Genomic DNA, 141451 nt, shown 5'->3' with positions numbered 1-141451 from the left:
GGAAAAGTAATGACAGTGGAAAACACTGATGTTCCATGTAACAGAAAGTGGAGCAAAGAACTTCCATCTGCATATGAAGAATAGCTTCTCTTTCCAGATACAATATTCATAAATGACTAAACTTAATCAAAGCAAGGCTTTCTATATTCTACTATTTCAGTTGTCATTCCCAACTAATTTTCGTAGGGAATACCAAGCCTTGGGAGAGATATCTTGACCATTTGCAGTTTGATAATCCTACCAGAGCCTTGATGTCCCTGAAGCCCATGATCAGTTATTCACAGATGACAAAAACAGTGAAAAAAAGGCAAAGGATAAAGGGGGAAATTAATATCATTAGAAAACATAAAATCATACAGTATCAAAACTGAAAGGCACACTTACATGATGAAGAAGATTATGGAAAGCACCAAGGCTGGAAGAGTCTTGTGAATTTTCTGCTTAGATGAACATAACCATCTCATGATATCTTAGAATGCATTAGTAGGGGAACTAAACAAGCAAGTTTGGAAACATTCAGGCAAAAGAACCAAGGATAATTAAGATGTTAAAAATTTGCCTTGTAGCAAAAGTAACAAAGTACTGAGACTGTAGCTGACATAGATAGGAAGAAAAAGTGTCTTGATCAGATTCTTAGAGTGCTGTGGAAGATGACAGGAGAATTTTCAGTCTTAGGAGAAAATAGCAGAATGAGATCTAGAGGATGGAGATTGGATCTAGATGTGTAACAATTCATTGGGGAAGCTTAGAACTGAGAATGTGATTGAATTTTCATTGCTAATAACTCTCCAAGTCACTATAGGATATTTTTCCCCATTTTGAGCATGAATTAACTGCCAAGATCCTAATGACCTCTTACACAATAAGTCAGACAAGATGATCTTGGTCTCCTCTGATCTTAGAGCCTATGACTAATGTATCATGTGTTTGTTCTCTCATTCTCTCTAGGGAAGGAGATAGAGTGGGCTGTTTTGTCTTGGAAATATTATTGGGAGGTTTTAGTGTTCTGTACTTATTTTAGAGGCAAGAGGTCAGAAATGTGTTATAGTTGGACTGTTTGGGAGAGTTTTTTATGGGGAACTTGTTCCATCCTGGACACTGAGAGTGCTTTGTATTTCATACTTCTTTTATTAGAAAGTTTTGAGGTGCCAGAGGATTTATCTATTCCAAATCAGGGAGCTATGGGTGATTTTTTGCCATTGAATCCTTAAGGAGTGTGTTTATGGCTCGGAGTTGTAGGAAACTACTTTGCACAAAAAAGGCATTACCTGATTCCATATCTGATGCTACTTGATGCAGTGCTTTGGGTCCCATGGAAAGATAACCTACTGCTGATTTTGAAGACCTGTTTGTTCCTCTGCTCATCCATAACTTTTCTTTCATAGAAAATGAGAATGTAAATCCCACCAATGCTTTCTGAGGAGACAGTACTGACCCTCTGAACTCTGTCAAAGTTCAAAGATGACCAGCAGGGTTTCTTAGTCACTTCTCAAATATTAAGCTAGGTCATACTAACACTTGCAACCAGCCAAAGATAACTATGGCTAACTCAGATATATTGAAGCTGTGACCAATTAAAATTATTTTTAAGGGAAAAATACTTATCCAGGACAACAGATTATATTCTGATTTAAAAATGTCATTGTTTTGCAGTACCTAATGAAGCATGGAAGATCACCCTTGCTGTTAGTTTCTTCTGTGGCAAGAAACTATATACAGAGTGTGTATGTATGCATACCTACATACATACATACATATATATATATATATATATATAAGTACTATATTAGAAAACATAAAAAAAGAAGAGGGCAAACTTTTGTAAATATACAGCCAATCTTTACTATTGTATTGAACAAAGTATCCCATCCCTGGAAGTGTTCAATGCCAGGTTGGATGGGGCTTGGAGCAACCTGGTCTAGTGGAAGTATACATGTGTGCTGGCTTGACTCTGGATGGATACCAGGTACCCACAAAACCTGCTCTATTACTCCCCTCTACAACTGGAAAAGGGAGAGAAAATATAGGAAAATACTTGAGATAAGGGAGACATCACTGAACACCATCACAAGCAAAACACACTGAACTTGGGGATATTAATTGATTTTATCACCAACAGAATCGAGTTTGTGGCAGTACCTAAAGGGGCTCCAAGAGAGCTGAAGAGAGACTTTGGGCAAGGCCTGGAGTAACAGGAAAAGGGAGAACAGCTTCCCATTGCCAGAGGACAGGTTTGGATGGGATATTGGGAAGAAATTGTTTTCTGTGAGACTGCTGAAGCCCTGGCACAGGTTGTCCATAGAAGCTGTGGCTGCCCCATCCCTGGGAATGTTCAAGGCCAGGTTAGACAGGTCTTTGTATTTTCATTCCATAGCAGGATGAGTGGATTAAGAGTCCTTAACAAAATACTTTTTTTCCCATTCTGCATGAGTAGTGTCCCTTATCAGGTTTCAATTTGTAGCTCCCTTTGTACTCCTTTAGTTTCCTTAATGGGTTCTCAAATTTCCTGTCTTGTCAGTGATGGAGAGAGGAAGGACAACTGAGTTGTGGTGGTCAGAATCCAAATTTATTGTGGACTACATATATACTATTCTAGGAAATCTAGTAATTTTTTACTACAATGATTGGCTTAATCATCACATAAACAAATACATTTTGCAAAATCTCTTGCTTGTAGAAGTTGACTCAATGTTATTTTCTTGATTCAGTTGTCTTGCAATCTTCAAAGCTCTGTTAGTTCTTGCCAAGGCATCCTGATTATCAAATCTCTTATGCTAATCAGGTCCAAAGTACATAATCTTCCCCTTATCTTTTCAACCAAAATCACTCCTTTAATGGCCTTATTAATTAATCTCTGCACACATTGAAGCAAGCAAGGTATCATGATTAATGCAATTATTATCAAAATTATCACATATATACTTATCCTAGAAAAAATCTCTTAGCCAGGGTGCCAAGCCCCAGCCACTAAGTAAGTTATTGGCAGCTGCAGGGAGGAATTACTGGATTTAGAAAGATTGCTAGAAGCGTAATTGTACTAAAAGGTTTGATTTTTATATATGGGGTGATAGGGAGGAACATTTAAAAAGTTCCTTCTGTGTATTAAAAATCTAATTTTACAGGACCTAGGAGCTCTAATTCTTGGGGCTCCAAGTGGCCCTACTTTGGTTATGCTATCAATTAACTTTATTGTGAAGAGCAACATCTGCAACATGCAGAACATTTCACAGCTGGGTTGTCAGCTAACTTTTACACGTATTCTTTACTCTTTAGGTTATTTATTCCTCTGATGTTAATTCTAGATTTTTGTTTATTTCTACTGAGCTGGCTAAAGCTACCTGGTTTCAGAAGTCAGAGGTCTGCAAACAGTACAAGCAACGCAAATAATACAGGGATACAAGCAAGGGACTGTGAGTCACAGCTTCTAAATTCAGCTTCCACCTACATTGCTCCACTTGATTAACTCCTGCAAGGCTCAGTCTTAGTATTTTGCAGTATTTTGCAGTACAATAATTAGTGTCTGGAGTGTGGTGGTTTTGGCAACCTCAGAAGAAAGGAGCTTAGATATTCAAATGATTTGAATTTGAACAGCATTCATTAACATGAATGCTGTTAATGAATTTAAATGTTTTAAATCAATAAATATTAGTGATTAATTGGCTGTAATTTCCATTCTTACCCAGTGATGACAGCTACTTGCTCTCCTTTAGACCTCTTCCCTCCCAGCAATGCAATTCATGTGCACTGTGATTCACGCCAGAATTTATTTGAAAAATGAACAACAGGTCTTGCAAGCTCAGTGGCAAGTGAGAGCCACCTGCACGGAGAGCAAGGACACAACAGAAGGAAAGCAATTCCAGAAAAAAAAACTGTTTGTTTTGCTTTGTAAACATAGTTGCTAATTGGATAGAGAAAAAAGGTGGCAACAGAAAAAAACAGTGAAAAGCACTGTCCTGCATGCTGCTTCCACATGCACCCCACACCCCTCAGATTGTTCCTGACACTTTGCAAGTAGAGGCTGAAGATTAAAGGTACCCCAGAAAAAGAGGATTTGAACCCTCTGCCTGCACTCCTGATTTTTCATGCCCATTTGAGCATTTTCCAACCAACCCCAAATGGACAATACTTCCATTGTGAGAAAAATGCAATATTTGTTTTGTTAAATTGATTATCTCATTTCACAGCTGGTAATCAGGGAACTGGTTATCTGTTAAACATCCCCAGTCAGGAGCAGGCATCCAAAAATTCTGCATGAACAGCATTGCTGGATTAGTGAACTACCTCTCCCTTAGGCTGCTGTACAGCCTTCCTGCACCCCCCACCCAGCCCACCTCCCCTCTCCAGCACACAGTGAGCAAAGGGCTGTGGTTTGTGCCCAGGGACTGCTGAAGCCTCAGCCCTGTCCCCCTGACTTCTTTGCTTCACTGGAGTGTAACCACAATATTGCAGAGCCTCTGCAATAATGTTTGGGTCACTCTTCCTCGGTGGGAAGGGACTGCACCTACTCCAGTCCTTAGGCAGGACATCCACTGATTTATGTGAGTTGACTGCAAAACTGGCCCCATCCTTATTTATTCCTTCATCCACAGGCACCAAACCTAGTTCTTCACTGGAGCATTGCTATCCTGTAAGCACCACAACTTTCTCCAAGACCTTGAAGGGAAATAGGGCTGCTTGTGTTAACAAATCATGCATGATATACAGTAAGGACTTGTCTCTCACAAGCTGGCTGCCAGCCACTCCAGCTCTCCTGGGTTTGTGATGTTAGCAACAATGCCTGGACCATCCCCAAGTTGGGTGTGGTGAGACATGTCAGCTTTCTCCGCTGCCCCATCTGGGATGGCCTCCTTACATTGGATAAAACAGAACTGGCAGAGCTGAACAGGGAGTCAGAGTTGTCTATCTGGCTGCTGAGCTGTCACCGCTAGCCCAAGAAGACCAAGAGGCCAGATGTCTGCAGCTTAATGAGGACTTTTCTTAATTTCACAGGGGGCAGTGCTGTAGAACAGCTCCATCACCTCCTGGCTCTTCAGCCTGACCTTACTTTGGGCTTATCAGTGTAAAGAGACACAGCAGGGCATGAGCTGGCCCTGAGTGGGGCTGTGTACCCATGAAAGCTCCTTCGTGGAAGCTGAGCTCTGGCACATGAAGACATGCAGATCCCAGCCAGAACGGGCTTGAGGCCAACCAGTTTAGTATTCAGGTATGGCAAATGCACAGCTTGCAACCATCTGTGTAGACATACCCTTGGGGAGGTCAAATAAACTTGAAACTGCTGCAAAGGGTTGTCCAAGATCTTTCCCAAAAAGCATTTTCCCTCCTACAGGACTTCTCTGGAGCAGCCCTCCTCAAGAGTCTGTTTTCTCAATTGAGGAATACACTCACAGCCTGATATGGGGCTGGATTATAAAGAAATAATTTGTGACACATGTTACTGAATGAAAGGAAAACAGTAGCAGTGAGCAGGTCCAGTCTGGGATCAGCATGATTTATTCCCTAATACTGGATCCAAAAGCATCCTAAAAGGGCAGCAACCCTGCTGCTGAGCCCCTTGGGGTGTTTTCCCTGCTCTATTCCTCCCTCCTTCCCTCTGTTGCAAAGGGGACCTTCTCTTGAATGTATCTGATAAACAACAGAAAGGTGCCCTCACATGGGTTTTCCTGACCCAAGGGAGGGTGGAGGACAGCCATCCTGCCAGAAGAACAATACAGGGAAGTGCCATTCAATTGAACTTTGACCAAGGAGCAGATCATTGCTTTCATTCTTAAACTGGGAGCCTCAAGTTTAGCTCCAATCCTGGGGTATCTGGGAAATGGCTATGGAAAGAAATTCAACAAATATGCCTTAAGGTTAGTACAGAGACCCTGCTTTGTGCACAGTTTCGCCCCTAGCCAATGCAAAATGTGTTTTGCTGCAAATATGGTGTGTGAGCTACCAGCACACTTTGCAGGGTGACAACTGTGTGCAAGCAGATATTTTCTGGATGAGGATGCTGTAAATGGAGGTGCATTTTGTAGTCTCTCTGTGTACTTGGAGGAACTTATACAGGACCTCCCCATATGTGGAAGATGCCAGGTTCTTTTTCTTTTCACCTATTTTTAATTGAGTTTGACAATAAGATTTTCAGACACGTTTTGTTACACACCAAACACACCTGATCCCTTCAGGACTCTCAGTACGACTGTACCATGGACAAGTTTTCACCAGAGGAATGTAAAAAGAGCAGCTCTTCTTTCTCTACCTAGGTCCAAAGACTGCATTGATTTTTACATTCTTTTAAAGTAGATTTTGATGAAAAATATGGCTGAAAACTTTCCAAGTTTATAAGTTATCAATTGCTTCTTTCAAGTCTTCTGTGTGTGCTATATGTTAGGGATAACACAGTTCACAACATGATGAATGAAGCAAATGTTTTCATCTATGCCTGATGATCCAGAGTGGAAATCAACAGATTCAGGAGAATGTGTCTATAATAGAATTCTGCCATGAAGATCTGACCTTCATCCTTTTCAATAGGACTATGGTGAGGATTTTATTCCTATGCTATGAACAGTCAAAACTAGACACCATTTCCCCTTGGTCTGCATCCTGTTTTTGAGAACAATAGCTCCATTTTTGACCAAGTGCCAGACCATAATTCAAGTTTGCCTGCATCCTTTGGAACACAGATTTGGCTGATACCATAATAATTTGGTGCATTGAAATGACTGTTCCAATTAGAGCAGGGCTTTGGGTGTTTTTTTTTTTCCTAGTCAATAATATTATTTCTTAAGATTTAAATATTTTAGAAAGAATAAGCAAGGAAGAGAGGCCTCACATCTTGATGAAATATGTGTGCATGAATTCCCTTGACTTAATCTCCAGTCCACTCAAATATGATACAGCTCAAAAGTTCAGCTTGGGATCAAATTCTGTTGCATTTATGTCCTGTTTGGGACAGACAGCTTGAAACAGATAGGAATCCAGTGAAAAACAGAGGGAGAGGAAAGAAGTGGTCAAGATGGAATAAACACAGCAGCTGGAGGAAAAAGCAAATGCATTAAAAGAGTGAATTGTTTGTACAAAGGCTCAGTTTTGATGGTGTCACCTGTTTTCACTCAAATTGTTCCCTGAGCACTCTCCAAAGAGTTGCTTGATGCATTGAACTTGCTGAGCATCAGTCATCATCGGTCCCTTATGTGTTGTTGGTATTTTTGCAGAGCAAAAAGTGAGCACCAACAATGGTAGTGCCTTTACTGATGTGACAGAAAACCCACCAAAGGGCTGATCCCAAGCAGGAATTTGGAACCTGCTCTAACAGTGGGGTTGGACTAGATGATCTCCAGAGGTGCCTTGCAACCCTATCTATTCAATGATTCTGTAATTTGGATTCCAGACTCCTGGTTTAACTATTCTTATTGCCCTTTTCTCCTTGTGCCATACGTCCAGCCTAGCTGCCCATTTCAAACATTCTTCCCTTTGGTGGGTTTTCTACCTGAAAATGGAAGTGTCTCCTTCACTGGCCTTCAGGATCAGGGACTCCCTTCTCCGCTTCCTTTTCTGGGAAAGTCAGGAAGAGTAAAGACTAAATACTCTTATATAGTCGCCTTCCAGAATACTTCTTCATACAGTATACTGCTTGTGAACTGGAAAATCATAAAATCACCAAATGGTTTGGGTTGGATGGGACCTTAAAGAACACCTAGTTCCAGTCCCCTGCCATGGGCAAAGGCACCTTCTACTAGACCAGGTTGTTTCAAGCTTCATTCAACCTGGCCTTGAACACTTAAATGGATGAGGCATCCACAGCTTCTTTGCAACCTGTGCCAGTGTTTTACCACCTTCACAGTAAAGAACTTCATCCTCACCTAAATCTCTGCTCTTATTTTAAAGCTGTTCCCCCTTTTCTTGTCCTATCTCCCTGTGTAAAAAGCCACTCTTCCTCTTTCTTACGAGCACCCTTTAGGTATAGAAAGGCTTCAAACAGGTTTTCCATTGTCTTCCAGATATGTGTCTGATGTGACAAGTGCTAGAAATGGACTGGAGGAGGGAATCTGTGGAACTAACTTGGCTCTGCAACACAGAACAGCCATGATCAATAGCTTGGGAGAAAAGAGACTCAGTGTTGCACGATTTTTCCCTTATATTTGCCAAAATTTTGCTTAATATCATGTTGCATCAGCCTCCAAATGTCTTTGCTTGTGAAAGAATGTAGTATAGCCTGACAGGTCCTCCTCAGAAAGTTCTATGCATTTTCAGTTTCTTCTTCCTCCCATTTCTGTTTCAACCCATTTCCCTGGATACTGGTATTTTATTTCCATTTGTTTCTCCACAGACAAATAAAAGAGTACTGGGGGAATAGACAGGGAGAGGAAATTCTTTGAGTTCCCAAAATATTAGGAAGCAATTATTCTCTTGAATACTAACCCATAATGGCTAGTTTAGGGCAGACCAGGGTCCCAGCAGAAATCTGTGGCCAGAGATTGGTATCCTATGAAGATGCTATTTTGTCTTTGCAAAAAAAAAAAAAAAAATTAAAAAAAAAAAAAATCAAGTTTCTGAAAACTGAGACTTGATTTTCTATAGATGACCAAGGAGAATCATGACTTGCTGAGCTTGTAGAGACCCTCTCTGGGAATTGGGAATGTTTCTAGTGCTTCCAGTACTTACTTGATCCCACTGCAGAGGATTGTTTCAGGAAGAAAACACAGCAAATTGTGGTAGGAAATGCTTAAAAGGAAATCTATTGTTGTTCAGCATGGAGAAGAGAAGACTGCAGAGAGACCTCACTGCTGCCTTCCTGTACCTAAAGGAGTTTTTAAGGAGTGAGATGGACTTCTTATATGGGCAGATAGTAACAGGACAAGGAGCAATGGTTTTTAACTGAAAGAAGGGAGATTTAGATGAAGTGTCAGGAAGAAATTCTTGGTCGTGGGAGTGATGAAGGCCTGGCACAAGTCACCCAGAAAAGCTGTGGCTGCCCTGCCCCTAGCAGTGTTCAAAGCCTGGTTGGATGGGGCCCTGAGCAATCTGTTTTTGCAAGTGGCATCACTGTTCATGGCAGGGGGGTTGAAATGAGATGGTCTTTAAGGTGCTTTCCAGCCCAAACCAGTTTAGGATTCTGTGTTTCTATTGTCCTGTCCCATGCAAACAGCTACAGAAAGGAAGCCATTTGTTGTATGTGGCAACATAAAAAAAAACAGAGTTTGCATTGACTGCATAAATTCCAAATGCTCTGTTACCAATGCCAGAATCACAGGAGGCTATCCCCTGGCTTAGCAGAAGGATCTCTTTGCATCAACAGAGGTTTTTGCAAGGACTTTATGAAAAAGCAATGGGTGAGGGTGTCAATTTTGGTTGCAAAATTACAGGCTGTGTCATGCCTACTGTCCTGATTCTACTGGGATGGGGTTCATATTCTGCTTTGTTAAACCATGACACCAACCTTCTAGGACAATGAGGCTGCCTGGTGTAATGTCTTAGGGATGGCTGCCTTTGATGTAGGGCCAGGTACTTTGGCATTTGGTCTTGCAGGCACAGTAACACACAGGAGAGGCAAAAGGTGGGGCTGTCATCTACATATCACTATTTTGAATAATTTTGAACAATGTAGAGTAGAGATCCCATTTTCCCTGCTTTCCCTCTCTTTGTAAATTTATTCATATTTTCTTCCCCTCACGCTTCTCATCTCACCCAGATTAAAAGAACTGGCTGAAGCACGCTCATATCACTACTTGGTTGCTTATGCTGCTAACAGAAAAATCCAAATGAGCCATGCTGCACATTAGTTCTGAGACTTATTAATCCAAAAATTATTTCTGCTCCCAGGGAAGGCAATGGAAGTCTAATTAGTTCCATAGTAATAACAAGAACTTTATTTTTGTAAAGCAAAACAATAACAATGTTAAAACTGTTAATTAAATGAGTTTGGCTCTGTCATCAGGTTATTTACTAATTCTAGTCACAGCAGCCAAGCTAACACTGGCTCTGACAGCAGGAGAAATAGTTTTGCCATGCTTGACACAAAAGCCATGAACTCAGCCTGTGGCAAATCAGCATCTGGGCACACAGTCTGGCTTGCTTTTGAGCTTCCAGCTAATCCCTGCAGTTAGGGATCCCAGGGAAGGCAGCTTGTGCAAGCCTTCTACAAAATTAAGTGCTTGAGCCACTGGCTTCCATAAACATTAGATCAGGCCCTATTGCTGCTGATGGTTTGTTCAAATTCATAGGATCACAGAAATCACAAAATGGTTTGGTTTGGAAGGGACCTTAAAGATCATCTTGTTCCAATGCCCTGCCCTGGGCAGGGACACCTGCTAGACCAGATTGCTCCAAACCCCATCCAGCCTGGCCTTGAATACACCCAGGGATGGGGCAGACACAACTTTTCTGGGCAACCTGTTCCAAATTCTTGCCTACATCTCCAGTACAACTCCTTATTCTCCACTGGTTGTACTCTATAATATGGAGCAGCTGTCTCTGGAGTCAAACACCATAGAAAAATAGGAAGACAATTCTTGTCATCTGTGGAGCATTCCAAGCTAGTGCTTTAATATGTCCACTGTCTTGTGCTTTTTACAGACTTCAAAGTTATTTTTATTGTACAAAATTCCACAATGAAAACCACCAGCCAGTTTCATACACAACTGCTTAAAAAATATAATTATACATCATTTTGTAGTGTGGTAGTTTGACATTCACTAGCTGGAAGAAGCAGAAATGGAGCAGCAATTTGACTCCGAGTTATTTACCTGGACAGGTTTCAGTTTGACCACTACTTCTATGTGCCTGAATGGACAGTTCCTGGCATTAACAGAAGACCTGATATAGTTCATTTTCAAAGCCCCTGAACCCTGTTAGCAGGTCAGGCTCCACTCACTGCCATGTTCCCTCCAAAAAGGTGAATTTTCTGTGAGACTACGGGACATAACATTTGTCAGTGTCAACTTTTAGCAACACAACAGGCTGGCCATGTTAAACACATCACAGAATGAGGACCTGCAGAATTTTTCTTGCAGCACACCCTCTAGACAATAATACATTTTTGGGGAAAGACAGTAGAAAGACAGATCTGAATAATGGCCCAGGGCTGTGTTCCCTATGCATTATTTCACACTGGTATCTTGAAAATACTTTTTTGCAGTCTAACCTCCTGTGGCTTTTAAAAATAGATATACTATTCTTCTGCATTGAAATGGAATCATATGCAGTGATTTTCCAACAGTTTTTCTTAGAAATAAAAACATTTCAGTTCAATGTTAGCTGCTTGAAATTCATGCTCCAGGTTTTTTTTTTTTTAAACCTTCACCCAGAGATTACTTTCTTCACATTAAACTCAGTTAAATACGTATTGCACACAAGGTCCAAATTTCTCCTCTTTGAGTTAAACTATGGATCTGCAAAGCATGGCAAATTCTCCTTCAAATCCCTGCAACCCACACCAGTGGTGTAATTCAGGGCACTTCAAAAGCACTTAAAATCCATAGCTGAAAATCAAAGATGAGAATTTTACCCTTTATTTCTACACACTGTCAGTGTAGCACCTGATTTCTTCAGTTTTCAAGACATTTTGTGTTACTATGCTTTAAACTGATGGCTAAAGTTTTGCCTGCGGAAGCAAAAAAATGAACCCACACCAATGATGACCACAGATAAAACCAACACAAATGTTAATATAATAAGGAAGTTGATTTTCTTCAGATCCTCTTTTTCACAGTCTTCTGGTCTAATGTTCCTGATGTGCATTTTGTCCTGGTACCCAAAATTCTGAGTGTGCTGGCATGTTAAATGCTCCACGTTGGGGATCTGGACATTTTTGTTCTGGATCATGGATGAAAGCCAGATGTTTCCACAGCAGCTGAGTGGGTTCCCGGTGAGATACAATTTTTTAAGTGAATTTTCTAATGCTAAAATATTGCTGTTCTGTAATGTACTGAACCTGTTGTTCCGTAGGTCCAGAACTTCTAGTGGAGAGTCACTACTCCACTTAGGCAGCCAGTTCAGCTGATTTTCAGAGAGGTTTAAATGTTTAAGGTGTCTAAAACAAGGCAAGTCAATATTTAAATCTATCAGCCTATTACCATATAAATACAAACATTCCAGAGACTTTTCCAGACCTGATAATGCTTTAAGTTCTATTTTCAGTCCAGGGTTCATGGAGAGGTCCAAGACAACCAGAGAAGTCTTGTAGAAGCTGTATGCTGGTAGGATGTTCAGCATGTTGTCAGCTAGGAACAAGTACTGAAGAGTAGGAGAATTGATAAATGATACACAACCACTTTCCTCTCCAGCAAGTCTTTGCTTAGCTAATCCTGAGTACATGCTGCAAAGGCTGATATTATTGCTTTGTAGATTAAGCAGTCTAAGGCTAGGAAGATTGGAGAAGATGTCAAACTGCAGTGTTTGAAGATAATTGTTTTGAATATAGAGCTCCTTCAAATTTGACAGTGCACCAGCATCAAGGAGAAGGTTCTGCAAAGCATTGTAGCTCAAGTCAAGGACAGTTAAAGAGATCAATGCACTGTCATAACTTACTGCAAATGCCTGAAGACAGTTTTTACTGAGATTAAGGGTGTGAAGGGACAACATTGATTCAAAGAACTCCTCTGGAATGGATTTGATTTCATTATAACTTAAGTCTAAATATACAAGCTGGGATAAATAAAGAGAACTTTTGTTTCTACTTTGCTTCTGATCAAAAATATGGAAAGAAGCATTTAGCCATTCATTTTTCACATAGTCCATTTTATTGCGAGGGGATTCATCAGTGAGCTGGATTAAATTCTTTGATAAATTCAGAGTTACCAGCTTATTTACCTGAGGGAACACTGGGAAATGAAACAGTTTGTTTTCACTCAGATCCAAACACCTTAAGCTATATTCATCATCTGATTTTGCGGTGTGGAAGGTCTCAATGCTGTTCCTGCTAAGGTCAAGTATCTCCAGCTGCCTGAGGTTAAAATCAGAGATGCAAGTAATTGAATTCTTTGAGAGATTGAGTTTGGACAGGCTCACTAGGGTCTCAAAAGCACCTTCTTCTATTTCCATGATGATGTTGCTCTGAAGATCTATCTCTACAAGATTGGGAGATCCCTCAAACATCTTTTGTGATATCATTATAATACTGTTGTCTGCCAAGGACAGATACTGCAGTGCTGGAGCTTCTCTAATGAAATACTCAGCCATCCCATTGTACAGATTGTTGTGGGACAAGTCCAGTACTTCCACCTTGGGTAGGAGCCCAATCCCCTCTGTGCCATTTTGAGCAAGCTCATGCAAGTGATTGTTGGCTAAATTTATTTCCAGCAAACTCTTCATGTGTGCGAAGACTCCAGGCTTGATGAAACTTATCTGGTTAGAGCTTAAATCCAGGCACTGAAGGGAAGTGTAAAATGATGATGACATTTCAGAAATGCTTTGAATCAGATTTCCCGACAGATCTATTTTGTTTACATTTGGATAGAGCTCACGAGGGATTTGGTGGAGATTTTTGTTGTGGCAAAATGCCTGAGAGTTTACCTGCCAGAAAAAGAGAGAAGAGGAATTGTCACATGACAGAGGAAAAATGTCTTTGCATTAAATGTAAGAAAAATAACATTCAGCATCCAGGCAGATGCTGCTTCTGAAATACTGATAATTTTTTCTGAGCATTCAGACAGCAAGAGCAGCAATCCCAATTAGCTTCTTTGCAGCTAACAGCACTCATTTCATTTTAAAGAGATTTCTGACTTCAAAGAGTAGCGTTTAATCTGCATGTGATAGCTACTAAAAGTTCTTTTTGTACCTTTCTCCTGGACTCCTCATTTGAACAGTCCCAAGTTTCTCTGCAATCAAGCAAGATTTCCTCATTTTTTGTGCTGAGGTTTAATTTTCTCACTTTCATCACTGTATTAGATTTTGCAGACTGTACTTGTAGTAGTAGTGAGCAGTACTTGGAAGAGTTTCACTCAGTTGGAAACATGGGCTCCAGAGCAAGGAGGTATAAAAACCTATAAGGAGCCTATAGCACAAACCCTGTCTCTCCTTCAGAATCACATGTTCAAATACGCCTTTAACCAAATATGTCTGACACCAATCTCCAAACTCATTCCACTTTTATCTTCCATATTTATCCTTTTCCTAAGGCACCAGTTCCCTTCTACTTGCATGGGGAGCACACCTTATGAAACCACCCACATGAGACACTGTGATACAACACTGAAAATACAAATTATGTCAATTCAGTTTTTGAGAGGAAAAAGATGTGATGTGCAGTTAGGGTCAGGCCTTTTCAGGCCAATTCTCAACAGAAGGGTAGAGGGGAAAAAAAAAAACCCAAACCAAAAAAACAAGCATCAAAGTCAAATCCATCTTCTGGATGCATCTGTGTTTAATTGTAGCTAGGACTGTGTTCTGTGTCCAGAGAAAAATTTATGTGTGTGTTCATAAGGAACACTGGAAACATGAACCATATTACATGATGGAAACAACCATCCTTACATAACAGTCAAGTTCTATTTTGTTGTTAAGAAGAACATACAACAGCAGGAGGAAATGGAATGTGAAAGGCTTAGGCAGTATTTAATTTACTGGAGAAAAAGTCTTGTTATTAATGTATTTGTGTGTCTGGGGAAAGGGGAGGGGAGGGGAGGGGGAGAGGGAGGGAAGGCAAGGCAAGGCAAGGCAAGGCAAGGCAAGGCAAGGCAAGGCAAGGCAAGGCAAGGGAGAAAGAAAGAAAAGCCCATTGAATCTTAACTTCTAAGAAGAAGCAGAATCCAGATTCCATGACACAAAGCTTTTCAGAAATCAAGCAAATATAAAAAGTCAAAGATATTAAATCTCATTTGTTTTATAGGACCTTTGAGGTGAATGAAGTGGCAGATCTGTTTAGCAGAAGTGGGGCAGTAGTCAGTATTTTGTGAATCTCTTTTGCATCATCTTAGTTCTGGAGACCACACAAGAATGTGCCAAGGAAGTTCAAGTGGTCATTCAAATTTTAGATGTACACAAGCTGCTCCACAGTGATTCCCATGACTCATTTTCCCCAATGATCCCACGTAAATTGACCATTAAAACTTAAATCCCTTCCTCTTTTCCCTCCAACTCACTCAAATCTCCTTCAGCAAAAAAAAAAAAAAATAGAAATTAAAAAAAAAAAATTTTCTGACTTCTCCATGAAAATATTTTTCCTGCAAAGTCACTGTACAATTCCTCATTTTGAGTTAAATTATACCCAGAATTGTCCTTATTTCTGAGGCATGAAAAGGAGGGTAGGAAACCTCTTCTTACTTATTTGTGGAAAAGGCCAGGAGGAGGGTAGAAACCTGTTCTTACTTATTTGTGGAAGAGGAAAAAGCCAGGAGGAGGGTAGAAACCTGTTCTTACTTATTTGTGGAAGAGGAAAAAGCCAGGAGGATACAAAAATCCAGAGTGAAAAAGCAGAAACTGCTTTGCATCCTAATGCAGATGTCAGATTTCTTCTCACACTTTCAGCCAGATCCCAGCAGGTGCTGAGCACCCTCCATTCCCCCTGGGCAGCTAGAATCTTACTAAAGTCCTGATGCAACTCCTGCCAATGCCAACAATCTGCTTTTCATTGATGTTGATGAGGGAGAGGTCAGCCACTGTTCACCATGTATCTTGCATGATTTGGGTTTTAATCTGCATCCATTGAACCCTCCCAGTGATAAAAAAGACTAATAAAATCTACACCTCACACTGTATGCCATTTCATATAACATTTCCCCTCTCATTTTTCTTTTTAAACTCTCCTTCCTTTTCACTGACTATTTTGATCCTCACTAAATTTCTTATCTTCTCTTTTGCACCGTATTTTCTCCCCCAAGGCTCAAATGGCATGAATTTCCTTCTCATTAGCAGTAGGAAAAGATGAAGCATGTCTCTGTGGGATGGAGCAAACAGCATCTGTTTGGTTTATCTCCTTGCTTCTCCCCCCTTAATCCAATGGGTTGGTAGCCTGAGACTGGAAAAGAGGATTTTGTCAGCCTCAAGTTCTGACTTAATGACCTCTGCCAGTGCTGACATCAGTTTGTTTCAAGTCTAGTATCAAGAAGTACTGGAGGGTGAGGACCACTTGGTCTCATTAAGATGCTGGCAAAAAAAAAAAAAAAAAAAATTACCCAACAGTTCAAAAGCTGGGCATCATTTGGTTTCTGACTCCAGTTCTTCACCGCTCAGCACTGGGTGGAAGTTGTCAACCACCTCAGTAAGAGCCCTACAAAAAGGAGTTAGACTCAAGCCTAACCGTGAGATCTCCTTTATCAGTTCATGAACATTTGAACCAAGAATCTGGGCTGGAGCCTCTTGGCACTGACCTGGACTTGTATGGTGTCCCTGACCATTCTTAGAAGATCTGCTCAGGTAGAGGCTTAGCTACAAAATCAAACCTCAGCATTTTGCCCAGGTACCACACATCAGCTGACCTATGACATCTGGTTATGCATCTGTCCTTGCATCACCTCTAAGTAAGGTAAAATAGAATTTCCTAAAATCCCTTCCCTTCTATGAATTATTTGAAATCTCCTCCTTTGCCAATGAACAGGAATTAGCAAAATCATATTTCTTTGGGAGGTAAAATATGATACAGTTGAAGCTTTGCCTATTCTTGGAAAATAATGTGAGTTAAGAACATCCTGGCATTTGATGTGTTCCTTGTTGTCTCACAAAGTGATAGATGTGTTGTAACTGGCATAATCAGTGCAGTTCACCCCCAGGTCAGGGGTCTGGTAGGGACTGCTTACTTCCTAAAACTTCTTCTAGGAGAGTTTAGTTCAGCAACAGAACCATCAGTGGTGACTCAGAAAGCGGCACAGGTTTCTGACTCCTGCCTACTCCATGAGATTTGAGATTAAAGTTTCCACTTCTGAGCCTTTGCTATTCTAAAGGTGTCACCACAGGGAAAGTGCCACATAAATTGAGGCTGTGATGCAGTGCAGGACTGTCAATGACAGCCAATCCAGTAGCTCCTTCTTTCTTTGAGCTGTGTTTAGATCCACATGCCACCAAATGCCAGTGAAGGAAGGCAATCAGTATGGACATTAGCAGTGCTGAGCTGTTGATTTACATCACATGAGCATCCTCAGCCCTGACTGCAATGTGTTTTCTGTCAGGGCTCATTTTATCCCAGAATAGTTGTGTTGTTGGCTTAATGAAAGCAGCTTCATTAAGTGGTGCAAGCAAGCATGTGTTTACTTCTGAGCAATCAGCCTGTGACCCATCAAGAAACAGGATGAAACTGCTTGGAATATTGTATGGCTCCCTTCATGTGACCAGGGAGCTGGGGCTGTTTAGCCTGGAGAAAAGGAGACTCAGAGGTGACCTTATCACTCTGCAACTTCCTGAAAGGTGATTGTAGCCAGGTGGGGTTGGTCTCTTTCTTCAGGAAACAACTGACAGAACCAGAGGACACAGTCTCAAGCAGCATCAGAAGAAATATAAGTTGGATATTAGGAAGAAGTTTTTCACAGAAAGAGTGATAAAATATTGGAATGGCCTGCCCGGGGAGGTGGTGGAGTCACCATCCCTGGATGTGTTTAAAAAAGACTGGATATGGCACTTGGTGCCATGGTTTAGTTGAGGTGTTAGGGGCCTGGACTTGATGATCTTGAAGGTCCCTTCCAACCTCATTATTCTGTGATTCTGTGACATGGGACCCAGGCTGTCCTGTTTACAGTGGCTGCATCAGTGTTCCCTCTCCAGCCAAGGAGCTGAGCTACCCAGTCACCTTCCCAAGATCTTTTTATATATACACTAGGTCTTAACTTCTCTGGAATTCAGGAAGTGCAGCAATATGGCAGGGTGGGCAGGAATGGAATGAGTCCCACAAGGGAGATGTGTACAGCTAGCAAATTATTTTTCCCTATTTTGGAAATTCTTGAGGATTTGCGCTGAACAGCTTCAATGTTCAAGGGGGGGAAAAAAGTATTTTTAAACATCCTGGTACAGTCAGAAGCACTTGGAGAGGGAAGGGAAAAAGTTCAGTTGCAAATAACATTTGTAATATTGTACCAGGTGCTTGCAAAACTTCAAGGAGCAGATTTTGTAGTGGAGCAAGAGTCTTTATCATTCCTCTTCACTCCAGCAGAAGCCAGGTACAACTTCCCTGGAAGAAATGCTGGGTCAGGGCAGAGGAGGTCAGTGTACTTGTTATTACAAAAGAGCTGGTATAGAAGTATTTCACAGAAGATGTTTTACTGCAAGTACAAAGAACAACTGATATAAGTAAGTTGATTTTAAGTCTAAGTTCTTTCTCTGTCTTAGCTACAGAAACCCTGTACAATCTTAGGGAAATCAAGTCAAATTTCTTTTAACCAGCTTCTCCTTAGGAAAAAAGCTGAGATAATGACCCTTCTGTGCCTGCCCCTCCTCGTGCTGTCACTACAAGGACACGGCCTGATGACAGGCTGCTAAGCATCCCCTAAACCTGAAAATCCCACCTCTGCCATCCAGAAGCCTGGTCCTGGGGGTTTCCCTTCTCAGAGACTGTAGTTGCTTGTGCAGTGCCTGTAACAAGGGGGTCCCAACCTCATTCAAGATCTCAAGGGACCTAAGTAGAGAGACAGCCTTACCATTTCACAGGATGTCCCCTCAGGGGGTTGGTAGCTAGAGGTTTGTTTATTCACCACTGCCAGGAAGAAGATGATGTACAGTTTCATGGCTCTGTGGGTAAAAATAATTACAGTTAGATTTCATATGGGACACAGTGGTCAACACATGCAAAAGCTGGCACCAGGTCATCATCTAACATGGAGAAGGACACAAGCAGTGCAATAAATTAAGCCACCTCTGAGAATTTGAACAGAAGGTCCAAGACATTGAATGGGTTTTCCCCAGTGTGATTTCAGCTGCTGCCTAAATGGTATCCAGGACAATCAACAAAGTCCACATGTTCAAACTGGGCAGGGTGTCTGGCATAATGGAGAAAGAAAACTACTGAAGACTGAGTTATCTTCACACTCCCCATAGACACAGCACCGGTGCTTTCAACTGGGCTTAAGTTTTGGGCACCATGTCCTGAGCAAAGTCAAGAGGTGCCACTCAGTAACAACCAGAAGTGGGAACAGTTTTCATTTCCATCCACAACATTTTCTACTCCTCTTATCCCAGAACATCAAAGAGCTTTTACATGTGTACCCTTGTTGAGTTAATGCAAACAGCTTAAGGAGTGGACTGAGATTTTTCATTTTACACACTCCAGGTATGGACAGGCTTATAAATACATTTGACAGGAGATCACAGAACCATATATTCCACAGAATCACAAAATATGTAAAATTGGAAGGAACCCACAAAAATAATTGGGTCCAATCCCTGGTCCTGTACAGCACCATCCCCAAGAGTCAGATCCTGTGTCCAAGAGTGTTGTCCAAATGCTTCTTGAACTCTCTCAGACTTGGGATGGAAGGGACCTTTAAAAGCCATCTTGTGCAATCCCCTGCCATGGACAAGGACAGATCATCAGCCTTACAAAGAGACAGATTTAAATAGAATGGATTTGTGTGAAACAGAGCATTCATGAGGGTTTAACTGTTTGGAAAGCACTCCATAAAAGAGCACAGAACTGCAAAAGAAGCAAACACCTCTGGGAGGCCTGTCACTGGACAATGGGAAAAAACAACCAAAGTCAAAGGCAAGCATTCCTGCTTCAAACAGCTCCAGATGCAACCCCAATCCCATGCACAAGCCACTGGCATCAATATAGTTGCTCAGTGGCTTCCACCCAGAGCATTGAATAGGTGGAAACGAAAGAGATCGGATCACTCTCAGCTGATGGAGATCCCTCTGCTTAGTCACTTTGATGGGTGCAGCTGGTGGCCCCTTACAGTCAGCACTGACAGTCACTGAACAGCAATGCCAACAAGTTCCTGATGGGAATCTGCCTGTTTCTACCCTCCTGAACCAGAGAACAGAGCTGTGTTCTAGGAATAGAGAAACTGTGTAGGATTAGACCACAGCTACTCAGTGTACAGCTTACGTATTCCTTCCATTTCATAAGAAAATCCCAGTGATGGATGATGACCTGTGACCCCAAGGTGAAAGAATGGGTCTCAGTAATGGGATCAGAAGTGTGTTCCTCTCTGTTAAAACCAAACCAAGGATGTAAATTCTCTACCATTGAATCAATGTTTGCAAAATATGCTGAAATCATCTGATGGAAGGAGGAATTGCCAATATCACCATCTATAATGGTTCTGTTTTCCCCCTCTGATCTTCATTCCCCATGCTTAGAGCAGCTGGGACCCTCTTTAAGGAGGATAAATATATTTTCATAATTTGAGTATTAGTTTTCTGAGGTGGTGACAGAAGATTAACATACCAATGACTACAAGGTTTTTCTCCAAGCCCTCACAGGGAAATCTTTTCTATTCAGACAACATGAATTAAGCTGAGGATATTAGCCACAACAGGGCACCACCCTGAGGAACAGCATGTGGCCCAAGTGCTCTGCAATGTCTTCCCTTGTCACACTGTCAGAGCAACAAAAGGTCTCTTTGCCTTTTAAATAACAAACCTGACACAATCCAGAGTCTTAACATACTTAACCTAATTTTTAGGTTTATAAAGCAACTGGGAAATTGATGCATTTGAACACAAAAAAATATGATATAATGGCTTGCTGAGTAAGACAAATCTGTAATAAGGAAGAATGCTGTCCCTCAAGGTGTTTCTAAGATGGCTGTCACATACTGAAGTTCATCAAGGATGTGATGGCCTCTTCAAGCATAAGACAACACAGACTCTGTCCTCACAGAACCATTTAATTTGGAAAAGCCCTCTAAGACCATCAACTCCAACTGTTCTCCCAGCACTGCCAAGGCCACCACTATCCCATATTCCCAAGTGCCACATCCACACATCTGTTAAATCCCTACCTGGATGGGGTCTCCACCACTGCCCTGGGCAGCCTGTGCCAGTGCTTAACAACCATTGTGGTGAAGAAATTTTTCCTAATATCCAAACTGAACCTCCCCTGGCACAACCTGAAGCTACTTCCTCCTGACCTGTCATGGTACAGCCCAACCTCCTTGCTCAAGGAGATTCCTTTCCTAGGGTAGATTTTAGTTCAGCTGTCCACCTGAGAAGCTTTTCCTGAGTAGCTTTTCTCTGAATATTCTCAGCAACCTCTAGTGTGTGACACATCAGTGCATCCCCCTCTTTTCTACCCTCTGAGCAGGTCTCAGCAATCCCCCACGCTCTCCCAGTGCCAAGCTCAGGGTTACAGGACCACCATTCCCTTGGTATGTGAAAGGACATCTACTGGCACTAAACCCTTCCTGTTGGCATTGATCTCTCCATCCACAGCTTACAAAAACAGTTTGGGGGCAGCAGTAGCAATAACTCAACTGAAAGGAGCTTTTATTGCTTTGAGGTTTTCCCAGAGCTGAAGCAGCTTCATGGTCAGTGCCAGTTTGCTCCCACTGGAAGCTGTGATGGAAACCCCAGCATAGCTCAGAGCAGGATTGAGCTCTGAACCCTACTTAAATCCACAGCTTTCCACCACAGCACTTCAAAATCACACAGTGCCAACCCCAGCTGAAAAATACAGCTGGTTTAAGTCAATATCATCCCCAAGGCATATTAATAAGTCAGTCAAATAATTATAGAAAAAGCATATCCTAACCATATCAGCATACCCAGTTAAAAAGTAGGAAAAGCAGGGAAGTCAGAGAAGACCATACACATTTCAAACCATGGAATAATAACAATTTATTCCCAGTGTCCACTTCAGACCAATGTTTGCCTCCCTCTCTATCACAACATTAATTCTGAAATTACTTCACAGATGTTTGCAGCTAATAAAAGCAGCACTTTCCAGATCTCTCCCAAACATAATTTTTGTTATTGCTTAGACAATTAACGGGAATGCTGTCCTGTGCCAAGGAAATTTAAATACAAGCGAACACACGGAACAAAAATCACACCCCCCAGGGTCTTATCCTTTCCCATACAAGACTCTTTCCTGTTAAGTTAGAGCCTCCAAGGGTAAAAAAAGTGACTATTTCCCATTTACCTTGTTTCAAGGGTCTCTCACATCCCCAAACACTGCTTATCATCTCTTTAAAAAGCATGTCCAGCTCTTCAAAATCGATTCAGTCCTGGTATCGATGCAATTATTCTTCAGATTCATGTTCACCCATTCAGGACACCTAAAAGTTCACGCATAGCTTCAGAATGAAGGGCATTTTCAGGGAAATAACCTTATTTGGGACAGTGTCTGCTTTAAATTATGTTGCTTGTCTTCCTCTCCACTCCTCCCTGGGCTCTTGCTGGGTCCCAGCCACCGCTGTGCTCTGGACGGAGTCAGCTTCTGTGTGACATCCTGGAGCCCTTTCTTGGGGCAGGCATTGAGAGACAGGGGGATTTTTGCCAGAGGAACTGTCAGGATTTCTCTGGAGAATAAGTAACTTATCAGTGATGCCATTGTTTGGCTGTGTGCGTGGGGCATGACAGTGTGTTTATTTTGGATGTGTCTACAAGTTACATTCCTGGAGGGTTGTAGCCTCCTGCACCTAAATGTCTCTCTGTATCTTTAAGGACACAGTGCTTGCGGATTAAACATTTAAAATTCATGGCTGATAATTATAAACCCCAAAATCTGGAAACCTGTTCTGGAAGAAATAACTTTTCTCTTTGCAGTCATCCTACTAATGACAGTGTGACTGCAGTCTGCTGGCAGGAGGGGGGTCCATTGTTGGCTACAACACCTTGGATGGATTTCCATGGCATGAGGCAGGAATTAGGGCTAAAGGCCTCCATGAAAGGCATTTTCGGTTGTGCTGCTGAATTTTTGGCTGTAAAAAATTACACAGTGCTGAATATACTGGATCCAGTAGGAAGAATTCCCACTGCAAAGGGGTTCTTTTGTCATGCAGAAGATGATTTCAAATTGGCAAAGTTCAGCTTTTTATTTATTATTTCGTGCTGCCCTCTAGAGCCAGAGCAGCTGGTTTCCTTTTCCTTTTCATTTCCTTTTGCTAATTAAGTCTTGCTTCAGGAAAACCCTCCTCTACATAGATTTCCCTGCTGTTTTCTCCCAGACATACAAATCTGAACTGCCACAATACAGTTTTCCCATGGCTGAAATACTATGCCAAGGAGCTGGGCTCTAAGTTTGCTTGGTAATGCACCCTGAAATGAGAGGTATAAATCACAGAATTATAGAGTCTCAGAATGGTTTGGATTGGAATGTTCATCTAGTTCCAGCCCCCCTCCCGTGGCAGGGACACTTTTCACTGGACCAGGTTGCATGTCTAGCAATTAAAATACTATGACAAGGTGACAGGGAGGGCATAATTAGGTGCAATGGATAGAAAAATACTCATTAAGCTCTCAGGAGAATTGTCCACCAGTGAGATTATCACAACCTCAGAAAAGTTTCCCTTGACTGGGTTCTCATCACGTTAGTCTTGATCACCTTCCCCCAAGTATGTCATGTCTTAAGCTTCACTTTGCTGTGCTGTTTTTCACTTCATCTCCTTAGCATGATCCCTGGAGCAATCCCCTTGGGGTAAGGAGGAAATTCATGTTGAAACTCGGGACAACTGTGCTATTCAGAGATTTAAATGCCTTTTGGATGCTCTGGGTTTAGAGCTTACCTTGTCAGCAGTGCACAGTAGCATTTGAAAAGCACAGATGCCTTCCAATGCAAAACTCAAATATTTGAGGTCTCCAAGGAAAATAAAAACTTTTTTTTTAAGTAGGATATTTCGATCTGATTTGAACTACAAATATCATGCCTATAATCAAGATCAGCAAGCGGCCAGGATGATGGAAGCTTCCAATTTTTCTGCACCTGGATATTCAGAGCACTTTAGGAAGCTTTGAGTTACAGGGATAAAAATAGCAGAGATATTGTGCTTTTCAAAAAGCCAGCTCTGTTCTTCAAGTTGTTTTATTGAGTAACCAGGTAGCTGTGCCAGCCAAACTGTAAAGAAGAGCCTAGACAGAAACAAATGCCAAAGCAGGAGGAAAGGGAATGCACTGATTCTACTGCTCAGGCTTTTCTTCAATAAAACCACACTCTCAGAGGACACTAGCTGCAGTGGGAAAGATCGGTGCTGTCCTTGCCATCTTTGTCCTTTCCCAAAGGGGATCTGGCAGCAAACAGTTTCAAAGACTCCAAAGCATTTGGCTGATTTCCCAAATTTTCTGTATTTTTGGCTTTGAGCTGCCCAGCAGTTTACACTTTAAAGTGGTGTTGAAAAATTGGCATGGTATGGGCTTGATAAGACACATCTGCAGGGTAAAAGTCACATGCATCAATCAGAGAATGGCCCAATTTGAAAGGACCCTTGTCGATAATACAAACCCCCTGCCATGAGCAGGGACACATTCCATTACACCACTCATTGCTCAAAGCCCCAGTAATTCTCATCTCCATCACACAAATTGGAGAATCAAGCTTTTTTTTTGCCCATAAAATAGCAAGGGCTGTCCCATCCCAACAATACCCAAGGGTGTGCTGGTTTTGCATCATGGAAGTGATGTTCTAAGAGTAGCTGCTAGCAGTTTTCTCCATGCCTGACAAAAAAACAATCTGTAATCAGCTTTAGGAATTGACAATCTGTTAAACCACTGAGAAAACTGATAGCCTCAGTGAAGTCCCATGCTAAAACCAAAAAATCACGGGAATTCTGTTTTTTTTTCTGGCCTGAGAGCAAGTAGCTCAGTTGGCTCATCCCCCTTTGTCTCAGCTGTGGGGCTAGACCCTGATATGTATATTGATTATAATTAGCACCAGTGTAATACTGTTGTATTTGATTTAGGGAAACATGATTTGATAGGCGTTATTTTGTTATTGCAAAGCAATAATTTTAAAAGAATTTAAAAAATAATATTTTGTTATTGCAAAGCACATACGCCAGCACTGAGAGCTGCCCCCACATATCTGTTACACCCAAAACCAGTTTTCTTGGACAAAGCCTCATTTAAAATTTAATACATGTGGGTTCTTAGGTGAGGTGATAGTGGAGTTGATCATCCTGGTAATGACCCAAGATTGGGATTGCTGGAGTCATCCGGGCTGATACATCTGAAATCCATGGTTCTGTAATTCCATCAGGGAGAATTGTCCACACCTGGATCAGATTGTTCAACCTCGACCCAGAAGAAAAGAAACTTTATGAATATGTGGGACTTTGAATGGAAAGAAAAAGTGGACTGCCAAAATCCTAGACCAGTGAAGAAGAAGTCAAGATGGGAGGGATGAGGAGATGGCATAATCTCAGGACTGAAATCTTCTTTTAAAGCTATAGAGAAAAGTTTAATTGATCCATCAACCTTTTTTTCCCTATAACACATTGAAGAATTATGGGGGGATGGACTGTTCAAACCTGTGTTAAAGCAGACAAATGTTGAAATAGCTGTGAATTTAATAAGAAGCTTGAAAAGAGAGAGAGAAGAGTGATGAAGACCCTATGCCCTCAGGAGAGCAGAAAAAGATCCCTATTCTCATAGATGAAGATGATCTCAGATATAAATAAAGAGAAACTTTGCTTTTGAACAGCTCATCCTTAGAATAGTATCCCATAATTTGACATGGCCCATAAACATAGCTGTTCAAAAAGCTGTGAAAAATGGGAGGGACTTCACAGTTGCAGATTTAATTTTTCCAGGTGGCTGCTACTCGTGAAAATTAGAAGCCACGAGATAACTGTTTTCTTGTAGAAAAATCTCCATAAATTTACTAAAGGACTCCTCTTCCTAAGTAAACTGAAGAAAAACTGATCTAGAAGTGATAAGCTGACTTAATTATTTCTGTCTGTTGTGAGTGAGAAAGAAAATGTTGTAGTGGGAGGAGAAGTGTTCTAAAAGTTTCATTCTGAATCTTATTATTCTCTCTTATTTTTAGTTACTGTTAATAACGTTTTCTTTATATCCTTTTAACTTTTGAGCCTACTTTGCCTTCCTCCTAATCCAATCTCACAGCAGGAAATGAGTAAGCATATTCTAGTGAGTGCACTGGTGTTTGGCCAGCACTGAAACCCACCACAAAGGCTTTGCACCTGCAAACCCTGTGAAATCCTTATTTTCCAATGGTGTCTCAGCAGTCACTTCCTACTCAGTTTCTGTCAGTGTCAGCTGAATTTCATTCTCTGTCACCCAAAGTGAGGAACACCTTATCAGACCTCTCCTTTCCTCCAAACCTTTTGCCCACCATGGCCAAGAGCAAGAAGGAAAAGTAAATCCTAGCTGCTGGCTCTTACCAGTCTGTGAACTGCTGCAGGTTCCCAAGGGTTTCAGAGGAACAAGAAAATGTCTTGATCATTTTGTATCTTGAGTCTCCAGACCTTTTGGAGTCTGTCCATTCATAATGCTGCTGCTTTCTAAGGCACTGCTTTTGTCTGGGTCCTGTGTTGAGCTCTATGAATCAAACTCTCTAGAGAAGTAAATAAAACAAGTCCCTGCCTTAGAAAGTGGGTCTGAACTGTAAATGCTCCTTTTTGGCTGGAATAGCTCCTTGATGATTCACCCACAGGGAAGATGGAGACAACATTAATATTAACCCTATTAAAAAGAATACCCAATGCCATCCTGAGCCACAGACTTTGAGAAGGAGGCACAGCTCCAACTCCTGACACTCTACAACATTCCCAGAAGCTGATTCTCCTGGTTTATTTTGTTCCTGCAATCTGCACTGTGCTTTGCATCTCACAGGCAGATGCAGCCCCTACTCTTCCTGGTGTCAAGTCCACAGATCAAAAGAGACTCCTCCATCTCTTGTAAACCCAACAAAGCTTTTCTCCTGTCTTTTGAAGCCACTGCCTTCCTTCCTTCCTTCCTTCTCCTTCCTTCCTTCCTTCCTTCCTTCCTTCCTTCCTTCCTTCCTTCCTTCCTTCCTTCCTTCCTTCCTTCCTTCCTTCCTTCCTTCCTTCCTTCTCTTTCTTCCCTCTCTCCATGTGCATCTTTATCAGATGCTCAGCCAACAGCATTTCCCTACCAAAAATGAACATTTCCAATTATTGAGGTTTTAGCCAGGTTCCCTGTTTTATTCACCCTTTTTCCTCCTTCTCTCTTCAGGAAAGAAAATGTAAATGAACAAGAACTGAAAGAAACCCACAAGCCCAGAGAATGTGTGAGTGATGGGCAAAGGGACAGAGGGAGATGGGAAAATGAAAACTCTTTCATCAGCAAGAAGTGACATGTACTGGCATTTGCAGATTAAACTATCTAAGCACGAAATGCTCTCCCTGGAAAAGAAAATGCAGATTCAAGAACCAAACCAGAATATTTTCTTACCAGTTTATAAAATATACTTTTAATTCAGCAATATTGTTTTTTATAGACAGTGATGTCAGTATTTAGGAAAAGGTGTACTGATTTTATAAAATCCAGTAGGAAGCAAAATGAGGTGAAGAGAATTATTTGTGACAGATTTGATTTGCATAATACTGATATCCATGCTTGAATCCACCTATCATTGTATTAGTAAAAGGCCAAGCACTGATACAGTCATTAAGATGCAGCCATCTGCTTAAAAAAGAGATGACAGGTTGTAAATTTTTGTTCTTGAAAACTAGAGGATTTCAGCATTTTAGAGTAATATGTTTATTTTAAAGTATAAATTAATACATCTTAGTAAAAAACACAAATTATCACTGTTGTGCAAAGCCAAGTTATTGCTTCTATTTAAGGGAAGCATATTTGTCTTTTATCAAAAATACTTTTATCAAAAATACTTCTATCCAAATTACAACTGGGCTTAGCCTTAGAAAATTTACTGTGATTTTTATGTAAACTATGATTTTCTAAAAGTTTACTACTTCCAAATATTGCTTAAACATTCATTCTCATGATAACAGTCCAGATCCAGCAAAGCCATCTCAGTAAATCATCGTTCACCCAAAGGTGAAATTCAAGATGTCAGGATCTTAAGAGCAGCAAAATAACCCTGCCATTCTCACACCTCATGCTCCAACTGGAAGAGCTCAACGACAGCACTAACAGGAAGAAGAGCAGACAAGCCAAACAGCATTTTGCCTATTTTAACCAGGGACTGTGTGATTTGCCCAAGACTATATTAGGATTCAGTGTTGGAGAGCTGGTTGAGTGGCATTTAATTAGTGTACAATGCTGATTTCTGCAGCACTCCTAGTTCAGAAGTCTATAATGCAGTAGTGCCATAAATAGACTGAAGTCCTGTGAAGAAAGAAAAAAACCAATCATCTCCCCATTTTCTATTCCAGTAAACATGGAGAATAATAACAAATACTGTGACATGACAACTGTACTATTATAAACTAACTGGTGCCTTAATATAAACGATCTAACTCACACAGTGCAAGTCCCTGATGGATTAAATATAAAAGTGGGTGGATAGAGCCATCTACACAGAGTGCTTAGCCAGTTCCTCAGCCTATTCGTAAACACAGAACATTTTATTTATACAGTACCTTCCTCATCTGCATTAGTTTCAAAGGCTGCAGCTCAAAGTCACCAGAGCCCTCATCTCTCCCAGAGCTGAAAGTGCAACTTTACAGCAGGCTCCCAGGTTCACACACATCTCCACATACCTGCTCTGTGGCTGGAGGAGGAGAAGGTTTCGTCTCTGCTTGCAGCCCTTTTTTCCCCTGACTCTCCCAGCAGCCTTTCCAGCTCAAGCCAAGAAAGAGTTTCCTTGGGGAAGTCGTACCTCTGTTGCATGCCAGCTGACTAAAACTCTGTAAGCATTGAGAGAAGTCTGAAGTCACAGGGAAAAAAAAATGCTCCCCATAGACTAGTCCTTGAATTCATTCCTTTGCAGTCATAAGCCCTAATATATTTCCAGACTCCCCAGAACTACATAAATACGTACATCTGTAGTTTTTAAAATATGTGGTCCTCTGCGCTGCTCTTTATTCTCCATTTTGTTCATTCAGCCTTGGCTTATTTCCTGCAGTTTCTCAGCTGGTAATTATGCTCCTCTCGTATTGACACATGAAACAGTCTGTGAATACCACAAAAAAATCCCCTCCACAGGCTTGGGACACATGATTGTCTCTGAAGTCATCTGTGCCTCTCCCACAGCTGTCAGCCTGGAGATTCTCAGGGGTTGGGGTAAATTAGGGGCACTGGGCTGGCTGTAATCCTTACATTTCAAGTCCATGCAGGATGGGGTGTGTAGGAAAAGGTTGTATGGGAGTAGGGCGATCACATCATGTTTGGTGTCCCAACAGGTCATTTGTGTCTTCATGGCACAGCAGTGGGATGGGCAAACACAGAAAGGATAAATTAAATTTAATGCTTGAATGGGTGATAACATAAATACCTTCTAAGAAGGGCTTTGGGATGAATTTTACTTTCTTTACTTTGGGTGTTGTTATAGATGAGCAATGTAATAGTTGGCTCTCACAATTAAGAGATGGAGATATGTGGATGTATAGTGATGTTACTGTAATATGTCCCCCCATAGTCCTCTTTCCCCTCTCCCTTGTAAGAGCCTTTGTAGTCAGGACACTTGGAGAGGACTGGCTCATTACCAAGAGGCACAGCATAACAAAGCCTGACCTCCAGTCAAGACATGAGATGGTAATTCCACCAGTGCATGGCAGAGAAGGGGTTGACTGACAAAACTTTGGGAAGGGCTAAGCATCTAAAACTCAGAGCATCCATTTTGTAGAGGAGCACATGGCTGATAGTCACAGGGGCTCCCAATGCTGTAATTTTTCCTTATTCAGTCCTTTGCTGTATTTTTTGTTAAGGTTTAATAAAACTTTTCAAATTTCAGAAGTGAAGGCGTTTCTCATAGTGTGAAGCTCCATTTTATTTCAGATGCAATGCTATTGTGTAAGTTGGTGGGGGACATGCACGTTGTCTATGTTGCATACACATGCCTGGATATCCAGGCAGGTGTTCACTGGCTCTGCATGTTTGTTTGCAGCACTTTAAACCTTTGACAGGGTTTTACTGGGTGTTCAGTGGATGTCTTAGGACCAAACAGAGTCTTGGCTTCACCAGCCAGGCTAAGGCCTCCCCTGGGCCACCAGGGATCAAAGAAAACATTCCAGGGACCACTGCAGACCTCCCACCTTCTCCCCTGCATGCACGGGGAACATCTCAACTGAGTGACCTCCCTCAGAGGAGATGTCTTCCTTCAGCATAATGTGTTTTATCCCCTTTTCACTTAGATATGCAACAATGGACAAGAATTTTCACCCAAAAGAAATGAAATGCTGGCTCCCTTCTCCCAAAAAACATCAATTCTGTCCCGCTCTCCCAGATCTGCTTATTAAAATCAGCTGAAAGCTATGTCCTTTTATACCATGTGCCAGACAGGTATGTGAACTCTGATAAACATTTGCAGGCTCCAGCTCTTGCTTCTCTGTGACACGTTTGCTCTCTGTAGCACACCAGCTCCTCTGAGTCAGAGATACTTCAGAACTGCACTGTACTGGGAGTTTCAAGATGAAAACATCTACTGTTGTATTGTGTTTTTATATTTCTGTAACAGTTCTGTAATGATTTGCCCCTCCGCCCCTATTTTCTCCCAATGATTCCACCCTGAGTTTTCCCACCTTTCCCTCAGTGCCAATCTCTCTCAAAATGCTTTGTCACTCCCCTCTCCCCTCCCTGCTACCTTGTCCATCACTCAGCACCCCATCCCGTTCTTCCAGAACCTTCTGCCATGGGCATTGAGGGATTGGATGAGGGCCAGGGGTTCCTCCCTTAAGTTTCCCCCATTGGTTTTTGTATCTGTCTATCCTTCCACCTTCCACTCCCCCAAATCCCCCCATTGGTCAATGGGCATCCCTTTCCCCTTGTTACGCCCCGGTATTTAAGACTTTGTGGAAGTCTCAAGGGGGCCTTTGGCTGTTGAATACTCAGGAGTTTGGAGCTTCTCTGAGCCAAGATTAAACCTGAGATGGTTCCCCCAGCCTTGAGTTGGTTCTTTTATTGCCTCCTCAGATGCCACCTCTCCTCCACACAAGGCAGACAGTGTGACTTTCTGTCTTAGCCTCTCTCCAACTCTCCTCGAGATCCAGGGGAGTGACCCCCGCATCCCACCATGCCTCTGCTGGGCAGGGGAAGCCAGGGGGCTTCAGAGTGGCACGGCAGCAATCTACGGGTGTGAAAAATGTGGTTGTTAAGTATCTCAGTAAATACACTTTGCTCATGTTGTTGCAGTAAGATTGTAATAAGACTAATCAATTTAACAGCAATATATACATGATGGTAACAAAGGCAACAATAATTATTTTTTACTGCCTCAGTTATTGCCTATGTACAGGTGTAGCTGTATATGCATTGTTGTTGTTGTTACTACTACAACTATTACAGACCAAAACTCAACTCATAGCTGATTGGTTTCTTGGCCTGACATTGGACCCCTCCCTGGGGGTTCCCATCAGGGGGAAACCCTCCTGGAGCAGTTCTGTGTCAGGAAAAGGAGACACACAGGAATTTTTAGATCTTCAGCTTCTTGTTTATTGTTATCTTATCTAAAGTTTTGCACGCCATCTATACCAGACTCTGCACGCTGTAAAAGCACCACAAAAACAGCTAACAATCTCTCATTACAAGGTCTTTTAAGACCAAGCTATCCAATTAAGACATGACACCTAGATTATTTTCCCTTTTAAGGCAATAACTGATCCCTCGAAGCCTGCAGTGTGGACTTTTCTGATTACAAGATATCACCCAAACCTTTGAAAGAAGAAGGAAGAAGAAAGTGAAGAAGAACAGCCTGCCCCTGCCCTAAAACCTCCATCTTGTTCCCATCTACAACACACTAAAAACCCCAAAACCTAAATTTCTCACCCAAGTGACATGCCATACTACTTTCTATAATCTATTTCACATTTTTATGAACTCTAGTCTATCTTGAAGTCTTGGAAGCTTTCTCCATGAATGAGGGTCAAAGTCAGTGCTTCTCTGGGGGTCAGGACCCCTCAGAGCAGACAGAAAAATATTTCCTGTGCCCTGGGTTCCCACAATAGCCCACAATAACTTATCTGGATGGATTAACAAAGGGAGTTCACCAAGAAACAAGAATATATTGCACACCCTCCTGTCACCACAGCAGGACAACCTGATGGCCAACTTGATGTCACAGTAGCCAAGCCTAGAGGATCACTTTGGACCTGCTGCTTAGAGGTGGCAATCCAATTGTATTTCCCAGGTGGTGTATGGCTAGCTTATAGGAAAATAGTCCATCACAGAAAGGATAGGAACTCTCCCAACATGAAATTTTGGACTACATGGAAGCAGCAGGAATAATTCCTACAGATCCTGCTGTTGTCAGACTCCATCTCTGGCGTGTGGGCAGCAGAAACTTGGGTCGGTCTATGGTTTATTCCCAGTGAGACCTAAGTCAGACGACTTTTCCAGTTACATCTCTCCCACTAAAGATATGTGATCCATGGCCTAATCCACACAAACTTTACCCTTCTCTAGATGAAGTTGGATACGTCCAGGTGCGTAACACTCAGTTATCTACCTCTGGATGGTGACCCCACTACCCTGAGATCGTTGTTTCACGTTCTTTTAGGGTGCCCTGAGTAAGGTGGGGACAGTGTGCAAAGCTGCCCTAGAACAGTGCAGGAGGGCTGTGCAGAGCAGAAGCAGCCAACCTGAACCCGGCCCTAAAGAAAACCCAAGGATTACACCCAGTTTGGAAGGAGCAATCTGGTTTGGTGGGGAAGGGTGCCCACAAGAGACCTAACCCTTAATGTGACTGATGTGAAGAGCCAGGTTATCTGACAGCATTGATGTACCCATGAAAGAACCTGAGGACTCTAGGAGGCACACTGCAGACTTGTAGGATCTTTCCTCCAAACCTGCTTGGAGGCACCAGTCCTACAATAATTTCTGCTGGTACCTGCCATGCACAAATCCTACATTTTCATTTGTGTGTGGCAGCTGGATGTGGCAACTGGCAAACACCACTTCAAAACAAAAAACCCACAGGTCAGTGCTGGTCACACAGAGTCAATCTTCACCATCTCCTCACTCTCCAAGTCTCATGGGATTCCCATTCTTCCATAGTAGAGGTGAACAGGCTTGGTTGGTGGGGCTGGCATGAAGACAAGCAGAAGTACATGAACAGAAAGCAAAATTTCCAGCTGCCGAGATGCTGCAAGACATCACTGCCACTATAAGTATCATTATCTTGACCTGATGTTAGCTCAGTTGCTTTCTAGAAATTACATTAAAAAGGAAAAAAAAAAAAAAAAAAGAAAAAGAAGACAAAATAAGACAAGAAGAAAAGAACTGAAAGAACTGGCAATTTTTAATCACTTGTGAAAGATAGAGGTTGGCCATGTGCTCACCTCACACTTAAAATAGGTTCTAACATGTCAACAGGATGCCCAACTCTAATTATAAATTGTATTTCCCAAGACTAAACAAAGTTTAATATTTATGCTCCATTTCCTCCTGCTCTGAATATAGCTTGTTCTTTAAAAAAAAAAATAAACATGAGGAACAAGGGGTTGCTCTGTCCCCATTTTATATTCCTTCTGGTGTTGAGGGAAGTTTGATGCTGGGAATATGATGATGTGTCCCATGCTGTGATTTTGGCTTGTCTTGGTGCTGATGGTGCTGGTGGTGAGCAGAAAAGGGAAGTTGTCCTGGTCAGGTGTGATTCTTGTCCCGTATCAGTCTTATCATATGGTGCCTACAGCTCTCAGGTACTGTGTCTTCAGCTGAACTCAAAGAAGAAGCTGTTCTTGGCATCTCCCTGGACTTGGCTTGGCTCAGTCCCCTGTGGTCCCAGCCAAAATCTTCCTCAGGTCCACCTCACCTTGGGCCATGAGGACATTGGCGTTACAAGATGCAGACAGCTCCAGGTACAACTGTAAAAGAAACATACCTTAACTAGCTCCAAATCAGCTACCGGTGACCCAAATAGCTGTGAAATTCATCCCAAAAGCAGGGTAAAAGATGCATGTCCAGCTCTCCTGGGACACTTCACCCTCACCCAACCAGATAGGGCCAGCTATGAAGCAGTCAGCCACACCTGTGTTATGAATCAGTGATTGGAAGGATGACCACAGTCCTAGGCATCGTCCTGGCTCATCTTGTCACTCTTAAGTGACAGGGTCCCCAGGCACTACTTGATGCCCTGGTGGGTAGTGACAAAAAATTGAGCAAGAATGCAAAGTTCACAGTGCTCGAACATTTGTGGAGTGTTTGGAATGTTGTACATCACTTGTAGTGGCAGATATTGTGGAAAGTCCTGGTGTAAGTAGGTACTACTGCAGAATAAAGATGACGTGGCTTTGGTGATAAGGTCTTCTGCAGACTGAGAGACCTGTTATTATCACAGAAGATAATACAAATAAGTTGTGATGGAAACATCTCCCCAGATGTGAGGGTTGCTGGGGCATGCAGCAGTGAGACAGTAAGGGAAAAGGGAGAGGAAAATTACATGGTCAAAACTTCCAGACAAATAAACTCATACCACAGGAGTTTCAGAGTCTCATAATTTTTGGAGGGCTGAAATGGGGCAAATGGAATTTGCATGAGGGGTCAAAACTCCAGGGTCTCCAGGGCCCTCTGGTTTTATTTTCCAGCCTCTGTGGACCTCAGACATACACCATTGCCCAGCAAGACTTTGACGTGTAGCTTGCAAGCAGAGTTGCCAGGTGAATGTCTCAAGAAGATGGAAATAAGGACAGAGAGCTCCTGCCTTGCTTGCACTTACCTGCCAACTTGGATGGTTGGAAGCATCTTACACCCAACCCAGATTTCAGGTGTTTCTGTCCACTACTGTATGCCCACCACTTTTCCCACCCACTACTATCTCCAGGGACATCTTCTTGCCTGTGTTTGAACATCCCAAAGCTTAACCAGCAGGTTCAAGAAACTGTGCTCCATGGGACAAACCTGGTTTATCTTGAAATGCACATCAAACAAGACTGATGTGGTTTCTATTGCAAATATTTCCCATAACTCTGCTCTACCACTGCAATAGCAGGAGGATCTACGAATCAGGTGGTGCCAAAGAAGAAGCAGAACAGTTTTCTCTGTTGTCTGTGCTAATGGGGTTAAAGATCATGTTTCATTCTAAACCTCCTGCTCCATTTAAAATGTGAAATGTCATCCATTCTTCCTTCTCTTGGTTTCCTTTGGGGTGGGGGAATGAGTGTCATTTATGTCTGGCATTTTCAGCCTCTGCTATTGATTCATACCTTATGAAAATCAGTTTAAACTATCAAACAATGTTGAAATAATCAATTTTCCCCTTTTGTTGCCCCTCCTTTCCACCGCTTTATTTTGGCTATGTGATGTCTTACTGGAGAGAAGCTAGTGAAAGGATTACTGTCATTCTGTGTACAAGGCCGTGAAGGTGATGATGACACAGGCAATTTTCAGATCATGCAGAAAAGGATTTCTCCACAGTTGGTTGAGAGTGTGATTTTTCTCCTTTTATGTAGTTTTTTTTTTTTTAGGCAAGCACTGAAAATAAATTTGCAGTCATAATCCTAGGGAGAGAAGAAATTGGTTAGAAATGCTCTATTTTTGTCATGTTCCTTAAATCCTTTGATCTTTCCCATAACAAGCCCTTGTTCCATCACTATGTAATTTTTTTTTTTTTATCGCTTACAGGTGTGTTATTTCCAAAATGCCTCTGCTTTCTGCACAGTGTGTTAGCTTTTCTTGAATAATATAACTTCCACCCCTAATGACATATTTTGGAATTTTTCTTTCCATGAAGGAAAATTATAGAAATCCTGACTTAAGCCCTGAGTATGATCCTTGCTGTGCAGACAGTCTGTCATGCCAGTCCCTGGTGTGTAGTGCTTTGGGTAGAACATACTGCACGAGGAGAAAAGTATCTGCACTGTCTAACAGATGTCTTGGAGTGGCTCCTGTCTGGGTTTACAAGACAGGTGTCTGCCCCTGTGAGAAACGAGTGCTGAACTTCTCAAAGTTTTAAAAGATTTATTAAAACCTTAACAAAAATTACAACAAAAGAACTAAATAAGGAGAAAGAGGCCTGAGAGCCTCTGTCATAGCTACCTAGACATGGTTCATCTTCAAGAAGGATGCTCAGTCTTTTATACCCCTGGGGGTTGCATCAGCCAACCCTGGCCCCTCCTACAGTTTGTCAGTCAACTCTTCTTTGCCCTTTTTTGGTGGAGATTCCTTTTTTGTAACTTGATTGGAGGGTCAGGTGCTGTCATGCTGTGCCCTCCCCTCATCAACAAGCTTTTGTTCACATCTTCTTTCTACCTGTCCTAGAAAGCTTCTCTTAATATCCACACAACACTCATCCCTTAATTGTGAGAGCCAAACATCCCATTATCCATCTGTAACACCCCCAACCCTGTCTCCTGTTTTACCTGCCCTCATTCTCATGGTATCTCCTCACCCCAACCCCTGCAGAGAAACTCCAAAAAAAACCAAAGGAGTTCCCCCTCCCCGCCATCAGTGCTTATTAGCAACTCAATGGGAACAAAATTCCACAGATAGCAGGGAAAGAATAGAAAAAACCCAACCCCCAACAACTACCTAGAACAGAGGCTGGACAAGATTAAGGGAATGAAAAGTATTTATTGAACTAACATCTTTGGGTGTAAATAAGTACACCTTGAAAGCCTCTGAGAGAGGCTACACCCAAGATGGGTGACCATCACAATTATAAGTTTGGTCCATTTATATATCAGGGGTTAATCCCCCAATTACAGCTTCAGGTAAAGAAGTCATATACCCCAAGTTTGCTTCCCTCCCTAACTCAATTTTGTTCATACTTTTCAGGGCCTGAGGCTGTAGGCTGTCCTTGAATTTCAGGCCTAGGAGGATTGTTTTATCTGACCAAACTGTGAAGACAGTTAGCTAACACTTTATATGGAGTTTAGAGTTATGCACTAATGCAGTACAGGATTTGAAAAATATAAATCACCAGCGCTGGAGCATCCTCAACAGGAACACTCCTGCTCAGCCCATGGACCCCCTTGCTTTTGGCCTTTCTTTTTATTATAATAAATGCTGAAATCACTTTTAGTACCAGGAGCGTGGTTTTTAACAAATGGTCTGGGAAGGCAGACATAGGGCAACAAACTGAAGGAAACAATCTGCTCATCTATTTGATTTTTCCAGACATTGAAACCTAATTTCCTGCTGAACATCTTCTTGATTTCAGAGGTGGAATGCACTCAGCAAAAACTTCAGAACCAGGGTACAGGCTACTTTTCCACCAAGAAGTTTAGTGCACTGGAATGATGAAATATGGGCAACACAGAAGCATAGATAATTATGCTCAAATATGTATCACCAGCTCCCTGACAGGAAGAAGTGATGACAGCAAGTTTGAAGAGCTGAGTAAACTCCTGGTCTCCTTTTTCTCATAGAAAACTGTAATTCCAGAATGATGTCATAGGCAAAAAAATATGTGATATCTCTGATCAAATACAGACATACAAGGTTAGTATCTATCAAAGGACACTGATTCTGATAACCTCCACAGCTCATGGAGGGAAATAGAAGCTCTTCTTGCTTGTGATTCATCTCAATCTCCAGCAGATGAGTCACCCACAAGGAGCTCCAACTTTCTCCTGTGAACAAGGGAGTGGTGAATGACTAACACAGACATAAATTCAAAATTAAGGGAAATTAGTCCCTCTTGTAGTCAGGAAACAGAGAATTTAGGGGATTCTTTTTCTGGTTATGGATGTACCTCTTGCTGGTGTAAATCCCACATTTTCAGCCCAGGTTGGATCTATCAATTCCTTAAGATAATTTAGAGGTTTCCTAGAGAGAAGCCAGTTGATGATGGTATCTCTGGGTGTGTTACAAATGTTCTAAGTGATTCTGCCATTCTGTTGTTGCTTTGAGGGTCTGACATCCATCATCCCACTGAGCAAAGCCCTCAACAGGATTCCTCCATGAAGAGCCTCAGTACCCCTATAAAGCATGTCCTCATATAAAAATGTAAAGGTCTTTGTTAAGAAACTGGAGTGTGTCTTTTGGGGTTAGATTGTACACCCCTTTTCCTCCTCAGGTCAAAGGGACTGTGTTTTAGACAGTGATCCTTACAGATCTCATGGCCAGTCTGGAAGATCTGTCTATGCCATATTATAAGCATCTCCTGGATGAAGGGGTGTGCTTCTTTGGATTTGCTCTCTGGCATCAAGATTACTGTATTTTTATTCTCTCCATATAGTGTGTGAAAATAAGAGAATCTCTTCTTTTCCCATTGGACATTTTCAAAAGGTCCCTCTTGCTGATAGCACACTTCACAACTTAATGGATGAAATCAACTGTTCCCAAGACTCAGCACTATGAGAATGGACAAACCTATCCATGCTAGATTTGGATCTCAGTCACTTCAGGTCTCAGGGATCTTGATAAGGGACCAGTCCTTTTACCATATATAAGTGAATATCCATTTATGCCCAATGAAAAGTAGACATACAGCTCCTACTGACCTCTCCCTTTCTCCACGCACATACACTAACACTCATGCCAACCATGAAAGAGGTTTTAGCCACAGCACTGAGGAAGTTTCTCACCTTTCACTTGTGACATTTCTTGGGGTTAATCCATGATTAACTACTCTTAGTTCAGACCATTTCATCCTTGAAAAAATGCAGAGATATTTTAAACAAGTAAACAAAACAAAAAATAGCTATCAAACTGTGCTCTATGAGGTTGTTGTAAGGGTTGAGCTTCAGGATAAAATTTTTTTAGAAGGGCCTGCTGCACTAGAACAAGGGGTAATGGTTTTAAGTCAAAAGGTGGATGATTTTGTTTAGGTATTAAGAAAACATTTTTGACGAAGGTGGTGAGGCCCTGGCACAGGTTGCCCAGATGTGGTTGTCACATCCCTGGAAGTGTTCAAGGCCAGGCTGGACAGGGCTCTGAGCAACCTGGTCTAATTGAAGTTGTTCCTGCTCATTTCAGGGGGAATGAACTAGATGACTTTGGTGCCTTTCAAACCAAACTATTTTATGACTCTATAATAAGAAAGTCTTTGGAGATGATTAAAGAAAACAGTGGTGATATTTTCTGGCCACTGAATGATTTGCTCATTAGCATTTGCAGGCAACACACAGGACAACTGATCTTCATATTCTTTGCCTGCCCTCTCGTGGTGAATGGGTGCTGATTAAGTGTATACATACACATCTATTTCTATATACACATATGAATGTATATGTACATATATATGTGTGCAGTAATATATAGAACAGAAAACACTTAGTCAGATTTGTACCTTGTGTTTGATGTTACAGAAGTGAGCAGTAGTTGATTGTTCCATTGGTGGTTGCCGGTCTTTTTAATGCTAAAGATTTTCTTGTGATTGGTTAAAATTTAGTTCAGATAAAATATTTCAGCATGAAAATAATAAGACTATAATTAATTTTTTTTTCTAGCTTAGAGAGACTAGGGAGGCCTCCATGTGATCCTTTCCTCTCTATAAACTGTGCTGAAACTGGGTGAGCTGTACAAAATCAAGAGCAAAATGTTTTTTCTAGGACCAGTTCTTATGGCAAATACAGGGCAGCATGAAAACAACTGCAGCAGCGTGGGCATGCCTTTCCCTACACAATGCCAGTATGCAATAGCAGAGGGGCACAGAGGGTGAAAGTTTGGAGAAGATAATATTAATTCACCTTTGGTGCGGTTTATTTTCAAGTCATTTGGGAATCACACCAAGTTCTTCACCCCTTTGTAACAGGGTGGCACATGCTTGGTGCATGTCGGAACTCAAAATGTCCCTCAGACATTTTTGGATGTTCCGGGCCCAGGTCAGAGGCATTTGAGACCCTGGCAGGCAGCTGGAAACAGCTGTGATTTTGGGTTTGAACCATGGAATGAGTTACCAACTTTGCAGGAAGAACAAGAAGTCACACAAGTTTAGATATTATAGTAGAAGTAGTTAGAAAGTAGAGGGAAGAATTTTTTAGTGTTGTACAGGGGGGGTTTAGTTTTGTACATGGGGGTCAGAGGGTTTAAGATGGATTTGGGATTTGGGCCTGCCCTGTCCTCCCTCTTTCTCCTTCCTTGCCTCCATGTTCTTGGTGATGTTGGAACTCACAGATTGGTTTAGAGTAGAAAATCACCATTTAATATAGGTAATAGGCATTGGGGAAAAACTGTGAACATGTAACACGTAATGTACCATATAAAAGATAGAAAATCACCATTTAATATAGGTAATAGGCATTGGGGAAAAACTGTAACCATGGAACACGTAATGTCCCATATAAAAGATAGAAAATCACCATTTAATATAGGTAATAGGCATTGGGGAAAAACTGTAACCATGGAACACGTAATGTCCCATATAAAAGATAGAAAATCACCATTTAATATAGGTAATAGGCATTGGGGGGAAACTGTAACCATGTCACACGTAATGTACCATATAAAAGAGAGCAGCAGCCCTGGGCGGGGAGAGAAGAAGCAGTCGGGGTCAGAGAGGATGTCAGGGTGTGTGTGTGCCTCTGCCTGAGCTGTGAGCAAACCACAGCAGCCCCAGAAGAAAATCTTTTAGATAACTTGCAATAAACTGCCTTGAGACCAAACAAGAGACTGCTGAGCCTTTCTTTGGAATCACGGGCTGGAGGAGAGACTTTTCCACCACACGGAGCCAGCCCCGACCTAGGGTGGGCTTTGACAGGAAAAACACAAAGACAATGGGTGAAGGAGGGTGTCATTGTTCCCCTGACCCTGTACCTCTCTCAGTTCTTGTTCTTGCAATTTGAGCTCTGTGGGTGATTTGTATAAAATTCACACGCTGCAGGGAAATGCATTTTTATGGCATCCAAATACAGATTAGATCCAGCCATGTCACTCACCATATTCATAGCATATCCATTTACTAATCTGCTCTTATTTCACTATTTTATTAAGAACTGATTGTGCACACTTGGTAAAACTTAGGAGTGAGGAAACTGGGTAGCTGAAGAGTGACACCAAGTGTTTTAACTCCATACAAATAAATTTGCATTTTCCTGCCCAGAACTTTTGAAATTCTAAATCAGTGGTGTGGTAAGTAATTTTTTTAACTGGGGCAAGCTGGGATTGTTAATCCTGAGGCAATTTTTGGTCCTACATGGGATCATGCCCAGCTCTAGTAGGGAGCAGGGTGGAGGGGAAGAAGAAAAGGTGAATGCAGAGCTGCATATGAACTCCTTTCTACCCCCCCAACCCCTCCCTCCAAGGTAGGAGAAAGGGATGCTCTACAAAACTAATAAAGGAATCTACTGAAGGAGAGAATAGGGCTCTGAGCAACCTGGTCTAGTGGAAGATGTCCCTGCTTATGGCAGCAGGTTGGACTAGATGACATTTGACAGCCCCTTCTAACCCAGACCAGTCTGGAATTCTATGTTTTTGTGATTCTGTAAATCTATGAATAGTTTAAAAAAGACATGCAGACATGTTATTTTAATTTTAAGAAAAAAATTAAATTAAGAGAGTAAAAGTTATTTCAGATAGCCTCAATATAAGAATTTTTTTTAACATTAATTAATGCTTCGCTGAATCTTTTCTCTTTAACTCCAGGATCTATGCGAAAATGAAAGTATTTCCCAACAAGTCATAATTAGGAGAATGAAAACCCTTGGTGTACCCTGGGACATCCACAGAACACAGTGGTGTTCATGAGTTTACTTAGAGCTGGACAAAAAAAAATGGTTCTAGGATGATGCCCCACATCTGCAAAGCAGCCTGAAGTGTAACCTTTTCCACAGCCCAAGTCCCCTGGAGATCCTTCATGCATCAGAGCTGCAAAATAAAATAGAGTTGAAAGGATTTAATCTCATTAGAAGTCTCACTTCATGCTCTCTAGGACCCAGGCCATCTGATGTTCAGGCTGCCTGAGGCTTCAGCATGCTCCAGTCCTGTCAGGGTGACTTGGCAAGACCCCAGCACTGTGAAAGTCCTTTTTTCCCTGGCCCAGCCACTGAAGAAGAGGTCTGGAATGTGTGAAGCCGAGTTTTCAAGGTTGTTTATTTTTCCTTATCTATAACAGTTTCTCTCTGAGCTGCCGAGGTCCAGCTAGCACAGCAGCCATGGCAGTCTCCTGCCCGCCCCAGGCAGCTCCCACATTATATACCCAAAATTATGTGTACCATGTTTACAATTCCCGTACCAATACCTAAAATCTACGTTGGACAAGGTGTCCCTATCCTAAACCAATAGAAAAGTGTCACCATCACACCGAGACATGGAGGACAAGAAGAAGGAAGAAGAAGCTAGGGCACGCCCAGATTCCTCCATCTTGTACCCCTGAATTTCATTCTAAAAAATCCTAAAATTCTACTTTTCCACCCTGTGTCAATTTCTCTATTACACTATTCAAACCCTTTTTGCTTGTAATTCCTCATATAAGGTTGCCAGCCTCTCCCATGGGCTAAAATGGAATCCACAGGTGGTTTTCATTTGCTGCCAAGGTTCCTGGGCTCTTTGCCAGGGGCTCGAGTTATCCAGGACAGCCAGAGGGATGCTCTGGACTCAGACATCTCCCCTTTCTAGCTGCACCAAACCCACCTCTCTGGCAGCCCTGTTCCTGGCCCGCCGCACGCATTGGAAAAGGCATGGCAAAATGAGCAGAAGAATTACAAGCCCCACTAAAATATAAAAAGCCATTTTCAGAAGTTCTCTCCAGAATGGTGAGAGGTCAAAAAAATCAAACAAATCATTCAACCAAGACCCAGTAACTTTTCTGATTTTGGCTATACTTTCTTGCAATTGCTTTATGTTTTCATGGATAGATTTTGAATGATCTGACAAGTTCATGCAGCACATCCCCTCAAATTCTTCACACCCGTGCCCATGTGTCAGCAATAAATAATCGATTGCTGCTCTGTCTTGAAGAGTTGCCCCTCTTACACTGTGGGCATCTGTCAACATGTCACTCACTGCAAGAGAGACGGCACGAGTATCTTTGCTCAACCAACACCCCATTTGATCCAATTGAGTCAAGGCTACCCCTGATGCTGTTTGTGGTGAGGATATTGCATCCACAATTCTCTGGGCATTGTTCCCTGTATAAACATTATTGTCACACTTTGGATCATCGTTTTTAATATTTCTTTTCCCCCTACGTTTTTTCTCTCTCAAGATTGTCAAATCGGGTGTTAGCAATGACAGTTTTCCAATGCTGCATGGACCGCCTGTGGCATTTGCAGGGATAGCAGGCCAAATCCTGTCCCCACAAATGAAAAAGATTCCTTGTGGCAATTGTGCTGGGATTTGGTGGGATGGTCTGTTTGACACCTTGGTGTAATTACACCAAGAAGAGGCATCTCTATAAATGAAATTATTTGGGGTGACATCTATCATTTTGTTCTTTGTTTGCGTCACTCCTGAAATGCCAAATTCTATACAAAAATTCATGGTCACTGAACCAAGAATTTCCAATTCCTGAGGTTCAAAAGGAGCCACTGGGAGAAACTGTGTCCAAACCTCCCATCCGTCCACAGGATTCGAAGTGACCTGCGAAACCTTTGGAGGGATGTTCTTTGGAATTGGCCATTCACTCACTGGCAATCCCACCAGACATGCTGAAAACGGTTTTTTTGGTCTTGAATGTGTCAAGCAGATGGTGTCCAAACCTGCTGCATTGGCCAAACTTTCCCAAACATTTTCTTTTTGTTGGATCATGGGCAAATCTGCCAAATTACCCAAGGCAATAGAATTGCCTAAGGCAATTGACAACAGAATGAAACACAAAAACAACATTTTGACTTTGCAGTGCAATGACACCCAAGTCCTGAAATTCTTGATTGAAGAGATGTTAGTGGATGTCCCTTCACATCTGCATGCCTGTCTCTTTATTCTCAGATTCAGTGTCTGCTTGCATCTGAGTCCGATTTCACATATCTCACCAAAACTTCAGTCCTCACCCTGTGGAGACACAAGCAAAACCATTGCCCCAAGTTAGTAATTTGAAAGACCCTTCAATTTGCCCCAATTTCAGATTTTTGATCAAAACTAAAGGATTTTCCCTTAGTTTTGCCTGTGTGGCGTTTGAAAAATGCCTGATGATCGGTGGAGTGGGCTCCAGAAAAGAGCAGTTTAGAAAATTCAGCCCATAAAAAGCCTTGTTCAACCACATGTGAGGCGTTGCCTCTGCCTCCCCACTTTTTTGTTTATCCAAAAGGGATTTCAGGGTGTGATGTGTTCTTTCAGTTATTGCTTGACCTGTGGGAGTGGGGAATACCAAAAGTGTGTCTGACTCCCCATTTTTTCAAAAACTTGTCAAGCACTTTTCCTATATAAGTTGGACCATTGTCGGTTTTTATTTCTTGAGGCACCCCCAATGATGTGAATGCTTGTAAAAAATGTCGCCAGGCATGTTGTGCAGTTTCTCCTGGATGTAACGATGCAAAAATTGCTCCTGAAAAAGTATCAACTGAAACATGAACATTTTTGAGCTTCCCAAAAGATGGGTATTTTGTGACATCAGTTTGCCACAACTGGAGGCTTTGCAATCCTCTTGGATTGACAACTCCTGTAGATGCAGGTGGTAGCACAAACTGACAGTCTGGACAAGCACTAATGATTTCCTTTGCTTGACTTTTGGAAATGTGAAAGGATTCCATCAGTGCTCGTGCATTCTGATGACAAAATGCATGGCTCAATTTTGCTCACTCAAAAATGTCAGGCAAAGTCTGTGAAATGGGCATAGTTTGTCTGCATGAGCATTTCCTTCTGCCAAAAACCCTGGAAGAGAGGAATGTGCTCTGATGTAGGCAACAAAGTATTCATGTTTTCTGTTTTCTAGTAATGTTTTCATGCATAGCAAATATGAATATAAAATTTCATTGTTTGTTCTCTCTCAAAAGTGAACCATCCAGTCTTTTGACCACATTCGCAACATTAAGCTGAATCTGTGATCAAACTGAAGGGTTGCTGAAATATTTCAAAAGCTCTGGTCACTGCTGCCAATTCCACAATTTGTGGTGAACCTTGCACAATTTATATGTTTGATTCCCATTCTCCTGTATTTGAGTTTTGGCATGTGATGACTGATTTGTGAGTTTTTCCTGAACCATCAGTAAACACAATTATTGCATCCAATGGTTCCTCACTTACTTATTTTTGGCTTTTCCCTGAAACTTATTTTGGCATTTAGTAATCTATGTTTTGGAAGGTGAACTGAACAAACACCTGGGTATTCTAATAATGCAATTTGTAAATCTTTTGATTTCTGTGATGCCCAATCAAAATATTGTTTCTTCAAGGATAGATAGATTGTTGAGGAGTCTTTGCCTGCCATTGTCAGCAACCGTGTCCTTGCCTTTATAATAATTTGAGCTGTCATCTCCAGGTCAGTGAGAATTGTTTTTGGTGATCTGTAGGATAAAAAAATCCACTCTATGATCAAGAGAGGGTCTCTTTGAGATGAGTCCCACTGAAAAATCAAGGCTTACAACTGTATTTTTTTCTCCCAACACTGCTAGATAAAAAATCAGTGAGGTCACAAAACAGTGTGCTTGTTTTTGTTGAATGATGTCTGCAATCCTTTCAAGGGTTTTCTGTGCTTCTGGTGAGAGAGCCCTGGGAGATTTGATATTGTTGTCTCCTCTTAAAAGTTTGAACAGCGATTCAAGATCGTCATTCTTGATTCCCAAAATTGGCCTCATCCAGTTGATTTCTCCTAGAAGTTGTCTCAAATCCTGTAGGTTGTTGAATTCTGAATTAATTTCTATTTTTTGCGGTCTGATGGTCTGCTCCGTGATTCCATGGTGCAATTTCCTGAATTTTTGAAGTGCTAATTTCCAGTCCTGCTTTTTGCACTTCTGCAACCACACAGCCACGAACCTTTCGTAGCTCTTGTTGCAATGTCGCGCTCTCGCCACCGGGCGGCGCTGTTGCAGTACCGCACTTTCGCCACCGGGCGGCGCTGTTGCAGTACCGCACTCTCGCCACCGGGTGGCGCTGTTGCAGTACCGCACTCTCGCCACCGGGCGGCGCTGTTGCAGTACCGCACTCTCGCCACTGGGCGGCGCTGTTGCAGTACCTCACTCTCGCCACCGGGCGGCGCTGTCGCCCGCGCGTTGCAGCCCCCTCGGCTCTGCCCGCGGCATCCCGGGGTGCGGAAAGGAGCGCCCCCACCGCGGCCACGACCCGCCTCTGCCCGCTCCGCCGTGACCGCGACCCCGGGAGCGCCTTCCTCCTCCCCTCTTGGAGCTCACGGGACCTCCATCCCCTTCTGGGTCCGCCCCGCCTTCCTCCTCCCCAGAGCTGACTCTCCCCGGTCCCGTGGCCCCGTCCCGCCCCGCCGGGGCTTCCAGTGCATCAACGAGACGAGACGGGATTTTCCCCGCATCCTTTTCCCGGTCTGACGCCATCAACGCGCGCTCACGCTCCGCTGCCGGTGCCGCGGCCGTGTCCGCGCGTCCCGCGCCCCGCAGGACTCGGAGCTCCCGCAGGACCGGAGCTCCCGCAGGACCGGAGCTCCCGCAGGATCGGAGCTCCGGCAGGACCGGAGCTCCCGCAGGACCGGAGCTCCCGCAGGATCGGAGCTCCCGCAGGACTCGGAGCTCCCGCAGGACCGGAGCTCCCGCATCCCCCGCTCCGCAGGACCGGAGCTCCCGCATCCCCCGCTCCGCAGGACCGGAGCTCCCGCATCCCCCGCTCCGCAGGATCGGAGTTCCCGCAGGACCGGAGCTCCCGCATCCCCCGCTCCGCAGGACCGGAGCTCCCTCATCCCCCGCCCCGCGCCGCTCGGCTCCCGCCGGCCGCCGCCCCGGGCCACGGCCGGGTTTGCTCCGCAGCATCCCCCGCGCAGTTTCCCCCGCGCAGTTTCCCCCGTTCAGGTTTCCCCCGTTCAGGTTTCCCCCGCTCAGGTTTCCCCCGCTCAGGTTTCCCCCGTGCCATCGGCACCGACGCCGCTGTCCCGACCCCCGGGGTCTCCCTCCAGCCCGGTGCTGTTCCCGGTGCTGTTCCCGGTGCTGTTCCCGGTGCTGTTCCCGGTGCTGTTCCCGGCCCGCCCCGGTCCCTGCGGGGCCGCTCTCGCCTTCCCCCGCCGTTCCCAGCGCCGTTCGCCTTTGGCTCTGCCCCGGCCTCCCCACCCGTGTCCCTGGGAAAGGAGGCGTGGGGGGCTCTGGCTGCCAGGCAGGATTTGCCCTGGGTTCTTTGGTTCTTTTGACTCGGGCGAGCACGCCTCGAAAGATGCAAAATCCCAATCCTCTGATTCGCTGGGAAATAGATCTAATTTTAACTTTCCCGGTATTAAGTGGGTGTTTGAGGAGACCCACTGGTTGCTGACAGCTCCTGCTCCTCTTTGCTTGGTGCCCGCTCCTGGTGCCCCCCGATTTCTCGGCTCTGCCGCCTGCAGCTCGCACGGCGCCTCCTGCCCCGCTCTTTGCTGGGCGCATCCCTCGTCCGCCTTCTGCAAGACGGAATCCTTCCCACCCCTTGGTGGGAGCCAGCCCCAAGGATTTCTGTTTAAAACTGATTCTAGCACGGTTCTCGCTGGAGCGAGAAGTTTCATAGCTACTTTGTCTTTTTGTGTTGCCATATGATATAATCGTATATTAACAGCCTTCCAAAATCCTGGCTCAAAAATCACATGGGTCTCAGCGTGTGGGTAATTATAACGGGCCCATTGCAAAAGATCTTTGATTCCCTGTTGGCTAAGGTCACGGGATAAGTGGCCACCACATTCCTTAGAGTGGTTAAGATATTAAGTTGGTCTTGGGAACAGGCCATGTTCTTAATTTTGACCAGTCTCACCAATAGCTGCGTCGTCTGCAAATCGGTCCGGAAGCTGTCCTGGTGTCTGGCCAGCAGAAGCAGGTGGAGAACACCCAGGGCCTTGGATCTTCTCCTTTCCGGGCTGACTTTGAAGAAGCTTGCTCTCTGCAGGGGTCAGCCTCTCCTCTTCAGGGAGTTTTCTTCTCGGGCTGGGGTCTGATGTTCAGCACTTCTGGTGAGCTCAGCCGGGGATGCCAGAACTGTCAGGGTCACTTGGCAAGACCCCAGCAGTGTGAAAGTCCTTTTTTCCCTGGCCCAGCCGCTGAAGAAGAGGTCTGGAATGTGTGAAGCCGAGTTTTCAAGGTTGTTTATTTTCCTTATCTATAACAGTTTCTCTCTGAGCTGCCGAGGTCCAGCTAGCACAGCAGCCATGGCAGTCTCCTTCCCACCCCAGGCAGCTCCCACATTATATACCCAAAATTACGTGCACTATGTTTACAATTCCCGTACCAATACCTAAAATCTACGTTGGACAAGGTGTCCCCATCCTAAACCAATAGAAAAGTGTCACCATCACACCGAGACATGGAGGACAAGAAGAAGGAAGAAGAAGCTTGGGCACGCCCAGATTCCTCCATCTTGTACCCCTGAATTTCATTCTAAAAAATCCCAAAATTCTACTTTTCCACCCTGTGTCAATTTCTCTATTACACTATGCAAACCCTTTTTGCTTGTAATTCCTCATATAAGGTCGGCAGCCTCTCCCGTGGGCTAAAATTGAATCCACAGGTGGTTTTCATTTGCTGCCAAGGTTCCTGGGCTCTTTGCCAGGGGCTCGAGTTATCCAGGACAGCCAGAGGGATGCTCTGGACTCCGACACAATCCTAGATGTGCAAGCCTTGATTGTGTTTGTCCCTGGATATTATTATAAAAAGCATTCCTAAAACTCCAAAGATCTCCTAGTCACTGAGAGACCAATTTGCACTGTTTTTACTGGTATTGCCTCCCAAGTGTAAGAATGAGTATTTCAAATCAACTACATTTAGAAATACAACTTCTCCCAAATGTTTACAGGGAAGATTTTTAATATGAGTGTCCAGGGAGTCCAGCATGAAGAGCACCATCTCCGCTTGCATGCAATCAGAAATTCAAGTGGGAAATTGCTCTGACAATCATAGGATATAAAACCACTGAGTTATTTGGGTTGGAAAAGCCCTCTGAGATAATCAAATCCAACTGTTCCCCCAGCACTGCTAAACCCACCACCAACCCATATCCCCAAATGCCTCATCCATTTGGCTTTTAGATCTGTCCAGGGATGGGGACTCCACCAGGACTCTGGGTAGACTGTGCTAGGGCTGAAAAGCCCTTTCCAAGAAGAAATTTTCCCCAGTATCCAATCCAAGCCTTGGCACAACTTGTGGCTCTTTGCTCTTGTCCTATTGCTTGTTACTTGGGAGAAAAGACTGATCCCCACCTGGAATAACATGGACCTATTGGATCAGGGCTAGAGGAGGTCACAAAGATATTTTGAGGGCCGGAGCACCTCTGCTCCTGAGACAGGTTGGTAGAGCTGGAGGTGTTCAGCCTGGAGAAGAGAAGGTTTCAGGGACACCTTACAGCCCCTACCAGTGCCTAAAGGAGCTCCAAGAGAGGTGGAGAGGGATTTTGGACAAGGGCCTGGAGTTACAGGACAAAGGGTGATGGCTCCCCACTGTGAGAGGGCAGGTTTACATCAAATATATCAGCTGGGAAGAAACAACCAATCTTCCTTCAGAGTTTCCCATTGGCCTTGACACAACATCCCACTTCCACTACATGACAAATGCTGGATAGTGGAAATTCCTTTTTTTTTGCTGCTCCAGAGGGTATGGTTGTGCCATCTCCATCTGCTGTGAGGGGGATTCAAAACTGTTGAGATGCTCCTTTGGGAAAATAACATGTGGGTTAAATAAATGTGTGGGCTCAAGGCAAGAAAACCTCCTGGAGAGCATCTCTGGAGGGCAAGGCAGCAATGCTCAAACAAGATCTGCACCAGCAGGAGCTGTGCCCATTGATTTATTGCAGGAGCTATGCACTTCCCACTAAGGATAAAACTAAGGAAGGGGAAAACTATGTTAACTCCAAAGTACAAGTGAGTTATTGCTGCAACTATTGCGTTAATAGGAAAATATTTTTCAGACTGATTAAGTGTTTAATTTTGATTTATTTCGTTCTGCTGGGGAGCAGGATGGGAAAAGATGATTGTAATCCCTGTTAACAGGCTCCAAGGGATGAGAATTTAATCTAATATGTCTGAAAACAACTTCAAATCAATGCTAATTTTAAGGACTTCACATGCTGGGAATTGTATTTTGGTACAGTAAACTATCTTGGGTTCTTTAATAGCACAGAATTTTTTGTGTAAATTACATCCTCAAAGCTTACCAGTTTGGAAAAAAAAATGGATGAGAAGTGGAGGTTAGATTAAGTGAGAGGTAGAGAGTAAACAAAATATCAATTGCATTTAAATCTTGGAGTGGCAGAAAATCTATTCATTTGTAGTATTAAATGGATCCCTCCTTTATGGTTATGGAGATGAGTTTCTAGGTGAAAGGTAAAACTATTGGAAAATTACCAGAGATTTAATAAAGTTCAGAAACCGTATGAGATCAGCCATTACTCTAAACTACTCATGGCCATGCACAAAACATTTCCAAGTGAGTTTTATTTCCCCTCTCTTAAACTGGGATAAGGAAACTAAGGAATAACATAAAACCTTAATTAAGCCTGATTTCTCTTTTTTTTTTTTTTTAGCTTAAACCTAACAAACACAAGGGTATTTTTTGCCTACAAACATCGTCTTAGTTATGATTTGCACACTGTTAGAGAAAGGAGAAAAATTCCCAAGGAATTTGTGCCCATGAAGGAGCAGCAGCTCTTCTGTGGCTTGAATCAAAGTTGATGGAAGTTTCCAAAATGCTGCAAAATGCTGCAATTTTTTTTTTCTGCAGCAAATAAACATATTCCATAGGTTTTGGGAGAACAGTCCTTTCTACATTAAATCTTTATGAGCAACAAAGACAGTATTTCTGTTGAGAAGGAAGAAAATATTTGTACCTCGAGAATTTTAAATGCAAAATAAATGGGAAAGAGTTGCACACACTGTCTTAACCTTCCTGGATAAATCCAAAAAGCATCATAAGTTTATATAAATAATACAACTGTAGAGCTACATTATGTAAAATAAAGATGTGTAAGGGCTGTAAACTGCCAGGGTGTGTCCCACTCCATCTCAGCTGAAGTCACTAGCTCATTCCTACTTTTTTGTTACTATGTCATGAAACATTTCTTACGATGGTAAAGGTGATGATGGTGGCCTCCATCAGCCAAAAGAATTACAGTGAAAATTATTATCATTAGTATTTTATGTACCAGGAAACAACATGGAAATCAAAAGAAATTCTACATTTTTCTCTGAAATTCAGCAACAACAGCAGAACACGACTGCAATGGCCATGGAAAAGGCTGTGAGTACCCAACCAGTGTCAGCTTGAGTATGAAAAACAGTGAGGAGGACTTTGGGTAGCAAAGACTGTCATCTAGCAGGAAGAGAAGGCTGATGGACTGCTGCTGAGCCAGTTCCCTGAATTCCCTTAGAGAAGTGGGCATTTCCATAACATGGCTCAACTTCTCAGTGCAGAATGGGGAAAAGGACCTGCATTGCCCCAAATGTGCCTTTTCCCCACAGACCAGAAAAGGATCCCAAATGACCAGTCCATATGGGCAGCTTCTGAATGGAGAACACCCAAAGCAAGGTGGGTCAAATCCTTGACTTTTGTGCCCAAAGCTGAAGAACAAACTATCTACAGACAAACTCCACATCTCCAACAGAGAATCCAAAGCATCTTAATTATGAGGCAGAGACAAGAGGGGCTAAGCTGTATCTTGCAAAGTGCTCAGCCCTACAAGTCTTGGTCCAATAAGGGTTTTCCTCAGAGAAGCTCTGCAAATTTCCTTAGGGAAATATCTTGAACATCAGCCTGTTTTATGGAATCATCGAGTCACAGAATGATTTGGTTTGGGAGGGAGGTTTAAGATCATCCAATTCCACTGCCAGGGACAGGAACACTGTCCACTGGAGTAAGTTGCTCCAAGAACTATCCAACCTGGCCTTGAACACTTCCAGGGACAGGACAGCCACAGCTGCTCTGGGCAACATGTGCCAGGGCCTCACCACCCTCACAGGAAAAAATTTCTTCACACTATCTAATCTAACCCTGCCCTCTGTCAGCATGAAGCCATTCCCCTTGTCCTGTCACTTCAGGCCCCTGTCTGAATTCCCTCTCCAGCGCTCTCAGAGCACTGGAAGGTTTATGACCATTACCCTGCCACCTGCAACCACCCCATTACCCAGCCAAGGGGACAAGAAGAGTGAGCATCCAGCTAGCAGTGAGCACCTGGATCCCTGCTCTGCTGACACCTGGGCTCATCATCACACTGACCTTTCACTGGCTCACAGACACAAAAACATGGGTCACCACTGCTTTGGTGACCACCTGGCAGCTGGACAATCCACATGCTTGGACTTGAGTGCCCATTTCCATTGGGGTTCCCTATTGCTGTGACAGTGCTGCACATCCCTTTGGCCTCACCACACTGTCATTTGTCATCCCCTCAATACTATACACCAACATCAAAGGAGGAATGAAACCTTAATTTTATTTATTACTTCACTCCTCTGATTAGGACATCATCACCTCAGACATTCTCTGTGGTTTCCCCAAACTAGGGCACATGCTGTTAATATAAATATATTTCAGCCTACTTCCATGATTCTTTTGATCAACTTGCTATAATATTTATAATTTTCTAGTTTGTTCTCTATCCTTCAGTGACTAAATCACCAATGCACTAAATAAAGCTGAACTAGAGCATTACCATGTTTCTTTACACTTTTCTCCACCATGGAGGATGCATTCTTTCAATTCCTCTATTTAATACCTTCCAGGGTGACAGAAGTAATTTTCCCTACAAATGACAGAAGTGACCCTGGACCTCATTGTTCCCAGCTAAGGAAAGTTTAAAAAATCACTTCACAGGACTGCAGAACTGTGGAGAAAGTAAAATATAATTAACAAGAGAGCAGGCACGGCTGGATGAAACCATGTCTGTGTCCAATACAGTGCTATCCTCCACTTCTTATAACCAATAGCCTGATTCACAGGCTCCTGCACTAGGGAAGCCAACATGAAGCAACAGACATTAAACCACCATGAACCACCAATTGTCAATGCTATCAAACATCAGAAAGTGGGTCTGCTCATCTAGTGTTTATTCAGTTCCTTTTTCCTCCATTTCCACCATTAGTCTAGTAAAAATCTTTGCCCTTTTGACACATGCTTGGATTTTTCTGAGATTAGCAGACTGAAATGTATGTCTTTCCCACGGGATCTGTCTAACAGAACCTTTCAAAGCTCATTAAAGGTGCTGGGGTGTGCATCAGAGATATGGGAGTAACCTTGTGCTATCTCCTCGCTCCTGTTAAATATTATGTAATATTAATATTCATTAATATTTTTATCTTGAGATGAGGATTCAGTCGAGATTCAGCCCATTGCTTCAGCAGTCCAGGTAAGCCTAGAAGGGTCTCTGTTCCCCCATGCAATGATATCACCCTCCTGTGATCCATCTCTTGCCTGCCTCCAAGCAATGGGCCTCCAGCCAATGGTGCTGGAGGACAGCCAGATGTGCTATGACATGGTCTTTCCTGCACTGTCCACTACCAAAAATAGACACATAGATGGGAATTAGTTGAAAAAAGTGATGAGAAGGAGTTAATCTAGACATAGCAGTTGATTTGGGTGGAAGATGTTGATTTTAAATGTCTATAAACTTTCACTGTTTCTTGTTGAGTCCCCAGCGTACAGAGCATCTTCTCTATCACATGAAGAGGAACCATGGGATCCACATGGGAACATAAGAATGTTGAGGTGTCTGCAGGGCTTTCGTGGGACAAGGAGGTCTCTAATGAGCTCTGAGGAATTGCAGGATTAGCCTGAGTTAGAGGTGCCATGTATCATAAATCCACCCTTGGTCACAATTTTTGCATACTGTGACCTTTGTGTCCAGAAGAGCTGACATCTCCTTGCAGCACAACAATATAGTTTGATCTAGTTCAATTGTTTTCAGTCGAAATCCTTCCCCTAACAAAGTGTTTAACAATGAAGAATGGTTCATAATGACCAGCAAAATGTTCTTTTCGTTTTACTCTCACTGTTAAAAACTTAAGCCTTATTCCCACTTTGGTGTAATTCATTTCCCACCTTTCATTCATTAATTCATTGATTAATTTCCCACAAGACCTTTTTTTATTTTTTATCCAACACCAGATCCCTGTGGCCCATGTAAATTCACACATGATGATACAACTCTTCCACATGAAATAAGTGGCCAGAGCCCAGACTGTAAGACACACTTTCCAAACTTTTAACAATCCTCTGGATTTTTCTTCCAACCCTCTATATGTTTTAACATCCTTTTTAAAGAAATTTAAAAATATAAAAGGAGAATTAAAAAAAAAATCCATAAAAACTCAATATAATAATCCTGTATTGGCTGCAGCATCATAAAAGAGATATTATCCTTACACAGCATGGTGGGTAAGGTTCCAGCATTTCCCTCTTGATACATATAGGACAGTTTGAGTCTTCTCAACAAGTTATTTCTCAGAAACAAGTGTTCCTGAGGAAAAAAACCCTATATATATGAATTTTGGCTACTGTTTTGATTGCATGAATGTTTACAAGTGCCCCAAGGATGGGAAACAGCACATCAAACAGGGATCAAAGTCTGGCACTCTGGAGGTGCTTATCTCAGAGGGATGCCTCCCAAGCCATCAGGGCATAGGTTTTTACAATTCAGGTTGAAAAACTCTCTGAGACCCCTGAGTCCAACCATTCCCCCAGCCCTGCCAAGCCACCTCTAAACCATGTTCCCAAGTGTCACATCCACACATCAGTTAAATCCCTTCATGGATAGGAACTTCACCACTTCCTCAGGCACCCTGTCCTGGGACCCAACAACCCTTTCAGGGAAGGAATTTTCCCTAGTACCCAATCTTGCTTGCATGCATTTTTCACACACAGCTAGAAAACTCCTCCCAAAAGTCTAGGACAGGATGTTGGAAAATGATTACAAATTTGCTGTAATCCAGAGGGAGAGAGAATATGACCTGTGAGGAAATGGGGAGTTCTGTGCTCTTCCCAGAGCTAGTCACCAGTAAATCAAGGAGAAAGGGCACATTTGGGTTTCTCTCAGTGCCAGCAGGGAGGATGTTACCAGCTGCCATAAAAATACCACAGTGGTCTTGGGGGAAGGCTCAGAAGCACGAAGCAAAATAAGGAATCAGCCACTGAAGCCACAGGAGTGAAATGCTAAGACACTTTAGCAGCACCACTCCTCCTCTTCCAACACCCATGGGCAAAATAGGGTGGGAGGAGGGAAAGAAAAAAAAAAGAACACTGACAGCACATCTTAGACAGCTGCCCAGGGCAGTGGTGGAGTCCCCATCCCTGGAGGATTTTAAAAGCCATGTGGATGTGGCATTTGGGGACATGGGATAAGTGGTGGGCTTGGCAGTGCTAAGGGAACAGTTGGATTCAATGGTCTCTCAGAAGGCTTTTCCAACCTTAAGGATTCTGTGATTCTATGATTATAAGAGAATAAACCTCCCCCAAACCACAGGTGTCCCCTCTGTGCTCCTCACAGGAACTGTCTACAGGAGCTACACTGGAAGGCATCATTCCAATAATTCCAATGCATCTGTCTGTTGCTATAGGACACAAGAAAGCACAACACGAGCCACTGCAATGGTAAGGTAAAAAAGAAGAAGGTTTATTTTCTGATTTTAACTTTTATATTTTTCTAAAGGTGATAGTGGATTGGAGAGTGAATTGGCTACCTCTCCAAAGACATTGGACAAACTACTAGTACATTAACTTCTTCTACCGCCACAAAGGAATGCAAAACAATATGTTGTTTATAGAAAATGTGTGGGAAAGTTTTTTAACAGAATGTAAACTCAGAAGGCTTTAGAAAATCTTAAGAATCAGGGCAACATCTGTCTCTTGAAATTATTAACATAAAGCCATGGCTTGGACTTCTGCCCCACCTCGCACATTGCAGTATCACTGGAACGTAGCCTCGAGAAGGAGAGGACCTTTCTGGGACTTCCTGAGAAGGAGAGGAGCCTAAAGAGAAGGGGAGAGCCCAAGTGCACCCCCTCATTGCCAGCATGACTCTGTGGCAGATTGGTTACATCACACTCACACAAATCCACCAAGGAAGGGGTTTCTGCTGCTTAGAGTTTTAGAAACAAGCACTGGATGGCTGGAGACATACCCTGTGCCTGACACCACTGCCCAGAACACCAGCCTGGGCTTTGGAGAGCAAGGCACAGCACCCCAGAAGGAACTGAGCCAGACAACAGGACTCATTTCAAAAACAGCCTTCTAGAGACCTGATCCAGAGACCGTGGAATTGAGTGGGGGTATCATATTCCCTGTCACACACTAGGCTCTGGGGCAATGGAATGCTACAACAGACTGTTAAAAACCACATTGAAAGCAATGGGTGGTGGGACCTTCACACACTGGGATGTGTATTTAGAGAAGTCCATGTGGTTAGCTAACAACTAAGGCTACGCCAGTCAAGCTGGACCTGGCCAATCAAAACCTCCACGAAGCACAGAAAAGGATAAAGTCTTCACAGTACATATGAGAAATGTGTTAGGGAAGACAGTTTGGATTAATCCTGCCTCAAGTAAAAGCAAACACATCCTCGGGATTGTTTTTGCTCAAGGGCCTTCATGTACTTGGTGTGTAATGCAGGAAGATGGGGAAACACTATGTGTACCTGGATGGGAATGTGGTTTTTCAGAAAATGTTGAATTCTATAATGTTGGCTGTTGAATGCTACTGTATGTCACAACTGCCATGTCCACTGAGGATGGATTGCTCCAGATACACCAGCCAGGAGCTCCTGATGCAGCAACCAGCCAACAGCACACCAGCCCTCATGCCCTGGAAGACATCTAGGAGGGACAGAACCCACAGTCATGGACTGAATGAACTCAGCAGACATCTGGGAGGGATGGCCATGACTACAGAAATTATATCTGTGCTTGTGTATATTTATATGTCTATGTATGTAATTGAAAGGTGTAGGATCTGGGCATGAGTAGATGGTACAAAATCAGGGGGAGATAATGTCCTAGTTTTTCTCACAGTTATGGAGAATGGGCAAAACTTAGAGCCACGTGGGCATTGTGAGTTTGCTATTCTGTATCACTCAAACCATCACCAGGGTGCAGCTTTGGGAGGAAGGAAAAGGTGAACGCACACCAGAAGTGGTGCCATCCTCTTCTTCTTTGGAGAAGTTGCCACAGTTGCCACTGGGGACTCTGCCCTTCTCCCACTGCTGCCTGTCCCCTCTCATACCTCAGGAGAACACACAGCCAGGCCCAGCAGAGTGCCTGTGCCAGCCACAGGGAGCAGAGCAGCAAACAGAGCTGAGCCGAGCTGAGCCAGGCTCAGCTGAACCCTGCCGGACACGGCCAAGCCCAGGGGAGCATCAGAGCAGCACAGCCTGGACAAGATGGCTCGGGGGCTTTGTCTGTCACTGTTTGTCTTAAGCTTGGGGAAGGGGAACGGTGATTGCAGAAACAACTGCCATCTTCACAGAGCCACAAAACATTCTGAGTTGGAAGGAAGTCATAAAGGATTATGGAATCCGACTCCCGGCCCTGCACAGCCCCACCCCAAGAGTCACACCCTGTGCTTGAGGTCATTTTCCAAACGCTTCTTGAGCCCTGGCAGCCTTGGGGCTGTGACCACTTCCCTGTTCCAGCGACCAGCCACCCTCTGGGTGAAGAACCTATTCCTAATATCAAACCTAATCTTCCCCAGACACAACTTCAGGCCATTCCCTCGGGAGTGTCACTGGTCACCAGAGAGCAGAAATCAGAGCTGCCCCTCCCGTTCCCCTCAGCAGGAAGCTGGAACTCCAGTGAGGTCTCCCCTCAGTCTCCTCTGCTCCAGGCTGAACAGACCAAGTGACCTCAGCTGCTCCTCCTACAGCTTCCCCTCAAGGCCCTTCACCATCTTTGTTACCTTCCTTTGGACTCTCTCTAGTCATTAATGTCTTCCTTGTATTGTGGTGCCCATAACTGCACACAATATTCTTGTCTTTGTCTCAGGAAAAACTGCACGTCCCTGCCAGGCTGTGCAAACACCCACCACCTTGTCTTTGTCTTGGCAACCACATGAACTGAGCCAAGGCAGTGAACATCTCGGATGTGTAAAGCACCTTCTCTCTTGTATACATACTCTTGTTATTAATATTGCTGTTGCTGTTCATGCTGTTCATGCTGTTGCTGTTTGCTTTCAGTAAATTATTATCTCAACCCCTAATCATTGCCTTTGCCCCTCTCTAACTGGAGTGGGGGCAAGGGAGAGGAGAAGAGCTGATTTGGAGTTTAATTCCCAGCTGCTTTTAAACCACCACATTATGTAAAAGAAGAAAATCCACCTAGAGGATTTTATATCGTTTTGAAACAGTTTTTCCCTTTTACAGTGTGACTTCTTCCCTCACTTTGAGGAACTGGATATGAAGTGCTGTTGGCTCTTCAAAGGGAAGCAAATACCTCAGTTGGCTTCTAACATTGTGTCAAAGGGGAAGGTCAGAGCAGGGAGGGCTGAGAGGCCTACAACCAATGAAGAATACCATCACAATTCCCATCACATACCAAGATGGGATGCTAAATACTTTTTAGCATCATCACATCTGATAATAACCTTGCCTAACAGCTAGAAAACATTTCCAACTAACATTATTTATCTGCAGCAACAGCATTATCCTAATATCCACAGTGTCACTCAGCTGCCTTGTACAAAACATTGCATCCCCATAATGCATTTTCTGCTCCATACCTTCATCTCAGTTACCTATGAAACAAAAAATAAGAATAAGAACAAGCAGAAGAAGCTGCAGGCTCTGAGCATCAGTTTTTCCAGGCATAACTGAACCACAAGAGGCACTCTGCTGATGAATACAAACCCCCAAATACTTACAATACCCAAATATTGTGTTAGCCAGAACAGCTCTGCAAAATACTTTATTCTCTATCCAAGCAGCAAATGTTCTTGCCTATTACTCCTTATTGCCCTTAAATTACTCTACCTCATCTTTGGGGATGTCAGTCCCCATTCTGCATCCCCTTCCCATTCCAGAAGCTCAGGCTTCTTCAGTGGAGCCTACGAAAAGATAAGAGAGACAATTTAAAAGGCATTGGAGTGACAAAACAAAGGGGAATGGCTTCACACTGCCATAGGGTAGGGTTAGATGGGATATTGGGAAGGAATTCTTCCCTGTGATGGTGGGGAAGACCTGTCACAAGTAACCCAAAGAAGCTGTGGCTGACCTGAAAAGAGTTGATCAACAGTTAACTCATGTAAGCATCAATTAACTATTAAGAGTCAGCAAATATAATCAGAAGCCTGGATGCACTTTAGCTTTGTCAAGATAAAAGACACAGAATGCACCTTGCCAAGATAAGAGGAACAAAACCTATTGTCAGCAGAAAACGTTGAACCAGCCAGTGAAGGACTGCGTATGCTTCAGAAAAGTACCAAGTGAGGAAGAAACTGAGGAAAAAATTACCTAGAGTTTCTATTATGAGGGCGTTGGAAGTTAATTTTTTTTTCTTTTTTTTTTCTTTCTCTCAGGGAATTTTTCTCCTATTTGCTGCCTAAGAGATTATGAATGACAATACTTAAAAGAAAAAAATATGCAGAAAGGATGGGGAGGAGGAGGGAAGGGGTACAGTTGCTGCAGTCTCTTAGCTGGGTAGTGAGCTCAATGGCAAGGGGGTTTTCTCTTGGAAAGTGCAGAGATACCACAAGAGGCTGGGGAGGGGAGGGGTGATAACCAAGACTTGGCTGGGGGTGAAGGGACTGAGCTCATCTCTGTCTCTGTCTCTCTCTCTCTGGGATTGGAGGTGAGACATCCCATCACTGCCTCACCTGGGGACTTGTTTACTTTTATTCTATAATGAACTAGGCTAGCCAAATTAGGTTCTGTTATGGCCAAATTTATCTGTGCAGCTTCAGAGCAGCTGTAGCTGTGACAGTCTGACTCCCTTGGGACTTAATTTAATGCATCTTTGCATTTTGGCAATAAAGATCAATAACTGCTCTCTCTGTCTCTGTTTAATATTCACCTTATAGTGAATCTAAATTCTATGGCAAATCTAAATTCTAGTACCACAGTTTGCTTAAATAACATACCAAAACCAAAGATTTAGCAATGCCAAAATGCATATCTCTGCTTTTTTTTTTCTGTTGAGAAACTCAGTTTCCATATTTTCAAAGGAAATTAGTTTGCTCTGACATCATTTGATATTGGATATGAATTATACAGTTGTTTTCAGAAACACTTTAGTTTAAAAAATAGTATATTTGCTTTGATTTATATGAATGCTTTTGAAGTTAGTGAGGACTTTTGTCATTGCTGTTCCTGCTTTCAACAGAGCTGAAATAAAATGTTATTTTTGTACCTTTGAGTGTGGAATATTTATAGCATCAGCCTAACCTATGCCAGTGCACTGTGATTGCATTAGGTGAACAAAATAAGGAGTGACATTCAGAGATGCTACCTCCTGATAACAGTATGAAGCATTCCGATGAAAAAAAATTACTTATCAGCACTCACACAGTTTTAAAAATTACAACAGTTTCACTGAATTTACTGACAACCTCCCAGGGCAAGAGGACAATTTATAGCAATAGTAAGAAGAAGAAGACGAAGAAGACAAAGAAGAAGAAGAAGAAGAAGACGAAGAAGAAGAAGAAGAAGAAGAAGAAGAAGAAGAAGAAGAAGAAGAAGAAGAAGAAGAAGAAGACGAAGAAGAAGTTATTTGTTCAAGAGATAGGTGAGTCCCCATGCTTAAAATGACTTTTAGCAATAGTGTCTTTTTAGCCATGCAAAAAACCTCCTCCTCTTTTCTACCACCAAAGCACCTTGGAATTATTCAAGGGGAATGCTAACACATCTTCCTCATTTCCATCTCCCAGCTTGTGCCAAAGAAGCCACCCACAATTGTGTAGGGTTGTATTTTTATTCTTCTCGTTGCTTGACCAAATCTGCAGACCATGAATGCCACCTGGACAGTCTTACTGTACACTCACCTTTTCAGAGAGGGGACAATGCTACCACTGAACAAGACCAGGAGGAGGGAGGAAAAGAATCCAGCTCCAGGGCCCCCAACACAAGAAGGACATCGAGCGAGTCCAGAGGAGGCCAGAGAGATGGTCCAAGGGCTGGAGCCCCTCTGCTCTGGAGCCAGGCAAGAAGAGCTGGGGGTGTTCAGCCTGGAGAAGAGAAGGCTCCAGGAAGACCTTACAGCCCCTGCCAGGGCCCTAAGTGGGCTTAGAGCAGGATTCATGAATAAGGGACAGGGACTTTGGGCAAGGGCCTCGAGTGACAGGGCAAGGGGATTGGCTTCATGCTGCCAGTGGGTAGGGTTAGATGGGATATTGAGCAAAAACTCTTCTCTGTGAGGGTGGAGAGGCACTGAACAGGTTGTCCATGGAAGCTGTGGCTGTCCCATCCCTGGAAGTGTTCAAGGCTGGATATCTCTTGGAACAACCTGGTCTAGTGGAGGGTGTCTCTGCCCATGTGTCTTGGGGTGATTTTATGATGATACTTTATTCCCTAATCAACTGCTTTATGCCCAGAAATGTCTGCTGTATATTTTAGGTGAACCAGGGGATGGGGCTGGTGCCTGGGGACCTCAGGATCTGTTCAGTTTCTCTCTCTTTTGAGGTCAATGGATACACAGATTGTTACTTCCTTGCCTTTGCTAGATCAATTTATTCAATTTAGGCAGGAAAGTTCTGGTATTTTGGGTTTTTCCTTCCTCTTGCCTAGAGGCTTTTCATCAGAAAATCCTTTCAGCAGCCTTTCATTTTTATTTCCTGGTTTGTTGCTTTTCTTCAGTCTGAGGAGCCTAGGGGGGACATCCACGGACAGTCCAAATCCTGGGAAAGACTGAAACAGTGAAAGAAGGGACATTAAACTCCACCAGCTTCACCTGCTGTGAGGACAAGAACCATGCCAGAAATCCAACAGGTTCCAAGCTGCTGTGTGAACTAATTTTTCTCCTCCCTTCCCTGAGACAAAGAAGGGCAGCTGCCATCTTTGCATCCTGGCCATGAATGAGGTGCTTTTCTCCCCCTATGCTTTGTGGGTATCTTGCTTTGTTAATAAACAGTTTTACCTTATTTTTCACTTTCACCCAGGGGTATTCAGTCCTCTCGTTGGAAAAAGGGATTATTGAAGCCCTTCTCTTTGGATGACATGCTCATTCCAGGGCGCTTTTCTCCTGAAATTTGTCTCTAAGCCGAGGCACCATGGCAGGGATGTTGGACTGGATGACCTTTTAAAGGTCCCTTTCAACCCAAACTCTTCTGTGCTCCTGTGATTTTAGGAATGCCCTCCCCAGATTACCCATTAACCAATTGCTACCAGCAGTTAACATGCTGGATGTACAAACTGTAGAAGTCAATCAGCTCTACTCAGCTCAGGCCTGTCACACTTAAGAGCAAATTTTAACCATGAAGCTGCCTATGAGCAGATCAATGTGCAAAAGACACAAACAAGAAATACTTGGCTCCACTCAATTCTCCCTTTGTTTTTGTGGTGTCAAATGTAATGATTAGGAAATGGTCTGAGCACATGCAAGAGCCTGCAGCAGTGAGCTGATTTAGCATGGGCAGTGCCAGGTAGTCCTGCAGCTGCCAAGAAAACTCCATGTACAACTGTGTTCTGTCTCTGGACTTCTCTGCTTTCATGCTGATTTCCCATTATATTCATTAACCTTCTCTAATGCACAATTGTTCTGTGTTTTTGTACTTAAGGGAAATTCTGGATTAGTTTGAGTAACACTACTTTGGGCTTTTGCAATGTGGTGTAAGCTTTAAAGCTCCTGAACCTACGTCAATAACTGCAGAGTCATTTGTTCACTTCCAGGAGCTTTCTGATCTCCAGATCCTGCCTGTGCCCACTGGACACTATCCTAATGTAGCCCTATCCCCTTTCATTTTAAAGCTGATACCTGCAACAAAACCCTGATGCTACATCAGTTCATGTCCATAAAAAAGACCTCCTGAATACAGAGTTTTTTATGACATGGTGATAAAAATCACCATTCTGCACCATTGGCTGGTTGTCCAAACCATTGTCCTGGGAAAAGGAGGAATGGTCTGTGCCTGATTGAAGCCACTTCACCAGGAATCAATGTATTCCTCAGTGCTATAACACCCACTTCAATGGTTCAGTTGCTTCAAATATGACTGAAGTAAGCATAAAGATCATTTTGACACTACACCTTTAAAACTCTTGCTTGGGAATACACATTATTGTTCCTAATTGCTTCCTGGTAGCTAATCGTGACTGATCTGTCGCTTCACCTCCCTCTTGCCCTGAGTCCTCCAAAGCACCACATGAGAGGCCTCTGTGCCCTCATCCCACTCACTCTAGTGTTCTGTCCCAGCTCTTGAGATCCCTATACAAACCCCTGCTTTCCCTACCTGAGTGATTTTCTTCCTGGATCCCTTCAAGGAAGAAGCTCAATAAAGGCTCTCCTTGGAACCTCACACGAAGACGCCATGTCTCTCCTTCTGCATCACCTGGGTCACAGAAGAACTGAAATCACCCGAGGTGTCTTTTTGAAGACACTCCTTCAGGAAGGCTGCAGCACTCTGAACACCACCCGCTGCAGCACTACAGGCCTTGGCTGCCAGCTGCCAGGATGTTGTGACCATGTCCAGTTCTGGCTGTGAGAGTCCTTCATGTTAATTGCTCAACTCCCACACCAGCTCTGGGGAGATAAGCATGGAGCAAGAATACTTTCATCCACTTCTTTTACTAGTTTTTACATGTATATGCTGATAAGTCTTTTGTCCCAGTAATATCTTATGTGGGGAAAAAAGAATGTAACAGTTTAATGAGTCCATGTACTAATCAGCGCATGTTTGTCATGTAAATTGTTACAAGAATTCACTTTTCCCTTTCAGAGTCCTCTCTTGTATTTTTCTACTCATGAACACACAAAGAGGGCACAGCTCATTTCTGATTTTGATACAGCTGTCTCTAATGGAATAATTTCCATCTCATTTTTAGCTTTATTCATTTGCATATATACAAGCCGCTGGGTTTTTTGGTTTTGTTTTTTTGTTTGGTTGGTTGGTTTTAAGATATAATAATTTATATATGTGGTTCACAACTTGAGATTTCAATTAAACCTTTTTGATAGGATGACAGGTTGGACAGGGCTTGCAGCAACTCAGTCTAGTAGAAGGTGTCCCTGCCCATGGCAGCAGGGACGGAATGAGATGATCTTTAAAGTGTCTTCCAACCTTAACCCTTCCGTGATTTTGTGTTCAATCACTTAATTCACTCACTTGCTTTTTTAGGACCTAGCAGCTTGTTCTGGTTTGGGATAGTTTTTTTTTCTGTTCCTTTTCCTTCATTTTGCGGGAAGGAAACTTTCTGCATAGTAAAATAATGCAGAATTTATTGAACATTTATTTTTTCAAATTCGATGTATTATATTGCCAAATCTTCTAAAAAAATTGCATAATTCTATTTTATTGATTAGCAAAATATTTTTTGAAATAATTTTGAGTAATTACATTTTACTGAATACCCTATAAGGACACCTGTCTCTTTTAAGTAGAGAAAAGGCCTGTGATATCTCTTAACACCCCTGCTAGCAGGATGCATTGCTGCTGCTTGCACACTTGGTGTGTGAGTACCTGCCCGACTACTCTCAGAAGAGAAATTGATGATGGTTGGGTTTTTCCCCAAGAAAGGATCTCCTTGTTACCCAAACCCTTTATTTACAGCTGCAGTTTAGGTGAGGCTTAACATTTATTAAGGCAAAGTTGTTCTGCATTTCTTTAATGTTCAAAAATTCCTGCTGCTAATTTTTTTTTATTAGAAGGGAAAAGAAAAGGTTTGTGCTCTTCTTTTGAGGCAACCAACCAAAGTTGAAGCTTATTTGTTGTACATTCAAACAAATTTGAGGTGTAGTCCTAGGAACAGGACTAACTTCTTCCTTTTAACCCACACAGAAAACCAAGTTCCTGACAAGCCAGTGACCTACTTAAGGATGACTTTCCTGCTTGCATACAGCAGGGAAAAGATTCCTAAGGAAAAGAGAGGTGCTGATGTGAAAAACACTAATCACTTATTTTTTAAAATCTTTTTCCTACTCTGTAGCACCCTCTGCCTGCTGGGACGCCCTGCGGTTCCAGCTACAGCTGCAGAGTTTCTGCTCGCTGCCCTGGGTGTACCCACCCTGCCATTCCAGCTTGTTGCTTGCAAGGTTCCTGCTTGCCCTGGCTTGTAAGATAAGCATGTATTCTATTGCCATCTGTTGGAGGTGGGGTAGTTTTCTTATCTCTTCCAAGAACGTCTCCCTCCGGGGAGATCTCTTCTGTTAATGGACCATTGAATGACTCACTGCATGACTGGTAAAGTCCCATTATCCCATGGTGAGATGCTCCACCCAGAGGGAGGAGCCAAGCATTCCTACCTGCATAAAATCAGCATTTTATGAGACACTGGGCAGCCACTTCGCTGGATTCCCAGAGGAGCAGCTCTCTTCTTTGCTGAATTCCCAGAGGAAGACCAGGCCCAACTACTACCAGACCTTCAGAGAAAACTCCACCCTTCTAGAGATCATCACTCCAGCAGCATTTCATCTCCCACTCCAGGAGGAGCAGCCACCATTTAACTGGACTACTACCAACACCCCAACTCCTCAGGGTGTCAGGTTTCTGACTACATCACTAGTTGCGTTTGTACTAATTACATTATTATTATTATTATTATTATTATTATTATTATTATTATTATTATTATTATTTAGTTTTTCTCATAGTAAAGAACTGTTATTCCCATATCTTTGCCTGAGAGCCTTTTTTAAAATTGTGGTAATTCGGAGGGAGGGGGTTTACCTTTTCCATTTCAGAGGAGGCTTTTGCCTTACTTCACAGACTCCTGTCTTTTCAAACCAAGACACTGCTCCAGCTCCTTTCTCTATCCAGAGGGGCAGCAGCTCGGCTGCCCTTGGCGGTTTGTGTAGGAAACGCTGTCTCCATCCCTTCCACCCAGCTGTGTCCACCACTGCATTACACACACACAGCTCTCCCAGCCTGCCTCCAGAGTAGAGGGCCTTCAGCCCTTGAAGCATCTCCACGACTTTCCTGGACTTGCCACACCACCTGCACATCCTGATGTTTGGGGTCCCAGAGTTGGATGTGTTACTCCTAAACATAAAACCTGCTTTTCCCCTTGTTCTGTTGCTCCAGGGTCTTGCCAAGCTTCTCTCCTTTTTGTTCTTCTTCCTTTTGGTCTGTTTTCTTTTGCAGGCATGACACAAGCCTGTAATCAAACCACTGCAGGATGTTCTCTGTCAGCAGCCACAGCCAGAGGGGGAAGAATCATTGCACCTGCACTGCCCAGCTGAGCAGCCAGCAGCACCCCAAACTGCACCCAAGGAAAAGTGCTGCAGCCAAGAAAAGGCTGTCACTGGTCTCTGATTTTGTTTCTTGTTGGTTACTGTTTTTGCTGTTTGACTTGTTATACACACTAGTAAATAACTGTTATTCCTTTTCCTATATCTTTGCCTGAAAGCCACTTAATTTCAGTTATAATTATTCAGAGGGAAGAGTGTCATATTGTCTTGCAGGTGCCAGAGCTGAGATTCCCTGGCAGAGGATGGTTCAGCCCATGGTGAGGCAGCTGTGCCCCTGCAGCTCATGGAGGGCATGGGGGAGCAGAGATCCCCCTGCAGCAGCTGGAGGACTCCATGCCTGTGAAGCTGAGCCTTGACTGAACTCAGGAAGAGTGGAAGAAGAGAGGAATACAAGGAAAGCATTTTAAGATTTGGGCTTTATTCCTCATTATCCTACTCTGATTTGATTGATAATAAATTAAACCAGTTTCCTCAAATCAAGTCTGTTTTGCCTGAGATGGTAATGACTGAGTGATCTCTCTCTGCCCTTACCTTGATCCTTACCTTGAAAGCAGACTTTTGGTAGATTTTCTCTCCCCTGCTCTGCTGGGGAGGGAAGTGACAGAGCCACAGCCTCACTAAACCTCATGAGAAGTTTTTAGCAGCCTACAGACTATGAATGAAAAACAAGGAACGCAGGAGCTGAGTAGTCCAGCCTGGACAGGGAAAATAAATGTGCAACTGAGGGAATCATGAGCCTATCTTGCAGGAAAATCTGTCATTTTGAACTGAAAGTGACAATTTCATTTTGAAAGTATTTGTGAATGTTGTCATGGCAGAAACAGAACATTTACAAGAGCACAGTTGCTCTGCAATGAATAAAGAGTATAAAATTGTTTTTCAACTTGGAGGCGAAAATGGCTTGAGACATGCAAAAGACACTCCTATTAAGCTGCAAAAAGACAAGTACAACCATATTTCACCTTCTATTTGCTGTCCTCTCTTCTCTGCTGCCTTTGTAGCACTTTCTAACATGACCATGACCTCAGTGATGGATTGGGAATTTGCACTGCCCTCCTCTCACTCACACAGCAAGCACCAACAGATCAGTAGAAGCCACACAGTCCATGGCAGCCCATGACAGGGGCATCAGACTATCACCTTTGCACCTAGCAGGTTGAACATTACTAGAGTGCCAGCTAAAGCAGACTAAAAAATTTATCCTAGGAGATTATTTTGTCCAGCCTGTCTCTGCTGTGCTATTCCTCAGACAAACACAGGCCCACCTCAGGATTTATTTTTCATACTGTAAAACGTGTGGTTTCTTTTAGGTGTGTGACCAAAAGGATTGTCACTGAGATTTTGGATGGGCCCCTCTGGACCACAAGCTGGAAGAATTTGAAGGCAGTGCTGACAGTGGGGCACCTCCTCCTTTGCAGAGTCAGTACAATTTGGTGGGGCCTCTCTGCACATCATGTTGCCTGTCAGCTTCATTTTTCCAACAAGATCCCCATCTGTACTTTTGGACACTTTAGGCTTTATTCAGGTATCTCTTTGTCCCTTGCTTTTGGCCATGTCAGGTTTGGTAGCGTGGAGGCTACAGGGGTCATTTCTGTGAGACCTGTATTTCCTCTTCTCTTGCCTTTTATATCATTCCAGTTGTGCTTTTCTTGCCTATCAGACTACTCTCCCAGCTGCAGATCAATTCAATTAAGCACAGAGGCCAAGCAGCCAGCAAATAGTTCATTAAGATGGTTTATGAGGTGTTGTTCTGAATTCATCAAAACCCTCTGGAGAAAATCCCCCTCTTCTCTTAACATGGATATGCAGCTGAGCTCCAATCCTGAGAGGACAGGACATACAGAGATATTGTGCTGCCTTCCTGTACATTAGGTGTTTTAAGTCACCCAGCAGTGCTTCACAAACCCTTTGCACACAACAGCTGATATCCTTCTGCCTCTTCCTCAACCCTCAGCTCATTAATTTGTCTACTGACAAAGAGCTTTTAGATCTTTCTGCTGTTTACTTGCTCAGACAGGAAGAGGCCCCGTGGCACTGCAGAATGACAACTGTTTTGGGCAGGTAACAGTTTACAGATCAAATCAATAATTCTTCAATTATCAACCCATGGTGACATTTCACCTCTCTGTTCCCTTGGTAGAGAAGCCAAGTAGCATTCCTTTGATTTCCACTCTATCACTCACTGAAAAATGTAAACAAATGTTGAAAAAAAAATACTTTAAAATAGTGTGTGAAGATAAATTCTCTCTTATCCTCCTTGTCGTCTTATCATTTTATGCAATTTTTTGCAGGTCAAATGGATTTATAAGCTTAATTGAAAAAAGATGGAAATGTGGCTGTAGACTGGGAAAATGTTCAAAATCCCAGACTAGGAAACTAACTGTTAAGGAATACATTTAGAACAGGTAGCTTAGTGTGCAAGCTGCAAATGGAGTTCTGCATGGTGGGAAATGGCAGGAGCCTGAGGCCAGAGGCAGGTGAGCAGCCACTCAGAGATATGCCAGGATCCAATAACTCCAAAGGAAGACCCCAGACTAGTGCACACAGGATGGAAAAAATTTTGCTATTAAAAAAAACAAAATGCTTTAAAGTTCTGTTGTGTTTTCAGGAAGTAGAATCACAGAATCACAAGATGGTTTGGCTTGGAACAGACCTTAAAGATCATCTCATTGCAAACTCCCTGCCATGGGAAGGGACACCTTCCACTAGACCAGGCTGTTCCAAACCCCAAGCCACCCAGTCTTGAACACTTCTGGGGTGGGGCAGCCACAGCTTCTCCAGGCAACCTGTGCCAGGGCCTCCCCACCCTCACAGGGAATAATTTCTGCCCAATATCCCATCTAACCTGATCCCTGGTAATGTGAAGCTGTTACTCCTCATTCTGTCACTACATGACCTTGTACAGAGTCTCCATCTTTCCTGTAGGCTCCCTCTGGGTACTGAAAGGGGCTCTAAGTTTTCCCTGGAGCCTTCTCATCTCCAGGCTGAACACTCCAAATTCCCTCAGCCTTTACTCACAGCAGAGGTGCTTCACCCCTCTAATCATTTCCATGATCTCCTCTAGACTTGCTCCATCAGGTCCATGTCCTTCCTGTGCTGGGACCCCAGAGCTGGATGAAGTTCTGCAGGTGAGTCTCACCTGAGTGGTGTAGAGGGGCAGAATTCCCCCCTTCTCTACTGCCCACAGGATTTTGGATGCAGCCCAGCATACAGAATTTTCTCAGTTCCCAGTGCACACAGCCAGGGCATGTTCAGCCTCTCACCCACCAGCACCCCCAAGTCCTTCTCAGCAGGGCTGCTCTCAGAACCATTCCCCACCCAGTCTGGATTTGTGCTTGGACTTGACTTGACCCAGATGCAGCACCTTGTGCTTAGTCTTGTTAAACCTCATGAGATTCCCGTGAGCTGGTTCTCCTGATTTCCAGGTCCCTCTGACTGACATCCCCTCCTTCACGTGGGTCACGTGCATCACTCAGCTTGGTGTCATCTGCAAACTGGCCACGAGTCTACTCGAGCTCTTGTCTGTGTCATTAATGTCATTAATGTCATTAATGAAGATATGAAATAGCACTGGTCCCAGTACAGGCCCCTGAGGGACACCACTGGTCACTGATTTCCATTGGGACTGAGCCACTGATCACCACCCCCTGGGTGTGACCATGCAACCAATTTCTTATCCATCTCACAGGCCTGTTGTATCTGCAGAGAATTCTGGTACTTAATGCACTGCAATTAAGGGATAAAATTACTCTACTTGTGTAGCAGACGCTGTACATTACATATTGTTTTAGCAAAAGGGTAAGATGTCCACCCAAACCTCAGCTGTGCCAAAGGAAGGTGAAATATTTAGGCTTTATTTTGGGGAAGGGGCAACAAATGATAAATCCAGAAAAAAAAACTTCCCCCACATACATAGTCTCTATTTTAACATTATGTTGTAACCTAAAACTATATTTAACATACTACTTAAGGGAATTAATATAGCGTAACTTTCTAACATTACACATATAATATTCATTGTAACATTTGCGAAAAAACAATCATAAAATATGCATTTTTCACAGAATGGAGCTGGGTAAGCTCTGAGGTCCCTGTGAAACAGAAATTTTTAGAATTCACTTAAGTTAAAAAAATTAATTAAGCATTTATATTTTAGGTTGTAAAATTATGTGTTGAATTTTAACCTTTTAAGTAAGAAATCTCTACCATGGGTCAAAGGCCAAAGGAAATGTAAATTTCTGAAGCTTCTTACATAAATAAACGGTACCCAGGGATGCAGGAAATCCAAATAAGAACACTGGTATGTCTCCCCGGCTGTCAAAGATAGACAGATAAGCACCAAGAGACCGAAAGCACATTCGCAGAGAGGAAGAGTTCGAAAGTTCACCTATGAGGAAGACTACGATATTCAGCCCCAGACCACCGAGAGACCCCCGCACGACCACCACAGCAAACCCCGCGTGCTCAGAAAGGCGGGGACTAATTAGGATGGGTGGCGAGGGCAGGCGGGGCCAGGGGTTGAATATGCCTGAAAAGTTGTGTCATGTACTGCATGTGGAACACCTTCGGGAATAAAGATGTGTCTCGGATCAGAGCTCGGGGCACAAATCCTGGAGAGGCATCTCACTTGTGCCGGGCGCTGGCAATACACACCCACTTCATAACTACCCCAGCTTGTGGAGTCTATTTATTTATTCCGTGTATCGCTTCACCTGCTGTCCCAGCCCACTCCATCACTCGGGGCTGCCGCGCTGTCACACGCTGTCCCTGGAATACGGCTGGGTGAGCTCTGAGGTCCCCGCTGTCCCCTCTGTCCCAGCCCACTCCGTCACTCGGGGCTGCCGCGCTGTCACACGCTGTCCCTTCCCACGGCAGGGGAATGGAGCTGGGTGAGCTCTAAGGTCCCCGCTGTCCCTCCTGTCCCTCCTGTCCCTCCTGTCCCTGCAGTCCCTGCAGTCCCCGCTGTCCCTGCAGTCCCTCCTGTCCCTCCTGTCCCCGTTATCCCCGCTATCCCCGCTGTCCCTGCAGTCCCGCTGTCCCTCCTGTCCCCGTTATCCCCGCTGTCCCTGCAGTCCCTGCAGTCCCGCTGTCCCCGCTGTCCCTGCAGTCCCCGCTGTCCCTCCTGTCCCTCCTGTCCCCGTTATCCCCGCTATCCCCGCTGTCCCTGCAGTCCCGCTGTCCCTCCTGTCCCCGTTATTCCCGCTATCCCCGCTGTCCCTCCTGTCCCCGTTATCCCCGCTGTCCCCGCTGTCCCCGCCGTCCCTCCTGTCCCTCCTGTCCCCGTTATCCCCGCTGTCCCCGCTGTCCCTGCAGTCCCGCTGTCCCCGCTGTCCCTGCAGTCCCCGCTGTCCCTCCTGTCCCTCCTGTCCCTGCAGTCCCTCCTGTCCCTCCTGTCCCCGTTATCCCCGCTGTCCCCGCTGTCCCCGCCGTCCCTCCTGTCCCTCCTGTCCCCGTTATCCCCGCTGTCCCCGCTGTCCCTGCAGTCCCGCTGTCCCCGCTGTCCCTGCAGTCCCCGCTGTCCCTCCTGTCCCTCCTGTCCCCGTTATCCCCGCTGTCCCCGCTGTCCCTGCAGTCCCTGCAGTCCCGCTGTCCCCGCTGTCCCTGCAGTCCCCGCTGTCCCTCCTGTCCCTCCTGTCCCCGTTATCCCCGCTGTCCCCGCTGTCCCTGCAGTCCCGCTGTCCCCGCTGTCCCTGCAGTCCCCGCTGTCCCTCCTGTCCCTCCTGTCCCCGTTATCCCCGCTATCCCCGCTGTCCCTGCAGTCCCGCTGTCCCTCCTGTCCCCGTTATCCCCGCTATCCCCGCTGTCCCCGCTGTCCCTGCAGTCCCGCTGTCCCCGCTGTCCCTGCAGTCCCGCTGTCCCTCCTGTCCCCGCTATCCCCGCTGTCCCCGCTGTCCCTGCAGTCCCCGCTGTCCCCGCTGTCCCTGCAGTCCCGCTGTCCCCGCCCGCCCCGCGCTGTCCCCGCCGCCTCGGGCCGCTGACGTCAGGCGCGCGCCGGGCGGGCGGGGTTGCCATGGAGGCGGCGGACGAGTGGCTGCTGCAGTCGCTGCAGCTGTGAGGGACCCCGGCCCCGACCCCCGGACCCCCGGACCCGACCCGGCCACCGCCGGCCTCACACCTCGCCCTCTCCCCGCAGGTACCGCGACCTGCACACCTTCGAGCTCCAGGCACCCACCCGCCTCATCGAGTGGGCCCGCGGGGACCGTGAGTGCGCGCTGGGGAGCGCTGAGCGGAGCGGAGGGACCGGGCTGGAGTCTGGCGGGCCGCTGTGGAGAAGGAGGCCCAGGGGCCGGGCCGGGGCCCGTGCAGCGGGAGAAGGGGAAAGGAGGCTCTGGGGGTTGGACCAGGCTGCAGGGCCAGGACCCCAGAAGTGGGGCTAAGCGGCCGGAGCTGTTCCGGGCTCAGCTGGGCTCCAGCTCGGGGCGTGGTGATGCATGGACTGTGCGGTAACTCGGGTGTGTCTCAGGAGGGTGGGCTGGGCAGGGGGACAGCCCTCACCATGTTCCTGGCTCTTCATGCCCACTCCACCAAGGTGTCTGTGTAGCCGGGTATGGACAGTCTGATGGGAACGAGATCCTGCAGCTGATCCCGCCGCCAACGCTGCTGACAAAGGAGACCCAGGTGGGTGTTGCAGCCAGGGCGGCACCAGACCTCTCTGGCCTCCTTGGCTTAGTATTTTCAGAGACCAAGCCAGGGCTTGGTGGCCTTCATGGGCTGTTACCTGTTTCCTGGGCATGCCCAGGGATTGAGCAGCTTTGGTTGAAAGGAAAAGCACATAAGTCACTTGTTTGTTGTCCAGTCATGTTATCCTGCAGCTGCTCTGCAGACGGCTTGGGTTATGGACACTTCATTTCCAGGTATGTGAATGAAAGCATTTCATGGGGAAAGAGAAGAGATGAGGACAGCAAGCCAAGTAAAGAAGGGGCTTGCTGAGCAGCTCAGGCCTGGGGCACCACCCTGCAGAGCACCAAGGCTGGCCCTTGGGTGGGTGACCTCCACACTAAAGTAAAAGGTGGTTTTTGGTCACTAGGTGAGTAGAAAGCTCCTGAGCCAGATGTGTACAGATGGCAACAAACACAAGGAGAGCTCTTGGAAGCAGCTTTCTCCAGACTTTTGTTCTCTCTGACTATTTTGGGATCCTTCAGTCCTATATCTCCTGTTGCAAAAGGCAGCACTGGACAGGGAAGAGATATACCAAACAAGAGTTTGCCTCATGTCTCCGTCATTTTTTGTGATAACTGAGCACAAGTTGTGCACCATTGTGTGAAGAAATGGCTTTGCCTCTAATTTCTAGGGCCTGTGTCCAGAGAGAGATTTCAAAGTAGAATGTGGTGGATTTTCAGAGCGCCCAGTGTACAGCCTGAAATATGTGCCAGACACCAGGTATGACCACAAGGTCCTTCCCAGGATGTATTGGAGAAGGAGAAAGGACTTATTCACTGAGAGCAAACTCCTTTTCCATGCCTGCTTCCCAACCCAGCTGGTCAGTCCTGCCAGCTCTGACACCAGTGCGAGTCTGGGCCAGTTACATACCAAGAAGTGCTGATGTTGCTGCTCCCTACCCCACTTCTGAGCAGCAGGGGCCTGTAGAGTTTTCCTGCTCTACCTTTCTTCAGCATTTGACACTGTTTGGAGCTGCTTAGCAGCAGAGTAGGACACTGGTGGCTAGTACCACTGCTCTGCAAGACCCTGTGTGTGCAGGTTCAGAAGGTTTTTGTGCTGTTCTGGGTTTAGACCAAACAAATACCACTGGCTGATCTCTTGTTCAGTGTTTCTTCCTACACAAGTCCCCATTGACTACTTTAGGGCTGTCTGGTTCATTCTTAGTCTAGTCCTTCTAGACTAAGAAGGAAAAGGTGGTAATTAAATCATAGAATCATTTAGGTGGGAAAAGCTGTCTTGAGACCATTGATTCTAAGCATTCTCCTATCACTGCCAATCCCACTACTAACACATGTTCCCAAGTGCCACACACAACTTCTAAATCCCTCAAGGCATGGCAACTCCACTACTGCCCTGGGCAGACTGTGCCAAGGCTGGACACCACTTTCAGGGAAGGAATTTTCCCAATAGCCAACCTAAACATCCCCTGGTGCAACTTGAGGCCATTTCCTCTTGTCCTGTCCCTTGTTCCTTGGGAGCAGAGCCCAATTCCTACCTGGTTGCACCTTCCTGTCAGGGAGTTGTAGAGAGCAAAAAGATGCCCCCTGAGTCTTCTTTTCTTCAGGCTGAGCACCCCCCCAGCTCCCTCAGCCACTACTCATCAGATCCTCATAAATTATCCTTATAAATGCTGTTGCCTGGATCTGTGTTTGCATGGGCTATGTGGAACATCCCTGCATGAGGAGTTCTGGGATTATGGTCCTTCCAGCCACTGCTCTGCTCTAAGCAGAGGCAGGAGTTCCTGCTTACAGGAGCAGCAGACCAGTTTTGTCCCAGGCTGGGGAAAACAAGGTTCTGCTCCTGAGGAGACTCTTTTGTGAGACTCTTCTGTTTCCTCAGCTTGCTGGTAACCAGTGGCCCACCCGACAGCTCCCTCCAGGTCTGGCAGGTGTCAGCAGAGGACTCTGGTAAGGCTTTCTGAGCTCAAGCAGTTTGTTGTTGCATCTCACATCTCTAACTTCCCCTTCTTCCTTTGTGTCAAAAATGAGGAGTGCCACTTCCCTGTCCTGAGTGACCACACTTGTGTGGTACAGGCTGGAGAAGGGTACTAGACAAGGGTCTACACCCATTTTGGTGGTTTGGACTTAACAGCACAAACCTCATCAGAGAATTAGGATGTTTAGGCCTATCACAGTAGCCTTGCACTGCATGTAGTTGTCACAGTGTCCCCTTAGTAGCTTCAATGGTTAGAAATATAACTCTACCCATTGCCTTTTGGGATGCACCATGATGCACCTTACTTCTCTCAAAAAGAGACAGGCTGCTACTGGGAAATACTTGTAACCACCAGAAAGGAAGTGCAAAAGAAGGAGAAAACTTCTTCATTGAACACAAACACTTAAATTCACAAATTTTCATTCATTTTGCTCAGGATTTTGTCAATCCTTGCTGGATGAGTTGAAAAGGGGTTTTACCCTGAAGAGAGGATTAGGCATAATTAGATTTCTTATTGGTTTTGTAGGCCAGTTTTACCTTTGTGAGGTATTGTTGTGAAGCAGCCTAATTGGATGGATTGCTTAGTTTTCAATGTGTTTTATATCTGTTTCTGTCTCTTCCTCATAGATGTTATTAAATCTGTAAGCACCATAGCAACAGAAAATGGCACTGGGCAATCCTGGGCTAAAATTGCCACCATTTCAGCCAGAGCCCCATGCGTCCTTCATGGCTCAAGACTTGACAGAGTCCAAATTACAGAGGTTGAATCAAGGAAAAATGTCTACACATCAGGTATTCAAAGCAAGCCTAATGTCTTACTTTTGGAAAGGTGGAGTTTGGGTAAAGCAATGCTAATTGTTTGAATAGCAAACATTTCACTGAGCAGGTATTTTTGGACATGTGCAAGTGGTTATAAAGATATTTGCCACAAGTATATTGTCTTGAGGAAAGAGGTGACATTTGTCAGGTCCATCCAGCTGCTTACCACTCACGTTATACTGATTTCTCACATTTCTGCTCCAAATCTCCAAATCTGGGCACTACCCAAGTCCTGCAGATAGTTTCAGTGTGGAGAGCTGGGTTCACAGAAGGATGCTGTGTGTGCTGCCCCAAACAAGGGAGGTGACAGCCTGGTTACAGCAGGTGGTGGGTGCAGGTCTGGTTTCCTTGGGGATCGGGGGGACTCTCTGCCTTCACCTGTGCAGTGAGACTCAGTCCCCACAGAGCACATCACTGGGGAGGGAAGAGGGGATGTGTGTGTCCAGTGGCAGTATCACAGCACTAAGGAAAAGGAAGGTCTGTTTATCACTGTCCTTGTGCCACAGGGACTCACAGAATCTTGGAGTGGTTGGCTTGAAAGAGACTTTTAAAGCTCATCTCATTTTAACTCCCTGCCATAAGCAGAGACATCTTCCACTAGACAAGGTAGCTCCAAGCCCTGACCAGCTAGCAGGCATGAGGAGCCACGGGTTCTCTGGACAACCTTGTCAGGGCCTCACCACCCTCACAGACAAGAATTTCTGCCCAATATCCCATGTAACCCTGCCTTCTGTCAGTGTGAGCCCATACCCCCATATCCTGTTACTCCAGGCCCTTGTCCAAAATCCCTCTCCAGCTCTTTTGGAGCTCTGTTAGGCACTGGAAGGGGCTCCTTCTCTTCTGTCTGGAGCCTTCTCTTCTCCAGGCTGAACATTCCAAGCTCTCCCAGCCTGTGACCAGGACAGAGGGGCTGTAGCCCTCAGAGCCTCTCCATGGCCTCCTCTGGACTCACTACACTCTTTCTGCTGCTGGGGGCCCTGGAGCATACATTACTCCTGAGAATACATCCTGCTTTCTTTCTCAAGCAATACTGCAGCACAGAAATCCTGAAAATGCTCCTCATTGGACCTGAGACCTGCCTCTCTTTTCCAGCTTCCAGAGGCAGCGAGGAGCTCAGCAACCTAGCCTTCCTGGACTGCAACACACTGCTTCTGTGCTGTGCCACAGGCCAGCTGTGCCTGGCCGACATCCGACAGCCACAGAGTCTTGTGGAGGCCGTGCCACTGCCCTCAGCGCCATGCAGTGAGCAGTGGTGCATGGGCACCAGGCATGGAGCTCAGGGCTTGGAGCAGAACTCCCAGCCTGTGGCTCGCCTCTCAAGCAGGGGACTCCTAACCCTGACAGACCTCAGGAAACCCTCTGAGTTCTTGGCCTTGGCAAAGGCCAGAGTCCCCTCTCCTGACTCAGATGCAGAGTTCCTGTGTGTCTCCTGGGCTCCTGCTCTGGAAGGCTACCTTGCCATTTCAGGTAGGTGCTTAGGGCAGAGATCTCTTTTTCTGTGTGCTTTTTTGATTTATAATTTTGTGAAGGCCCAGTTTACTCCACCTAAAACCCCCCAGTGACAGGGTGGCTTTTCAGTACTGCCCCTGGAGCCAGCAGAGATGCTAGCTAATTGTCCTCTGCAGCTGCCTCTTTCCAACAGCTCCGGAAGGGGCCTGGGTGGGTTCTGGAAGATGCCTGTTGCCTTTCTGTGAGATCAAAGGCCCCAAGCTGACCACAAGCACTGCCCTGATAATACCAGTCACAGCCTGGCTGCAGGCTACAGCATTGATAATGCCAGCTGGGCAGCAAGGCTGCCTCTTGACCAGAGCCTTGCATGTTCACACCCATACATCCACAAACTTCAGGGATCTGGTCTGGGCTCTCCACAGCAGCTGTTTCCTTGGGATACTCTCCTCAGAGGCAGAGCTGCTCTCTTCTCACAGGTTTCTGGTCTGGGCCAGTTTTTTTTTGTTCCTGCTGGGAGGTGAGCCTGAACCCAGCTGGACTAGAGCAAAACAGTTAATTTCTGCACTCTCTATTCCTTCTTTATCCTTTTAATTCCCTTTCATTCAAGGTTTTGATGGCACCGTGCATGTGTATGACACACAGAGCTGGGACAGCTCTGGCAGGGAAGCAGACCCCATCTTCGTTCACAAAGGCCACACATTTGGTGGAGCAGGTGGCAGCAGGGACTCTCCCCTGGTCACTGTGCACACGTGGCATCTGCAGAAACCCAGAACTTTGTTGTCAGCAGCGAGTGATGGTTCTTTGCATGTCTGGGACTGGGTTCAGCCCTGTGGGAAGTGTGGGTAGGTGGTGTTTTGGTGAGATGGGGCACTTCCTGCCTCTGCTGTAGTGTGCGTGGGTACAGTGTGTATGTTTGCCTGCAGATACTGCTTGGAGACTGTTGCAGTGAGCAGAACAACTGTAAAATTTCTATTTTAATAATAGTAAAAATTTTGCCTGTGTTGCTTACTCTTCTGTGTACCAGCCTTCAGATGAGAGCTGTGCCTGTGGTTGACTCTGGCTGCTGGCAGAGAACATCCTGCTGTTGTTTGGTCATAGGCTTGTGTCATGTCTGCAGAAAGGGAGAGGAGCAAAAAGGAGAGACTTGACAAGGGCCTGGACTGACAGGACAAGGAATGGCTTCACACTGCCAAAAGACAGGGTTAGATGGACTATTGGGAAGAAATTCTTCCCTGTGAGGGTGGGGAGGCCCTGGCACAGGTTGCTTAGAGAAGCTGCTGCTGCCTCATTCCTGGATGTGCCCAAGGCCAAGCTGGATGGATCTTTCAACATCCTGGTCTAGTGGAAGGTGTCCCTACCCATGGCAGGGAGTTGGAACTGGATGAGCTTTGAGGTCCCTTCCAAATCAAACCATTCTTAGATTTCATGAAAAAAAAAAAAAAGAAAAAAAAAAAAACACCACAAGAATTTGATGAAACAGGCTCTTCTGTGGGATATTTACCCACTGTATTCCAGGCCCAGAGCACCAAGGGGAAACGGCACCCCCCGAGGGGTGTTGACATTTATGAAGGCTGTACTTCAAGAGTACCTGGGGAAACCTTACACTGGGAATGTGCTGTACTGACTCATTCTGTGCCATGGCAACAGTTGTCTGCCTAGCAGCTGAGCCTGGAACCTGCTTCACTCTTCTCCCAGGACAACATGTGAGCACTTCCGCTTGTCCCAAAACTCCGCTGGCAGCACGTGAAGCAGGGGCAACATGTTTTGCCCAAGGCTGGGGATGTTAATGTTTTGTCACTTACTAAAGGCATGGATCTGTGTCACCACCAATCAACAAAAGGAAAAGCCTGTTTGAGTCCTAGAGGAGCTGAGCTCTCCTGCAGGAGTGCCTGAGCATCCTTTCTGCTTCCAGGGGTCCACAGCAAAACCAACCCAGTTGAGCCAGAGTTGAACTGGGGGAAATGGGTTCTGATCAAGAGCCTGGGAGCATTTCTGCCCCAGTGCAGGCAGCAGGGAGGGCTCCTGGCTCTCTAAGTCTCTTCATCTGCTCCTGTGTCAGTTCCTTCCGGCTGTGGTAGAGCTGAGTGTGCCCTTCCCCCGCACCAAGACCTGCAGGTTCCTGCATTTAGGAGGTGGATTTTCTGCCCTATGACTCGGACCCACAGCAACCCCAGGAAGGGCGGTGTGTAGTACACAGACATGAAGGGCCCCCAGAGAGGGTTCTTGGAGCTCAATGGGTTTTCCTCAAGCACCCCTGGGAGCAGGCAATTTGGCAGAGGTGCACTCAGATTGTGCAGCTCCTCCTTCCTGGGGGAAACACCCACAGAGGGAGGGTCTCGCCTTGGAGAGGTGAGCTCTGAGGCAGCGAGACCACTGGAGCCTTCCCAGCACCCCAGCTACTTCTTCCTGACTGCCCCCTTTGCTGGGACACGTGGAGGAGCTGGCCCCATCCCCCATCACAGTGATGTGGATAGTGCAACGAGGACAGGGAACTGAATTTGCTTGGCTTTCAAAATGGGGATTAAGCAATAGCTCAGTCTGTACCCATCTAAACTTCCCTTTTTTTTTCCAAAAATAACTTAAGCCTTCTTGTCCAGCTTGAACCAGATTTGACAGGGGACTGGAGATATAAAAAATATTAAGTACTCACAGATGCTGTGGGAAGGGATTATGCACATAGGAAGGATCTGGAGTTGTGCTGGGCAGTAGGGACATTGCTCTCAGGAGTGCACCTCATGGAGTCTCTGGCAATGTCCACGTGGAATCAGAGTCTGGTTGTGTGACTGTGGAGACTGGCTTTGCTGGAGCCTGATTTGTCTTTGGCAGGGAAGGTTGGCACAGCCTCGGGCACAAATGCTGACACCATGAAATGAACCAACTTAAGGCCAAGGGTAAGGGCAGCCCAAGCTGCATGGGACATGAATGTGTCCAACCTCTGCTCTCCCTGGAACCACGGAGAGGTCCTCCAGAAGGCCTGTCTTCATTGAGGCCATAGAATTTTAACTCCTGGGCAAGGTAACACAGCTGAAGACAGAATCATGGAATCATTCCTGTTGGAAAAGCTCTTTAAGGTCATGGATTCCAATCATTACCCACACACAGCCAAGTCTACAGCTAAACTGTGTATATCTTCAATTGCCACATCTACACATCTGTTAAATTCCTTCAGGGATGGGGACTCCCACCACCGCCCTGGGCAGCCTGTCCCAAGGCTGAACAATCCTTTCAGGGAAGGAATTTTCCCTAATATGCAATCTAAACCTTCTCTGGAACAACTTGAGGCAGGGTTTCTCCTTCCTTGACTGTGAGGGGATAAACCACAGCCCTTCCAAGAGGGACTGTCTCTGAATTCAGGTCCATAAATGGAAGTGTTACTTGGCTCATTCCACAGTACTCCTGCTCTCAAAGCAGATGAGAAGCATCCTGCAGCATTAACTGATGTTTGGATAGATTGGTTCAAACTGATGTTTGAAGATACGGCTTAGTAGCCTTGGCAGAGCAGGGGAACCACTGGACTCTTAAGATCTTAGAGGGTTTTTCCAACCTCCACGATTCTGTGATCGTTAAAACAATCGGCTCTGAGCAGTTCCTCAGCAGGACACAGACTGAACATGGCTTGTTTAACAAGTAGGTTGTTAGTGCCCTGTTCTCATCAAATATTGCATGACCATGCATTTCATTTCCAAAATAATGCCCAGTCCCTGCTGTGGGATACAGAATCCTTAATCTCCTTCTTGGCTCCTGTGCATGTCTCTGCACACCAGGGAGGCTGTCATCAGTTGAGGAATAGGTGGCATGAGCAGGGCAGGCAGCTGTTGCTCCCTGGTCCTTGCGCAGGAGGGAAAAAAAATCCCCTGTGAGGGTGGTGAGGCCCTGGCACAGGTTGCCCAGAGAAGCTGCCCCATCCCTAGAAGTGTTCAAGGCCAGGTTTGATGGTCTTTCAGCAACCTGGTCTAGTGGACAGAGTCCCTGCCCATGGCAGGGAGGATGGAATTGGATAAGGTTCAAGGTCTCTCCCATCTCAAACCATTCTATGGTTCTGTGCCCTGCTGCCTGTGCCAGTTTCCCCATCCTTAGCCAACAGAAGTGTGCAGGCATTGGGACTGTATTTTACTGTTTTTTTTCTTTTTTCTTTTTTTTTTTTTTTCTGAGTTTAATAAACTAGAATAATTTATTTGACAGAACACAGAAACATCACAGACAGGGTGGAGAAATCAAAGCAGCAGGTATCAATGATCAGTACAAAGGAACCACTTTACAAAAAGAAGTACCACGCTGCCCATCAGCTTTACCCAAAAATTACGGGGGTAGGGGAGTGGACTCAGCTCAGCACCCCACAGACCGGGTGGGGGGATGGAGCTATCCCTACAAAATGCTCTCAGATGACAACGTTGACTGCAACAGCACAATAAATAGTGGGAATGGCCTCTCAGTGAGTGGTGGGAGACCAGAGACCCTTGGAGGGGGGAGGAGGTCCAGGCACCACCAATCCAGGAGGTACAAGCATCTGTTGAAATATTGATTAGGGTGGCAAAAGCCCTGATTCTCCCCTACCCCCAAAGAGGTGCTAGATCCCATGCAGGCAGAGCAAAACATCAACCAGGGGAGCTTTGCAGCTTGGCAGGACAAAAGTATCCCTGGCAACATCCCGCTGGGGACAAGGCTATTCTGCCACAATATTGCCATGGCTGTGAAGAGGCATTTGAGGCCTCTCCCAGAGCCAGCAGTGTGTGGCAGATGGCACAGACCCACAGGGTCTGTAACCAGCAGCTCCCAGCTCCGAGCTGGTTTCGTCCAGGGAGACTATACTGGTGTTAAAACAGATGCAGCTGGGAGGACCCCTGGGGTTCGCCACTTTAGGGGGACTTGGGGAAGAAAAGGGCAGGTGCTGCCCATCCCCTTTGTTTGGAGCAGCTGGGGCAGGGGCCAAAGTCAAAGCCAGGCTCGTGCATCCCAGAGAGGGAACACATGCAGCAGGGCTGGACAGAGGGGGATTGGCCATGGGTGAAAGTAGGGGACACTGAGGTGCACAGGTGCCTTTTCCCATGAGCAGGCTGCCTAAAAAAACACTGCCCCCCCCCCCCCCAATTCTGCTGCATCCCCCCTCCCTGTAGCAAACTGGTGTTGAGACTGGGCTTATATAAAACTCATAAAAGGGGCATTTCATAGGAAAGGGCTCTAGTAAGTGGCAGGAGGCTGGATAGGGACGGAGTTATAGTGAGCCCCACTGCCTCCTCACCTCCCTGGCCGTGCCCTGCACAGGAAACAACAGCTCTGGCAGCTGGATGAAGAGACAACACGGCACAGCTGGACGGTTATAGGTCCTGTGGCCATCGGGCAATTGGTAGGCTCCCAGTACAGGTAGAAAACAAAATTAATTAATTATAGAAAAGAGAAGCAGCCTAATGTAGGGGTGTCCCTGGGGCAGGGTGGCGAGCTGCAGGGAGCTCGCTTATCTGTCATTGAGCTGCGGAGAATTTGTCCGCTCCTCCTCATCCTCCTTGTCATCCTTCATGCCTTTCAGTCGCTGGCGGGCAAAGTCTTCAAACACAATGTCATCATCGCTAGTGGGGACACAAGGGAAGGGGGTTTAAGTGGGGTGCAAGGTCTTCAAACACTTCCTGTCCCACAGAGCTGTCCCAGCTTGCCCAGTGAGCTCAACCTGCACCGCCATGATGTTACAGCAGCTCAAGGGGCCCCAAAACTCCCCATCCCTAGCAAACAGCCTTGATTTTCAAAGCCTTATTAATACTTGCCCAATGCACCCAAAAATGAGCCCCTAAGCTCTCCAGCAGGTGCAACTTTACCAGGGCCATTGGCAAGCATTTGCCCCACTATGAGGGAATCGCAGACTGGCAGGAAGTAGCTGGGTGGGTTAAGTACCCTAAAACCTCCCAAACATATCACCAGCCCAAGGAACACAGTGGCAACAACCTCCCACACCCCCAACACGATCCCAGCGGCCTCTTACTGCAGTTTCTCCTGTTTTTTGGAAAGCCATGCAGGGAAGGGTGAAGGAGGAGAGAAGAGAGAGGGGAACAGCACACGTCATGCGTTACAGGTGACATGCATGGGGTTAATCATATGTGCCAATCCCATGGCACAGCAGGTGTTACAAGACTGGGGGAGGGTGCCATGCAACCACCATGTTTCACATTCCCACATGAAATGTGGGAATTGGGGGAAGGGTGTATTTTAGTCTCTTACTTTGTATCAAGCTCTATCAGATTTGTATCTATGGGTGCTTCATTCTCTGGAACTGAACAAAGGGATGACACAGGATTAGTCACAGGGTGGTGACTGCCATCCCACCGAGGTGGGTGATAACTTCCCCAGGATCATCTCTGCCCTCCCACCGGGGTAGGTGAGACTCCCCTGCAGTCATCACTGCCATCCCACTGGGGTGGCTGAGATTCCCCTGGGATCATCACTGTTCCAGTGTGTGGCTGCAACCCCCTCTGGAGTCTGGCTGCACTGGGGTGATGGGAGCACCCCCATGATTTTAATGCTGAGGCCCTGTGAGCAGGGTCAACAGGAGCCAAGAATCTCCCTCTGTGCAGCCCCACTGGTTCCCTTTGCCCCCACCCACCCCCAGGGATGGTGGCCCTGTCACGCAGGGACAGACACTCACTGTCCCGGTGTACTGGTTCCTCCCTGGGTTTGGGATGCATCAGCGTGAAGGGCAGCTCCACTGCAACATCACTGGAAGAGATACCAGGGTAAAGCACAGGCCTGCCTGCACTTTACATGTAGAGCGAGGCAAATTTGCAGAGGGGGAGCAGAACAGCACCGCCATTACAGCTGCTGTAGAGACCACAAAGCTGGGCAAACCCCTGTGTCATCCTCCATGGAGCTGCTCAGCAGCTCTCATGCCTCTTGGTTGAGGTTGGACTCCAGGGTGGGGGACCAGCACAGGCCCCCTGAGAAGTAGAGGGGCATCAGGAAGGAGAGCAGCATGACAAAAATCTGTCTTTAGCAGCTGTGGGAGAAGTATGCAAAATCCCTTGGGCTTAGGCTGTAGCCAGTAGTGCCATGGGAATGGCAGGAGGTGCACCAAGTTTTCCAAGTGCCCAGTGGGCATGGTGACATCAGGGCATGACAGCCTAAGCATAGCCCCAAGCTGCCCCAGGGGCAGGCAGGACAGAGCTAAGACAGAGAAGTGTCCCAAAAGAGGACGGGTAGTCCCATGGTCCCCGTAGGACCCTGTGGGAGGGAAGTTATGTGACGATGAAGACCTAGGAAGCCCCAGAGACTTGCCTCCCCAAATCCAGAGATGCTCAGCCCTATGGAGCCACCTCTGTGCCCTGCTCACTCTCCCCAGCAGCACCCACTGGCCTCTCACTCCCATAAAAGTAGGAAAATGCAGAATTCAAACCCTGACAGCATTCCCAGCCTCATCACCCCAGCCCCACTTCTGCCAGGCTTTTTGCTTTAGGTGAGACAGCATCCCCAACACAGTGGAATTCCCAGGACAGGCAGGAGATCAGGTAGCACCCTGAGGGGCTGAGGAGGTTCAATGGGGGGCTGCAGTGAGGATTGGGGGACGCTGGGGGGAGTGCAGTGTTACCTGGAGGCGAGGTCTCCCAGCAGGCTGGCATGAGTCAAAGGATACAACATATTAGTCACTGTCCCCTCCCAAGGACATACAACCCCCACACACCTTTTGTCCCGCCCATGCTGCTTAATCCCAGGGGAGCTTTAAAGATGATGGGGTCCCACCTGCAGCACAGACCAGTCCCAAGGTTAGAGAGGAGGTGCAGCACGGTAGGGGGGTGCCCAACACTCACCCTCCTCGTGACACCACCAGCTTCACCTTCACCTTGTAGGAGACAATGATGCCCAGGATCTCCTTGTTGGCTCCATCTCTTAATCTGGAGGAAGAGGCAGGTGGGCATCAGTGCGGGAATGGCCATGGGGACCAGCCCCCTGTCCTCCTGAAGGTCCCCCCTTGGGATCTCCTCCACCCCAAGCATCAACCCCGGAGCAGGGGCTGGATGCCCACCAGGGCCAGGTCCTGCCCCCATGCTGCAGGGGGAGACAGGAGCCCTGGGGGGTAGAGGGGCTCACAGCGTGCTGGAGGCCAGGTTGGTGTCCTCGTGCTTGAGCTTCCCATCCAGCGCCAGCCCTCGCTTCTCCCGGTTGTTGGCAAGGAAGGGGGTCAGGGTGTAGACTTTGCAGAACGTTGAGCTCGGGGCCACCATATCACTGGAGACAATTTCCACATCAGCTGGAGCCCCAGCCACCCACAGCTCCCACAGCCCACCCCAGATATCTCCATCTTAGCCTGGTGAACCCCACGTATTCCCATCCCTGCCACAGCCTGATGAACATCGCCTTCCTGGAGGTTGCAGAGGGTGACGTCCCCAAGATGCCACCAGAAAAAAGATCTCCATCTCCCTGTTCCTCCCACCGGTTCCTGCTTTCCATGTGCAACATCCCAATGGGGCTGCACTGGGGCAGGAGACCTCCAAGGCTCCTCTAAGACCCCACTGAGGTCTCCAGGGCTCCTCATGATGTTCCCAAGGAGCCAGAACTCACTCAGCATCCTCCACAGCCACTGGGCACTTGTACTGGGCAGTGTTGAAGAGGCAGATGTCAGCATACTGGCGCACTGGGGTGAGATACAGCAAGATGGGGATCAGGGTAGGTCCCCACAGGGATGGGGACAGGTACACCAGTGGAGTGGGGGACACGGCCCTACTCTTCACCTGAGATCTTGATTTTCTTCACGGTCTTGTTGGTGTTGTTGGTGACATGTACATTGACACTGATGGGCTCCCCGTGGTAGTATATCTGTAGGGGAGCAGAAGAGAGAGGATGGTGAAATCCCCAGGGTCACCCCACCAGTGTACACACCCCAGTCCTTGCCCACCTCCTTGTCCAGGGATGCCTCAAGGTGCAGCGGCTTGTCTGACATGAGGAACTGCCGGGTGGTCTCTGCCATGGGCTGTGGGCCAGGTCTTTCTGGTGCATACTGGACTTTACGGATCACCAGGCGCACCGAGTTCCTGGGGGAAGTCGAGAGGAGAACTCAGGCTGCCCACAGGCTACCCTCTTTCTTGGCCCATTCTGGGTCAAAGCACTCTTTTCTTCTGGTCTGCTGGGTCAGAAGGATGCCATGGAAGGTCTTGTCTGGATGCCCACCAGAGCTACAAGGGGAAAACCCTATGGCTGGGCCAGGTTGCCCAGAGCAAGTGTTGGGTTCCTCGCACAGTGGTGGGTATCCCAACCCCAAGATGTTCTCTGACCAATCCCTATCCTGGAGAACACCTCCATCCCAGCCCCATCGTGGAAACACCCCCATCCCAAGCCCCATCCTGGAACACAACTCCATCCCATTCTGGAAAACATCTCACCCAAGGTGGGTAACAAATTGAGTTGCCCCTGTCCTGCTGCCAGCACCAGGAGCATGCTGCTCCCATCCAGGCTGGATGGATCCTCTCTTCTTACCTCTTGTGGATCTTCTCCTCCAGGTTCTCTGCACAGAAAGCTTTAACCTCGTAGTCCACTCCACAGGCCTGAAAACCAGGAAGGGAGGAGAAGGAGACAGAGAAACCCCTTTGCATTCCCCAGAAAGGTGACCCCAGCAGCGGCCACTCACCATAGCCTAGTGGCATGGAATATGGGGGGACCTTACCTTCCCCGTGTCCTCTGGGCCTGGCTGCAGTGTGACGGAGCAAGGCAAGTTGGGGGGGATCTGAAAGGCAAACGGGGGTGAGGAGCTTTTTGGGGCACTTCCAGTAGTTCCCTATCCTAGCCACAATGGAAAGAGGGAAATCCAGGAAACATTCCTCATTTTACAATTGCATTTCCCAAATCTCAAAGTGCTACAGAAATACATTATTTTAGAGGGTTTTAATTAATTGGAGATTTTGAGAAATCAGGCCATGAGGACCATTTTTGAGGCCATAGGATTGAGCACTGTAAAATGTCACAGAGCTCCAGAGGGGGTGGCCAGCACTGCCAAAGCTGCACTGGGGAAATCTGAGAAGGTGCATGGAGCAAGGGGTCCACCCCCACCCCATTCCCTGCCACAGCTGTCCAGTGCTGGCATAGATTCCCAGTGTTAGCATGGACCCCCAGCTGCTGACACAGACTGACAGTTTCCACTAAAAGCTGTGTCTTGATCAGAGATAGCAACATCTCACCTCCAACCACAACCCCACAGGGCCAGATGGGACCCTAATGTCCCCACCAAAGGGTTCACTGTCCCTTCAAGCACCCCAGAGCACCTGCTGTCACCTACCTCAAAGGTGAAGGGGTAGGCGTGCTCGCCCAGCTTCTTGATGAGCCGCTCCTGCAGCCGTGTCAGGGGCTTTTTGTCCTCGGGGACCGGGGGGAACGCCTGGGAGTTGGCCACGAACAGGTCCTTGCGGAAGGTCAGCCCCAAAACATCCAGGTCCTCACGGCCATAGCGGAAGGCGCAGGTCAACGTCACAAAGACTGGAGAGGGTGACAAGGGGAGGTTGGTAGCAGGGTGTGGGTCATGAAGGGGACCATCATGACATGGGGGTGCCAAGGTGAGGTGGCATCCTGCTCATGACAGTTCCACCAGCACTGGGAAGTAGTGGTGGCTTGAGGACATGCCATGTTGAGAATATGAGGATTCAGCAGCCAACTGGGCTTTCAGATGCCCACCACAGCACCCCCATTCTCTACAGAACAGGGAATCTGTCATGAGAACAGGGGGCTGGACACAAGGGCCCAGAGATGCCAGTGCCTGGGTAAGATTCCATGGGGATGCTAGCATCACCCTGTGGCAGTGCCATTTCTGTAGCCCCAGGGATCCCAGGGGTAGACATTACCTTTTCTCTCCTTCAGGTATTCAGGATCTACCAACACTACTCCATCTGCAACAGAACAGCCAGGTCAGAAATGCACCACGGGGACAGGGGGGACACACCAGCAGGGTCAGGGAATGCAATGGCAGGGTTAGAGGACAAACTGTCAGGATCAGGGGACATGCTGGTAAGTTAGACGGGAATGTACAGGCAGGTTTCAGGGGACACCAGCACAGTTAAGGGGGGACACGCCCCTCCTTTACACAGAGAGTCATGACCTCCAAGCTGCCAGCCAGGGCTTGGGGGTAACACACTGCCAGCAGGGACAGTGTGCACCTACCTCACCCACAGCATATGCAAAGCCACAGCGGGACATGAATATTATCCCAAATCAGCTATTTTCTGATCCCCAAAATCCTTCTTCCCAGACAGCCCAGCCCACCCTGGCAGGCATCTCCCTGCAACTGAGGTCCCTTTCCTGCCACCACATACCCACGGGGTCCACCACGTCGATGTGGTCCACGAAATCCCTCTTCCCAAGGTAGACCGTGAGCTGCAGGGGGGAACAGGGTGTCAGGGGCACACAGAGCAGACCCCCCCAGGCCCCCCATGTTGTCACTACCCACTGGGTCCATATTCTTCATCATCCCCAGTGTCACCATGTCCCTGTGGCAGCCAAAAGCCAATCCCAACCCCATTCCAGTCAAAATCTGGAACCTTTCCAGATGTCCCCAGACCTGGAGGCACTTTGCATCTGGGGACTCTTGGGTGGCACCCCAGGGGTTTGTACGCCACTGTCAGGCAGGGATGAGCCCCCCAGTGTGTAACACACACCACCACACCAGTGTCACCTTACTCCTGATGGGGAAACTGAGGCACAGGGGAGGCAGCTGCCAGGCAGAAGGTTTTCTGCATCAGCTCCTGCTGCCCAACCCAAACCCCCACATGCAGAGTCACATGCACCCCAGCACTCCAAAACCTGTCTGCTTTACCCCTGACCTTGGGAAAGCCCTGCTGCCAGCCCCACAGTGCCTCAGTTTCCCTTCCTGCCACCCCGGCAGGATGATGAGGCAGACAATGCACAGGGTGGAATTTGGGTTCAGGGATGTGCCCATCCCCCACCCCCAGCCATGCTTGTGACCCCATGGTTTCCCCCACCATGTCCCCCTTACCTTCCCGTTAGGACTGGCTTTCTTAAACACCCTGAAAAACAGCAAAGGGGGGGTGAGTGCTGGAGCACGGGGTACCCTCCACTCCTGAACCCCCCATTCTGCTTCTGGCTCCCTGCCCATAGAGCTGTCCAGCTCCCCTTCAGGAAGGGTCCCTGGGGGAAGAAGCATCCACTGGCACAGTCCCATGGTGCCAGGTGCATCCAACCTTCAGCACCCACTGGCAGGACCCAGCTTTGGATAATGGAGGCGTCAGGACTCCAGCCTACCCCTTCGCCTGAGGATGGTGCCCAGAGACCACTGTGAAAGGCAGCAGCACCCCAGCATCCACCTGGCCCTGGGGACCAGCATGTGGGACCACGGGGTCAAGGCAGGCACAGGATGAGAGCATCCCACAGGATGAACCCACCTCACCATTACCTTACATGAATGCATCCCAAATCCACTGGAGAAGCAAGAAAAGTCTGGATGCTCCTGTCCCCAGGGCTTTTTATTCCCATTCCCATGGGACTAGCCCCCAGACACCCCTCTCAACTCCCAAAATACTTCTGGAACACCCCACAGAGATATGGGAGAAAGGATGTGGATCCAACATGCCACTGCTGGGGAATGCCAGAGCGTTCTCAGCCTGTCTGCTGCAGGCAGGAAGTGGGGAGAAGCAGGTAGGGTGCCTGGTGCTGCCAGATTTTTTGGAGCCTGCCCTGGCACAAAGCCACCCATAATGGGTTCTCCGCAGATAATCCTTCCTCGCCTTTAAATTCCATTAAAACCATCCGGGAAGATTAGTAGTGGTTTTAGGCTGGAAAAAACCAATTTCCCAGGGCAGCTGCTTGGCTCTGCCAAAATGTCAAAGGCTGCTCTGGATGATGGACACTCAGCCACCCCAGTGCCTACAGCTGCCCACACCAGACCAAGGGGCACTTTGGTGGGTTCCAGCCTGGGGGTGACTACCACCCCAGCAATGGGGTAGGATGTATCAGGAGATGTGTGGGCGCACCCCTCACATCTCTGAAATTCTCTGTCCCCACTTGCCTGTGTCCCTGCATCTCCATATCCCTGCATATGTGTGTCCATGCACTCCTGCATGCCCAGGTCTCCACATCCCACTCTCCTGAGAGTCATAGGGACCAGCACAGCCTGGCCAAGCTCTGCCCAGGAAGCAAGATCTAGTATGGAAAAGGGAGCATGGGGGATGGGGGCCCTCATTCCCTTGTCCAAGCCACAGGAATGCTCTGCCAGACACATAAAATATTGGGGACATCCTCCTGGCTGTCCCAAGCCACTGGGAACATCAGGAACATCCTGCTGGCTCTTCCTGGATGGCTTTCCCCTGTGGGGGTTGGGGGATTGACTTTTCCCAGCCGAAATGAAAAGCACTTCCACAGTAGGATGTTTGTTATGAGGATTTGCTGATGAAGGTGTGATCCTGTGCTGGTGCAAGGAAAGATGGAATTAATGGGAATGCTGCTCCAATTAAATAACTTGGGGAGATAAGGGCCTCAACCTGCCATGGAAGAGCATTAGCACCCCACTGTTTCTGGGGTCTGAAAGCCATGGGGGGATCAATCTCCAGAGTCAGGGATGGAGGGGCAATGAATGCATCCCCCTGAGAGCCAGAGCAACTAACAGCAGGATTTTCATGGGTAATTAATGAGGCATTACTTCAAAGCAGGATAAGAAGCATCCCCTGACAGCCTGTCACCCTACACCCACAGACCAGCTCCCAAGAGAAACCCCAAAGGGGGTCCAGCATGCTGGATCACAACCTGAGGTGTGCTGGGAAGCCCCAGAAAAGCCAGCCAAGAGTGGAGGCTCAGCGGGTGCCACTGCCAGCCCCCTGAAACATGGATGATGCTCCCATCCAGCCCTGGAGATACTAATGAATCTGCTAATGAACCCAGTGCAAGTGAGATGGATGGCAGGCCTTGCGGGAAGCCATTCCTCACCACTCTGCCTGGCACACACTTGAGCTGGCCCCACACTGGAACAGGAGCCCCATGGAGCCCGAGACTTGTCTAGCCACACACTGCAGGTGCAGGAGCTCCACGTTATGGGTGCAGAAGCTCCACAGAACTCAAGACCTGCACAGCTCCACGCTGTGCATGCAGGAGCCCAGGCTGGCTCCCCACTGTGGGTACATGAGTGTGCAGTGCCCTCATCTTGTGGGTGCAGCAGCCCTGCCTGGCCCCACACCATGGGTGCAGGAGCTCTCATCTCCCCTGAAGCACCAGTGGCAGAATGGAAGGGGCACTTGGGGACACGGTGGCCTGTTGCTGCCAGCGGGGTGACCCTCACCCACAACCGGATCTCAAGGGAGGGAAGAAGGAAGTGTGAAGCCTTCCCTCCCCCTCCAGCCCTTCCTGGTGTCGAAATACTGGAGACACGAGGCAGGAAGTGGCCTCTGCCGCTGCCCATCAGAGGCGTGGGGCCTCATGCCGGGGCTGGCAGTCCCAGTGCCCCTGAGCCTGTCATGCTGCCACACAGCCAGATCCCATCTCTCCTGCCCTCTCCCTGTCGTGGATCCCATCCCTTAATGAGCTTGTTAGGCACCCAGCCAGGGCTAACAATGGCTTTGTTGGGTGGTCAATAATTGAGTGGGGTCTGATCTTGATTGGGAAGATTTATGAGGATTTAATTCCCGTAGGCATCAGAACAAGATCTGATGGCAACACCATTGATTGCCTTTGAACCCAGGGCAGAGAATTCAGGGGTTTTGCCAGCTCTCATGATAACAAGGTTGGCTGGCAGATCTAATTAGCTAGAGCCACGTTAGAAGGGACCTCCAGGGATAATGGAACCACCAGCAACCACACCATACGCAGTGGCACAACCTCGTGGTGGCGGGCAGAAGCTCCATGCCAGCTGTGCCCGGATCAGCTAGGAGAACTATGCCAGCCAATCCCAAAGCAAGAGCATCCCACAGGCTCAATGCTGCATTTTGCATCCCTGCTGCATCTGTCTCTCTGTCTATCTATCTCCTCCCAGGGTCAGCAGCAGCATCCCCCAGCTGGGTCAGAGCTCCACCAACTTTCTTGGCAAGGAAACGCCTCAGCTGTGGGATCCGGAATGTGTCCGGATCCTGCTGTTATTATCAGAGTTTGCTCTCCAAACAACATCCAGGAAGCAGAAGTCCTGGGCCACCTTCTAGGGCTCTTTCTCTTCCCAGTGGAGATCCCTGTCCTGCTCCCACATCCTATGTCTTCATCTAGGGGGATGAAAGGGATGGTAGAGGGACTGAGCAGCAGGTCTGGCAGTAGGCAAGGGTCACCCCCCTAGTAGCAAGATGCTATGGTGGAATGCTACAGAGGGGCTGAATGGTTCTGTGGGGCCAGAGGAAAGGAGCGAGGGGTGCTTAATGCCAACCAAGGTGGGCTCTAGTGTACTGGAACCACTGCAGCACTTCCCAACCATCAGGAAGCCACCCTCAAGACACAGGCTAGGAATCCCAGCAGCCAGGAATTCCAGTAGCTGGGCATCCTGTGTGGGGTTGCAGCTGCCCTGGCTGGGTGCTGCGTGGGAAAAGGTGATCAATTATGCCAACAGCCACAAAGTCAGCTGTTTCATCCAGCTCTTCCCACTGGTGACTCCCAAGAAATTAGGATGCCACAGCAGGAATCAGTAAAAATGGGCTTTTGGGGAAATCCGATAGTAAATCAGATCTCACAGCTGAACCTCCTGATCAAACCCAGTGGATTTGGGTTTGGAGATCCAAACTGGAGAGGAAGGGTTTTGTCAGCATAATTCTTCCCCCCTCACCCTTCCCCCAGCTCCCACTGTACACACTGCGTAGGCAGGGAGAAGATCAGCTCATGCCTCTCCTGCCGGCACGCCTGCTGATGGGAATGACACTCACCAAGCTCCCCCTGCACCTGAAAAACCCTGGAGGCCAAACTAGCTGCATCCTGGGGTTTGCACCCAGACATTGGGGGGAACCCAGGGGGTGCTCCAGCCCCCTGATCTGTGGGGCTGTCGGCTCCAGGAGCGCAATATAAATTCTCAAGAATTCAGGATACTGAGCAAGGAGGAAGCGGATGCTGTCAGCTATGGTTGGGGCACCAACACCCAGCAGGCTGGTGGCAGCAACAGCCGCTTCCCAAAATGCTGGATGAGTTCAACAGGCACCTACAACTCCCATCCTGCCATTCCAAAACACTGCAGTGTTTCTGGAAGGTTCTGCCCAGGCAGGGCTAGATCCCCTCATCCTTCTCTCCTGCCGTGTCCAGGGGGGGTGGGGAGGGTGGGGTACAGAGGCTGCACTGAAGCCCCCTGATCCTGATGCCAAGGGGACATGGACTGAGCAAAGGGAGGGCGATGGTGTTGAGGGGTGAGCAGGAGCACTCTGAAATCCCTAGTCCTCCATGATTAATGGCTAAGGGTACAGAAAGGGATTGGGGTGAAGAATGCGAGTGTCAACTCCTTGACCACTCTGCCTGCGAGCGGATTTCACAGATCCCCCAGGCCTCCCTGCAAGGGCTGGCAGAGGTCATCAGGCTCTCCCTCAAATCCCACCAGCCCCTGCAGGATGTGCAGCCCAGCGGGTCCTGCCACGGCCTGCACCTGGAGCCCTGGGGAGCACGGGGGGTCCCCATCCACCTCTCCACGGGGCCCCTAAAAGGCAGCATGCCCATGGCAGCATTCCCATGGGATGAAGGCGTCGCAGGCCCTCGTGTCCCTGCGCTCCAGGGCTGGCACGTGCTCCCTGACACCCCCAGCTGTGCCGCATGCCGGGAGTGACATCAGGGCCTGGGTCCCCTGGCGTCACTGCGATGACAGCAGCCTCCCCCGTCCCAAATCTGATGGGGAGGGAACAGCGACGTCCCCAGCGTTCGGGTGCTCCCTACCCCTCGGGGGGCACCGTATCCCAGCAGCGGGGCCACCCCAGGGGACCACCAGCTCCAGCGCAGGGCAGGGGCAGCGCCTGTCCCACCCCTCCCCCGCCATGCCCCCGGGGATGCTCCGCTCTGTCCCGGTCCTCACTCACCGGGTGCCTTTGTCTCCCATGGCCCCGCCGATCCTGCGGGCTCAGCCGAGAAGCGCCGGCTGGGCTCGGAAAATTACTGGCTGGATGGTGGAGGGAGCGGCGGCGGGGCGGGCGCGGGGCCCGCTGCGGCCCTGCTCGGGCCCGCTCGGAACCGCTCGAGCGCGCTCGGGAACACTCGGAACCGCTCGGCTCGGCCCGGGCGGACGCCACGCCGGCCGGTTCGGGGCCGCTCGGAACCGCTCGGGCAGGTTCGGGACCGCTCGGAGCCGCTCGGAATCGCTCGGAGCCGCTCGGAGCCGCTCGGCAGGGCTCGGCCCGTCCCGGTTCCGGTGCGGACGCTGCCGCCGCCGCCGCCTCCGCCCGCCCCTGAGCGGCGCGGCCCCGGGGCCGGGGGCGGCGGCGCGCAAGGGCCGCGCGGGCAGGGAGAAGACACGGGGAGAGGATATTGAGGGGGGGAGGCGGCCACGGGGCCGACACGAGGTGGGCGGGAAGGCGGTGAGGGGGTAGCAGAGCGTGAGGCGGTGCGCGCGCGGGGACACACGAGCGCGCGCACCCCCCCCACACCCCCCCCCCCCCCCGCCGCCGCGAGCGGCGGGAGCGCGCGCGCGGCTCGGGGCGCCCCCCAGCGGCGGCGCGTGGGCATGGCGGGGGGACCCCCGCGCGTGACCGCACCGAGACACGCGTGGGGCCGGAGACACGCGTGTGACAACGAAGTCCTGCGTGTCCACGGAGACACGGGTGTGAACACAAATACAGGCGGCTGTGAACAGGGACGCAACTTGCACACCCATGCACGCACACGTGCACACGCGCATACACGTGCCCGCACACACACAAACGCACAGATGCGTGCGCACCCATCCACGTGCACACACAACTACACGTGCGTGCACATACGTGCACGCAACACAGACTATGCACTGTGCACACACATGTACACACGCGTGCCCACAATCCTGCGCACACGCGCGCACACACACACAAACACACACACGCACTGGCGAACACCCCGCCCCCGAGGTGTCCCCCCGCTCCTCCCATGGAATCCGCCTTCCCTCTGCAGGAACATGTCCGTCCTCCCCCCACGGCGTCCCCATTGGCTGCGTGCCCCTCCCGCCCGCCTCCTGTGGCACAGCAGCCCGTGGGGAACCGATTTCGGGTGATTCCAGTGCTGTGTCCATCCCCAGCTGGAGCATCGCCTTCCTATGCCGCCCCCACGGCCATCGTGGGGGACAGAGGTTGGACACGTGGTGTCTCTTCTACCCCACTGTAGGGACACTTCACCCCACCCACGGGGCAGCTTTAGCCCATCCTGGAGAAATCTGCATCCCACTTTAGGGATCGACGAGGACAAAAGGACAGAAAGAAATGAAGGGGCTGCGGTCAGGGTCTGGAAGGAGGGCTGTGATACCCTGTCACATCCAGGAAGGGATGTCACCTAAGGGAACAGAGCCATCGGTGGCAGAGGCAGAAGTGGGACAGCTCCTGGCGGAGGACCATAAACCCTGCTCTGGGACTACTTTGCAGGATTAAAGGATTTCATCCCAGCATTAGAATCAGTGTTGGGAGCAGGATGGGTGCATTTGGTAGTTTGGGCAGTTTTTCACCCCGATTTTGGCAGCTCATGGAGTGCCAGAGCATGCCAGCACCAAATTCTCCGGGGACTTTTCCTCTGGGTATCAAATGCCCAAAAGCTGTCAGATTGGGCTGGGATGAAAGTGCTGCATTGATTTTGTATAATAAAGTGCTCCTTGGCCAGATGGCAGGAATGAAAGCTACAGCCCTGATGCATGGATGATGGGCAGACTAGGGGGTCCACTCTGGGGCAGTGCAAGGATGGCTGCAGGAGCCAGAGCAGCAGGATTCTGCCCCAGTCCCAGCCCAGGAACAGAGGGGCTCTGATACAGGCCTCATCCTGCATCCCAGCCTGGAATCCCACTTCAGTCCCAGCCTAAACTGGATCCTGCCCTAGGCCCAGCTCCCCCTGCTGCCAGGCTGGACATGGTCCGGACATGGCTCCTGTCTAGGCATGGGGGGCCCCAACCTGGCAGATAGAGATGAAAAGAGCATCCCAGGGGATTGGAGCATGCTGGGGTTCTGGAACATTTCAGGAGGGAACAGGGCACAGGGGAAGGAGAAGAGCAGCTGGAGCACTCAGAGGGGATCAGTGAATCCTGGGGCATTGGAGCATTCTGTGAGAGTGGAATATCCAAGAAGGGGCTGGAGCTTCCTGGGGAGTCAGAGCTCCATGGCCCAAGCTGGATTCTTCCCCTGACAGTGATTTTGGTGTTCATAAGTTTTAATTGGAGCTCCCCAGACCCCAACAAGGCCACCCACCAACCCGTCACAGGGAGGTTGACATATGAAATTTATTTAGGAAAACCAAAACCCACCAAAAAAAGAGAAATAATAATAAAGACGGAGCAGGAGGAGGAGAAACAGTAGGGGAAGGAGGAGGAGGAAGAGAAGGAGGAAGAAAAGAAGAGTAAGAAAATAAGGAGGAGGAGAGGAAGAAAGAGAAGTCATCTCCTCCTTAGGCTCCATTGGAGTCCAGAACAACCAGTGCTGCAAGACAGAAGGACAGAAAAGCTGGAGGAGGTTTGCACACCCACACACGCCTGTGCACACTCATGGGTGAGCTGGGCTGGGTGCAAACTGCACTCCTCAGTATCCAGAGGGGTATATACAGGGGCAGGAGCTGGGAAAGCATTGGCTACCTACACACACCAGCAGTAAGGGCTGGAAAAGTGGAATACAGCTGGGAAACGGGCATCCCTGTGTGCCCCCACCATGGTGTGGTACCCGGGATGCAGAACCCAAGTGCAGGACACCCCCACATCTATTGGATGGAGAGATCTGTGCAACATCAGGCATCCCTGGATCAGCACTGGGGTGCAGGGACTGTCTTTGAACAGTTGTACCTACTGGCACGTTGGTACCAGGGCTGTTCCAACGTCATGACAGGGATGGAGCTTCTTTCCTCCTCTTGCATCTTGGGGATTTGCTGCCTTCTGGGCACCCCTATGGCAATGTGGGATGGGGGGAAGGGCTTAAGGGGGGCTTGGAGGCAAAACCATGGGCCAGCAGACAGACTCAGTCACCAGGTGGGTCCCACCAGGGTTTGGGCAAAGCATCTCACTGAAGGCATCTCCGAGTAGGTAAGGCAAAAGGAATTCAGGTCACTTCAGCCACATGGAGCAGCTCAGCGTTGAGGTCTCCCATTGCTCCTGCAGACACACACTCCAGGTATCCCAAGAACACAGGCAAGTCATTGCTTACAAAGCCAAGGAGAGAAGCAGCCACTGTGCAGCCCAAATCCAGGAGGGACCTGCTGTGGCACCACTTGGGATGGTGCCATGGGTTACTGCAGAGGAGTGGGGATGGGGTGGCAAATGGCCCCATGTGAACTCTTGATCCCAACACAACCAACACCAATGCCAGCAGTGCTGGAATTTTACCATGCTGCTCCCATCGCTTTTCCCTGGTGTGGTGGTGGACTCATCCAGCACCCACAAGCTGGATGATGCAGCCTGAGGTCTCAGTGCACCCTAATCCTTCAATACTGAGCACACCTACTCAGCCCCAGCCCCCTCTTCAGCTCTGCCCCAGCAGACCAAGCTGCTCAGTACAGTTCCCCTGCTCATGGGTGTTTCAAGTGGCTTTGGCTGAGGTGCCGAGGATCACATACAGCTGGCCAGACCCTGGAGGCTGGTGGAGCCCCTGAGACTGAGGGGGTCCATATGGGTTGGGTTGTGGGACTGGAGAGACCACAGGAAGGCCAGCAGGGTCCCTGCACTGTGGTCTGTATGACACAGAGGAAGGCATTGGGGTCCATGCACAGTGGTCCGCAGGACCAGAAAAACCACAGGAGGTTGGTGGGGTGCATGCATGGCAGTCAGGATAAGAAGGGAGTCATGGGAAAACACCAGGGTCTGTGTGTGACCAGATCAACCATGGCAGACCAACAGCATCTGTGCGTGGTGCCAAGTGGGACTGGAGGGGCCACAGGAAAATGGCAGGGTCAATGCACGGTGGTCTGCAGGACCAGAGGGACCACAGGAGATCACTGAGGTTCATGTCCAGTGATCCCCAAGGCCAGAAGGATCCCAAAATGTCAGCAGGATCCGTGCACAGAGGTTGGTATGGCAGTTGTGAAGCCACTGTGAGCTAGGGATGCTCACGACATGGTCGCCAAAGAAGCTGCTTCTAGTGAGGAGGCGCCTGGGTGGACACCTCACAGGAACACCTGTGCTCCTCTGCTTATGGTAAGGGCATGTATGGGACCAGAAGGTGAAGGTGATATATGGGACCAGATGAAGCCTCTGTGGAGCACAGTCTCCCCTGTGCATGCAGACCAGCAGCGGGACCCTCAGCCTTGGCAAGCGTGTAGCCCTTTTAGGGGACATGGTTGTGTGGTTGCATGGGACTGGGCTATGTGAGCGATATGAGCTCACATGGATGAATGGGTTATGGGGCCCTAGAGGGGTGGGGCTTTTAGCCAACGGATGCTCCGCAGCTGCTAGGAAGAGGCTGCAGCAGGTTCTCTAGTGTGGAACCCAGCAGGGGATGCAGGCACATCCCCATGGCTGTGGCCATCCCACTCTGGTGTCTCTTCCCTCCTCCAGCTGGAGCCAACCTTCTTCTGTGGACCTGATCCGTGGTCCATGGCAACACCCCCCATATGCTCTACAGACCCCCCACAGCTCTCCCACTGCCCCTTGCCATCCTGCCCCACACCATCCCCCTCTGTCCTGCTAACCCATGCACACCCATGTCATGGTGACCAACCCCTCTGAGTGCTTCCACCAAGGACATAATTCTTATTGTCACCCCATGGGAACAGGACCTGCAGTCTTAAGGCAGCTTAAAGCACATCCATCCCCCAGCCCCACTGTGTCCTTTGGTGCTCCAGCCACCAAGGCAGTGTCCCATGGACCACTGGGTGAAGGGGACACCTGAACACCTGCCCCGGAGGGAGGAGATAGTCACCCAGTGGTGAGGAAGGAACAGTGGCGGCTGCTGGCAGCACACAGCTGTTGCCATGGTAGTCCAGATTCACCGATATCCCCCCAAACCTCCTCCCCACAGGCTGGGGGATGAGGCTTGGGGCTGCTCCCAGCCCAGCCATGGCTGTGGCCCCCCATCGCCTTCTTCACTCGGCCCCAGTCTCAGGCTGCCCCACCTCAGATTCCAGGCAGCCATTGAGCTGGGGGTCAGGGGCCTGTGGGTCATATTCCTCATCCAAAAAGTCCAGGGAGTTGTTACTGGGCAACCCCCGGATGGTGAATTTGTGGGAGACCTTGGTCCACTGCTCCCGGTTGCTGGCCACCCGCTCGTAGAGCTCCGCTGCCTTGGGGAAGAGGTCCTGCAGCAATCTGGGGAGTGGGGGACACGTTCAATCAGCACAGGGCTGCACCCCCTTACTTTGATGCAACCCCCTTAGTTGAGTGCAACCCCCATCCCCACTGCTTGGAACGCCCCCCAACATCTGCAAGACTCGCCACACAGCACCCCATCCCACCCTAAGGGAGGTGGGGGTGGCAGGGGGTCCTCCCCATCCCAGTGCCAGCACCGGGGCTCACTTGTAGATGGGCATGGCAATGTGCTCCATGAAGCTGATCTGCAGCTCGGGGATGTAGGCCTTCTCCCGGTCCATCATCTCAAGCGGGCTGTTCCCCATGGCTTTCTCCTGCATGGGGGGCAAGGAGGGTCAGTGCCAGTGGTGCTTTCCCCCCATTCCCAGGCAAGGCTTCTCTGCTCACTGCCCACACCTCCATCCCATTGATGCTTTCTAGGAGCATTGGCCAAGCCCAGCCCTGTTAGGTGGTACCTACCAGGTCACCCTGGGAGAAGAACTCCTTGTAGATCAGCTCCTGCAAGAGACAGGTGTCAGCACAAGGGGTGCAGCCTGGGATGATACCCCATCCCCACTGCCCTCCAGATTCCTCCCCACAGCTCTGAATCAAGCAGGGATGTGGTCTGGCTTGGAGGGACTGGGTTCTGCATGGTCCAGGGTCCTGCATGGAGGAACCCACTCCATGAGAGGCAGGTGTGTCCCTGGGGATATGCAGGTGTCCTAGGTGGGTTGTGAGGTGGCACTCAGGGGGTTTAGCTCCATCATGGTGTGGTACTCACTGCAATCTTCCTGGTGGTCTTCCAGCCCTTGGTCTGGTCAGATAGGTCACAGGAGGTCATGAGCAGGCAGAGCAGCAAACTGTGGTGCTGCTTGTTCTTGGGGTCATATCCCACTGTGGGCAGAGTGTGAGGCAGGGGTTGGGATGGGAAGCTCAGGACAGAGCTCCATAGCCCCCATCATGCCATATGTGAGCACTTTAGGGACAGCCAGAACCTTCTGTGTCATGTCCCAGCCTCTATCACCCCTGAAGTAAGAACCTCCTGTGCCACCTCCCAGCCTTGGTGGGGTGAGTTCCTACCACCCCTCAAATCCCAATCCCAATCCCAATCTCCATCCCAGGATCTTCACCTTCTGCCATTTTCTGGAGATCCTTGAAGATGCGGAGGTGGTGGGCCAGGTCAGTGGCTAAGATGATGTCCCGCATCAAGTCCAGCATGCGCTGGTAGTCCTGTGGGCAAGGCAGCTGCCGTGACCAGCTCTGTGCCCCTGCCAGCTCCCACATCCCCTAGGATCCAGGGATGGGGAGCAGGAGGTCTGGAGAGGATGCAGGGGCTCAGCACGGGCAGGGGGTGGCATGAGAGAGGTGTTAAGGTGGAGGGCTCACCTTTCTGGAGAAGTGGTCAAAGATGTTGCAGCCTTGGCTATTGAGGATAGCAATGGCTTGGGCAAAGTGATGCCTCTGTGGGAGAAGCCAGGACCATGAAAGCAGGCAGGGAGCAGGCAAGGATGCTGCCACGCAACCAGAACCCAGGAGTGATGGACAATGAGAGATTTGGGGCATCTTACCTCCATGACAGAGCCCTCTGAACTGTAGAGCGCAGCCAGGACTGATTTCTGCAAGGTAGAGCAGCCAGAATGATGGAACTATGGGGTGAAGACCCCCACAGCTGTCCCCATACCTCTCCTTCCCCCTTGCCCATCCCAGCTCTGGGCTCAGCTCACCGAGGCCACCTGGAAGGAGTTATTTGTTCCTCTGTGGTCCAGGTCATGGCACATGCAGGAGATGAAGAGGGCAAAGATCTCGATGTCTCTGGGGAGGGAGAGGAGGGAAACTGAGGCAGGCAGGAGAGCAGGGAGCACCCCAGCCAGGCCAGGGGTTGGAGAACAGGCGCAGGGATAGCACCTGGCCTTACTCCAGGTAGTTAACGAGCTCCAGGTTCTTGTAGAGCAGGTAGCAGAAGTGGGAGACGGAGAACGCATGCATCCAGTTGTGGTAGGGTGGGTCACGGTACCCCTTCTTTACCATCAGGCAGAACCTGGACAGGGCAAAGCCATGCAGGGTGGGTCTCACCCCACAGGGACCTCCACCTTGCCAGGTGTCTACCAGGCAGGCACAGGCATGGGGATGGGGATGAAGATGAGGATGGGATGGGGATGGGACCGATAGGGACAGGGAAGACAGACAGTTATCTGCATGGGGGTGGGCATAGGGATAGGGATGAGGATTCAGACAGGAGACAGAGAAGGTGGACTGTGATGAGAAGGTGGATAGGGACAGGGACAGGGACATGGGTGTGGACAAGGATGGGGAAGGAGATGGAGGGGATGAGATAGGTGGATGGGGATGGAAATGAGGATGGAGACAGGGAAAGTGGACAGTGATAAGGTCTCACCTGGTGAGCGTCTGACGGTCCATTTTGTAGTTGTTGATGAAATTCATGTCTTGGAGCATGCTCAGGATGGCCTGGCAGAAGGGATATGATGAGTGGCAAGGAATGACCATGCCAGCAAGGTTCCCCACAAGTCACCCCTCCCCCTGCTTAGCAGGAAGATGCTCAGACGTGCAACCCTTCACCCCAACACCCCAGCACTCCAGGTTTAGGATATATGACCTGACCAAGGCCAGGCAGGGGATGGTGGCAGTTGAGAGTTGTCTCTGTGGTCCTCACCATGGAGGTGTCATCCTCAGGCAGTGAGCGTGGTGTGTAGGTGAAGCTGGCAAAGTTGGGGTCAATGGTGGACACGGGCTGGATGCCCTCACTCAGCAGTTTGGTGTACTCATCATCAGACACCTGCAGGAGCCATAGCCAGTGACCCACACTGTGACCAGGTCACCAGGTTGTCCCAAAGGCCACATGAACCTCTCACCAGCCAGTGAGAGCAGAGAGCCCTAGGGTATCACCCAACCACCACCCAACTGTGTGACCACCCTGGGATAAAGCGTGGGGGCACCATGCTGGCAGCAGGGGTCCCCAGCCCTGTCCTTGTCCTCATGCTACCTCACCTTCATGTGGTACATCATCATCTCATTGGCCAGGTGGCTTCGGTACTGTGCCTCATTCACCTTCTTGTACAGCAGGGACTGTGGGGCAGGATCAGGATATGGGAGTGCTGGGGGTGGGCAGACACCCTCCAGCACCCCAAAGCTCACCCTGGCACCAGAGCACATCTTTGTGCTCATTAATTCCCTTCCCATCTCATGGCCACCTCCGCTTGTCCCCAGAGAATAGGTACCACACAAACACATCCCCCCATCCCCATCCCTCTGTGCTGTGGCAGAGCTGGGAGCCCACCTTGTGTGTGACACCCTCCAAGTGGAGGACCCCTCAGTACATACATGGGCGATGCTGATGCCGCAGTAGATGGAGAAGGCAGTGGCCAGGTCCTCGTCGAACTTGCTGAACCAAGGGCCGTTGATCTTGTTGACCAGCTCTGCCACCCCAATTACCTCTGGAGCAGAGGGGGGACAGCAGGGGTATCAGGCCCTTGTGCTGGGAACAGGATCATGTCTGTATGCTGGGGACAGCACTGTGTCCGTGCGCTTAGGACAGGGGTGTGGCCAAGTAGCAGGGACAGTGGGATGGGGACAGCATGACACCCACATTCTGGGGACAGTGCCCAGGGGCTGGGACAGGTTCATGCCCAGGGACAGTACCACGTTCATGGTGGTGGTACATGATCATGGACAGGATCGTGCCCACATGTAGGGTACATGATTATGCCCATGTGCTCAAGGACAGTGCTGAGTGTCTGTATTATGCCCATGGGCTGGGGGACAGTGCTGAGTGTCTGCACGGGGACAGGATCATACCTAGGGACCATGCTGAGCCATGGACTAGGATACTGTCACGTTTGTGTGCTGGGGTCAGTGCTGTGTTTGTCTGCAGGGGGACAGGATCACACCCAGGAACTGTGCCCTTGTGCCAGGAGACAGCACTGAGCCCAAGGGTCAGGACAGGACCATGCCCACATTTATGTGACAGAATGCTGCCCTGATGCTGGGGACAGGACTGTGACTGTGGGACTGGGACAGGGTCATGCCCATGTGCTGGGGCAGTGCTCTGCCTACAGGCTGGGAACAGAATGGTGCCCATGGGCTGGGGACAGAGCGGTGTTCACATGCTGGGGACAGTGCTGAGCCAGGACTGCGCCCCTGTGCTTGGACAGGATTCATGCCCACAGGCTGGGGATGATGCTGTGCCTGTGCCTGCGTGCCAGGGACAGTGGCATGTCCACGTACCAAACCACCATGTGCTGACTAAGACACCTGCTGTGCCAGACCTGTGCCACCCTCTTCCCAGTGTGCCCCCATCACTCTCTCACCCTGGCTCTCATTCTTGATGGGGAAGCAAAGGATGTTGCGGGTGCGGAAGCCGGTGCTGTCATCCACCCCACGGTAGAAGAGCGGGTGTGAGTAGGCATCCTTGATGTTTAGGATCTTGCCAGTGGTGGCCACGTGCCCAGCAATGCCCTGGTCTGCTGGGATGCGGATCTCGTAGCTCTGTGGGCAGGGGAAGAGGATCACCAGCAACCCTGGGGGGAGGGACACAACCCCAGGCCCCCCAATGCCATCCTGTGCTCACCTCGTCATCCACCACTCCACCATCGAACACCTTGGCCACCAGCTCGTGACTGAGCCGGTCCAGCAGGAACACAGAGCATCTGCAAGACACACCGCTGCCATTCTCACCCCCAGGGGGGCTCAGTGTCCCCCCTGTGTCCCCTCACCCACGTGCCCCACCACTGCCACTCACATCTCAGCATTGCTGAGGTTCCGGGCCTCCGTAATGATCTCCTGCAGCAGGACAGAGACATCATCTGCAGGGGTAGTGAAGGGTCAGGGACCCCCAGCCAGGCAGCACTGCCCCCTCATTCCTCACTCATGCAATGAAAGCAGAGGGGAGGGTTTAGCTCAGGGTCCTGGCAGGAGGTCTGGGAGGCACAGAGGGCTGGGGGCTGTGTGGGGCATGTGCACGTGTGAGCAGCATGTACATGCATGCAGCAGTGCACACACACAGCTGCACACGTGCACACGTGTTTCTAAGAGCTCTATGGTCATGCTACATGCATGCATGCAGCCATGCAGCATCAGTGCATGCCAGGTTCTGTGCCAGCTCATATCACCCTTCTGTTACCATTCCCCAGCAAGGGGACAAGGTTCTCCCTGGCTGGGGACAGAGACCCCATTGCCACCACCCTCCAGGGCTGGGGTTGGGGGGTGGTCATCCATTCCCCATTCCACTCCCTCACCATGGGTGCTCTCCAGTGCACCTACCCAAGTGGGTGAAGAGGTTCTTGGCCACCTGCAGCAGGGCCTGAGGGGACAGAGAGAATGCCATTAGTGACTAGTGCAAGATGTGGCACACACACGCATGTGGTACGGCCCTGCACATGCTCACCTGGCACTCACACTTGAGCTTCTGCTCCTTCTGGAAGGCCAAGGTGCTCGTGAGCACTGTGGAGGTGTAGCAGAAGCAGTGCTGGATCTTGTGCTCATCCGTGTCTGTGTAGCTGGCGAGGGCACACCTCAGTTGTCCATCCCCATCGGTCCCCCCCTTCTCCATAGTGACAAATGGTCCAGCACCCCAAAAGTGAGGGGGTGCAGGCCCACAGAGAGTCCCAGCCAAAATGCTGCTCACCTCTCCCCACTCAGTTTGTTGAAGGCGCAGGCCAGTGCCACCACCTGGGAGGTGGCCCGGCTAATGACAGGGACACAAAGCATGGAGGTGACCTCACAGCCCAACATGCTGCTCAGCTGCTTGTGCTCCTCCTGCAGGGAGAGGCAAGATGGGGCTAGAACCAACACCTCTGGCCCACTCCAGGAAGCCCCATGGGACACTGGGGTGACACCCAGGTCCCCAGGTGTGCAAGGTACACAGCTGGTACCCACTTCACTGATGTCCTTCAAGGTGATGGGCTTCTTATCCTCCACCACCTGCCCCAGGCGCCCAAAGGTAAGCTGCAGGGAAAGGGAACATGTTAGTCCATGGCACCATTGCCCACCCCTCTGACCTCCCAACCCCTCACCACCTCCCCCTGCTCACTGAAAAGCTGATTTCCTCATCCAGGACACGGTCCCCCACCACCTGGAAAAGATGGGAAGGAGTGGGTGCCCATGAGGAAGACACCATGTCAGGGGGTGACTGCAATCCTCTGTGGGGGTCAGGGTTGGGGACTGTCCCAGTGGCACCTACCTGGCAGAAGAGCTGGTGGTTGTCCTCAGAGACGAGCAGGAGGCAGCAGCACAGAGACTGGGTCTCCTGCTTCAGCTGGGGAGTAAGGGGAGGGTCAGCACCCCAGCCTGCCCCGAGCACTCCTCAGGTAGAATCCAGCCCCTCCTCTGCTTCCCTGTGCCCAGGGCGCCCACACATGCCACAGAGAACTAGATGTCTCCCCCCAGAACTTCCTCCCCATGACTGAGCAGGTTCACTCTGGAAACTACTGATGGCAAGCGGAAGGAAGGCTGTTCTGTCTGGACACTACTGAGAGTAATACTGAGGTACAGAATAATAGAGAGCAGGAGAAGAACCTGTACGTTCTCTTAAGGAGTTTTTGGGAGGAGAGTGGCACGGTTAACTCTGGAGTCTACTGATGGCTGTTAGAAGGCAGATCATTCTGGTCACTACTGATGACTCTCAGCCAATGCCTGAGGCTTTACTTGGCTTTGGGGGATTTTCTTGTTTTGAAATAAAACAGGGCTCCCTGGTGTGCCCTGGAGCTGGGGGCAGATGGGGACAGGGTGGAGCAACTACTCACGTAGTTGATGACCTTGAGCTGCAGGGAGGCGGCATCCAGGTCATACAGCTCACCTGTATGAGGGTCACAGTGCTGTGAGGGGCTGAGCATGGCTTCACCCTGCCCACACAGCCCACCCTTCCCAATGTCCCCCCACTCACCACAGAGCTGCAGGATCTTGCAGTCTAGTTCATTATAGCTGCTGTCAGGTGCCTTCTCAGGCTTGGCCAGAGAGGTCTGGGAGGAGCTGGTGGAGAGGCTGACCTGGGGCCAGGGCTGCAACTTCTGCAGGGCTTGCAGGCGCCGGAATGCCACCAGGGCCTGCAAGGTTGGGCAGAAGGGACAAGGAACAGCAGGGCTGGGAGAAAGGGTGGTAGGTCCCCAGGTGGCAGATCCACAGTTCAGAAGGAGTCACTCACATGTCTCTCTAACGCATGCAGGTTCTGCTCATCTGAGTCACTCAGCTGGCCACAGTGTACCTGGAGCAGGAGTGATGTCAGGACCCTCACGTCCAGGTCCTGTCCCCAGAACCCTGCCCACGTTCCTCCACTCACCAGGATGACGCATACCACGGCCCCACAGTTCTTGTCCACCAGCGGGATGATGAGCACTGCAAGCAAGAGAGTGTTGGTCCCAGGTGGGCCCCAGAGACAGCCCGGAGCTGTGGAACTCATGCATGTCCCCATTTAGTCCTGATGTGTCATAACCCACCCAGCTAGGCAGCCAGTCAGCCAGCCATCTATCCATATTCTTGTCCCTGAGAACATCCCTCAGCCCCAGGGTTCACTGTCCCTCATGCCTCCATCCTGCTTCTGCCCACCTGTCGATGCATCCAACACTCACCCACACACTGTTGTTTCAGACACTGCCTCTTACCACCCATGGACAGACCATCCATCCATCCATCCATCCATCCATCCATCCATCCATCCATCCACCCATCCATCCATCCATCCATCCCATCCATCCTCCATCCCATCCATCCATCCATCATCCATCCATCCATCCATTCCTCAGCTCCATCCATCCATCCATCCATCCATCCATCCATCCATCCATCCTTCCATCAATCCATCCACTCACATCTCAATCCCCCTCCCTACCTATGCCCATACCCCCATCTATGTCCACCAAGCCCACCCTTCCCACAGCTCCCACCTTGTGTGCCAGGGGCCAGGGGCGCTGCCAGGGGTCCCAGGTGCTGGCCAGGGAGCTCGGCAGGGAGCAGCCCCCCACATTCCAGCCGCTTCTGCTTCTGCACAGCATCTCTGTGGGGACAGGGATACTTTGAGCACCCCCTAGGAAGGTAAACCCCCAGGAAGGGGCAACCCCTGGGCAGAGACACCCACGGGATAGGGACAGGCTCAAGGACTGTGCAACACATGTGCGTATGTGTGTCCCTGCAAGCATGCACAGCCCCTGGACACAAATGTGTGTCTTCCTGCACACACGCAGCCCGTGGCAACGTGTGTCCCTGTACATACACATAGCCCCTGTGCATGTGTGCACATCCAGGATGGGAAGGGAAAGCGGATGGCCACAAGTATGGAGATGGAATGAGGCTGGAGATGGGGACAGGGATGGAAACCCTCCTGCCTTCCATGCACGTGCCTGTTCGTGCACAGCAGCTGGGCCACATTTGTGTGCCCGTGCCCAGGGCTGGGGAGGCGGCCGAGCTCACCTGAGCTTCCCGTTGTGCGGCAGCTCATGGGGGGGGTCATCGCAGAGCAGCCGTGTGTCCCCATCCAGCAGGTAGATATAGACATGCTCCTGGGGGAGAGGGACAGCACACACGTGTGCGCAAACGTGTGTGCACACCCGCGGGTGCACAAGCACATATTCACAAATACATCCCTGCTCACGCACAGAGTCACATGCAGGTGTGCGCACGTGCCTGTACACGTGTGCACCATTCACACTCAGCCATGGCTGGGGGGCCCCATGAAATGGCACTGGCACTATGCCCAGCCACCACTAGCATCAGGGTCACCACGATCAGGGCCACCAGCACCCTGGGGCCACTGTGAGCACCAGAGCCACATCACCCCAGGCTGAACCCCAGCATCAACCAGCATCAACCAGCAGATAATCCACTCTCTACTCCCTCCTGGGCTCCCCACAATCCAGGGGGTCTCAGCAACCCCATAACCCCCACCCACCCAAGGAGGATGCTCTGCTCCACATTCTTCCCAGCCCCCCAGGGAATGTAGATGCATCCCCCACCTACCACAGCGGGCAGCAGAGTGACAAGGGCGTGGCGGAGGGCATCACGCAGGGTGGTGGCATCAAGCGCAGCACCCAGGCTCAGTAGAGCATCCTGCAGAAAGACAAGAGCACAGCAGGGGATTACTGGAGCTTGATGTCCTGGAGAAGGGCACTGCAGCACCCATCCTCTCTGACCCCTGCCATGGCACGGGTCCTTCTGCTCCCAGACCCCTTGTTGTGGCCTCCAGTCTGCCTGGTGCCTTTTGTGGAGCCAAATCCTCCTGTGTTGGTCAATGTCCACCATGTGGGGAGGGGGGAGGTCCCTAAAAGGGAGAGAAGGCTTTGGCACTGAGCCACACTGCCCTCTGTGCTAGCCATGCCATAAAGCACCAGTGGGAAGAGAAATGGGACAAGGAGAGGGATTAAAGCTCATCTGGGGATTACAATCCCATGGAGGGACAGAGGTGTTAGGATGGACATAAGGAAAAACTGGGAGAGCACAGGGGGCTCTGTGGTGTGACCCTCCCAGCTCTGCTCCTGCCTCCAGCCCTTGTCTGGGAAACTGGGATAAGGATGATATTATGATGGAAATAGCAGATGCTCCAAATCAGACACTAGATAATGGTGTTGGGATTTGCTCCTTCTCTGGTCCCAGCTTTGCCAGGTGGCTCCAGGCTCTGTTCCTGATAACCAGACCTGGGGACTGTCATGCACCCCATGACTCCATCCAGGACAGCAGCCCCTTGCAGGGCCATGCTACCCACCCAGCCTGGGAGCATACTTGGCCATGGGGTCAGATCCAAGTGGCACTGGGAGCGTGGCCAGTGGTGAGGGTGCTTCCAGCTGAAGACATCGGCGCTGGATGTTATTCCAACAGGGCCGCATCTCCAGTCACTTACTCACACTGGAGACACATGCACTGTAGAATACAGCCAGGCCTCAGACAGGTGGCTGTCCTGCCATCCCTCTGTCCCACCAGATGCTCCAGTGTCCCCCCCGGGGCAGGGGAAGATGGGGCACAGCCTGAGTGGATCCCTTGGGTCTGCTTGGGGCATCAAATGCCAGTGGCATTTTTGGTGTGGGAATGGACAGGTGTCAGCTGGATATGGGTGGTGGCTTTATTAGGCCTAGGAATACAGGTCCATCCCTGAAACAGTGAGGGGAAAGCTGTAGGAGATAAAAGAAGATGTTCCCAAGCCAAGGAGACAGCAGCAGATGCTGGCAGGGGGATTTGCAGCCTAGAAAGAAGGCAGAGAGAGCGAGGGTGGGCTAGGAAGGACATCACACTCCTTCCACTTATCCCACTCATCCTGCTAAACTGCTTCTCCCACTCATCCTGCTCATTCCACCCAGCCTATTCACTATATTGATCCAGTTCATCCAACTCATCCCATTTGATGGCTCATCCCACTCACCGGCTTGTCCCACTCATCCTGCCCATCCCACTCACCCTGTTTGTTCCTTTCATCCAGCTCAACCCACACATCCCACTCAGTGGCTCATCCCATTCAATGGCTCATCCCACTCCTTCCACTCACCCCACTCATCCTGCATATCCCACTTGCTCAGCCCATTAATTCCATTTGTCCCATTCATCCCACTCCCAGTCCACCTCCTCCAGCCCAGAGCAGAGGTTTACACCAACACCCTCACCTGCTGTCCCCAGCCCCGAGGATGCTGCAGACTCACCCTGGGGACTCTGCTAGGACAGAGCCTGGGCCTAGAGCCAGCATAGCCAGAGTGACTGCCACAGCCATGTCCTGGTTACTGCCATGGACAGGCTTTCCCTTTGCTGTGGAGTCCCCTGTGTCCTACTCCCAGCAATCCATACCATCCAGGCACTACTCCAGTTTGGGTGGGGGCTCCTTCGGATCCATCACTACTCCACAGATGTCGGGGTCTTTGGATGAGGCTGCATTGGCACACACATCCCCAGCACCAGTGGAGAAATGAAACCATCAGCCACCCCATGCCTGTCACCAGGAATGTCTCCAGGACCCACCAAGCCTTCTACCTGCACCCAGTGGGGACCACAGCTCTCCCAGGGACAGCTCCCAGCACCTGCTCTGCATCCCAGTTTCTGTGGAGGGCAGAGCTATGGTAACACTTCTCAAGTGGGCACGGGGTTAATTAACTTCATTAAAACAGGAGAAAGCATAGAGGGATTGTAATTCCTAGCTGCTGGAGCAGAGTCCAACACCCTCATCCCAGGGGCTGCACACCCAGCAGCTCTGGAGGGAAATGCTGTCTGAAAATGGGCATGGAGAAAGGGCTTCGGAGACAGATCCAAGGACAGGGTGTGGAAAGGGGACACAGCATGGCACTGCTGACAGCCCCAGGAGCTGAGAATGCTGCTCCTGCAAAGCAGGTGAACAGCACCCTGTCCTGTCCTGTCCCCACGATGCACACACGTGGCTCTGTGAAGTGCCCACCCATGGACTGTTGCCACCTTTTCTCTGGCCTGAGAGGACAAGGCTACTGATGTCACCCTGCCAGACTCCTGGAGCTGACACGGTGACCCATGGGACCTCAATGCTGGCAGGAATTTTGCCAGCTCTCCTTGGCCAGCATCCCATGGTGCAGTGCAACACCAGAGCCATATCTGCCTCAATATTCCCACTGGAGCCAGTGGAAGATTCATGACACCAATTTATCTCCTTAGAGTAAGGGTTTGTCTCTGATCCAACACAGACCCCCCAACTCTAGCAAAGCCAAATCCTGCCACAGACCAACCTCCAGAGCACTACCTGCTCTCTCCCTCATGGAAAATGGCCCTTTTCCTCCCCTCCTTTTTTGCCCCTCTTTTTCCCTTTGGATAGCTGCAGAAGCATCCTGTCCCCATGCGTGTGGTGGTGGAGACCCCCAGCACAAGCTCCCAAGCCTGCATCCCAGGCTTCCATAGATCCTGCTGGGATTTAAAATCAGGTATTTTTAGCAGAGGGAATTTACCAACAGTGAAAATATGACTTTTTTCAAGAGGATCAGCAACATCTGTCCTCTGACCCCCCCACCACCAGCAGCTGTGGAAGCTTGGTTTGTCCTCCCTGGCACCCCCATCTCCTCTGGATGTTTATGAAACAGAGAAATCCCATCCTGGCCAGCTTCCTCTCCAGAAAGGTTCATTTCACACCTGCCATGCGGAGGGTGGGGCCTAGAAGAGGAGGACACTGATGTCACAGGGTCTCAGGTCTCTGAGCTTGCACCCCTTCTCCTGGTCCTGCTCCTGGGAGATGAATGGAGGCTCCCCCAAGGGTGAGGAGGAACCTCCTGGCAGTAGGTAGAGGCTGGATCCAGTGCAGTGAGGCACCCACTGGGATGTTCAGCCCACTTGAGGTTACCTGGACCTTGGGGTCTCTCTCTGAGGGGGGACACACCTGAGCACTCAGTGAGTAGAGTTGGTATGAAGAGAGCTGAAAGCTCAAAACCGGGACCTGCCACACACTGGACACCTCTTTAACCATGGGAAAACAGGCACGGAGAGCCAGGCAGCAATACCAGGTGCCTAGGAGCATCTGAGATGAGAGAGCTGAGCAGAGCTGTAGGACCTCCACCCTGCCTGGCAAGGGGATGCTGGGCTGGGGAGGCCCCAGATGGATCCTGACGTCGCTGCCAGAGCACCCATGGGTGCTGGTTCTACAGCGGAATGCTGGCAGCAGCCCAGGCTTCAGTGGCAGACTCCTGCCACAACCCTCCCCAAAGAAGCTCGAGGAAATGAATCATCTCCCTGCCAAGCTTCCAGCCCAGCTTTGCTGTAAAAACTCCAAGTAAATGATCTGCCAGAGGTGACTGCTTGAGCTTGAGGCATCCATGATACAGTGAGCCCTCAGAGCTTACTCGGCTCCTGCCCTCCAGTGGGACCTTATCCATCTGTGAATGCAAGGAAAATGAGCCCAATTAATTTTGGCAGTGGATTAGTCTATTAGCCCCTGTCTGAGCAATCACCTTTGGGATGGAGCTGGACATTGCTCTGTCTGGACAACTTCACCCCCAGTTGCAGGCCCCAAATCAAATTAGAGCATCCAAGATGCTGAGTGCACAGCTCTTGGTGCCTGGTACATCCCCCTACCCACAGCCCATGCAGATGCTTCTCAATGGATTTTACAGGTTCAGATTGCAAAGGGATTGGGATGCTTGGGAGTGCAAAGCACAACAAGGAGGAGTCTGGGGCACAGCAAAGGACCCCCCTGCTGCCTGTCTCACCAGCCCCAATGTCTCTCACAGAGGGTTTGCAGTCTTCAAGGACAGAGTGCTCCCCAGGGAATTCCCTACCAAGCAGAGCCCTGGATGAGGAGGGTGGCCATGTAGTCACCTTGTTGCAAGGCTGAGAGCCAGTGCTGGGGGCTCCCTCCCACTGTGGTCTCTTCAGATAGGATGCATTTTTAGCCACCAGCCTCTGGATCTTGTTACATTTGACAGGTGAGAAGCAAAATCCTGGGAGGCAGCCTACCTCCACCCTCACAGCCCCTCACCACTCCTGGGTCTCACCCAGAGGGTGCCTGGGTACCTGTCCCTGTCCAAGGGCTCCCCATCCACCACAACGCTGCAGGCAGACACACCCATCCTCTCTCCCATGCCCCAGCTCTGCCTTTTCCCAACCCTTTCCCCTTCCCAGGGAAAGATATGGAGAAACTTTTTCCCCTCCTGCCTCCCCTTCAAGGAAGAAGATGATGTTCCAGGACCCTCTTTTGCCCCCCCACCCATCACACCCAGAGCTGTTTCCAAGTGCATGGGGACAGATGTCCCTGCCTTTGTCACCTCTCCAATGCACGGCTGCAGAGTGACAGCACCACGGGGAGCAGCTGATCCCCCTAGGCCCCCAAACCGAGCCACAGCTGCCAGCAAACACCCGGCCTGCACCCGCACCACCCTGCCCAAGCATTTGCCGAGCAATCTGGCGGCATTAAAAATATCCCAAAATATCCCTGAGCCATGATTCATCCTCCTCTCCCACCTCCAGCAATGCTGAGCCGCCCCAGCCCCGTCCAGTTCTGGGGGGCTGCTTTCCCCTGGCTGCTCGGCCTCGTGCTCCGGCCACGGTGGGTAAATATAGCCGAGCTCTGTCTGTGTGTTGGCAACGCCAGGCTAACAACCAAGGGGCAGGGCCAGGCAGGAGATCACCAGCTTCTGACCCTGGGGTATGAATGGGGAAACTGAGCTAAGGAGCAGGGAAGCAACTCCTGAAGGCAGCACAGTTACCACTCTGTTGTCACCAGCTGTACTGTGGGCAGAGTGACACTGCTAAAACCCTGTCACCCCGTCCCTGTTCCCTGCACTGCTCCTTCTTCCCGGCCCAAAGGCACGATTTCCCAGGGAATCCTCCCCACAGAGCTGGGGAATAGAGACAGCAGCCCTGTTCCCACCCTCCCCCCACCCCGGAGCATCCCTGAAACCCTTCAGCTTTGCCACAGGTTGTCACACTGCTGACACCCTGTCACCCTGTCTCTGTCACCCCCAGCACTGCTCCAGGCTCCTTCCCTCTGCCCCACAGTCACAATTCCCCAGGAAATCCTCTCTGTAAGGGTGAGAAAACAGAGGAAGTATCTCTAGTCCCCCAGAGAAGAACCCCTGATAACCCTCCAGCAGTATCCCTGGAGCAAGGTCCAGGGCAACAGAGGATGGAGGGATGGATGGAAGGTAGAGCTGGCAGCTCTGCCCAACTCCAGCTGGGAAGCCATCCATCCATTTCCTCCCAGCACCGCTCTTAGTTCCAAATTACATTGCTTTAATCTAATCAGGCAGCAACAACCTGTAACACGGTAGCTCCTTAATTACCTCATCTTTTCCAGGGGGATAATGAGGGCAAACAGGAAGGAAACACTTCTGGGATATCTCTTGTCTCCTCATGGTCATTTGCCTGGGGTCCTATTGCAACATGGATGGGAAGCAAGGGCTGAGGTGCAGGACCCTGTCATGGAGCTACCCTGGCACCCAGTGATCCAGGCTGAGGCTTCCAAGGGCTGGAGGACACAAGTCTGTGGAATTAGCCATCCCAAAAATTCACACAAGTAGCCCTGCATGCCTACCTCAGTTTCCCTTTCTGTGGAGGTTTCTTGCCTCAGTTTCCCTACCAGCAAAGGGTCATGGCCATGCAAGACCTGCCTGGAATGGCAGTAGAGTTTGGTTTAGGTGGAATGAAGAGTACTGAGCCCACTGTCTCCCTGGAGCTTAGTGCATCCCTTACCCCCTCCTCCTCCTCCTCATCCTCACCCACACATCAGCCTCGCTGGAGCCTGGCATGCTCACACTGCACAGGACATTTGCACAGACCATTTGCACATGCAGTTTTGACAGCCTGGAACCAGACAGATGCCACTCCCTGAGGACCCCACACATTCTGAGTGGCATGTTTTGCTGAACCAAGCAAATTTCCTAACCTCTGGCAGCTCACAAGCCCTTGGGGTGCTCCTAGTCTGTCCTCCCACATCCTGGCCTGGCCTCCCGGGGCCAAGAGAACTGGGCTGGAGTCAAGGTTGCTTCCTGTTGATGTCCCTTTGTCGGGCAGGACAAATCGGGACAGCAGCCACAGTCCTCAAGGATTTCCGTCCCCAGAACATCGTGGCCTTCTTGGAACAGCTGGCTCGGCCACTAGCCTAATGATCTGTCACTAGTTTGTCACTAATTAGTTCACTATTCTAAGAGAAGGTGGTGAGGGCTGGGGGCCTCACTGTCACTTGTCTCTAAGCCACGTCAGAGAGGGGGAAAGGGACCCCACTCAGCCCCACGTCACTTGTCCCTAACTCATGTCAGGGAGGGGCACATGGACCCTCCTACAGCAGCTACAGGGAAACTGCCCCATGGTTAGGAGAATCACTGGTATGCAGGTGCCTTCACCCCAAAGGACAGAAACATCCTGGCACCCAGCTGGCACCAAGCTTTGGGTGCTGGCAGTGGCAGTGCTGGGAGAGAGGCGGCATGATGTGCATTCCTGGGACATGGCATTGCTGGAAAAACTTCCCTAGCATATAGTCCCCTTCCCACCCACACTGGCTGGGTTTCCAGGACTTTCCTAGATGTTTTCTGGTGGATTAGCCATGCAGGGGTCTCAGTGCCTGGCTCTACTTGCGACCATCATGGCAAAGCTCTGGGGATGAAGCCAGAGAGGGCTTGGGGGACATCTAAGTCCCCTGGGGGGATAGGAATCAGTGGGATGGGAAAGGAGATGCAGCGTTCCCACATCCATCCGTGCATCCCCTCCTGGTATGGCTGGCGCTAATGGGATCTGCACAGTGATTAGGGACCTCATTTATCAGTCTCTGATGGGATCTGGGAAAATTGAATTCCTGGCCATCTGCAGCTGGGGAGGAATTTGATTTGGGCAGTGCTCCGGAGCAGGGTGTGGGGGGCTGGGGGCTGCCAGAGCTGCCCCCACCAGGGGATTCCACTCTGTCTGTACAGGGACTGCTCTTATTTTCCATGCCTGAGAGGGTTTGATGGTGGGATGCAGCTCTTAATTGCCGTGAAGGGGTCTAGGAATTGGGGGTAGGGGGGAGGGTCTCACTACTCAGATGGTGAAATTGAGGCATGGCCAGGAGAAGACCAAAGCCCATTACAGGGCAGAAAGAATCACAGTGCTGGTGTTTAATGGGTCAGCACGCAGACAGGGGTCTGGCCTCCAGCCTCCCCTTATCTAGGGTGGGGGTTCCAAAGTTGTGGCCAGAGCATCCAAAGGTGCCAGACTCCCTGCATCTGCCAGAGGCAGGCCAGAAGCAGTGATCTCTCCTGCACCAAGAGGAGGGAGACTCGAGAGCTAGCTCTATTCCCTGGCATTTTCCACCCCATGGCTCCCTCAGGCAGGTCCCCACCATCCTCTCCCCCACATCCACGGAGTGGCTAGGGTGGGTATGCAACAGGATACCCAAATCCTTGGACTCAGCTCCCAGAGGACCACCCTCCAGACCCAGGCTTGCAGGGGATCCCAGCCCACCACCTCCCTGCTAAATGTCACAGCTTGACTCCAAAAAGCCAAGGTCACCCACGGGGCCTATCCCGTTCAGGGGGAAGATGCCACCATGTCATCCTGCAACGGGAGGATCCTGTCCCAGCGTCTCACTGCCCAGGGTGCAGCAGGACTAATTCCCTCTGTGTGCAGCAGGACTAATCCCCTCCAACTCATTCTGCTTGGGGTGCAGCAGGAACATCCCCATCCCAGCTCCACTGCCTGGGGTCCAGCAGGGTACTCCCACTTCAGACCTCCCTTCCCAGGTGATGTCATGAGGCATGAGAGCACTGGAACGTATATCCCAAACCCCACTGCCCCTCAAAAACCAGCACCAGGCCACTGCAGTGCCAGCACAGGCTGATTCCACTCCTGCAAGCAGTGACTCCTCGACCCCTGGCCTGTGGGGACCGCCTGGCTGGGAAACTCTGGGGTGCACCCACCGATCCCAGTTTGGGGATCCAGCTCTACCTCCCGGCCCTCTGAGTGTGGGAGGAAGCCAGCCCTGCTGCATGTAATGGAAAGAAGCCGCCACGGCCCTTTCCTCCCCTTTATTGCCCTGCTGATGTGTTTGTGTCTGCCAGAGGAAGCGCAAGGACAAACGCCCGCATACGCCTGTCCCCTCACTGCCCTCAACAGGTCCTCAGCCCACTGAACGTGGCTGGGCCCACACAAGGGGAAACTGAGGCAGGAGGAGCCCCACGATGCTGGCTGAAGCCCCCCCAATCCCTGGCAGGTCAGTAAAGGTGCCTGAGTATCGTCCCCCAGAGCCCCCTCCCAATCCCTGGGGACAGTGGGCGCCTCCCCAAGCCCCTCCTGCTTCTCCAGGCTGTGAACACGTATCAATTACTGCTTGATTCATGATCCACTCTGCAGGTAATTGCATTGGAGCTCATGGCAGGGAGGGAGAGGAGGAACAGACGTTCTCAGCTTCACCCCACTGCAGGGTGTTGCAGGGTAATAATGCCACAAGCCCTGTATGCCCCATATATGCCCCCCTAGGCTCAGGGATGGGAGTTCCAGATGCAGTCAGTGCCCAGAACACCAATGGGGACAGGAGTCCTGTGGTATTTTGTGGGGGATGAGCTGTTCCTCATCTACCCTGCGCTGGGATGTGCTGAAGAAAGGGCAGGATCCATCCCTACCACTCACTCCTCATACATCCTGAGTCACATCCCATTGCCACAGCCAGGAATGGCTGGGGCTGCATCTTGGCCCCACAATGTGATCCACTCCTCCTCATCGCTGCCACTCCAGCACTGGTGGTCTGGGAGAAAACCAGTCTGCCCACTCCCCCCCATATGGGTATGGGTGTGTTTTGGCCCCCCCAGGCTGGGAGCTGTGGCTCCCTTCCCCCCCTTCCCCCCACCCCAGATCCCCTTGGGGGGCTGTGTCCCGGATTCAGAGCCTGCCCTGCAGTCAGCGCCCTCCTAGGTCGGGGCCAGAAGGGTTCTGGAGGGCTGGGACCGACAGGGATCACAGGGACCCCCATAGCACTGCACTGGGCGGTGAGGAGTGTCGCATCCCACCCCCGTGCAGAGCGACAGCTCCGATGTCCTCAAGCCGCCACCTTCCCATCCGGAGGGGGAGGGTGGGCTCATTTCCCCCCCGCCCGGGGCACACTGGCCCTGCTCAGCTTCTTTCTCTCCGTCAGCAGCTTTCGGCAATTTCCCAGAGAGCGTTTCCTTCCCTTCGTTTCCCAGCTTGAATCTCCAGGTCCTCGCTCCTGTCTTGAACCCACAGCCCCCTGGAACCCCCCAAGCAGCTGTACCCGCAGCGGGACCAAGGCCGCGGTTCTTACACCCAAAACCATCGGCACGCAGGTCAGGGATCCATCCAGGCGAACAGGCAGTTGCAAGAGGGGAAGAACCCCCCTCAAGTCACCCCCTCCCCAAATTTGGGTGCGCTCGAAGGTGCAGGAGCGGGAAGGACCAAGTGTTTTCCCACCCACATACTGGGATGCAGCCTCCATCTCTCCAAAATGTGCAGCTGGTGTAAGGAGGGTGGGGGGCTCAGAGCTGAGTCCTGCTGAGGGTGCTGAAGGGGCTCCGTCCTTCCCAGCACACCCACCCCGAGGTCTGGCGGCAGGATGGAATACGCAGCCGAGCTCTTGAGGCTCCCACTGCCAGAGGGGCGAGGGGACACAGGGAAGGGGGGACTCCAACCCCCCAGAAAAACCGAAACCCCCAGACATTCCCAAGCACATCGCACCCCAAACGCCCCAGGACAGAATGGACCCCCAGCCCGAGGCCACAGATCCCCCGGGACCCCCAGGGTATCCCTTTCCCCAGGGTCGCTCACAGTGTCCTGGAGAGTCCCCATGGCGCGGCCCGACTCCTGGCACGGCTGCCGGAGGGCGTGAGGGTCCCCTCGGGACCGGGCCGGCCCCCCCTCCCTGCCAGTCCAGCCCATTTCCTCCCGGGATCCCGCCGGGATCCGCACCCCCCAGCCCCCTGCTCCTCCCTGCGGGAAGCCCAGCGTGTGCTCGATCCTCGGGGTGCGGCCGGGGGTGGGGGGTGTGGGGGGCGGGACGGGGACGACGACACAAAACGGCACCGTCGCCCTCCGCCTCGGGAGCCCCCGTTGTGCCTCAGTTTCCCTGTCAAGCTCTCCCCGTTGGCGTTCAGAGCCCCCCACCGAAAAGGGGGAGAGAAGCGGGTGCAAAGGTGCTCGGGAGAACCCCCTCCGCCCTTGGTGCGGGAAGGGATGAGGAGTCCGAGCACGGCGAAACGGGAGCCCCGACTCCCAACCCCGCCCCACAGCATAAACACGGGGACCCCCACCCACCCCCGGGACCGAGCGGGAGGGGAGGTCGTGGGAATGGGGGTCCCGGGGGGAGAGGAGGCGAGTCGCGTGTCGTGGTTTGGGAGGGGAGGAGGGCTGAGGGTCCCGGGTGGAAGAAGAGGTGCTTGGGGGTGGGGGTCCCCAGTAACAGGGCAGGTGAATCGAGTGTCCCAGGTGTCAGGGGACGTGGGTCGGGGTCCCGGGTGGGAGCGGAGGCGAATCTGAGTTCCCGGGTGGGACGGGGGGAGGTGGGTTGAGGGTCCCAGGTGAGATGGGTGATAGCTGGGATTGGGGTCCCGAATGGGAGGGGATGCGGCTGGGGATGGAAATCCCGGTTGAGAAGAGGAGGGTCCCGAGTAGGAGGGAGGTGCGGGGGACCCCTCGGGGCGGAGGTCCCGACGTCCCTACCTGTAGCGCCTCAGGGCCGGGAGCGGCGTCCCCCGCCCGCAGGAACCCGCGGCTGAAAAAGCGAAGGAGCGCGATGAGGAGCCGCGGCACCATCCCGGCACCATCCCGGCACCATCCCGGTCCCGCGCAGCCCCGCACCGCCCGCGGGATGCGGGCACGCCCCCGCCGCGACACGCCCCGTCACGACACGTCCGATCGCGACACGCCCCGCACCTGCTCTGCGGGGCAGCGGCCCCGCGGGGCTCTAAGGAGCGAGGATGGGCGGGGGGTGAGGGGTGCCGGGGGGATCGGACATCACTGTCCAGCGTGGGATGGGGGTCCCCGGCGTGGGGCGGGTGGTCCCGATGTGGGAATGGGTCGGGATGTCACTCCCCAGTACTGGGAGGGGGTCAGGAATAGGAGTCCCAGTGTGGGGTGCTGAAGGGGAAACCGGGGTGGGGCGGGGGTGCCCATGTGGGGAGAGGATCAGGGCGTCGCTCCCCAATTTGGGGAGCTCCGCTCTGGAGAGCGGGGCTGGCAGTCTCTCCTTGTGGGGCAGGTGCCGGGTGTGCCGTCACGGGTCTGGTATTTGGGAGGGCGACAATCTCCCTCCGTGTTAAACCCTCCCCTCTCGGGGATCGGGCCAGGAGTTTCCCCCTTCCCCTTCTCCCTTCTGGGGCATGTTTCACCTCCCAGTAAAACGACCCCTCCCCCCTAAAAGGCTGCGCCTCACGTTTGGGTTGGGGCGGTCTTCCCCTCATCCTCCCTGATGGAGGGGCCGAAATCTCATCCCATCCCTTGCCCTAAGGTAACTCTGATGCAGGGCTCAGTAGAGAAAGTCTTCCCTGCCCCCCATCCTAGAGGATACTGAAGGGGGTCCTACCCAGCAACCCGCTCTTGGATAGGGGGGAACCCTCATCTTGGGGACACCTTATAGGGTCTGTTGGCCCCTACCCTCCTATATTAACCTTCAGTGAGGAGTGCCACCTCCTCCCCTCCTCCGCCCCGACATAAGTACCAGGATTTCGGGATGCTGTCCCTATCCCAATGGCCCCTAGGAATCTGAATGGAGGGTCAACGTGCTCAAATCGTCCGTCACACGATGGCCACACGCCACACGGTGAGAGGGACACCGGCAGTGCGACAATCTCCATCTCTCCTCCTCCGGGCAGAATAAGAAGTTCTGGTCTGGGGGAGGATGGCCTGATCTTCCTCCGTATTCCGGGACTCCCTCCCGTGTCCCTGCACCCCTATACCCTCGCCTCTCCATGTCCCTGTGTCTCTGCATCCCTGTGTCCCGCTCCCTGTCCAGGCACTCCCGTGTCCGCGCACCTCTCTGTCCATGTCCCCAGGGCGCTCCTCAGGGACAGGGTGCTCTGAGGTTTGGCTGGGGGCTCGTAAAGGACTCGAACCTTCTCTCATCGTCTCTCAACCCTCCTTAGGACAGGCGGTGATAAGGAAATGCCACCTCGAGGCGGGGGCCAAGCATGGTAGGATTTAGGGACACTCCGCATGCTACGCCCTCCACCTCGCTCCCGGCACCCCGACCCGCAGGATGCCGGGCCGGGGAGGCCGGAGGAGGGTCAGGGTGGCCCGTGGAGCCGCGGGGACATCTAGTGGCCAGGGCCACCAGGAGCTCCCGGCCGGTCCCGGACATTCTGCCCCAGCCACCCCGGCCTCCGGTGGTCCTGCCCTGGGGGCGGCACAGGGCGGCGGGGGTGGCACAGGATCATGAACCCCTCAAGCCGACGCAGCCCCCCCAGAGCAGCGCCTGACAGTGCCCATCTTTCTGACGGGACAGCACCAGAGCCGCCAGATCCCCAAAATCAGGGTGTGGAATCTCCTGCTATGGGTTCACCCTGCTGCAGGTACCAAGTGTCACCCCAGCCCGGCCAGGTCCTGCTGGCACGGATGCGGGTCCAGGGATCCGTGAATAAAGTAGGTGGGAATAGCAGGTGGGGCCAGCAATGGGGAAAGCCCCAAGGAGCTGGGTGCTGGCAGGATCCATGTCCTGGCACAACCCTGTCACCAGAGCTGCCCACGGAGCAGCTCACAGCCAGCACAGCTGCCCAGGGAACACAGAGGCATTGCTGGGCACAGGGACACAGCACGGAGCTGTCCCTTGTGCTCGCCCAGAGGTGCCCAGGGACAGGGGGTAGGACAGGGGTGCAGGGACACAGGAGCTACAGGGACATGGCAGGGGAGGGGCTGGGGGCACAGGGGTGTAGGCACAGAGGCCTGGGGACAGAGAGTGAGACACAGGGACAGGGGCACAAGGAAACGGGGCACAGGGACTGGCAGTGTAGGGACACAGGAGCACCTGGGGACAGGGGAATGGGAGACGGGTGCAAGGATGCAAGGGTGCAGGGACTGGTGCTGAAGTACCACCATTGCATCCATGCATCATTGCTCATTTCCCAGTCAGTCCCGGGGTAATTATTGATTCCTGGCCTTTCTGTGTGCCCCAAGGATGGCATTCCTTGCATGGGAACATCACAGTACTCAGATGGATGCACACAGCCTCAGAACTCAGCCCTGGAGCTGCTGGGAAATAAGTGTAGGTGCTGAGGAGAGGCAGCAGCTGGGCTTCCCATATTCCCATCCATCCTGTAGATTTCCCTCGTTCCCAAGCTGGAGTGGATCAATCAAGTACTGTGCCTCCTGTCTCTTCCTGGGGACTTGGGGAGCAACCACGCCGCATCCCATCTGGAAGGTTTCTGATGGCATCAATGGGAATAAAGTTCATGCAGGCAAGTAAATATTAACCTTTATTCCATGTTAATGGAATATTCCACACCAAGACACTGAAATAAACCCCACTCCAGCTTTTCCCTGGGAGGTGCTGGCAGCAAATGGTATCAAACTCCCAAAGCTGAAGATTTGGCAGGGGGGTTAAGGCACCAAGATGAACCTTCACACCCTGTGAACCCTGAAATCCCATTTCTCTCCATCCCTGGCAACTGCAGCAACCTGCCCTCAGAGCAGCATCTGTGGGCATACTGGATACACTGGGAGCACTGGGATGGGAGGAGAGCAGGGCAGGAGGGCAGCATGGCTGGCTGTTCCCAGCTGGGCCAGGACTGCTGTGAGTGATGCAGGATCAGCAGTGCTCCCTTAAACTCTGGCACTGGTGTGGAACCAGGGCCAGATGCTGGCTCTGGGGAGGCTGTGATGCCTTCTGGAGTGTCCCTGTCCTGCAGGAAAGGATGGACCAGTGGCCAGTGCAGGTGGCACACGGGGCTGGAGTCCTGCCCAGAGAACAGGGATGACAGAGACTCAGCTCAGCCTGGGGGACGTGGCCACTAATGGTCCTGCTGGATCCGTGAATGGATTGGGGTGTTATTTCTCTGGAGCTGCTAATCCAAGGTATGCTGACAGCTCTAAAGCCCATCAGAAATCAATCCATCTGCTCTTCCACTCTTCACTAATCCCCACAGTGGCACCCAATCAATATCTCATTTACTGCTCTGTGCTTTGCCCATGGATACCCCATGGATAAATCCCATGGACTATCATTGGATTCAAAGAAGGATAACAAAAGGATGAGGAAGTCCTGTGCTCTTCAACTGTTGGGAAGGATGGATAAATATAATTATACATAATAATACAGCCAGGATGAAAACAATCCTCCCTACTAGCTGGACAATACCCTTACCTACAGATAAGTCCAAAAGTCAAATGGGCTGTTCCATCTCAACCCCCAAAATATATGGGTCACCTGTAACCCTCCCCTGAAACATCAAGTGTCTGTAATCCCATTGGCCCAAGCCTTGTTCCAGCCCACCTTGAAGCCCCCTAATAAGGGGTCTCTGAGGGGACGGATACTCTCTTGGAACTTCCCCTCTCTTGGATCTTCCCCCTCTTAGGACCTCCACCCTCTCCTAGAGCATCCTCTTGTCTCTCTCCTCCCCCATCCCCTCAAGCCTCTCCACATGCTGCATCTGGCAGCTCCAAGCAAGACCTTTCTCCATCCCTAATAAACCTGATATCCCAAGAGCAGCCTTGAGAGATCTCTCATCTCCACTCACCTAAACTGTCCTGGAGCCCAGTGCTCCCTACATTCAACATCTTTATAAATTACTTGGCCACAGGACTGGAAGTTCGGACTAAGCAAGTTCACAGACAATAAAAAGCTGGGAGGGGCTGCTGGCAAATTGAAGAGTTGGACAATCGCCACGTGTGTGAAGTTCAGCAAGGATTCTGCACCTGGGATGGGGCAGCCCTGATGTACAGTGTCACGATCACTGTGCTCCTGGACGGTTTAGGTGAATGGAGACGAGAGATCTCTAAAGGCTGCTCTTGGGATATCAGGTTTATTAGGGATGGAGAAAGGTCTTGCTTGGAGCTGCCAGACACAGCACATGGCGAGGCTTGAAGAGATGGGAAAGGGGAGAGACAAGAGGATGCTCTAGGAGAGGGTGGAAGTCCTAAGAGGGAGGAAGTTCCAAGAGAGCGTCTGGCCCCTCAGAGCCCCTTATCAGGGGGCTTCAAGATGGGCTGGAACAAAGCTCAGGCCAATGGGGTCATGGGCACTTGATGTTTTAGGGGAGGGTTACAGGTATGGGGTGACCCATACATTTTGGGGGGTGAGATGGGACAGTCCACTCGACCCCTGGACCCATCCGTAGGCAAGGGCATTGTCCAGCTAGCAGGGAGGACTGTTCTCATCCTGGCTGTATTATTTATGAATAATTATATTTATCCATCCTTCCCAACAGTACAGACTGGGAAATGATTTGCTGGAAAGCAGTGCTGGGGAAAGGGACCTTTCCACGACAACAGTGAGTTGAACATGAGTCACAAGAGTCACACCCATGTCCTGGGGGGCATCAGGCCCAGCATCACCAGCTGAGCAAAGGAGGGAATTGTCCCAACCTGCTCTGCACCGGGGCAGCCTCACCTCGAGTGCTGGGGGCAGTTTTGGGCATCACAAAAGAAAAAAGACAGTAAAGCCACTAGAGAGAGTCTAAAGGAGGGCAGTGAGGGTGGGGAAGGGCCTTGAGGGGAAGCCATGTGAGGAAGAGCTGAGGTCACTTGGTCTGTTCAGCCTGAACAAGAGGAGACCGAGGGGAGACTTCATCACATTTACAAATTCCTCATGAGGGGAATCAGGGGCAGGCACTGATCTCAGCTCTCTGGTGACCAATGACACTCCTGAGGGAATGGTCTGAAGTTGTGTCTGGGGAGGTTTAGGTTGGATATTAGCAAAAGATTCTTCACCCAGAAGGTGACTGGACACTGGAATAGCCTCCCCAGAGCAGCAGCAAGCCTGACAGAGTTCAAGCAGAATTTAGACAGTACTTTTGGGCATGTGATGTGACTCTTGTGGGTGGTGCTGCGCAGGGCCAGAAGTTGGACTTGATGCTCCTTGTGGGTTCCTCCCAGCTGAGCAGATTCCGTGGAGGGAATGGTTCCATTATTTCCGTGAGGAGTAAGTGATGGAGCCCTTAGAGGGTCTCCATGGAGACGTTTCAGAGCATGGCGGGGGCTGGGGGGCCACCAGTAGCCCCCACACATGACAGGGCTAATTAGGGGGACAAATGGGATGGCAGAGCCCTGCTGGCCCCACCGTGGTGGTCAGGTCCCTGTGGGGCTGGGATGGCTCTTGGCTCTGTTTCCATACCTCTCTCTCCCCATTATTTGGCTGCTTTCCCAGCTGGCTCAAACACTCCTCGTGGACAAGCTCTGGGCATGGTGGCCACCAGCATCTTCAACCTGGCTAGTGGGATTTCATCTCCTGAGTTGCACACAGCCTGTCCCATGAGATTATCCTGCATGGGTAAGGACAGAGCACACCCCCAGGGTACCCTCAGGGGGGTGAGGGAGAGGGGATGTCCACAGGGACAGCCTGCACCCAGGGAATTAGCATATGCCACGGTGAAAGCATGCATCCAGGGGGACAGTGTGCATCCAGGGGGACAGCCTGTGTCCCAAGGGACAGCCTGTGTCCAAAGGGACAGCGTGTATCCAAAGGGACAGTGTGTATCCATGGGGACAGCATGCATCCACAGGGACAAATGTGTCCATGGAAACAGCCTGAATCCCAGAGGACAGCATGTGTCCGTGGGTGACAGCCTGAACCCAGAAGCACAGCGTGTGTCCAGAGGGACAACCTGTATCCAGGGTGACAGCATGTATCCATAGGGACAGGCTGCATTCATGGGAGCAGCACATGTCCAGAGGTACAGGTGACATCCATGGGCACAGCACACATCTGGGGGACACCCTGTGCCTGGAAGGACACAGCACACCTGGGGACAGCGTGTGTCTTGAGGGAGAGCAGGTGCCTGAAAGGACAGAAAGGATGTTTGCAGAGGGACAGCACATGTCCATAAGGACAGGGGCTGCCTAGAGGGACAGGATGTCTCTGCAGGGACACATGGATTCTGGGGAAAGCACGTGCCAGAATGAGAGCATGCAGCAGGAGAAGGGACAGCAGGTGCCTGCAGAACAGCATGTACTGGGGGTAGAGCAGCCCCTGGACATGCAGTGCCACGCCACCCTTCCAGGTGGCCCAGCAGCAATAAGGAAGAGCCCAGCCCAGCCCAAGCATATGGAGTACAGAAATTTACTGCCAGATTAAATAAAAGATGAGGAGATGACATCCATTGGCACTGGCTGTGTCACTCCAAGCTGACCCTTCTCCAGCTGCAGGCCACGAGGACTTGGCCACCAGCTCTCACTCATCCCTGCCGCTCTCCTTGGCCCCTTATTTAGGGGTGGGGTTGCTGCCAGGTGACAATGGAGTGTGGTGCTGCCATGAACACCCAGGGATCTGTTCAGAGACAGAGAAGCAGGCCTGGTTCCCACCAGCTTGGATACCCCAAAGAAACACGAGGAATAGGGTCCCTGCGCTGGTACCTGATTCCACAGGATTCTCAGAAGTAGACATGAATGATTGTGTCACTTAGGAAAGGGATGCTCCATGCCCTGATTCCAGGGATGCTCTAAACCCTGTTCCAAAGGGTGTCCAAGCCCAAATCCCAGGTGTGCTCTGAGCCCTGATCCCAGGGGTGCTCCATGCCTCAATTCTAAGAATATTCTGAGCTCTCTTCCTAGGGGTGCTCCAAGCTCTGGGTCCCCGAGGATGGGCTGAGTGGTGATCCTGGGACACTCTGAGCTCTCACCCCCAGGATGCTCTGAGCCTCTCTTCCAGATTCCTCTTCCAGCTTCCTACTGGTGCCTCCAGGATTTTCCTCCTCACTCGGTACATCTTTCCACGGGCATCCCTTGGGCATCTGGATGCTTGTTGCCATTGTCTCACCTGGCACCTGCCTGCTCCAATTCTCCCTCATCATCTCTTCTGTTAGCAAAGCAATCACTCCCCAATTTAACCTGGATTAAAGCAGTATTGCTCACTTGCTCCCTCGCTAGTTCTCTTCCAATTAATTTGTTCCTCGCTTTTATTTCCTAATTAATTCTTCAGGCTCTTTGGCAAGGAAACAACAGTGGTGCCCAGGGTCTCAGGAAGGGATCAGGATTAATTATCCCAGTGGGAATGAGCAGAGGGGAAGAGAAGCAGGGGCTTAGCCCAGGATGGGGACATGGATCTGGGGTGAGCAGTATTCCTTGGACCACCCATAAGCATCCCATACAAAGGAGGACCATGGGATGAGGGGCCCACAACTTACATAATTTCCATCTTCCCTTGGGAATGTCACAGGGACAAAATCCTCACAGAGAACAATATGATGCCTCTGGGGGGGTCACCCTAGGGGCATTTTGCAGTGGGGGCCCAAGTCCTGCAAGGGTTAATACACAGTACAGCACAGGGTGTTGGAGCTAAAAATACTGTGCCTTTCTTGGGATTTGCTCCAATGACTCATTCCTTTCTGTAATTTATTGCTTGTTACATAATCACTTTCATTTTCAGCTGGAGAAAAATGGAATATGTTTTTTCCCTTTTTCTTCTGTTTTTTTTTTTTTTTTTTTTTTTAAATGAAAAGGGCATTTTAGCACATAAGCACCAGCCATTTTCCCAGTTCTTCCTGGCATCTTCCTGGCAAAGGGCTGGCATGCTGCCTCTGGCTCCAGCCTTCATCCAAAGACTCCTAAGAGCGTGGTGAGCTCTGGGGTCTGCTAAAGAGGGACTGGGGAGTGGGAGGCCTCTGGGTGCTGAGAGGGCAAAACACCCTGGGGGCAGCTCAGTGGGAGGTTCTGGGATGGGATGGAGGGGCCAGATTCACCCACTGTGCCCATTGCCCAGCCAGGGTGAACACCCCCTGGCACAACTGCAAGGGCACAGCTGGGTTTCAGCTGTGTCCCAGCAAAGCCAGGGCTGCATCCCAGCAAGCCCAGTGTGGTACCCCAGCAACCTGAGCACCATGGCCCAGCACAGCCAGTGCTATGTCTTGGCAATCCTGCATCCCAGCAAGTCCAGCCCTGTGTCCCAGCAAACCCCTGGGTTTGCTGCACCCCAGAAATCCCCGTGCTCTGTTCCACTGAGCCCAGTGCAGTGCTCCAGCAAGCCCAGTGCCATCTCCCAGCAATCCAAGTGTCTGCCAGCACAGACTTGGCTCCACCAAGGCAGGGCAGGGCACTCTAGTGGGGAAGGGGGGCTCTGGCTCACGCCCTGGTTCGGATTGGGGTGAACTTCTGGCAGGGAGGTGAGAACCCCACTCTCTGCCAGCTCTCCTGCCACCTCTGCAGGGGAGCCAGGGAGCCCTGTGTTTGGAGCTGCAGCCTTGGAATTAACTGTGCCAAATGTTTTATTTGTGTAGAAACGCAATTATGTTAATTAAAGCATATCTGTAATTACAGCACTTAGTGGCCTATAAGTGCACAAGTGATTCTGGTGACTTTAGAGGAGCTGGAAGGCTGGAGGGTGGCTTGGCCCCAGGGCCAGAGAGCTCTGTGGAAGGGAAAGCAGCAGTGTCCCCATGGGGTGACAGTGCTGACCCCAGGGTCTGCCCCACTCCACCAGGGGTGGTGCAGCAAGATGGGATGCTCAGTACCCACAGTCACATCCTGACCAATCCACAGTTCTGCTGCTCTGGGAGTGAAGGAAAAAAGAAGAATATGCCTCCAGTGTCAGAATCTGAGGTATTGATGATTCTGAGATTGTAGAAAGTCTCTGTCTGTCAGCCCCCTGCCAAAGCAGAAGCCATAATTGGTCTGTGCTGGTTTCCAGGTTGTTTATTCTGTTTATCTCTCACATGTTCTGCTGCCCTGCCCAGCTCTGTCCTGCAGGGCAGCGTGTGGGGCTCTGCCCTCAGTGGGATGTGACAAACATTAAATACCAGAAACTCCCTGGGCTGGATTTACAATAACGTGCCAATATCTGTCACCTACGTTGGACAGTGTGTCCCCAGCCTGAACCAACAGAAAAATGCCAACACCACAGTGAAACATGGAGGGCATGGAGAAGGAGAAAAAGGACAAGGCACACCCAATATCCTCCATCTTGTCCCCTTTGGACCCCTAATCTAGAATCCTAAAATTTTACTTTTGCACCCAGGCCACACTTAATTATTACTGATATCAAACACTCAGAGCTGGTAATTCATCCTGTAAGATTGAAAACTCTTTTCCATGGCCAGAGATCACAGCCAGTGTCTCTGGGGGCTCTGTCCAGGGGGGTTCCTGACCCCTGCCAGGGTCCCAGACCTTCCAGGGCAGCCAGAGGGAAGCCCTGCATTCCCACACTCCAGCACCTCAGGGACGAGGGAACAGGAAGAAAATTATTCCCTGAGGTAGGCAACAGTGCCTGGCCAAAGGGAGTTTTTCCATTTCTGCAGGCAGCAGGGGCTAAAAAGTGTATTTGTGAGGGGGAAATAAACGGGAAGCAGAGGAAGGAAAGATGACAGCTGGAACAACAGCCAAGCAGCCCATGCGATGGCTGGGATCACATCCCACCATCTCCAGGCAAAGGGAAGGGGGGAGGTGGTGTCTGTCCCCACCTCAGTGGAGCCCTCGCTGTGGGCAGTGTGTTATGGGGGTAAGAACCCCAGAGGGAACATGTCTGGGGCAGAGGAGGGGCACAGCAGAGCCTGGAGCAAGGGAAGCAGCAAAGGCAGGGCACGGTGCTCTGGCATGGCACTCCAGGATCCCCACACACCCAGACACCTTTCCTCCATCACCAGAGCAGCCAGCCTCCCAGGCTGATACCTGCCAATGCAGCTTCCATCTTCCCCAGCCTCCAGCAGTGACAGAAAATTCCTGCAATTGCTCAATCCAGAGCAAAAACACTTCACTGGAGCCGAAGGGTTTCACCCAGCACAGGACACACCTGGGCACGCACAGCCTGGCACCTACGAGTGATAAAGGCAGGGATGGCTGCTGAGCCTCCATGATTCATTTGAAGCCATCATGAGCCCTGCACAATTCCAGACCTGCAGAATCATGGCCAGGTGTAGGGAGCGCTGAGCTCCATGATGGTTTGGGTGAATGGAGATGAGAGATCTCTCAAGGCTGCTCTTGGGGGATCAGGTTTATTGGGGATGGAGAAAGGTCTTGCTTGGAGCTGCCAGACCCAGCGAGGCTTGAGGGGATGGGGGAGGGGAGAGACAAAAGGATGCTCTAAGAGGGGGGAAGTTCTAAGAGGGGGGAAGATCCAAGAGAGACAAAGTTCCAAGAGGAGGGGAAGTTCCAAGAGGAGGGAAGTTCCAAGACAGCATCTGGCCCCTTGGAGACCCCTTATCAGGGGGCTTCAAGATGGGCTGGAACAAGGCTTGGGCCAATGGGGTTACTTGGTGTTTTAGGGGAGGGTTACAGGTGACCCATACATTTTGGGGGGTGAGATGGAACAGTCCACTTGACCCCTTGGACCTACTTGTAGGCAAGGGCATTGTCCAGCCAGCAGGGAGGACTGTTCTCATCCTGGCTGTATTATTTATGAATAATTATATTTATCCATCCTTCCCAACAGCCAGGTGCTGCAGCACGCTGGGCAGTGACAGAGCAGCTGGCAGGAGCACGGCGGGGATGGGGACCGGTGGCACCAAAGCTTTGCTGGGTGGGATTTATTTGCTGAGCAAACGTGTGGAGGCTGCTGATCCGGCTGCAGAAGGCTGAGCCCTGTTTACTCGGCAAACACACTGCTCTGGGTGCTCTGCCCTGCAGCATCAGGTCCTGTGCAAGCAGCTGCCCCCACTGCCAGGCTGGGAGAGTAGCTCCCGGGGCTGCTAGGAGCCACAGGAATGTACCTGGCCCCGGGGATGGGGCTGGGAAGCCTGGCAGCCCTGCAAGGCTACAAATCCTCTGTCCACATTGCATGGCAACCCTGCAAATCCCCGTTGTGTAGCATTCCTGTTGTACAGCATCCCTGCAAATCCCTATCCCCACTCCACAGCATCCCTGCAAACCCCTGGGGCTGCCAGGAGCCACAGGAATGCAGCTGGTCTCAGTTATAGGGCTGCAAAGCCTGGTAGCCCTGCAAGGCTGCAAATCCCTGTCCCTACTGCGTGGCAGCCCTGCAAACGTTCACCCCTGTTGCATGACATCCTTGCAAATCCCACCACCATGAGGACCTCCAAGTAAAGCCACCAGCACCCCAAGGGAGCCAAAACAGGCAGGATAGCAAGGTGAGAGAGAAAGCACACAGTTACCCTGAATCCCTGGGGAATTATCTTTGGATAAAAATGCAACCCTACAGATGCTGCCAACTCATCTTTCAATTAGTCCTTTTAGTTGATAACTAGAGGGGGAAAGAAAACTGCTGTTGATGATGGTTCAGCATGTGTTCATCGCCCACCCTTTGATTTTTTTTTTTTTTCCTTTCCAGCATTGTTTTCCCTTAAAAATAGTGTGAATAGAGCAGGAGCCAGGATCTTGCCTGTGCTTTCCATGCCCCATGCTTTCCACAAACAACATCTCCTCAGGAGCAGGGATCATCCCCCAGGCAACACCACAGATTCCTGACTGACTCCTCCATCTGTGAACACGGCACAAGTGGGAGCCACTCACTGGGCCAGGACTTCTCAAATCCAAATATTCCCATGAGCCAGAGTCAGTGCAGGGAGTGGGGACCATCTGTGGAGGGACCAGAGATGACATAGCTCAAAGCCACTCATGCTTTGGGGGCTTATTGGGGCTCTGTCTGACACTTTCAATCCATTTCCCAGAGCTGAGTTGAGCTTTTAGCTTCTGAAGCCTCAGCTTTTCCTGCGAGGAGAAGAGGGGGCAACTGGGGATGAGGATTGGCTGTATGGACTGCCAGTGGTGGGGCTGGTGTGGGTACTGAGGGAGAGATGGAACTGGCAAAGAGATGCAGCTCAGCCCTGGGACAGGCATGGAGATGCCACATGGAATATGGAAACAGAATTACAGAGGTTGGAAAAGCCCTCTGAGACCATCAAGTTCAACCATTCCCCCAGCACTGCCAAGCCCATCATTAACCCATGTCCCCAAATGCCACATCCACAGAACTTTTAGATCCTTTGAGGGATGGAGACTCCACCATTGTTCTGGGCAGCCTGTGCTGCACCCCTTTAGGGAAGGAATTTTCCCTAATATCCAAACTAAATCTCCCCTGGCACACCCTTCTGGGCTGATCCCTGGCACAGCCAAGATCCCACTCCGGTACTGGGACCAGTGCCGGAGCACGTCAGGCTTTTAATCCTCCAACATGCTTTCCATTAATTAATGGCTTCCCTGTGGTTAAACTGCTGGCTCCATCTTCTCTGCCACAGCGTGCCTGGACAGAGGATGGCCAGCAGCCACGTGCTACCTGAAAAGAGTCCCCAGCCTTGTCCTCTTCCCTGTGTCACAGTCTCCATGACAGGGCTGGTTCAGGAGCTGGGATCCAACTGAGCTGCACCAGTAAGGATGGGAACAGGATTCCCAGAGTTTCACTATGGTCCCTCCTTGGACCACAGCAGTTCTCTGCTGTGCCTGCAGATGGAGGGTTGCAGGAGGGAGGCAACCAGGGGACAAAACTGGGGTCCCCCTGCCCATGCTACAGCTCTCGGCGCTCTGGGCTGGCATGTGGAGCTCCCTCCAGGCTCTGTGCACAGCGTGCCTGACTCTGCACTTCTCACCAGCCCACGAACCTGCTGTCCCTGTCCCTGTCCCTGTCCCTGCCCGCGCGGCGGGGGAGAGGGGTTTCTCCAGCAGCACCGAGCCCCCCCCTTCTCAGAGCACTCCATCTTCACCACAACAGCACACCCACACAGCCAGCAGCCAGCTCCCACTGTGCTCCTCCTGGGGAACGAGACCTTCTTCCCACCCTTTCCATCCCTGCATGCCCACAGGAGCAGCGCGGTGGGACAGGCTGCTTCATCTTCTTGAAGTAAGGGAGATGGTCACAACTGGAAATGGGGGGCCCCAAGGACATAACCCTGAACTCTGGGTTCCCAAACCATGTGGAGGCACTGGTGGCCCCTCCACTTAGTCCTCAGTGTGGCACAACACAGCACAAATCCTTCTCCAAGCAGTTCCAGCTGTGTCCTGTTGATCTGGTAGGTGCAGGGCCAGCGAGAGGTGCCTGACTGGCACCCACAGCCATTCCCAGGAGCATCATTTCCCTGGAGACAGCCAGACCCAACAGCAGGACCCCCCAACCTCTTCCTAAGCCTTGCAGGGCTCATTATTCCCAGCTCCCACCGGGAGCAGCTTGTTTCCTCTGACATCTCTGGAGCGAGAGCTCACCCAGCTCTGCTGCTGCATCTGGGTCTGACCAGAGGAAACAGCACCTCAGGGCCTGAGTGCCCTTGGGCTGATTTTGGGGAATGCTTGGCCCTCTGCAGCTTTGCCAGCATTTCCAGATGGACACCTCTCATGCCTCAAGACCTGCTTTGTCCACAGCCAGCACTGGTTTTGCTCACTTGAGCTTTAGCAAAACATTCCAGTTTTGGGTTTTCATCCAGCATGTTGCTGACTCTGCATCTGTCCCACTCCCCAATGAGGCCAGGACAGGTTCAAGACAAAATCAAAGCACATTACAGGTCCCAGAGAGCCTTTGGCTCAGCTGAGGGGGGAAAAGCAGGGATGGGAAAGCCACAGGACTGTGCTGATGGGGAAAATGGAGCATATTCTGCTGAGGGAGAATGGAGCACTGCATGCCTTTGTCCTGGCAGACCTAACACTAATTCTAGTCTAGCACTAACTGTGACCCTAGTCGTAGAACTAACAATAAACCTACAACTAGGCATAGTTGTAACCCTAAACTTAGACCCAGCCTAGCTCGAAATCTAAACCTAACTATAACCCTAACACTGAACCAAGCCTTCAATCTAGCTCTAACACAGATGGTAAACTAACCTGAAGCAAAATTTTAACCCTAACCCTAAATCTAGGCTAGCGATAACCCTAAACCTAAGCTTAAATCTAAACCTAAGCATGAACCTAAAACTAGTACTACTCCTAATACTAACCTGAACCTTACACTTAGCCATGGACCAAACACCAGCCCTAAACTTAATCCAAACTCTAACACTACTCTTAGATCTAACCAGACCCTAAATCTTTTATCTTAGCTCTAGATCTAAACTTAAAGCTGAACTTAGCTTTAGCCTTAACCTTAAATCTATCCCTAATCCAAGCACTAGCCCTAAACTTGATCATAACCCTAAATCCAGACCTAAATTTAGTCAAACTTTAGCATTGACTAATAACTAACTCTAACCCTAATCTTAGATCTACCCCTAACCTTAGCTCTGACCCTACTCCTAACCTCAGGCCCAGCTTCAGCCCCTCAGCAGCCAAAGGGAGGCCAAGCTCTACTCCTGAGGCACTGAAGAAGGACCAAGAGGGTCCCCACATTTTGCAGCTCTCAAGGATGCCCATGCTCAAGATCCAACACCCTCCTCTCAGGAGGAGAGCAGGAGTTCCATCCCACTGCAGGAGTTCCATCCCATTGCAGGAATTCCATCCCATTGCAGGAATTCCATCCCATTGCAGGAATTCCATCCCATTGCAGGAGTTCCATCTCACTGCAGGAGTTCCATCCCATTGCAGGAGTTCCATCCCACTGCAGGAATTCCATCCCATTGCAGGAGTTCCATCCCACTGCAGGAGTTCCATCCCATTGCAGGAGTTCCATCCCACTGCAGGAATTCCATCCCATTGCAGGAGTTCCATCCCACTGCAGGAGTTCCATCCCACTGCAGGAGTTCCATCCCATTGCAGGAGTTCCATCCCACTGCAGGAATTCCATCCCATTGCAGAAGTTCCATCCCACTGCAGGAATTCCATCCCATTGCAGGAGTTCCTGGCTTGAGCAGCTGACAATCAAATTCTTGAAAATTGCCATCACCCTGCTTGAGTCAGGAGGTCAGGGACTCTGGCACTGTTCCCCATCACTAGCACCACCTTCCTGGACCCCAATTTCTTACTTAAAGCTTTCATGGCTTCCACCTGCTTTTTCCATGCAGGAAGGATGCTGCCATCCACCTGTCTGTGATCACACCAGTAGAGAACATGGGGAAAGCCCCAGTTTTGGGGAGAGCAAGGGAAAACACAGCAACACCCACAGCTTGTGTCCTTCCAGCCAGGCTCATGCTAAGTATTGGCTTGAGGACAGGGCTGTGGACACATCCTTGCTGCAGGAGTAAGTACACAGGGCAGCTCTGGTGTGAGGATAAACCCCAAACTAGCAAGAAGCTGCACAGACATCCCAGAGCATCACCACCAAGCAGCAATATCCTCACCAGGCTGATCTCTGCCAACACTTTAGAGGCTGCAAATCCCTGTATTCCCAAATCCTGACTGCCCTGCCAGCTTTTGCCCTCGCAGGCATTAGGGCTCTGCTGCAGTGGGGTGAAATTAAGTGTGCCTGTCAACAACAAGGGGTTTGCATGGAGGTTTTCATTGGAGCATCAGCATCTTCACGCCATAGCAAGAAGACACTGAACTTCAGGGGACATGGACAGGTCACCCTCCAGACCTCACTCCACAGCCAAGCCAAGCACAGGCACTTTCAGCTAGCACCAGCTCAAGAGAAGAAAAGGGGGAAGAAAACCCTCCACCAGTCTTCTGCCTTTCAAATGCTCCTTATAAATATCTTCTCACTGCCTTCTGAGTCACCCAGCTGAAACGTGCACGTTATTAACAGACTGAGAAGGGGCTGGGAAGCAACTGGGAGCCAGAGGAGGATTCTGGCTAAGTCATCACTTTGTCCCAGAGCTGCACTGGCAGCACTGCTGTCTGCTTTTCTCTCTTTGGGTGGAGAGCAAAGGGCTCTGGGGCTGCTGAAACACATGGCAAGGCTGTCCTCGATGGCTGCAATGCACAGGCTAAGTCCTAAGCCAGCCCCAGTCATAGCCAAAAATGTCAGGGTTTAATATTTTCACTGGGAAATGCACCCCATCCCACTTCCAAATCCTTCTCTTTGTTCTATTTGATTTGTCACAGAAATACAAACTGACAAAGGCCCCAAAGGCTTGAACCCACCCAAGATTCTCCCATGTCCTTCCTCCCTTCTGACTCCACACACCAGTGATGAAGGCAGAACTCAGAATATGGGTCCAGGAGCAGAATTTGGGGACAGGAGCAGACCAAGGGCTGCTGCTGCCAAATAACCAGCCTCAGGGACATTCCTGAGCTGACACCCAGCAAGTCCCATGGGCTGCCATACTGGTCCATTCCCTGAGGATCTTGTGTGGATGACAAGGTCTGGGGACAGATTCCTACAGGGTGTTTCCAAACACCTTCCTACACATTTGTAGATCTCCCTACAAGGCCAGATTGGATGAGGAACAACCTGGTGTACTGAAAGGTGTCCCTAGCCATGGCAGGGACAAGGAACTGGATGGGCTTTAAGGTTCTTTCCAACCCAAACCAATAATCCCATAATTCAGGCTCCAAGCCCTCAAACATCAAATCTTGCTGTCACTGCCCATTGCTGAAAGGCAGGTGAGACCCCCCCCACCCACCCTGACACCTCAGCTGGGGGAAACTGAGCTCCAGGTTTCCTCAGCAGCCTCTCCACTGCCTGACTCCACTGCTGCTGCTGCTGCTGCTGTGCAGATGGAGCCATGGTAGCAAACAAAGCATCTCCCAACACTCCCTGTCCAACTCACTCCCCCCTCCAAACAGCCCATCGATTAAGGAGGACAGGAGAAATCTGGATAGGCAGAAAGTCCCAGGCAGCTCCGAGCCCTGCTGGTATTTCTGTCCACAGCCCAGCACAGCTCCTGCTGAGCCACGTGGGAGCTGGGAATGAGGCAAAAGTAAAAGCAAGGAGCAGGGTCAGAGGGAAGCAGGAGGAAAGAGGGATTCCCCGAAATTGCTGCTGCATCCACTGTTGCCCCCAGGGAATCCTGCATTCAGCCCTAGATGGATGCTTAGCCTCCCAGAGCCCCCAGAGCAGCACAGCTCACAGGGGATGAGCAGGGCTCTGCTGTAGATGATGGCCAGGGCACACTCGGTGAGAGTCCTCACTAACAGAGCCAGAATCTGGCCCAATTCCCAACACTTCCAAACAGCTGGCTGATCTGAAGCTGAAGATGCTCAGGGAGATGCCCCGGGGTGATGGGTGGGAAATTCCGTGCTCACCCTGGAGACCTCCCATGGACACGCGCAGGGTGCTGGGAAGCTCCTGGCATATGCAGAATGCAGGAAGCTTGCAACCAGGAGTTTTCCCTCTATTTTCCCTGACAAACACCTGCAGGCTCCAGGGCCAGGTGCACAGGCAGGTGGGTGACCCTGAAGAGCCCCAGTTACAAGCGCAGGAAGAGCCTGAGGTTTTGAAAAACCTGGAGAACATCACCTAAGAACCCCAACAATGGAGGACCAGGTTAACCTCATTCCACTGAACCCCTTTCCCTGACAAGTGAGTGCCTGGCAGGGGAGCAGAGACATCTGGGCCAAACTGACAGGACAGTGGAGTGATGGGGGTGGTATTTTCCATGACATTTCACACGTGCAGCCCAGGGACTGAAAGGTCTGGAGGGTTCTCCAAGGGGTTTGACAGCCTGCCCTCAGCTTTGCAGGTGCTCCAAGGCTTCCAAAGTGTGGCTGAGCCCAGCTCATGCCCCCTGCATCCCGGAGTGTTGTGCCCTGAAGGAAGCCCTGACCCCTCCCAGCCTCCGCTGAGCTGGATCCTTCCCGCAGGGATGCTCAGAGCTGCATCTCCTCCTCTGTGTTTTCCATCCGCAGAGCTCGGTTGCTTCTTCCCCAGCCCTGGCTGCTGTCAGATGCTGTGACAGCAGCAGCTCCAGGCACCCTGACACCCCACCCACCTCTAACCAGGTCAGCGTCCACCCACCCGAGAGCACACTTCCCAGCGGGAGAAAAGGAGGAAATGGGTTAAAACGTGACCTGGAAAATGCTGCACCTGCATCCCTGTGCAAAAAAAAAACACACCATGCACATGGGAGAGCTGGGCCACCGCTGGATCCCAGCCTCATGCAGCATTGCCAGGCAGCATCAAACAGGGCTGGAGGGGAGGCAGGGAGCAGAGAACATCCCTCCCCACACCACTAAGCTCACCACTGCAACCCCTCCAGGGAGCACTGCAGGGCAAGGGAATTGTCCTCTGACAACTCTTGAGAAGCTTTTCCACCTCTATACACCCCTTACAGGAACAGGGACAAATATCTGTGAAGGACATATCCTGGGCAAAAGGGTATAGCAGCTGGACTCATCATTCCTACCTCGCCTGCCAATTCCTACCTGGGCACAGCCAACCCAGCTACACCAAGCTTTTCTGTCATTTACATTTTCTAAAAGCCTTTAAACAGCAGCAGAGGCAGGAGGGAACATGGGGATCGCATGGTATTTCAAGACCTTTGTGTGTTTTGCTTAAAGAAAAGAACATGTGCACATGTTCAGGCAGCACCAGAGAGGATCTCTGCAGGGAACAAAGCACACACAGAAGCAGGGAGTGAGCCAGGAGAGCTGAGGGAAGGATGCTGCCTGCAGAGACAGACCCAGCACCCACGGAAGCGTAGGAGGATCAGCACCTACTGGGGCCTTGTGAAAACAGATCCAAGGCACACACTGCATGTAGACAAGAGAGATGCTGGAGGGTATTTTCTATGGAGAGGGACAAGGTTCTCACCCAAAGGTCAACTCCTGAAGGTGTGAAAAGCTGGTGAGGGAAATGTGCCGCGCTGGGGCAGGAGGGATGGAAGCTTCCCTGCACCCCGATAGTCCTGTCATCACCCAAAGCACCTGCTCCAGGAGACCCGAGGCTGCTCCTGGGCACATTCCAGTGCAGCAACGTGCCTCCTGGTTCTGGTGGTCCTGGTGTGAGCAGCTGAGCCAGGCAGTTGGGCCAGAGCCTGAGCATGTGCAGCTGGCACTCTCTGACAAAGGAATCCAAGCGCTGAGAAGCTTTCCTCCTTTGTGCCCTAGACCTGTACCTCTTTCCTGTGGTTCAGCTCCCCCTCCCAGAGGGTTTTTCGAAATGTGGGATCTGCTCCCACTGGAGCAGGGGGAGAAAGCATTGGGAGCACCCCAGATCTCAGGCAGCCAGGAGGCAGAGCACCCACATGCTGTGAATTGTCCGTGCACAGCCTGCTCCCGAGCAGCTGTGGAGCCGTGAGCGCTGCACATGCGTGTGCACAGGGACGGGGTCTGTGCCAGTCCAGCCAAGCCCGTGGGCAATGGGAATTGAGACACTGCAAGCTTCCCGTTAGCCAGCTCAGCTCCTCTTCCCACGTGGGCTTTTCAGAGCATCACCCTTCCCTGCTTCCAGGGAGCACTGTCATCCCTCAGCAAGGTCACCCACGCTCTCATGCACAGCCCGTTGTGCCTGCTGCAGCACGAGACCACCAGGACCCCTGTAGCCCCATTCCCACCTGACCATATACAGACAGGCACTGTGACACTGGGACCCCCAAATCTGTTTGGTGAGCGGGTGGGCGTGCAGGGGCCGGCTCCTCTAGCCCTGCGTGAAGCTGCCAAAACCACAATTCAGAAGCCTGACCTGAATTTCACAAAGTCACCCGGACCCCCCTGCGGCCCACCACTGGGCCAGGAGCCTTCTACCCTTGCAGGAAAACATTATGGGATGAGGGTGATGGGGAAACGGGGAGATTCGGTTCACACCAACCCTCTGGCACAGAAAAAACAGCGATGACCTGCCCCAGGGCTAACATAGGTGGCAAGTGGGAAACAGGGAGGGGTCGCAGCCTCTTGTAATTTCCTTGCCACCCCCTCCCTGACAGCTGTCAGGCAGGAGGAACTTTTCCCTGCGTCCCTGACGTCTCCTTCGCTCCTTTGCCCAGCATTACTCCCAGAGCATCCCTCCCTCTCGGCGCGGTCCCCCATCCGCGGTGCCGGCGAGAGGGGAACTCACATGTCAGACGCGGCCGCCTGGTACGGCTGGCTCCGGCAGAGGATGGAGTGTCCGCAGCCCTGGCCCATGGCTCCGCATGCTTCGGGCAGCCCTCCTAGCCCCGCCGCCGCCGCCGCGCCCGGTGCTCGGTGCTGGCTGGGAGCGGAGCCTCTCGCCGCTGTCACCGAGCCCGATGCGGCGCGACGAGCGGGCGGGAGGGGAGGACGGAGCGGGGGCGCCGCTGATTGACGGCGCTGCTGCGGCTCCGCGGGGCTGGGCGGGGGCCGAGCGGCTCGGCGGAGGGCCCGGGGGGACCGGAGGGACCGGGGGGACCGGAGGAGCCGCACCTGCCGCCGCCGCCGCCGCCCCGGGCCGCGCCCGGCCGCGCCCGTGCGCCGCGCCGCGCCGGGGAGCGGCTGCCTTTGTCTGGGGATCGCCCGCGGGTCCTGCCCTCCCCGCTCGCCCCGCGGGAGCAGCCGGCCCGCCCTGCACCCCCGGCACTGCTGGCACCGCAAGCCCCGTCACCGTGTGCTGGCACTGCCCCGGTGGCACCGGCAGCAAAAAAGCGCCGCTCCAGCCTGTCCTGTCCCAGCGGTACCGAGCAGCTCTGGTCCCACAGGTTCCTGTCCCAGAGGAACTGAGCAGCGCTGGTCCCACAGGTTCCTGTCCCAGAGGAACTGAGCAGCTCTGGTCCCACAGGTCCCTGTCCCAGAGGTCCTGAGCAGCGCTGGTCCCACAGGTCCCTGTCCCAGAGGTCCTGAGCAGCGCTGGTCCCACAGGTCCCTGTCCCACAGATCCTGAGCAGCGCTGGTCCCACAGGTTCCTGTCCCAGGGGTCCTGAGCAGCGCTGGTCCCACAGATCCCTGTCCCACAGGTCCTGAGCAGCGCTGGTCCCACAGGTCCCTGTCCCACAGGTCCTGAGCAGCGCTGGTCCCACAGGTTCCTGTCCCAGAGGTCCTGAGCAGCGCTGGTCCCACAGGTTCCTGTCCCAGAGGAACTGAGCAGCTCTGGTCCCACAGGTCCCTGTCCCAGAGGTCCTGAGCAGTGCTGGTCCCACAGGTCCCTGTCTCAGGGTCCTGAGCAGCGCTGGTCCCACAGGTTCCTGTCCCAGAGGTCCTGAGCAGCGCTGGTCCCACAGGCTCCTGCCCCAGAGGTACTGAGCTGCACTAGGCAACACTTAAACCACAGGCAGGTTGTTTTCCTAAGGGCACTAAGCAGCGCTGAGCAATATATTTCCTCTTTTGTAAGGGAAATGGCCTCAAGTGTTTCAGGAGATGTTTCAGTTTGGGACAATTTCTTCCCCAATGCGGTTGTCACACACCGCATGCACCTTGCCTGGGGGGATTTAAAAGCCGTGTAAATGTGGTACTTGGGGACATGGTTTAGTGGTAGGCTTGGCAGTGCTGGGAAATGGTTGGATTCAGTTGTCTCAGAGGGTTTTTCCAAATCATGGTTCTGTGATTCTATAATATAGGACAGCACTGCACCACGAACAGGTCCCTGCCAGAGAGTGGATGCCCTGTAAAGAGTCCCACCCGCATGGTGGTCCCCAGTTTGAACCTGCTGGCTCCATGGGCTGTGGGAGCTGTCAGCAGGGTGGGACAGTGTCAGAGAGTGGCTGGAGAGGGTAAAAATTGCTGCAGTGCCAGCACTGCCTGTGCTCTCCAGCCACAGACCCAACCCATGGGAGCTCCACTCCCCAGAGGGACCCTGGGGAAGGACACCCATCCTACACTGAATTCAGGTCAGAGGTTTCTATGAAACCTCACACCTCCTGGCACAAGGGGAGGGAATAAAGAAGGAGAAACGGCAACCTCAGTTTCAAAGATAATTAAGCATTTCAGTTTCTTCCAGTGCAAGCACTAGAGACAAAAAGGGAAGCTCCTAGGGACCAGGTCCTGGACAAAGACTGTGAGGAGATTATCCAGCTGATGAAGATCTTGACTCAGGATCATAG

At 49.8% G+C, this 141451-nt stretch overlaps 4 protein-coding genes and 1 long non-coding RNA gene across 7 annotated transcripts; 1 reads left to right on the top strand and 4 right to left on the bottom strand.

Moving 5' to 3' along the window:
- Positions 1 to 10504: 10504 nt before the first annotated feature.
- Positions 10505 to 29355, bottom strand: LOC116183432 (transforming growth factor beta activator LRRC32-like). 2 transcript variants are annotated; one of them, XM_085589694.1, is made up of 3 exons: positions 28491 to 29355; positions 18546 to 18636; positions 10505 to 13497 (listed from the first exon to the last, which is right to left on the bottom strand). In XM_085589694.1, the coding sequence occupies exons 2-3, from the start codon at positions 18630 to 18632 to the stop codon at positions 11557 to 11559; spliced, it is 2028 nt and encodes a 675-aa protein (XP_085445820.1). In that variant the 5' UTR covers positions 18633 to 18636; positions 28491 to 29355; the 3' UTR covers positions 10505 to 11556. The 2 variants fall into 2 exon arrangements, with proteins under 2 accessions (XP_085445820.1, XP_031360275.2); XM_031504415.3 differs by lacking the exon at positions 28491 to 29355 and adding an exon at positions 21989 to 26745.
- Positions 29356 to 43467: 14112 nt separating this feature from the next.
- Positions 43468 to 47732, bottom strand: LOC146768575 (uncharacterized). Its single transcript, XR_014957403.1, has 2 exons — positions 47593 to 47732; positions 43468 to 43755 (listed from the first exon to the last, which is right to left on the bottom strand). It is a non-coding gene; the product is annotated as an uncharacterized LOC146768575 (long non-coding RNA).
- A 24397-nt stretch (positions 47733 to 72129) lies between these two features.
- On the top strand, positions 72130 to 78007 carry WDR73 (WD repeat domain 73). Its single transcript, XM_021532449.4, has 8 exons — positions 72130 to 72187; positions 72270 to 72337; positions 72666 to 72754; positions 73428 to 73516; positions 74636 to 74703; positions 75359 to 75523; positions 76643 to 77017; positions 77607 to 78007. Exons 1-8 carry the CDS (start codon positions 72147 to 72149, stop codon positions 77843 to 77845), a joined length of 1134 nt encoding a protein of 377 aa, XP_021388124.2. The 5' UTR covers positions 72130 to 72146; the 3' UTR covers positions 77846 to 78007.
- Positions 78008 to 81103: 3096 nt separating this feature from the next.
- ARRB1 (arrestin beta 1) lies at positions 81104 to 94316 on the bottom strand. Of its 2 annotated transcripts, XM_021532450.3 has the most exons (16): positions 93931 to 94313; positions 88953 to 88983; positions 88273 to 88333; positions 87805 to 87849; positions 87246 to 87442; positions 86637 to 86696; positions 86450 to 86517; positions 85872 to 86007; positions 85708 to 85792; positions 85538 to 85610; positions 85067 to 85204; positions 84787 to 84870; positions 84567 to 84590; positions 83631 to 83701; positions 83207 to 83258; positions 81104 to 82563 (listed from the first exon to the last, which is right to left on the bottom strand). In XM_021532450.3, the coding sequence occupies exons 1-16, from the start codon at positions 93948 to 93950 to the stop codon at positions 82452 to 82454; spliced, it is 1257 nt and encodes a 418-aa protein (XP_021388125.1). In that variant the 5' UTR covers positions 93951 to 94313; the 3' UTR covers positions 81104 to 82451. The 2 variants fall into 2 exon arrangements, with proteins under 2 accessions (XP_021388125.1, XP_085443912.1); XM_085587786.1 differs by lacking the exon at positions 84567 to 84590 and having other exon boundaries at positions 93931 to 94316.
- Positions 94317 to 96281: 1965 nt separating this feature from the next.
- On the bottom strand, positions 96282 to 139863 carry PDE2A (phosphodiesterase 2A). Its single transcript, XM_021532453.4, has 31 exons — positions 139516 to 139863; positions 119355 to 119406; positions 108249 to 108338; positions 107703 to 107791; positions 107180 to 107289; positions 106576 to 106631; positions 106441 to 106500; positions 106183 to 106342; positions 106043 to 106095; positions 105481 to 105555; positions 105331 to 105372; positions 105177 to 105245; positions 104926 to 105056; positions 104686 to 104797; positions 104562 to 104601; positions 104041 to 104104; positions 103870 to 103948; positions 103610 to 103787; positions 102624 to 102736; positions 102291 to 102368; positions 101956 to 102078; positions 101680 to 101750; positions 101200 to 101322; positions 101009 to 101096; positions 100853 to 100900; positions 100671 to 100745; positions 100415 to 100514; positions 100066 to 100178; positions 99765 to 99803; positions 99513 to 99619; positions 96282 to 99305 (listed from the first exon to the last, which is right to left on the bottom strand). Exons 1-31 carry the CDS (start codon positions 139581 to 139583, stop codon positions 99083 to 99085), a joined length of 2829 nt encoding a protein of 942 aa, XP_021388128.2. The 5' UTR covers positions 139584 to 139863; the 3' UTR covers positions 96282 to 99082.
- Between the last annotated feature and the right edge of the window lie 1588 nt (positions 139864 to 141451).

The sequence above is a fragment of the Lonchura striata genome, chromosome 1, assembly GCF_050655825.1.
Source record: "Lonchura striata isolate lonStrDom1 chromosome 1, ASM5065582v1, whole genome shotgun sequence".
Classification (NCBI taxonomy): Eukaryota; Metazoa; Chordata; class Aves; order Passeriformes; family Estrildidae; genus Lonchura; species Lonchura striata.
This window is presented reverse-complemented; position numbering and strand designations above follow the sequence as displayed.

Excerpts from the sequence above, each read along its gene's own strand:
- LOC116183432 (XM_085589694.1), bottom strand. The coding sequence starts at position 18,632 with ATGAAACTGTACATCATCTTCTTCCTGGCAGTGGTGAATAAACAAACC. Across the intron at positions 13,498-18,545 it reads AGGGGACATCCTGTGAAATG|GTAAACTCTCAGGCATTTTG; the intron begins GTAAGGCTGTCT and ends TTTTTCTGGCAG.
- PDE2A (XM_021532453.4), bottom strand. The coding sequence starts at position 139,583 with ATGGGCCAGGGCTGCGGACACTCCATCCTCTGCCGGAGCCAGCCGTAC. Across the intron at positions 103,949-104,040 it reads AACCTCAGCAATGCTGAGAT|ATGCTCTGTGTTCCTGCTGG; the intron begins GTGAGTGGCAGT and ends TGTGTCTTGCAG. Across the intron at positions 100,901-101,008 it reads ACTCCTTCCAGGTGGCCTCG|AAATCAGTCCTGGCTGCGCT; the intron begins GTGAGCTGAGCC and ends TCTACCTTGCAG.
- ARRB1 (XM_021532450.3), bottom strand. The coding sequence starts at position 93,950 with ATGGGAGACAAAGGCACCCG. Across the intron at positions 86,697-87,245 it reads CCTACCCCTTCACCTTTGAG|ATCCCCCCCAACTTGCCTTG; the intron begins GTAGGTGACAGC and ends TTTGCCTTTCAG. Across the intron at positions 85,611-85,707 it reads GAAGAAAATCAAGATCTCAG|TGCGCCAGTATGCTGACATC; the intron begins GTGAAGAGTAGG and ends ATCTCACCCCAG.
- WDR73 (XM_021532449.4), top strand. The coding sequence starts at position 72,147 with ATGGAGGCGGCGGACGAGTGGCTGCTGCAGTCGCTGCAGCT. Across the intron at positions 72,188-72,269 it reads CTGCTGCAGTCGCTGCAGCT|GTACCGCGACCTGCACACCT; the intron begins GTGAGGGACCCC and ends CTCTCCCCGCAG. Across the intron at positions 72,338-72,665 it reads CGAGTGGGCCCGCGGGGACC|GTGTCTGTGTAGCCGGGTAT; the intron begins GTGAGTGCGCGC and ends CACTCCACCAAG.